At 41.7% G+C, this 116,988-nt stretch overlaps 4 protein-coding genes and 152 non-coding genes across 161 annotated transcripts in view; 4 read left to right on the plus strand and 152 right to left on the minus strand.

Annotated features, from left to right (window-relative positions):
* LOC143463370 (uncharacterized) overlaps positions 1 to 419 on the minus strand; it is a 1,419-nt gene extending 1,000 nt beyond the window's left edge. Inside the window, exon 1 of the mRNA XM_076961837.1 lies at positions 1 to 419. This exon is cut by the window's left edge and continues 1,000 nt beyond it. Coding sequence (XP_076817952.1) covers positions 1 to 419 — 419 coding nt within the window.
* A 20,202-nt stretch (positions 420 to 20,621) lies between these two features.
* Positions 20,622 to 21,254, plus strand: LOC143463371 (general transcription factor II-I repeat domain-containing protein 2B-like). The gene has a single exon (XM_076961838.1). It carries the CDS (start codon positions 20,622 to 20,624, stop codon positions 21,252 to 21,254), a length of 633 nt encoding a protein of 210 aa, XP_076817953.1.
* Positions 21,255 to 24,740: 3,486 nt separating this feature from the next.
* Positions 24,741 to 24,900, plus strand: LOC143463696 (U1 spliceosomal RNA). Its single transcript, XR_013118450.1, has one exon. It is a non-coding gene; the product is annotated as a U1 spliceosomal RNA (small nuclear RNA).
* An 8,302-nt stretch (positions 24,901 to 33,202) lies between these two features.
* Positions 33,203 to 33,362, minus strand: LOC143463693 (U1 spliceosomal RNA). Its single transcript, XR_013118447.1, has one exon. It is a non-coding gene; the product is annotated as a U1 spliceosomal RNA (small nuclear RNA).
* Positions 33,363 to 33,587: 225 nt separating this feature from the next.
* Positions 33,588 to 33,758, minus strand: LOC143463686 (U1 spliceosomal RNA). The gene has a single exon (XR_013118440.1). It is a non-coding gene; the product is annotated as a U1 spliceosomal RNA (small nuclear RNA).
* Positions 33,759 to 33,982: 224 nt separating this feature from the next.
* Positions 33,983 to 34,146, minus strand: LOC143463642 (U1 spliceosomal RNA). Its single transcript, XR_013118397.1, has one exon. It is a non-coding gene; the product is annotated as a U1 spliceosomal RNA (small nuclear RNA).
* A 225-nt stretch (positions 34,147 to 34,371) lies between these two features.
* On the minus strand, positions 34,372 to 34,535 carry LOC143463649 (U1 spliceosomal RNA). Its single transcript, XR_013118404.1, has one exon. It is a non-coding gene; the product is annotated as a U1 spliceosomal RNA (small nuclear RNA).
* A 224-nt stretch (positions 34,536 to 34,759) lies between these two features.
* Positions 34,760 to 34,923, minus strand: LOC143463621 (U1 spliceosomal RNA). The gene has a single exon (XR_013118377.1). It is a non-coding gene; the product is annotated as a U1 spliceosomal RNA (small nuclear RNA).
* A 224-nt stretch (positions 34,924 to 35,147) lies between these two features.
* On the minus strand, positions 35,148 to 35,311 carry LOC143463652 (U1 spliceosomal RNA). Its single transcript, XR_013118406.1, has one exon. It is a non-coding gene; the product is annotated as a U1 spliceosomal RNA (small nuclear RNA).
* Positions 35,312 to 35,535: 224 nt separating this feature from the next.
* On the minus strand, positions 35,536 to 35,699 carry LOC143463622 (U1 spliceosomal RNA). The gene has a single exon (XR_013118378.1). It is a non-coding gene; the product is annotated as a U1 spliceosomal RNA (small nuclear RNA).
* A 224-nt stretch (positions 35,700 to 35,923) lies between these two features.
* Positions 35,924 to 36,087, minus strand: LOC143463647 (U1 spliceosomal RNA). The gene has a single exon (XR_013118402.1). It is a non-coding gene; the product is annotated as a U1 spliceosomal RNA (small nuclear RNA).
* Positions 36,088 to 36,312: 225 nt separating this feature from the next.
* Positions 36,313 to 36,476, minus strand: LOC143463653 (U1 spliceosomal RNA). Its single transcript, XR_013118407.1, has one exon. It is a non-coding gene; the product is annotated as a U1 spliceosomal RNA (small nuclear RNA).
* Positions 36,477 to 36,700: 224 nt separating this feature from the next.
* LOC143463610 (U1 spliceosomal RNA) lies at positions 36,701 to 36,864 on the minus strand. The gene has a single exon (XR_013118366.1). It is a non-coding gene; the product is annotated as a U1 spliceosomal RNA (small nuclear RNA).
* Positions 36,865 to 37,089: 225 nt separating this feature from the next.
* LOC143463646 (U1 spliceosomal RNA) lies at positions 37,090 to 37,253 on the minus strand. Its single transcript, XR_013118401.1, has one exon. It is a non-coding gene; the product is annotated as a U1 spliceosomal RNA (small nuclear RNA).
* Positions 37,254 to 37,477: 224 nt separating this feature from the next.
* LOC143463623 (U1 spliceosomal RNA) lies at positions 37,478 to 37,641 on the minus strand. The gene has a single exon (XR_013118379.1). It is a non-coding gene; the product is annotated as a U1 spliceosomal RNA (small nuclear RNA).
* A 225-nt stretch (positions 37,642 to 37,866) lies between these two features.
* LOC143463702 (U1 spliceosomal RNA) lies at positions 37,867 to 38,030 on the minus strand. The gene has a single exon (XR_013118454.1). It is a non-coding gene; the product is annotated as a U1 spliceosomal RNA (small nuclear RNA).
* Positions 38,031 to 38,254: 224 nt separating this feature from the next.
* On the minus strand, positions 38,255 to 38,418 carry LOC143463682 (U1 spliceosomal RNA). Its single transcript, XR_013118436.1, has one exon. It is a non-coding gene; the product is annotated as a U1 spliceosomal RNA (small nuclear RNA).
* A 225-nt stretch (positions 38,419 to 38,643) lies between these two features.
* LOC143463618 (U1 spliceosomal RNA) lies at positions 38,644 to 38,807 on the minus strand. Its single transcript, XR_013118373.1, has one exon. It is a non-coding gene; the product is annotated as a U1 spliceosomal RNA (small nuclear RNA).
* Positions 38,808 to 39,032: 225 nt separating this feature from the next.
* Positions 39,033 to 39,196, minus strand: LOC143463578 (U1 spliceosomal RNA). Its single transcript, XR_013118334.1, has one exon. It is a non-coding gene; the product is annotated as a U1 spliceosomal RNA (small nuclear RNA).
* A 225-nt stretch (positions 39,197 to 39,421) lies between these two features.
* LOC143463582 (U1 spliceosomal RNA) lies at positions 39,422 to 39,585 on the minus strand. Its single transcript, XR_013118338.1, has one exon. It is a non-coding gene; the product is annotated as a U1 spliceosomal RNA (small nuclear RNA).
* A 225-nt stretch (positions 39,586 to 39,810) lies between these two features.
* LOC143463579 (U1 spliceosomal RNA) lies at positions 39,811 to 39,974 on the minus strand. Its single transcript, XR_013118335.1, has one exon. It is a non-coding gene; the product is annotated as a U1 spliceosomal RNA (small nuclear RNA).
* Positions 39,975 to 40,198: 224 nt separating this feature from the next.
* On the minus strand, positions 40,199 to 40,362 carry LOC143463703 (U1 spliceosomal RNA). The gene has a single exon (XR_013118455.1). It is a non-coding gene; the product is annotated as a U1 spliceosomal RNA (small nuclear RNA).
* Positions 40,363 to 40,587: 225 nt separating this feature from the next.
* LOC143463654 (U1 spliceosomal RNA) lies at positions 40,588 to 40,751 on the minus strand. Its single transcript, XR_013118408.1, has one exon. It is a non-coding gene; the product is annotated as a U1 spliceosomal RNA (small nuclear RNA).
* A 224-nt stretch (positions 40,752 to 40,975) lies between these two features.
* On the minus strand, positions 40,976 to 41,139 carry LOC143463645 (U1 spliceosomal RNA). The gene has a single exon (XR_013118400.1). It is a non-coding gene; the product is annotated as a U1 spliceosomal RNA (small nuclear RNA).
* A 225-nt stretch (positions 41,140 to 41,364) lies between these two features.
* LOC143463704 (U1 spliceosomal RNA) lies at positions 41,365 to 41,528 on the minus strand. The gene has a single exon (XR_013118456.1). It is a non-coding gene; the product is annotated as a U1 spliceosomal RNA (small nuclear RNA).
* A 224-nt stretch (positions 41,529 to 41,752) lies between these two features.
* Positions 41,753 to 41,916, minus strand: LOC143463705 (U1 spliceosomal RNA). The gene has a single exon (XR_013118457.1). It is a non-coding gene; the product is annotated as a U1 spliceosomal RNA (small nuclear RNA).
* Positions 41,917 to 42,141: 225 nt separating this feature from the next.
* On the minus strand, positions 42,142 to 42,305 carry LOC143463655 (U1 spliceosomal RNA). Its single transcript, XR_013118409.1, has one exon. It is a non-coding gene; the product is annotated as a U1 spliceosomal RNA (small nuclear RNA).
* A 224-nt stretch (positions 42,306 to 42,529) lies between these two features.
* On the minus strand, positions 42,530 to 42,693 carry LOC143463706 (U1 spliceosomal RNA). Its single transcript, XR_013118458.1, has one exon. It is a non-coding gene; the product is annotated as a U1 spliceosomal RNA (small nuclear RNA).
* Positions 42,694 to 42,918: 225 nt separating this feature from the next.
* Positions 42,919 to 43,082, minus strand: LOC143463656 (U1 spliceosomal RNA). The gene has a single exon (XR_013118411.1). It is a non-coding gene; the product is annotated as a U1 spliceosomal RNA (small nuclear RNA).
* Positions 43,083 to 43,306: 224 nt separating this feature from the next.
* On the minus strand, positions 43,307 to 43,470 carry LOC143463580 (U1 spliceosomal RNA). The gene has a single exon (XR_013118336.1). It is a non-coding gene; the product is annotated as a U1 spliceosomal RNA (small nuclear RNA).
* Positions 43,471 to 43,694: 224 nt separating this feature from the next.
* LOC143463684 (U1 spliceosomal RNA) lies at positions 43,695 to 43,858 on the minus strand. The gene has a single exon (XR_013118438.1). It is a non-coding gene; the product is annotated as a U1 spliceosomal RNA (small nuclear RNA).
* Positions 43,859 to 44,082: 224 nt separating this feature from the next.
* On the minus strand, positions 44,083 to 44,246 carry LOC143463581 (U1 spliceosomal RNA). Its single transcript, XR_013118337.1, has one exon. It is a non-coding gene; the product is annotated as a U1 spliceosomal RNA (small nuclear RNA).
* Positions 44,247 to 44,471: 225 nt separating this feature from the next.
* LOC143463708 (U1 spliceosomal RNA) lies at positions 44,472 to 44,635 on the minus strand. Its single transcript, XR_013118459.1, has one exon. It is a non-coding gene; the product is annotated as a U1 spliceosomal RNA (small nuclear RNA).
* A 225-nt stretch (positions 44,636 to 44,860) lies between these two features.
* LOC143463657 (U1 spliceosomal RNA) lies at positions 44,861 to 45,024 on the minus strand. Its single transcript, XR_013118412.1, has one exon. It is a non-coding gene; the product is annotated as a U1 spliceosomal RNA (small nuclear RNA).
* Positions 45,025 to 45,248: 224 nt separating this feature from the next.
* LOC143463583 (U1 spliceosomal RNA) lies at positions 45,249 to 45,412 on the minus strand. The gene has a single exon (XR_013118339.1). It is a non-coding gene; the product is annotated as a U1 spliceosomal RNA (small nuclear RNA).
* A 225-nt stretch (positions 45,413 to 45,637) lies between these two features.
* LOC143463709 (U1 spliceosomal RNA) lies at positions 45,638 to 45,801 on the minus strand. Its single transcript, XR_013118460.1, has one exon. It is a non-coding gene; the product is annotated as a U1 spliceosomal RNA (small nuclear RNA).
* Positions 45,802 to 46,026: 225 nt separating this feature from the next.
* Positions 46,027 to 46,190, minus strand: LOC143463658 (U1 spliceosomal RNA). Its single transcript, XR_013118413.1, has one exon. It is a non-coding gene; the product is annotated as a U1 spliceosomal RNA (small nuclear RNA).
* A 224-nt stretch (positions 46,191 to 46,414) lies between these two features.
* LOC143463584 (U1 spliceosomal RNA) lies at positions 46,415 to 46,578 on the minus strand. Its single transcript, XR_013118340.1, has one exon. It is a non-coding gene; the product is annotated as a U1 spliceosomal RNA (small nuclear RNA).
* Positions 46,579 to 46,803: 225 nt separating this feature from the next.
* LOC143463611 (U1 spliceosomal RNA) lies at positions 46,804 to 46,967 on the minus strand. Its single transcript, XR_013118367.1, has one exon. It is a non-coding gene; the product is annotated as a U1 spliceosomal RNA (small nuclear RNA).
* Positions 46,968 to 47,192: 225 nt separating this feature from the next.
* Positions 47,193 to 47,356, minus strand: LOC143463638 (U1 spliceosomal RNA). The gene has a single exon (XR_013118393.1). It is a non-coding gene; the product is annotated as a U1 spliceosomal RNA (small nuclear RNA).
* Positions 47,357 to 47,581: 225 nt separating this feature from the next.
* Positions 47,582 to 47,745, minus strand: LOC143463710 (U1 spliceosomal RNA). The gene has a single exon (XR_013118461.1). It is a non-coding gene; the product is annotated as a U1 spliceosomal RNA (small nuclear RNA).
* Positions 47,746 to 47,969: 224 nt separating this feature from the next.
* On the minus strand, positions 47,970 to 48,133 carry LOC143463711 (U1 spliceosomal RNA). The gene has a single exon (XR_013118462.1). It is a non-coding gene; the product is annotated as a U1 spliceosomal RNA (small nuclear RNA).
* A 225-nt stretch (positions 48,134 to 48,358) lies between these two features.
* Positions 48,359 to 48,522, minus strand: LOC143463673 (U1 spliceosomal RNA). The gene has a single exon (XR_013118427.1). It is a non-coding gene; the product is annotated as a U1 spliceosomal RNA (small nuclear RNA).
* Positions 48,523 to 48,746: 224 nt separating this feature from the next.
* On the minus strand, positions 48,747 to 48,910 carry LOC143463585 (U1 spliceosomal RNA). The gene has a single exon (XR_013118341.1). It is a non-coding gene; the product is annotated as a U1 spliceosomal RNA (small nuclear RNA).
* Positions 48,911 to 49,134: 224 nt separating this feature from the next.
* LOC143463619 (U1 spliceosomal RNA) lies at positions 49,135 to 49,298 on the minus strand. The gene has a single exon (XR_013118375.1). It is a non-coding gene; the product is annotated as a U1 spliceosomal RNA (small nuclear RNA).
* A 224-nt stretch (positions 49,299 to 49,522) lies between these two features.
* On the minus strand, positions 49,523 to 49,686 carry LOC143463713 (U1 spliceosomal RNA). Its single transcript, XR_013118464.1, has one exon. It is a non-coding gene; the product is annotated as a U1 spliceosomal RNA (small nuclear RNA).
* Positions 49,687 to 49,911: 225 nt separating this feature from the next.
* On the minus strand, positions 49,912 to 50,070 carry LOC143463694 (U1 spliceosomal RNA). The gene has a single exon (XR_013118448.1). It is a non-coding gene; the product is annotated as a U1 spliceosomal RNA (small nuclear RNA).
* A 71-nt stretch (positions 50,071 to 50,141) lies between these two features.
* Positions 50,142 to 50,305, minus strand: LOC143463687 (U1 spliceosomal RNA). Its single transcript, XR_013118441.1, has one exon. It is a non-coding gene; the product is annotated as a U1 spliceosomal RNA (small nuclear RNA).
* Positions 50,306 to 50,530: 225 nt separating this feature from the next.
* LOC143463723 (U1 spliceosomal RNA) lies at positions 50,531 to 50,694 on the minus strand. Its single transcript, XR_013118474.1, has one exon. It is a non-coding gene; the product is annotated as a U1 spliceosomal RNA (small nuclear RNA).
* A 224-nt stretch (positions 50,695 to 50,918) lies between these two features.
* LOC143463714 (U1 spliceosomal RNA) lies at positions 50,919 to 51,082 on the minus strand. Its single transcript, XR_013118465.1, has one exon. It is a non-coding gene; the product is annotated as a U1 spliceosomal RNA (small nuclear RNA).
* Positions 51,083 to 51,307: 225 nt separating this feature from the next.
* On the minus strand, positions 51,308 to 51,471 carry LOC143463659 (U1 spliceosomal RNA). Its single transcript, XR_013118414.1, has one exon. It is a non-coding gene; the product is annotated as a U1 spliceosomal RNA (small nuclear RNA).
* Positions 51,472 to 51,695: 224 nt separating this feature from the next.
* On the minus strand, positions 51,696 to 51,859 carry LOC143463586 (U1 spliceosomal RNA). Its single transcript, XR_013118342.1, has one exon. It is a non-coding gene; the product is annotated as a U1 spliceosomal RNA (small nuclear RNA).
* A 225-nt stretch (positions 51,860 to 52,084) lies between these two features.
* LOC143463612 (U1 spliceosomal RNA) lies at positions 52,085 to 52,248 on the minus strand. Its single transcript, XR_013118368.1, has one exon. It is a non-coding gene; the product is annotated as a U1 spliceosomal RNA (small nuclear RNA).
* Positions 52,249 to 52,473: 225 nt separating this feature from the next.
* On the minus strand, positions 52,474 to 52,637 carry LOC143463676 (U1 spliceosomal RNA). Its single transcript, XR_013118430.1, has one exon. It is a non-coding gene; the product is annotated as a U1 spliceosomal RNA (small nuclear RNA).
* Positions 52,638 to 52,862: 225 nt separating this feature from the next.
* Positions 52,863 to 53,026, minus strand: LOC143463715 (U1 spliceosomal RNA). Its single transcript, XR_013118466.1, has one exon. It is a non-coding gene; the product is annotated as a U1 spliceosomal RNA (small nuclear RNA).
* A 225-nt stretch (positions 53,027 to 53,251) lies between these two features.
* On the minus strand, positions 53,252 to 53,415 carry LOC143463587 (U1 spliceosomal RNA). The gene has a single exon (XR_013118343.1). It is a non-coding gene; the product is annotated as a U1 spliceosomal RNA (small nuclear RNA).
* A 225-nt stretch (positions 53,416 to 53,640) lies between these two features.
* On the minus strand, positions 53,641 to 53,804 carry LOC143463588 (U1 spliceosomal RNA). Its single transcript, XR_013118344.1, has one exon. It is a non-coding gene; the product is annotated as a U1 spliceosomal RNA (small nuclear RNA).
* Positions 53,805 to 54,029: 225 nt separating this feature from the next.
* LOC143463593 (U1 spliceosomal RNA) lies at positions 54,030 to 54,193 on the minus strand. Its single transcript, XR_013118349.1, has one exon. It is a non-coding gene; the product is annotated as a U1 spliceosomal RNA (small nuclear RNA).
* A 225-nt stretch (positions 54,194 to 54,418) lies between these two features.
* On the minus strand, positions 54,419 to 54,582 carry LOC143463689 (U1 spliceosomal RNA). The gene has a single exon (XR_013118443.1). It is a non-coding gene; the product is annotated as a U1 spliceosomal RNA (small nuclear RNA).
* Positions 54,583 to 54,807: 225 nt separating this feature from the next.
* On the minus strand, positions 54,808 to 54,971 carry LOC143463660 (U1 spliceosomal RNA). The gene has a single exon (XR_013118415.1). It is a non-coding gene; the product is annotated as a U1 spliceosomal RNA (small nuclear RNA).
* Positions 54,972 to 55,195: 224 nt separating this feature from the next.
* LOC143463589 (U1 spliceosomal RNA) lies at positions 55,196 to 55,359 on the minus strand. The gene has a single exon (XR_013118345.1). It is a non-coding gene; the product is annotated as a U1 spliceosomal RNA (small nuclear RNA).
* Positions 55,360 to 55,584: 225 nt separating this feature from the next.
* On the minus strand, positions 55,585 to 55,748 carry LOC143463716 (U1 spliceosomal RNA). Its single transcript, XR_013118467.1, has one exon. It is a non-coding gene; the product is annotated as a U1 spliceosomal RNA (small nuclear RNA).
* A 225-nt stretch (positions 55,749 to 55,973) lies between these two features.
* LOC143463662 (U1 spliceosomal RNA) lies at positions 55,974 to 56,137 on the minus strand. Its single transcript, XR_013118416.1, has one exon. It is a non-coding gene; the product is annotated as a U1 spliceosomal RNA (small nuclear RNA).
* Positions 56,138 to 56,361: 224 nt separating this feature from the next.
* On the minus strand, positions 56,362 to 56,525 carry LOC143463590 (U1 spliceosomal RNA). Its single transcript, XR_013118346.1, has one exon. It is a non-coding gene; the product is annotated as a U1 spliceosomal RNA (small nuclear RNA).
* Positions 56,526 to 56,750: 225 nt separating this feature from the next.
* LOC143463614 (U1 spliceosomal RNA) lies at positions 56,751 to 56,914 on the minus strand. The gene has a single exon (XR_013118369.1). It is a non-coding gene; the product is annotated as a U1 spliceosomal RNA (small nuclear RNA).
* A 225-nt stretch (positions 56,915 to 57,139) lies between these two features.
* LOC143463640 (U1 spliceosomal RNA) lies at positions 57,140 to 57,303 on the minus strand. Its single transcript, XR_013118395.1, has one exon. It is a non-coding gene; the product is annotated as a U1 spliceosomal RNA (small nuclear RNA).
* A 225-nt stretch (positions 57,304 to 57,528) lies between these two features.
* Positions 57,529 to 57,692, minus strand: LOC143463717 (U1 spliceosomal RNA). Its single transcript, XR_013118468.1, has one exon. It is a non-coding gene; the product is annotated as a U1 spliceosomal RNA (small nuclear RNA).
* Positions 57,693 to 57,916: 224 nt separating this feature from the next.
* Positions 57,917 to 58,080, minus strand: LOC143463718 (U1 spliceosomal RNA). Its single transcript, XR_013118469.1, has one exon. It is a non-coding gene; the product is annotated as a U1 spliceosomal RNA (small nuclear RNA).
* A 225-nt stretch (positions 58,081 to 58,305) lies between these two features.
* On the minus strand, positions 58,306 to 58,469 carry LOC143463675 (U1 spliceosomal RNA). The gene has a single exon (XR_013118429.1). It is a non-coding gene; the product is annotated as a U1 spliceosomal RNA (small nuclear RNA).
* Positions 58,470 to 58,693: 224 nt separating this feature from the next.
* LOC143463591 (U1 spliceosomal RNA) lies at positions 58,694 to 58,857 on the minus strand. The gene has a single exon (XR_013118347.1). It is a non-coding gene; the product is annotated as a U1 spliceosomal RNA (small nuclear RNA).
* Positions 58,858 to 59,081: 224 nt separating this feature from the next.
* Positions 59,082 to 59,245, minus strand: LOC143463620 (U1 spliceosomal RNA). The gene has a single exon (XR_013118376.1). It is a non-coding gene; the product is annotated as a U1 spliceosomal RNA (small nuclear RNA).
* Positions 59,246 to 59,469: 224 nt separating this feature from the next.
* LOC143463719 (U1 spliceosomal RNA) lies at positions 59,470 to 59,633 on the minus strand. Its single transcript, XR_013118470.1, has one exon. It is a non-coding gene; the product is annotated as a U1 spliceosomal RNA (small nuclear RNA).
* Positions 59,634 to 59,858: 225 nt separating this feature from the next.
* LOC143463695 (U1 spliceosomal RNA) lies at positions 59,859 to 60,017 on the minus strand. Its single transcript, XR_013118449.1, has one exon. It is a non-coding gene; the product is annotated as a U1 spliceosomal RNA (small nuclear RNA).
* A 71-nt stretch (positions 60,018 to 60,088) lies between these two features.
* Positions 60,089 to 60,252, minus strand: LOC143463688 (U1 spliceosomal RNA). Its single transcript, XR_013118442.1, has one exon. It is a non-coding gene; the product is annotated as a U1 spliceosomal RNA (small nuclear RNA).
* A 225-nt stretch (positions 60,253 to 60,477) lies between these two features.
* On the minus strand, positions 60,478 to 60,641 carry LOC143463735 (U1 spliceosomal RNA). Its single transcript, XR_013118485.1, has one exon. It is a non-coding gene; the product is annotated as a U1 spliceosomal RNA (small nuclear RNA).
* Positions 60,642 to 60,865: 224 nt separating this feature from the next.
* LOC143463720 (U1 spliceosomal RNA) lies at positions 60,866 to 61,029 on the minus strand. Its single transcript, XR_013118471.1, has one exon. It is a non-coding gene; the product is annotated as a U1 spliceosomal RNA (small nuclear RNA).
* A 225-nt stretch (positions 61,030 to 61,254) lies between these two features.
* On the minus strand, positions 61,255 to 61,418 carry LOC143463664 (U1 spliceosomal RNA). Its single transcript, XR_013118418.1, has one exon. It is a non-coding gene; the product is annotated as a U1 spliceosomal RNA (small nuclear RNA).
* Positions 61,419 to 61,642: 224 nt separating this feature from the next.
* Positions 61,643 to 61,806, minus strand: LOC143463592 (U1 spliceosomal RNA). Its single transcript, XR_013118348.1, has one exon. It is a non-coding gene; the product is annotated as a U1 spliceosomal RNA (small nuclear RNA).
* A 225-nt stretch (positions 61,807 to 62,031) lies between these two features.
* Positions 62,032 to 62,195, minus strand: LOC143463615 (U1 spliceosomal RNA). The gene has a single exon (XR_013118370.1). It is a non-coding gene; the product is annotated as a U1 spliceosomal RNA (small nuclear RNA).
* Positions 62,196 to 62,420: 225 nt separating this feature from the next.
* LOC143463677 (U1 spliceosomal RNA) lies at positions 62,421 to 62,584 on the minus strand. Its single transcript, XR_013118431.1, has one exon. It is a non-coding gene; the product is annotated as a U1 spliceosomal RNA (small nuclear RNA).
* Positions 62,585 to 62,809: 225 nt separating this feature from the next.
* Positions 62,810 to 62,973, minus strand: LOC143463721 (U1 spliceosomal RNA). Its single transcript, XR_013118472.1, has one exon. It is a non-coding gene; the product is annotated as a U1 spliceosomal RNA (small nuclear RNA).
* Positions 62,974 to 63,198: 225 nt separating this feature from the next.
* On the minus strand, positions 63,199 to 63,362 carry LOC143463594 (U1 spliceosomal RNA). The gene has a single exon (XR_013118350.1). It is a non-coding gene; the product is annotated as a U1 spliceosomal RNA (small nuclear RNA).
* A 225-nt stretch (positions 63,363 to 63,587) lies between these two features.
* Positions 63,588 to 63,751, minus strand: LOC143463604 (U1 spliceosomal RNA). Its single transcript, XR_013118360.1, has one exon. It is a non-coding gene; the product is annotated as a U1 spliceosomal RNA (small nuclear RNA).
* A 225-nt stretch (positions 63,752 to 63,976) lies between these two features.
* Positions 63,977 to 64,140, minus strand: LOC143463690 (U1 spliceosomal RNA). The gene has a single exon (XR_013118444.1). It is a non-coding gene; the product is annotated as a U1 spliceosomal RNA (small nuclear RNA).
* Positions 64,141 to 64,365: 225 nt separating this feature from the next.
* Positions 64,366 to 64,529, minus strand: LOC143463722 (U1 spliceosomal RNA). Its single transcript, XR_013118473.1, has one exon. It is a non-coding gene; the product is annotated as a U1 spliceosomal RNA (small nuclear RNA).
* A 224-nt stretch (positions 64,530 to 64,753) lies between these two features.
* Positions 64,754 to 64,917, minus strand: LOC143463724 (U1 spliceosomal RNA). The gene has a single exon (XR_013118475.1). It is a non-coding gene; the product is annotated as a U1 spliceosomal RNA (small nuclear RNA).
* Positions 64,918 to 65,142: 225 nt separating this feature from the next.
* LOC143463665 (U1 spliceosomal RNA) lies at positions 65,143 to 65,306 on the minus strand. Its single transcript, XR_013118419.1, has one exon. It is a non-coding gene; the product is annotated as a U1 spliceosomal RNA (small nuclear RNA).
* Positions 65,307 to 65,530: 224 nt separating this feature from the next.
* On the minus strand, positions 65,531 to 65,694 carry LOC143463595 (U1 spliceosomal RNA). The gene has a single exon (XR_013118351.1). It is a non-coding gene; the product is annotated as a U1 spliceosomal RNA (small nuclear RNA).
* Positions 65,695 to 65,919: 225 nt separating this feature from the next.
* LOC143463725 (U1 spliceosomal RNA) lies at positions 65,920 to 66,083 on the minus strand. The gene has a single exon (XR_013118476.1). It is a non-coding gene; the product is annotated as a U1 spliceosomal RNA (small nuclear RNA).
* Positions 66,084 to 66,308: 225 nt separating this feature from the next.
* LOC143463666 (U1 spliceosomal RNA) lies at positions 66,309 to 66,472 on the minus strand. Its single transcript, XR_013118420.1, has one exon. It is a non-coding gene; the product is annotated as a U1 spliceosomal RNA (small nuclear RNA).
* Positions 66,473 to 66,696: 224 nt separating this feature from the next.
* On the minus strand, positions 66,697 to 66,860 carry LOC143463616 (U1 spliceosomal RNA). The gene has a single exon (XR_013118371.1). It is a non-coding gene; the product is annotated as a U1 spliceosomal RNA (small nuclear RNA).
* Positions 66,861 to 67,085: 225 nt separating this feature from the next.
* Positions 67,086 to 67,249, minus strand: LOC143463692 (U1 spliceosomal RNA). The gene has a single exon (XR_013118446.1). It is a non-coding gene; the product is annotated as a U1 spliceosomal RNA (small nuclear RNA).
* A 225-nt stretch (positions 67,250 to 67,474) lies between these two features.
* On the minus strand, positions 67,475 to 67,638 carry LOC143463726 (U1 spliceosomal RNA). Its single transcript, XR_013118477.1, has one exon. It is a non-coding gene; the product is annotated as a U1 spliceosomal RNA (small nuclear RNA).
* Positions 67,639 to 67,862: 224 nt separating this feature from the next.
* On the minus strand, positions 67,863 to 68,026 carry LOC143463727 (U1 spliceosomal RNA). Its single transcript, XR_013118478.1, has one exon. It is a non-coding gene; the product is annotated as a U1 spliceosomal RNA (small nuclear RNA).
* A 225-nt stretch (positions 68,027 to 68,251) lies between these two features.
* Positions 68,252 to 68,415, minus strand: LOC143463667 (U1 spliceosomal RNA). Its single transcript, XR_013118421.1, has one exon. It is a non-coding gene; the product is annotated as a U1 spliceosomal RNA (small nuclear RNA).
* Positions 68,416 to 68,639: 224 nt separating this feature from the next.
* Positions 68,640 to 68,803, minus strand: LOC143463596 (U1 spliceosomal RNA). Its single transcript, XR_013118352.1, has one exon. It is a non-coding gene; the product is annotated as a U1 spliceosomal RNA (small nuclear RNA).
* Positions 68,804 to 69,028: 225 nt separating this feature from the next.
* On the minus strand, positions 69,029 to 69,192 carry LOC143463617 (U1 spliceosomal RNA). Its single transcript, XR_013118372.1, has one exon. It is a non-coding gene; the product is annotated as a U1 spliceosomal RNA (small nuclear RNA).
* A 225-nt stretch (positions 69,193 to 69,417) lies between these two features.
* LOC143463678 (U1 spliceosomal RNA) lies at positions 69,418 to 69,581 on the minus strand. The gene has a single exon (XR_013118432.1). It is a non-coding gene; the product is annotated as a U1 spliceosomal RNA (small nuclear RNA).
* Positions 69,582 to 69,806: 225 nt separating this feature from the next.
* LOC143463609 (U1 spliceosomal RNA) lies at positions 69,807 to 69,970 on the minus strand. Its single transcript, XR_013118365.1, has one exon. It is a non-coding gene; the product is annotated as a U1 spliceosomal RNA (small nuclear RNA).
* A 224-nt stretch (positions 69,971 to 70,194) lies between these two features.
* LOC143463728 (U1 spliceosomal RNA) lies at positions 70,195 to 70,358 on the minus strand. The gene has a single exon (XR_013118479.1). It is a non-coding gene; the product is annotated as a U1 spliceosomal RNA (small nuclear RNA).
* Positions 70,359 to 70,583: 225 nt separating this feature from the next.
* Positions 70,584 to 70,747, minus strand: LOC143463597 (U1 spliceosomal RNA). The gene has a single exon (XR_013118353.1). It is a non-coding gene; the product is annotated as a U1 spliceosomal RNA (small nuclear RNA).
* Positions 70,748 to 70,971: 224 nt separating this feature from the next.
* LOC143463668 (U1 spliceosomal RNA) lies at positions 70,972 to 71,135 on the minus strand. The gene has a single exon (XR_013118422.1). It is a non-coding gene; the product is annotated as a U1 spliceosomal RNA (small nuclear RNA).
* Positions 71,136 to 71,359: 224 nt separating this feature from the next.
* LOC143463598 (U1 spliceosomal RNA) lies at positions 71,360 to 71,523 on the minus strand. Its single transcript, XR_013118354.1, has one exon. It is a non-coding gene; the product is annotated as a U1 spliceosomal RNA (small nuclear RNA).
* A 225-nt stretch (positions 71,524 to 71,748) lies between these two features.
* LOC143463729 (U1 spliceosomal RNA) lies at positions 71,749 to 71,912 on the minus strand. The gene has a single exon (XR_013118480.1). It is a non-coding gene; the product is annotated as a U1 spliceosomal RNA (small nuclear RNA).
* A 225-nt stretch (positions 71,913 to 72,137) lies between these two features.
* LOC143463669 (U1 spliceosomal RNA) lies at positions 72,138 to 72,301 on the minus strand. The gene has a single exon (XR_013118423.1). It is a non-coding gene; the product is annotated as a U1 spliceosomal RNA (small nuclear RNA).
* A 224-nt stretch (positions 72,302 to 72,525) lies between these two features.
* On the minus strand, positions 72,526 to 72,689 carry LOC143463627 (U1 spliceosomal RNA). The gene has a single exon (XR_013118383.1). It is a non-coding gene; the product is annotated as a U1 spliceosomal RNA (small nuclear RNA).
* A 225-nt stretch (positions 72,690 to 72,914) lies between these two features.
* Positions 72,915 to 73,078, minus strand: LOC143463679 (U1 spliceosomal RNA). The gene has a single exon (XR_013118433.1). It is a non-coding gene; the product is annotated as a U1 spliceosomal RNA (small nuclear RNA).
* Positions 73,079 to 73,303: 225 nt separating this feature from the next.
* Positions 73,304 to 73,467, minus strand: LOC143463730 (U1 spliceosomal RNA). The gene has a single exon (XR_013118481.1). It is a non-coding gene; the product is annotated as a U1 spliceosomal RNA (small nuclear RNA).
* A 224-nt stretch (positions 73,468 to 73,691) lies between these two features.
* On the minus strand, positions 73,692 to 73,855 carry LOC143463731 (U1 spliceosomal RNA). The gene has a single exon (XR_013118482.1). It is a non-coding gene; the product is annotated as a U1 spliceosomal RNA (small nuclear RNA).
* A 225-nt stretch (positions 73,856 to 74,080) lies between these two features.
* LOC143463670 (U1 spliceosomal RNA) lies at positions 74,081 to 74,244 on the minus strand. The gene has a single exon (XR_013118424.1). It is a non-coding gene; the product is annotated as a U1 spliceosomal RNA (small nuclear RNA).
* Positions 74,245 to 74,468: 224 nt separating this feature from the next.
* Positions 74,469 to 74,632, minus strand: LOC143463599 (U1 spliceosomal RNA). The gene has a single exon (XR_013118355.1). It is a non-coding gene; the product is annotated as a U1 spliceosomal RNA (small nuclear RNA).
* A 225-nt stretch (positions 74,633 to 74,857) lies between these two features.
* LOC143463697 (U1 spliceosomal RNA) lies at positions 74,858 to 75,021 on the minus strand. The gene has a single exon (XR_013118451.1). It is a non-coding gene; the product is annotated as a U1 spliceosomal RNA (small nuclear RNA).
* A 225-nt stretch (positions 75,022 to 75,246) lies between these two features.
* Positions 75,247 to 75,410, minus strand: LOC143463680 (U1 spliceosomal RNA). Its single transcript, XR_013118434.1, has one exon. It is a non-coding gene; the product is annotated as a U1 spliceosomal RNA (small nuclear RNA).
* A 225-nt stretch (positions 75,411 to 75,635) lies between these two features.
* LOC143463644 (U1 spliceosomal RNA) lies at positions 75,636 to 75,799 on the minus strand. The gene has a single exon (XR_013118399.1). It is a non-coding gene; the product is annotated as a U1 spliceosomal RNA (small nuclear RNA).
* A 224-nt stretch (positions 75,800 to 76,023) lies between these two features.
* On the minus strand, positions 76,024 to 76,187 carry LOC143463600 (U1 spliceosomal RNA). The gene has a single exon (XR_013118356.1). It is a non-coding gene; the product is annotated as a U1 spliceosomal RNA (small nuclear RNA).
* A 225-nt stretch (positions 76,188 to 76,412) lies between these two features.
* LOC143463671 (U1 spliceosomal RNA) lies at positions 76,413 to 76,576 on the minus strand. Its single transcript, XR_013118425.1, has one exon. It is a non-coding gene; the product is annotated as a U1 spliceosomal RNA (small nuclear RNA).
* Positions 76,577 to 76,800: 224 nt separating this feature from the next.
* Positions 76,801 to 76,964, minus strand: LOC143463601 (U1 spliceosomal RNA). Its single transcript, XR_013118357.1, has one exon. It is a non-coding gene; the product is annotated as a U1 spliceosomal RNA (small nuclear RNA).
* A 226-nt stretch (positions 76,965 to 77,190) lies between these two features.
* Positions 77,191 to 77,354, minus strand: LOC143463602 (U1 spliceosomal RNA). The gene has a single exon (XR_013118358.1). It is a non-coding gene; the product is annotated as a U1 spliceosomal RNA (small nuclear RNA).
* Positions 77,355 to 77,579: 225 nt separating this feature from the next.
* Positions 77,580 to 77,743, minus strand: LOC143463639 (U1 spliceosomal RNA). The gene has a single exon (XR_013118394.1). It is a non-coding gene; the product is annotated as a U1 spliceosomal RNA (small nuclear RNA).
* A 225-nt stretch (positions 77,744 to 77,968) lies between these two features.
* LOC143463603 (U1 spliceosomal RNA) lies at positions 77,969 to 78,132 on the minus strand. Its single transcript, XR_013118359.1, has one exon. It is a non-coding gene; the product is annotated as a U1 spliceosomal RNA (small nuclear RNA).
* A 225-nt stretch (positions 78,133 to 78,357) lies between these two features.
* On the minus strand, positions 78,358 to 78,521 carry LOC143463651 (U1 spliceosomal RNA). Its single transcript, XR_013118405.1, has one exon. It is a non-coding gene; the product is annotated as a U1 spliceosomal RNA (small nuclear RNA).
* Positions 78,522 to 78,746: 225 nt separating this feature from the next.
* LOC143463641 (U1 spliceosomal RNA) lies at positions 78,747 to 78,910 on the minus strand. The gene has a single exon (XR_013118396.1). It is a non-coding gene; the product is annotated as a U1 spliceosomal RNA (small nuclear RNA).
* A 225-nt stretch (positions 78,911 to 79,135) lies between these two features.
* LOC143463663 (U1 spliceosomal RNA) lies at positions 79,136 to 79,299 on the minus strand. The gene has a single exon (XR_013118417.1). It is a non-coding gene; the product is annotated as a U1 spliceosomal RNA (small nuclear RNA).
* Positions 79,300 to 79,524: 225 nt separating this feature from the next.
* On the minus strand, positions 79,525 to 79,688 carry LOC143463605 (U1 spliceosomal RNA). Its single transcript, XR_013118361.1, has one exon. It is a non-coding gene; the product is annotated as a U1 spliceosomal RNA (small nuclear RNA).
* A 225-nt stretch (positions 79,689 to 79,913) lies between these two features.
* On the minus strand, positions 79,914 to 80,077 carry LOC143463674 (U1 spliceosomal RNA). Its single transcript, XR_013118428.1, has one exon. It is a non-coding gene; the product is annotated as a U1 spliceosomal RNA (small nuclear RNA).
* Positions 80,078 to 80,302: 225 nt separating this feature from the next.
* On the minus strand, positions 80,303 to 80,466 carry LOC143463681 (U1 spliceosomal RNA). Its single transcript, XR_013118435.1, has one exon. It is a non-coding gene; the product is annotated as a U1 spliceosomal RNA (small nuclear RNA).
* Positions 80,467 to 80,691: 225 nt separating this feature from the next.
* Positions 80,692 to 80,855, minus strand: LOC143463732 (U1 spliceosomal RNA). The gene has a single exon (XR_013118483.1). It is a non-coding gene; the product is annotated as a U1 spliceosomal RNA (small nuclear RNA).
* A 224-nt stretch (positions 80,856 to 81,079) lies between these two features.
* On the minus strand, positions 81,080 to 81,243 carry LOC143463624 (U1 spliceosomal RNA). Its single transcript, XR_013118380.1, has one exon. It is a non-coding gene; the product is annotated as a U1 spliceosomal RNA (small nuclear RNA).
* A 225-nt stretch (positions 81,244 to 81,468) lies between these two features.
* Positions 81,469 to 81,632, minus strand: LOC143463734 (U1 spliceosomal RNA). Its single transcript, XR_013118484.1, has one exon. It is a non-coding gene; the product is annotated as a U1 spliceosomal RNA (small nuclear RNA).
* A 225-nt stretch (positions 81,633 to 81,857) lies between these two features.
* LOC143463736 (U1 spliceosomal RNA) lies at positions 81,858 to 82,021 on the minus strand. The gene has a single exon (XR_013118486.1). It is a non-coding gene; the product is annotated as a U1 spliceosomal RNA (small nuclear RNA).
* A 225-nt stretch (positions 82,022 to 82,246) lies between these two features.
* LOC143463631 (U1 spliceosomal RNA) lies at positions 82,247 to 82,410 on the minus strand. Its single transcript, XR_013118387.1, has one exon. It is a non-coding gene; the product is annotated as a U1 spliceosomal RNA (small nuclear RNA).
* Positions 82,411 to 82,635: 225 nt separating this feature from the next.
* LOC143463632 (U1 spliceosomal RNA) lies at positions 82,636 to 82,799 on the minus strand. Its single transcript, XR_013118388.1, has one exon. It is a non-coding gene; the product is annotated as a U1 spliceosomal RNA (small nuclear RNA).
* Positions 82,800 to 83,024: 225 nt separating this feature from the next.
* On the minus strand, positions 83,025 to 83,188 carry LOC143463737 (U1 spliceosomal RNA). Its single transcript, XR_013118487.1, has one exon. It is a non-coding gene; the product is annotated as a U1 spliceosomal RNA (small nuclear RNA).
* Positions 83,189 to 83,413: 225 nt separating this feature from the next.
* LOC143463637 (U1 spliceosomal RNA) lies at positions 83,414 to 83,577 on the minus strand. The gene has a single exon (XR_013118392.1). It is a non-coding gene; the product is annotated as a U1 spliceosomal RNA (small nuclear RNA).
* A 225-nt stretch (positions 83,578 to 83,802) lies between these two features.
* Positions 83,803 to 83,966, minus strand: LOC143463685 (U1 spliceosomal RNA). The gene has a single exon (XR_013118439.1). It is a non-coding gene; the product is annotated as a U1 spliceosomal RNA (small nuclear RNA).
* A 225-nt stretch (positions 83,967 to 84,191) lies between these two features.
* On the minus strand, positions 84,192 to 84,355 carry LOC143463606 (U1 spliceosomal RNA). Its single transcript, XR_013118362.1, has one exon. It is a non-coding gene; the product is annotated as a U1 spliceosomal RNA (small nuclear RNA).
* A 225-nt stretch (positions 84,356 to 84,580) lies between these two features.
* On the minus strand, positions 84,581 to 84,744 carry LOC143463643 (U1 spliceosomal RNA). Its single transcript, XR_013118398.1, has one exon. It is a non-coding gene; the product is annotated as a U1 spliceosomal RNA (small nuclear RNA).
* Positions 84,745 to 84,968: 224 nt separating this feature from the next.
* LOC143463625 (U1 spliceosomal RNA) lies at positions 84,969 to 85,132 on the minus strand. Its single transcript, XR_013118381.1, has one exon. It is a non-coding gene; the product is annotated as a U1 spliceosomal RNA (small nuclear RNA).
* Positions 85,133 to 85,357: 225 nt separating this feature from the next.
* Positions 85,358 to 85,521, minus strand: LOC143463626 (U1 spliceosomal RNA). The gene has a single exon (XR_013118382.1). It is a non-coding gene; the product is annotated as a U1 spliceosomal RNA (small nuclear RNA).
* Positions 85,522 to 85,746: 225 nt separating this feature from the next.
* On the minus strand, positions 85,747 to 85,910 carry LOC143463738 (U1 spliceosomal RNA). The gene has a single exon (XR_013118488.1). It is a non-coding gene; the product is annotated as a U1 spliceosomal RNA (small nuclear RNA).
* Positions 85,911 to 86,135: 225 nt separating this feature from the next.
* On the minus strand, positions 86,136 to 86,299 carry LOC143463633 (U1 spliceosomal RNA). Its single transcript, XR_013118389.1, has one exon. It is a non-coding gene; the product is annotated as a U1 spliceosomal RNA (small nuclear RNA).
* Positions 86,300 to 86,524: 225 nt separating this feature from the next.
* LOC143463739 (U1 spliceosomal RNA) lies at positions 86,525 to 86,688 on the minus strand. The gene has a single exon (XR_013118489.1). It is a non-coding gene; the product is annotated as a U1 spliceosomal RNA (small nuclear RNA).
* A 225-nt stretch (positions 86,689 to 86,913) lies between these two features.
* On the minus strand, positions 86,914 to 87,077 carry LOC143463635 (U1 spliceosomal RNA). The gene has a single exon (XR_013118390.1). It is a non-coding gene; the product is annotated as a U1 spliceosomal RNA (small nuclear RNA).
* Positions 87,078 to 87,302: 225 nt separating this feature from the next.
* LOC143463740 (U1 spliceosomal RNA) lies at positions 87,303 to 87,466 on the minus strand. The gene has a single exon (XR_013118490.1). It is a non-coding gene; the product is annotated as a U1 spliceosomal RNA (small nuclear RNA).
* A 225-nt stretch (positions 87,467 to 87,691) lies between these two features.
* LOC143463636 (U1 spliceosomal RNA) lies at positions 87,692 to 87,855 on the minus strand. The gene has a single exon (XR_013118391.1). It is a non-coding gene; the product is annotated as a U1 spliceosomal RNA (small nuclear RNA).
* A 225-nt stretch (positions 87,856 to 88,080) lies between these two features.
* Positions 88,081 to 88,244, minus strand: LOC143463630 (U1 spliceosomal RNA). The gene has a single exon (XR_013118386.1). It is a non-coding gene; the product is annotated as a U1 spliceosomal RNA (small nuclear RNA).
* A 225-nt stretch (positions 88,245 to 88,469) lies between these two features.
* Positions 88,470 to 88,633, minus strand: LOC143463628 (U1 spliceosomal RNA). Its single transcript, XR_013118384.1, has one exon. It is a non-coding gene; the product is annotated as a U1 spliceosomal RNA (small nuclear RNA).
* A 224-nt stretch (positions 88,634 to 88,857) lies between these two features.
* LOC143463629 (U1 spliceosomal RNA) lies at positions 88,858 to 89,021 on the minus strand. Its single transcript, XR_013118385.1, has one exon. It is a non-coding gene; the product is annotated as a U1 spliceosomal RNA (small nuclear RNA).
* A 224-nt stretch (positions 89,022 to 89,245) lies between these two features.
* On the minus strand, positions 89,246 to 89,409 carry LOC143463577 (U1 spliceosomal RNA). Its single transcript, XR_013118333.1, has one exon. It is a non-coding gene; the product is annotated as a U1 spliceosomal RNA (small nuclear RNA).
* Positions 89,410 to 89,634: 225 nt separating this feature from the next.
* Positions 89,635 to 89,798, minus strand: LOC143463672 (U1 spliceosomal RNA). The gene has a single exon (XR_013118426.1). It is a non-coding gene; the product is annotated as a U1 spliceosomal RNA (small nuclear RNA).
* Positions 89,799 to 90,022: 224 nt separating this feature from the next.
* Positions 90,023 to 90,186, minus strand: LOC143463607 (U1 spliceosomal RNA). Its single transcript, XR_013118363.1, has one exon. It is a non-coding gene; the product is annotated as a U1 spliceosomal RNA (small nuclear RNA).
* Positions 90,187 to 90,411: 225 nt separating this feature from the next.
* On the minus strand, positions 90,412 to 90,575 carry LOC143463608 (U1 spliceosomal RNA). Its single transcript, XR_013118364.1, has one exon. It is a non-coding gene; the product is annotated as a U1 spliceosomal RNA (small nuclear RNA).
* A 225-nt stretch (positions 90,576 to 90,800) lies between these two features.
* Positions 90,801 to 90,964, minus strand: LOC143463683 (U1 spliceosomal RNA). The gene has a single exon (XR_013118437.1). It is a non-coding gene; the product is annotated as a U1 spliceosomal RNA (small nuclear RNA).
* Positions 90,965 to 91,189: 225 nt separating this feature from the next.
* Positions 91,190 to 91,353, minus strand: LOC143463648 (U1 spliceosomal RNA). Its single transcript, XR_013118403.1, has one exon. It is a non-coding gene; the product is annotated as a U1 spliceosomal RNA (small nuclear RNA).
* A 1,252-nt stretch (positions 91,354 to 92,605) lies between these two features.
* On the plus strand, positions 92,606 to 102,746 carry LOC143462548 (JNK1/MAPK8-associated membrane protein-like). Of its 3 annotated transcripts, none has more exons than XM_076960763.1 (6): positions 92,606 to 92,769; positions 96,466 to 96,640; positions 97,367 to 97,573; positions 97,752 to 97,936; positions 102,098 to 102,174; positions 102,324 to 102,746. In XM_076960763.1, the coding sequence occupies exons 2-6, from the start codon at positions 96,528 to 96,530 to the stop codon at positions 102,558 to 102,560; spliced, it is 819 nt and encodes a 272-aa protein (XP_076816878.1). In that variant the 5' UTR covers positions 92,606 to 92,769; positions 96,466 to 96,527; the 3' UTR covers positions 102,561 to 102,746. The 3 variants fall into 3 exon arrangements, with proteins under 3 accessions (XP_076816878.1, XP_076816876.1, XP_076816877.1); XM_076960761.1 differs by lacking the exon at positions 92,606 to 92,769 and adding an exon at positions 93,969 to 94,112; XM_076960762.1 differs by lacking the exons at positions 92,606 to 92,769; positions 102,098 to 102,174; positions 102,324 to 102,746 and adding exons at positions 93,969 to 94,112; positions 101,757 to 102,077.
* A 13,643-nt stretch (positions 102,747 to 116,389) lies between these two features.
* Positions 116,390 to 116,988, plus strand: part of LOC143461813 (ribokinase-like) — a 13,193-nt gene continuing 12,594 nt past the window's right edge. For all 4 annotated transcript variants that reach the window (XM_076959699.1, XM_076959698.1, XM_076959701.1 and 1 more), the window contains exon 1: positions 116,390 to 116,518. In XM_076959699.1, coding sequence (XP_076815814.1) covers positions 116,506 to 116,518 — 13 coding nt within the window. In that variant the 5' untranslated portion in view covers positions 116,390 to 116,505. The remainder of the gene's footprint in view (positions 116,519 to 116,988) is intronic.

Raw genomic sequence — 116,988 nt, forward strand, 5'->3', positions numbered from 1 at the left:
GTAATTACTGGCAGGATTTTTGATTTTAATAAAACTGCTTTAGCTTCATAGGTGGCATAGTTTGTGCTCAAACTTTTTAGTTGCTCTTTTACCTTTGGAATTAAGTTTTCCCACTGTTGGCGTTCTATAACATTTCCGATTTCATATCCCAATAACTCTATACTTGTGTTTGTCCAGGATAGTTTGGGCAAGAGTGGGTTGTCTACCGGCTGATTCACAGCTAATCCTTTGGTTTTAGCTTCGTTTAAGGTTAAGCCAGATGCTTTTGAAAATCTGTCGACTAAATCGAGCGCGAAATGGATATCAGCAGGGTTTTTAAAACACAACCTTGTGTCATCAGCGTAATTTACGCATTTTACTTCTTTTCTGTCGCTTAACTGAGGACCTTTGATATGTGCAGTCTCATTGAGCTTAGACATTAAAGGCTCTACCGCTATTAAAAACAAGTGCAGGCTTAAGGGGTCTCCTTGTCTCACGCCTCGGTTCAATTTAAAATTTCATTTCAGTCAACACTCTCATTAACCAATTATGTTCTATTGAATCAAAGGCTTTTTTAAAATCAAGGGATAAAAAATACAGGTTTTGCATTTTTCTTTTCGCATTATCATGTAAATCTCTTAAAAGTATCGTGGCTTTTGATAATTGTTTACCTTTTGTGGCGTACTGATGCTCATGTATCACTTCTTTGAGAGTTTCCCTTATTCTATTTGCCAGTATTTTTGTATATATTTTGTAGTCTAAATTTAACAGGGTAATTGGTCGGTAGTTGTCTAGGTCCGCATCATCGCCTTTTTTATAAATTAGAGTGATGGCACCTTTCTTAATTTCTTTGGGGATTTTTTTCTCTTTAAACCAGTGTTTAAAGATTTCGCTCATTTTGTCACCTATTATATTCCAACAGGTTTTATAAAATTCACCGCTTAGTCCGTCCGGCCCAGGCGATTTCCCATTTGCAAGAGTCTTCACAACGTTTTGGATTTCGGCATTGCTTATTTCACAATCTAATTTAATGCGTCTTCGGCGCAGCGACTGCATGTTTTTTTTTGTCCTTCATAACTCAGCATGCTCTTAATAGAGCCTTCTTGACTGTAAAGATTCTCCTTCCGTCTTTTTTTTGTCTCATTCTATCTCGACCGTAGGTGGCTGGTTTCGAGATTCCTAGGCTTGCAAGAGCTTCTCTAATACTTTGTTGGGGGAAGTTAGGCGGTACCCATGAGACAGTTAACTCCGCATGTTCGTCACCATGAGCTATTGCACTGTTGATCCCTTCTACTTGTTCTAGTGCATTTGCCAATTTTATTGCTCCTTTCTTGTTTTCAACAGTGAAATCGACGATGCTTCCAGGGCGTTGGACTATGCCTTCAATTGCGCTTAGTGGCATTTTAATCGAAGTGAGTAGCTGATATATCTCTCCTCGTTTCATTGGTTGTTCGAACTTTGCAGTCACTTCACATTCTCTGCTGTAGTTTTCTGGAACTTTGAAAACCCACTGACTTTTTTTTTTGACCTTGTCTGCGTAGGTATTTTTTCGTGGTCTGTCAAATGAGACGGTTGCTGATTAATTTCTGTTGCGTGGAGATATTTTGACAGATAAAATCTGTCAATGTGCGATTTTCTCATTCCGTTCTGCCACGTATAAATTTTCTTTTGGCCGTATATTTTCCGAAAATGGTCTTTTAGAATTTAGATCATATGTTTCGCAAAGTTTCATCAGTTCAGTTTTCCTATATCGGTTTCGAAAGGGAGGATGTTTGTCTAAAGTCAGGTCGTCGACAATATTAAAGTCGCCGGCTAGGACTGTGGGCAATTTTCCATCGACATACTGGTACATTTGTTTAAAAAATCTATCGTTTTTACGATTATCGCCAGATTTTACGTTTGGTGCGTAAATATTTAGTACTTTTAAAAGGTGGCTATGTATTGATAAAACCGCGCTGATTGTTCTGCCCTCTACGTCGTAATCTGTTTCTTTAAAGGTAACGGCGGGGTGATTGATCAAAATTGCAACTCCTCCATTCTGGTATTTTTTTTGGGCGCCGAATTAAAAAGCGCTTTTGACTCCCCCCATTCCCTGCACCAATCATTTTCTTAATCAGGGGGACATTTGGTTTCTTGAAGTAAAATTAATTGCGCTTTATCATTTTTTAAACCCTCAAACAAATCGCGGCGCTTTATGGCATTATTTAAGCCTCTACAATTAAGCGATGTGATACTGAGGTATGCAGTCATGGGAAATTGCAAAATTGAAAATAAATACACTAGCATTTTTTTGTTTACAATTACGTCTGTAACAGTCCATTTTTCAGGTGTGGCAAAAACGATAATCACTTATCTTACGTTTTTACAAGCAGTTGATTACAGTAATTAAGAAACGGCGGCAGATTGCGAGTTTCAGCATGTGAAATTCCATCTCATTATCAGAGAATGCACGCTTTAGCAATTTGGAGTAATTAAGTCTTTTAACTTTACACACTAACAATTGAAAAGAATGATCAAGAAATTGTTCAAACATTTGCGGTTGCGTTTAATTTCAAATTATCTGGTACATATGTGTAACCACAGGTTTGCTGTTTAAATCTGTGCGTGCCTCTTAAATTGTTATCCGAACAATGACATAAGTAGTATATTTTACTACAGTTTGTACACTGAATAATTTCATTGCGGCCTGGTTGCTGTAAAGTTTGTTTGGTGTTCGGATTCGTCTTTTGGTGATCTTTTTTCTTAGGAGATTGGTTTCTCGGTTCGATTGGGGGGTTTCACTGTCTCCTTTTGGTACTGTTGTTTCTATTATAGATTCATCATAATAATCAATAATTGGTTTTGCCGTAGCATTACCTTTATCGTGTTGTTTTATTGTTGGCTGTCGATTTCGGCTGGGGTTTGGTCGAGTTCTTCTGTATCAGCGTGGGAATGTCTGTTTTGTGAGAATTTTATTCCATCCGTCGTTGGATGACTTGATGATTCTAACGAAAAAGTTCCCGAGTGTAGGTTTTCTTTCGTTATTCTGTATTCACATTCTCTGGCGAGATGCAACAACAAATTGATCTATCGACTGCGTGGGGAAGTCGATTGGAACCCACGCGACGGTTATGTTGGTGAACTCATCTCCCTGGGCGATAGCACTCTGTACGTTTGGTACATTTCTCAATGCTTGGGCCATTTTCACGGCTGTATTTTTGCTGTTGAATGTCAATTCGATTTGCTGTCGCGGGAGCTGGACTACACCTTCTAAAGATGACAGTGGAATTTTCGCCTTTCTCAGCATTTCATACATCTCTTGCGCTTTAGAGCGGTTTTAAATTTGAGGGAAACTTCTCTTTCTCTGTTGTAGTCTTTGGGTAGGTCAAAAGACCATATACCCTGTCTTTTGACTCGATCTGCGTACGTGAGCTCCTTGCGGTGTAGCTCCGTTAATAGTTTCAGTAACTGGGGGAAGGTAGTCCTAAAAAGGACTCTTTGCAGTGTACCTTTGCTGAGGAAAAAACTAGCACTAACTAAAACTAACTGAAAAAAGAAGAGCCAATGGTTTGTTTATTTGCACATTAATTCATAACACGCAAATAGTGAAGGAAAAAACAAAAAGTACAAGGAACAAAATATGACACACACGAAAAAAGACTATTTGATAAGTATAGCTTTTTGGTTTATGATTTTTCTGTTGATACTAAAGGTACTTCACCTTCACTTCTGTTATATCACATGGTAACATTATCACAATCAATCACAAAAAACACCATTTGTTTATGCACTATGCACTATGCGGCAATGCTTGACATAATACATATAAAGACACGAACATAGCGATGTAAAGACACTATACAACACATATGAAACTACGATTGAGTATATCAAATTACGGTGGCATCAAATCATTCAATTTAAAAGCGGGGTCCAAGCGCAGCTCCAGTCTCCCACCTGCTGCCATTTGATTTAATCTGTATTTAAAGGCCCGGTCTATGCTTGTCACTAATTTGCCAAGGGTTGGAGGAGATTGCTTCTCATATATAAAATTGTTTCTAGTTTTCCATATTTGGTGTTTAACCATGGTGATTAATGCGCTCAAAGTCTGGTCCGCTACTTCGACCTCGATCCATTTAAAGTTAAAACTTTCTAAGTCTTCGATTTTTGTCATAGCCGGGTTGAGGTTGGCGAATTTTTGCGCAAATATTTTGACTGTAACCCAAAGTCGCTTTATCTTGTCGCATTTTCGGAAAGTGTGGTAGTCGGTATCTGGACCGATGCCGCAAAATGCGCACGATGTATCCGAGTTAATTTGGAAAATACCGCATTTTCCCCTAAAGGGTAGTAGATTCCACGCGCATCTGTAATTAAAGGTTTTCAAGTAATTTGGTAAAAACGGGTTATGAATCCTAGCCCATTTTATTCGGTTTTGTTCACTCGGCTTCAACCTCCTATAGTAGGGACTTGGTTGTGCGATGTGCGGGATATTGTTTAATTTCGGAACATCAAGTACATTAGCCAAAACGTGTCCTAATTGGTACTCGACATATCGTTCGTGTGTTGACATTGATTCATTCATTACTCTACCGAGGCAATACTTTTGTATCGATTTGACATAATTTAGATCAGCGTAAATTTGGATATTTGGCATTCGGTAGCCGCCTTCTAACTTATTGCGTTGTAAAATATTGATAGAAATTGCTGTTTCTTTGCCTTGCACGTATTGCAGAATATGATTATTTAGTTTCCCAATTATATCTTGGTCTGGAGGGTATGTTTTTGCAACCTGAGTGATTACTTTTAGTTGCGCTTTTACCTTTGGAATTAAGTTTTCCCATTGTTGGCGTTCTATAACGTTTCCGATTTCATATCCTAAAAACATTCGTCTGAAATAATAGAATAATGATAAGCAATTGTCACCATGCAAACCGTGAAGTAGTCGTAGTCTACAATGAAGAAAAACACACTTGCTCCAAGCAGAAATAAAACACAAGAAAGAATTAAGATAAAACGAGGCGAGTTAACAAAAGCATTTTCATTCTTATTTGCGCTCAAAGGCCATGTTTATAAAGTGTAACAGGATGACAGCAAATTTTACTGTGGTAGAAGGTCAAAGAAAGAATTCTCAAGTGCATGTGCTCGATGGTTATAATGGATAGTAATCCAAGCCTTATGCAAGCCACAAGGCTGCACAATAATCATGAGGTGGAATTGTATGCAAATGAAACAATCAATTTAAAGAATAGTTTGAAAAGAGCTGTAAAAGTGTAACCAAACTTTGTTTACCAGGTAAGCTCCCCGCTTAACAACTAGTCAATTAGCCAGACTGTCTTATTTCTACGAGTCTTCCTTAGATAAAAACAAACGTCTTCCTTTATTAAAACCAAACGTAGACTAACTCAACTCAACCAAAACACAGAATTAATCTTGGCCACATAGCAAGAAAATAAGCGTGGGGCGTTAATTACCAAATAGGTCTGCAGGGGTAGTGCGGTGACGCGGAACGAGAAACAAGCTAAAAAAACCCTGCACGTGTAAATAGTAAAGAAGTGCGACAGTGGGAGAGAAGTTATGAAAACGGACAAGCACACGCAAGTACGCATAAATGAAGTAATGAACAGCATCTATAAAAACGGCTGACACACACACATTGGATTAAATTACTGTATAATATAATGCAGCAGAAAAACAGTGCACGCACACACTAAGGTAAAAACTCCCTAACAGTTTACGGGGTAGTAAATATAAAACAAACACTAAGTAGTTATAAACAGCTTACACCGTAAACTAGTGCTTTACAAACCGGGTGTTACAACGTTAAAATGCAGTGCTTATAAAACAGGCGTGAAAAGATATTCTCGTGACATCCCCCCCAGACCAGTTCTTTTCCGGCCCCGGAAAAATTATTCATTATCCGGGTAAAAACGTGTTTGTCTTCGAGCTCGCCGTGGCGGTAGGTTTCTTTCCGTCATGGCCGAAGTGGTCTCGCTGGGAATGGGGCCGTTCTCTACGAGGGCAGGTTGGCTTGTCTCTATTGTCTCGTTATTGCCCTCCTCTGTGATCCTGAGTTGCCCAACTGCCGAGTCTTCCCGTCCTTGACTACTGGATAATTGCTCAGTCGCGCTCGTATTGATTGATGTAGCCTCGGATTCTCCGGTGGCGGTATCCGTTGAATTTTGTGGTATGAACACCAAACCTCAGTGGAAGCGGGGACGATCAGGTCTTCGACGATATAAACCTCGTTTCGTTGTAAGGTCACTCTTCCATCGAGCAGGGGTGTTGACGACGATCCGGCTTCTAGAGTTTTGTCCTTGTAGCAGATCCGGCATTGGTGATGCTGGACGAAATTTGCATAACCTTTTCCGGTAATGTTGTTGAGCGGGTGTTGCGGTGGCTGGAGCAGGCGGACAGGATCGATTCCAACTTAACTTTGATGGTTTCGGTATCGTTGATTTCTTCCTTCAGACGGACCCGGTGCGCGTGGTTTCCAATGGAGGCGATCCACGTCTCGTTGTAAAGTGTTCACTTGCGTTTTCACTGAAGACACAGTTTCGTCAATACTTGAAATCCGGCCTTGAATATTGTCATTAAACAACTTTATCTCGCCACTTATCTTAGCAAGTTCATTCTTCATCAAAACAGTCGCTTCGTCCTGGCGGCTTTCGTCTCCATGTGAAAGTCGAGCGACAGTGAACACGTCTGAACACGGAGTCTTTTCCGAGACGTCCAGGGCAATGGCTCGGGCGCTGGTAATGAAGAAGTCTCTGCCGATCTCTAGGTCTGCGACTAAGGTTTCCGATATTTTGCGGTTTCTCAAACCCCGGATCAATGCCAAGTAGAGTACCTCATTTTTTACAGGTGCTTGATCTGCACTGGCGTAAGCCATGTCACCCTGTTTCCGCAAAGCGTAGACGAATGATCGTGTAGATTCGTCCGGTTTCTGTACCCTATCCAAAAGGCTGTTTTTTAATCTGCTGATTTCCGCCTTTGATCGCCCTGCTTCTGAAGCCCTTTCCACCAACTCGTCGAACTCTAAGTCGTAGACGGAGGCATCTTTCCCTTGAATTTCCCAGACAAAGTCCTTATCGAAACTTTCAATGAGGAGGTGTTTCTTAAAATCTTGATTTGCCCTAACGCTGGCGCAGTAAGAGTTAAAAACTTTGAGAAAGTCTTGAAAGTCTTCATTGGACTTATATCTTAGTAGAGGCAACGTCACATTAAAAGCCATACTGGTAAACAATACCTTGATACCTTGATACCTTTTTGACTGCGGGATCCTGGCGCGCTCGCCAATTGTAACCAAACTTTGTTTACCAGGTAAGCTCCCCGCTTAACGGCTAGTCAATTAGCCAGACTGTCTTATTTCTACGAGTTTTCCTTAGATAAAAACAAACGTCTTCCTTTATTAAAACCAAACGTAGACTAACTCAACTCAACCAAAACACAGAATTAATCTTGGCCACATAGCAAGAAAATAAGCGTGGGGCGTTAATTACCAAATAGGTCTGCAGGGGTAGTGCGGTGACGCGGAACGAGAAACAAGCTAAAAAAACCCTGCACGTGTAAATAGTAAAGAAGTGCGACAGTGGGAGAGAAGTTATGAAAACGGACAAGCACACGCAAGTACGCATAAATGAAGTAATGAACAGCATCTATAAAAACGGCTGACACACACACATTGGATTAAATTACTGTATAATATAATGCAGCAGAAAAACAGTGCACGCACACACTAAGGTAAAAACTCCCTAACAGTTTACGGGGTAGTAAATATAAAACAAACACTAAGTAGTTATAAACAGCTTACACCGTAAACTAGTGCTTTACAAACCGGGTGTTACAACGTTAAAATGCAGTGCTTATAAAACAGGCGTGAAAAGATATTCTCGTGACATCCCCCCCAGACCAGTTCTTTTCCGGCCCCGGAAAAATTATTCATTATCCGGGTAAAAACGTGTTTGTCTTCGAGCTCGCCGTGGCGGTAGGTTTCTTTCCGTCATGGCCGAAGTGGTCTCGCTGGGAATGGGGCCGTTCTCTACGAGGGCAGGTTGGCTTGTCTCTATTGTCTCGTTATTGCCCTCCTCTGTGATCCTGAGTTGCCCAACTGCCGAGTCTTCCCGTCCTTGACTACTGGATAATTGCTCAGTCGCGCTCGTATTGATTGATGTAGCCTCGGATTCTCCGGTGGCGGTATCCGTTGAATTTTGTGGTATGAACACCAAACCTCAGTGGAAGCGGGGACGATCAGGTCTTCGACGATATAAACCTCGTTTCGTTGTAAGGTCACTCTTCCATCGAGCAGGGGTGTTGACGACGATCCGGCTTCTAGAGTTTTGTCCTTGTAGCAGATCCGGCATTGGTGATGCTGGACGAAATTTGCATAACCTTTTCCGGTAATGTTGTTGAGCGGGTGTTGCGGTGGCTGGAGCAGGCGGACAGGATCGATTCCAACTTAACTTTGATGGTTTCGGTATCGTTGATTTCTTCCTTCAGACGGACCCGGTGCGCGTGGTTTCCAATGGAGGCGATCCACGTCTCGTTGTAAAGTGTTCACTTGCGTTTTCACTGAAGACACAGTTTCGTCAATACTTGAAATCCGGCCTTGAATATTGTCATTAAACAACTTTATCTCGCCACTTATCTTAGCAAGTTCATTCTTCATCAAAACAGTCGCTTCGTCCTGGCGGCTTTCGTCTCCATGTGAAAGTCGAGCGACAGTGAACACGTCTGAACACGGAGTCTTTTCCGAGACGTCCAGGGCAATGGCTCGGGCGCTGGTAATGAAGAAGTCTCTGCCGATCTCTAGGTCTGCGACTAAGGTTTCCGATATTTTGCGGTTTCTCAAACCCCGGATCAATGCCAAGTAGAGTACCTCATTTTTTACAGGTGCTTGATCTGCACTGGCGTAAGCCATGTCACCCTGTTTCCGCAAAGCGTAGACGAATGATCGTGTAGATTCGTCCGGTTTCTGTACCCTATCCAAAAGGCTGTTTTTTAATCTGCTGATTTCCGCCTTTGATCGCCCTGCTTCTGAAGCCCTTTCCACCAACTCGTCGAACTCTAAGTCGTAGACGGAGGCATCTTTCCCTTGAATTTCCCAGACAAAGTCCTTATCGAAACTTTCAATGAGGAGGTGTTTCTTAAAATCTTGATTTGCCCTAACGCTGGCGCAGTAAGAGTTAAAAACTTTGAGAAAGTCTTGAAAGTCTTCATTGGACTTATATCTTAGTAGAGGCAACGTCACATTAAAAGCCATACTGGTAAACAATACCTTGATACCTTGATACCTTTTTGACTGCGGGATCCTGGCGCGCTCGCCAATTGTAACCAAACTTTGTTTACCAGGTAAGCTCCCCGCTTAACGGCTAGTCAATTAGCCAGACTGTCTTATTTCTACGAGTTTTCCTTAGATAAAAACAAACGTCTTCCTTTATTAAAACCAAACGTAGACTAACTCAACTCAACCAAAACACAGAATTAATCTTGGCCACATAGCAAGAAAATAAGCGTGGGGCGTTAATTACCAAATAGGTCTGCAGGGGTAGTGCGGTGACGCGGAACGAGAAACAAGCTAAAAAAACCCTGCACGTGTAAATAGTAAAGAAGTGCGACAGTGGGAGAGAAGTTATGAAAACGGACAAGCACACGCAAGTACGCATAAATGAAGTAATGAACAGCATCTATAAAAACGGCTGACACACACACATTGGATTAAATTACTGTATAATATAATGCAGCAGAAAAACAGTGCACGCACACACTAAGGTAAAAACTCCCTAACAGTTTACGGGGTAGTAAATATAAAACAAACACTAAGTAGTTATAAACAGCTTACACCGTAAACTAGTGCTTTACAAACCGGGTGTTACAACGTTAAAATGCAGTGCTTATAAAACAGGCGTGAAAAGATATTCTCGTGACAAAAGCACATTGTGGAAGTTTAAGAGAGCTGTCTGATGATATCACTCGAGAAGATAGCAGTGCAGCTTCAGTATCGTTTAAGAGTATTACAAGTGCAATGTACAAAAGGAGTTCATCTAATGTTCCAAAGCTGCCAGCTGGGCCTGATGAGTTTTTTTCCTTGCTTGTTGCTCAAAGTTCAATCAACATTTTTGTGGAACATTGAAAGTTAGATTTCTGGTGTGCTTTGGCAACGCCAATTTTGTTCTTCATGATGGCACATTTTTCACTGTTCTCACTACTTATGTTCCCACTACCAGGATGTCAACCAAATACTGCTATGTCTGACTTTGAAACTGCTACTTGAAACGCTTGGAAAGCACGTTTTCCCCATATTCAACTTACAAGCAGTTCTTGTGGCGAAAAAAAAACCTTGGCTTGACAGGAACATTTTTTTTGCTTTGAAGCCAGGCAGTGGTTTAAGGCTGTAATGGCTTTACCTTTTGCCCCAGCAGAAAATATTCAAGAAGCATTTGTTCTGAATATCAAAACGATAAATATAAATCCGTCAGTTTCAGTAAAACTTCAAAAATTTAAACACTACATAAAGTCCTATTGGATTGATAGAATAACCCCTGCTGACCTATCAGTGTTTGGACATGAAATTACTACAAACAATGGTGCTGAGAGTTTTCATGGAAAGCTGAAGCAAAGAATTGAAGAACACAGACCCAACATATGGGTTTTTATGGGGCTCTGTAATCGTGTGTTATCTGACTATAGTACAAGGCTTGGGCATATCTCAGCCAAGAAAACGCCTGACTCAAAATGTGATGTAAGCTGGAAAAACTGCAAACTCTCATATATCTTGCTCAGTGTCTATATCAAATCGGCAATTTGACTTGGAGATACCGTGCCAGATGTTCAAGTGGATCCAGCTTCGACCGGCGACATAGCTTCAACATAACACAGATGTTGTGCTCTGCTACTACTGCTCTCTGCCTTGTGGGCAAGCTATTTTCATGCAAACATGTGCCAAACGCATCACTGAAGATTTTCTTGGATACTTGTTGGATTATATTTTTTGTATATACTATAGTATAATGTTTGAAATGGTAGTTGATCAACTGAGTGACACATTCTTTTAACGTTCATTGGAGTGACAAATAATTCATGCTCAACTGAGTGATAGTTCATTTGAGTGACACGTTTCCTAGTTTTGGACTGGCTAAATCAATTTTACTTAGTTTGTATTTTTCAACAATTTCCCGGATTTTCCAATAGTAGGGGCTTGGTTGTGCGATGTGCGGGATACTGTTTAGTTTCTGGACATCGAGTACATTAGCTAAAACGTGTCCTAATTGGTACTCCACATATCTATCGTGTGTTGACATTGGTTCGTTCATTACTCTGCCGAGGCAATACTTTTGTATCGATTTGACATAAGTCAGATCGGCGTAGACTTGGATGTTTGGCATTCGGTAGCCGCCTTCTAACTTATTGCGTTGTAAAATATCGATAGAAACAGCTGTTTCTTTGCCTTGCACGTATTGCAGAACATGATTATTTAACTTCCCAATTATGTCTTGGTCTGGGGGGTATGTTTTGGCAACCTGAGTAATTACTGGCAGGATTTTTGATTTTAATAAAACTGCTTTAGCTTCATAGGTGGCATAGTTTGTGCTCAAACTTTTTAGTTGCTCTTTTACCTTTGGAATTAAGTTTTCCCATTGTTGGCGTTCTATAACATTTCCGATTTCATATCCCAATAACTCTATACTTGTGTTTGTCCAGGATAGTTTGGGCAAGAATGGGTTGTCTACCGGCTGATTCACAGCTAATCCTTTGGTTTTAGCTTCGTTTAAGGTTAAGCCAGATGCTTTTGAAAATCTGTCGACTAAATCGAGCGCGAAATGGATATCAGCAGGGTTTTTAAAACACAACCTTGTGTCATCAGCGTAATTTACGCATTTTACTTCTTTTCTGTCGCTTAACTGAGGACCTTTGATATGTGCAGTCTCATTGAGCTTAGACATTAAAGGCTCTACCGCTATTAAAAACAAGTGCAGGCTTAAGGGGTCTCCTTGTCTCACGCCTCGGTTCAATTTAAAATCTTTTGACAGGTGTCCGTTTAAAATTATTTTCGCGACGCTATCGCTATACAGATCTCTTATGCATGCGCATAGTGTTTCTGGGAACCGCATTTCAGTCAACACTCTCATTAACCAATTATGTTCTATTGAATCAAAGGCTTTTTTAAAATCAAGGGATAAAAAATACAGGTTTTGCATTTTTCTTTTCGCATTATCATGCAAATCTCTTAAAAGTATCGTGGCTTCTGATAATTGTTTACCTTTTGTGGCGTACTGATGCTCATGTATCACTTCTTTGAGAGTTTCCCTTATTCTATTTGCCAGTATTTTTGTATATATTTTGTAGTCTAAATTTAACAGGGTAATTGGTCGGTAGTTGTCTAGGTCCGCATCATCGCCTTTTTTATAAATTAGAGTGATGGCACCTTTCTTAATTTCTTTGGGGATTTTTTTCTCTTTAAACCAGTGTTTAAAGATTTCGCTCATTTTGTCACCTATTATATTCCAACAGGTTTTATAAAACACACCGCTTAGTCCGTCCTGCCCAGGCGATTTGCCATTTGCAAGAGTCTTCACAACGTTTTGGATTTCGGCATTGCTTATTTCACAATCTAATTTAATGCGTCTTCGGCGCAGCGACTGCATGTTTTTTTTTGTCCTTCATAACTCAGCATGCTTTTAATAGAGCCTTCTTGACTGTAAAGATTCTCCTTCCGTCTTTTTTTTGTCTCATTCTATCTCGACCGTAGGTGGCTGGTTTCGAGATTCCTAGGCTTGCAAGAGCTTCTCTAATACTTTGTTGGGGGAAGTTAGGCGGTACCCATGAGACAGTTAACTCCGCATGTTCGTCACCATGAGCTATTGCACTGTTGATCCCTTCTACTTGTTCTAGTGCATTTGCCAATTTTATTGCTCCTTTCTTGTTTTCAACAGTGAAATCGACGATGCTTCCAGGGCGTTGGACTATGCCTTCAATTGCGCTTAGTGGCATTTTAATCGAAGTGAGTAGCTGATATATCTCTCCTCGTTTCATTGGTTGGGCGAACTTTGCAGTCACTTCACATTCTCTGCTGTAGTTTTCTGGAACTTTGAAAACCCACTGACTTTTCTTTTTGACCTTGTCTGCGTAGGTATTTTTTCGTGGTCTGTCAAATGAGACGGTTGCTGACTAATTTCTGTTGCGTGGAGATATTTTGACAGATAAAATCTGTCAATGCGCGATTTGCTCATTCCGTTCTGCCACGTATAAATTTTCTTTTGGCCGTATATTTTCCGAAAATGGTCTTTTAGAATTTAGATCATATGTTTCGCAAAGTTTCATCAGTTCAGTTTTCCTATATCGGTTTCGAAAGGGAGGATGTTTGTCTAAAGTCAGGTCGTCGACAATATTAAAGTCGCCGGCTAGGACTGTGGGCAATTTTCCATCGACATACTGGTACATTTGTTTAAAAAATCTATCGTTTTTACGATTATCGCCAGAATTTACGTTTGGTGCGTAAATATTTAGTACTTTTAAAAGGTGGCTATGTATTGATAAAACCGCGCTGATTGTTCTGCCCTCTACGTCGTAATCTGTTTCTTTAAAGGTAACGGCGGGGTGATTGATCAAAATTGCAACTCCTCCATTCTGGTATTTTTTTTTGGGCGCCGAATTAAAAAGCGCTTTTGACTCCCCCATTCCCTGCACCAATCATTTTCTTAATCAGGGGGACATTTGGTTTCTTGAAGTAAAATTAATTGCGCTTTATCATTTTTTAAACCCTCAAACAAATCGCGGCGTTTTATGGCATTATTTAAGCCTCTACAATTAAGCGATGTGATACTGAGGTATGCAGTCATGGGAAATTGCAAAATTGAAAATAAATACACTAGCATTTTTTTGTTTACAATTACGTCTGTAACAGTCCATTTTGCAGGTGTGGCAAAAACGAAAATCACTTATCTTACGTTTTTGCAAGCAGTTGATTACAGTAATTAAGAAACGGCGGCAGATTGCGAGTTTCAGCATGTGAAATTCCATCTCATTATCAGAGAATGCACGCTTTAGCAATTTGGAGTAATTAAGTCTTTTAACTTTACACACTAACAATTGAAAAGAATGATCAAGAAATTGTTCAAACATTTGCGGTTGCGTTTAATTTCAAATTATCTGGTACATATGTGTAACCACAGGTTTGCTGTTTAAATCTGTGCGTGCCTCTTAAATTGTTATCCGAACAATGACATAAGTAGTATATTTTACTACAGTTTGTACACTGAATAATTTCATTGCGGCCTGGTTGCTGTAAAGTTTGTTTGGTGTTCGGATTCGTCTTTTGGTGATCTTTTTTCTTAGGAGATTGGTTTCTCGGTTCGATTGGGGGGTTTCACTGTCTCCTTTTGGTACTGTTGTTTCTATTATAGATTCATCATAATAATCAATAATTGGTTTTGCCGTAGCATTACCTTTATCGTGTTGTTTTATTGTTGGCTGTCGATTTCGGCTGGGGTTTGGTCGAGTTCTTCTGTATCAGCGTGGGAATGTCTGTTTTGTGAGAATTTTATTCCATCCGTCGTTGGATGACTTGATGATTCTAACGAAAAAGTTCCCGAGTGTAGGTTTTCTTTCGTTATTCTGTATTCACATTCTCTGGCGAGATGCAACAACAAATTGATCTATCGACTGCGTGGGGAAGTCGATTGGAACCCACGCGACGGTTATGTTGGTGAACTCATCTCCCTGGGCGATAGCACTCTGTACGTTTGGTACATTTCTCAATGCTTGGGCCATTTTCACGGCTGTATTTTTGCTGTTGAATGTCAATTCGATTTGCTGTCCCGGGAGCTGGACTACACCTTCTAAAGATGACAGTGGAATTTTCGCCTTTCTCAGCATTTCATACATCTCTTGGCGCTTTAGAGCGGTTTTAAATTTGAGGGAAACTTCTCTTTCTCTGTTGTAGTTTTTGGGTAGGTCAAAAGACCATATACCCTGTCTTTTGAATCGATCTGCGTACGTGAGTACCATATCTTTAGAGCTAGCCCTAAAGAGGGCTCCTTGCGGTGTAGCTCCGTTAATAGTTTCAGTAACTGGGGGAAGGTAGTCCTAAAAAGGACTCTTTGCAGTGTACCTTTGCTGAGGAAAAAACTAGCACTAACTAAAACTAACTGAAAAAAGAAGAGCCAATGGTTTGTATATTTGCACATTAATTCATAACACGCAAATAATGAAGAAAAAAACAAAAAGTACAAGGAACAAAATATGACACACACGAAAAAATACTATTTGATAAGTATAGCTTTTTGGTTTATGATTTTTCTGTTGATACTAAAGGTACTTCACCTTCACTTCTGTTATATCACATGGTAACATAATCACAATCAATCACAAAAAACACCATTTGTTTATGTGCCATGCGGCAATGCTTGACATAATACATATAAAGACACGAACATAGCGATGTAAAGACACTATACAACACATATTAAACTACGATTGAGTTTATAAGATTACGGTGGCATCAAATCATTCAATTTAAAAGCGGGGTCCAAGCGCAGCTCCAGTCTCCCACCTGCTGCCATTTGATTGAATCTGTATTTAAAGGCCCGGTATAAATTTGTTTCTAGTTTTCCTAATTTTCCATATTTGGTGTTTAACCATGGTGATTAATGCGCTCAAAGTCTGGTCCGCTACTTCGACCTCGATCCATTTAAAGTTAAAACTTTCTAAGTCTTCGATTTTTGTCATAGCCGGGTTGAGGTTGGCGAATTTTTGCGCAAATATTTTGACTGTAACCCAAAGTCGCTTTATCTTGTCGCATTTTCGGAAAGTGTGGTAGTCGGTATCTGGACCGATGCCGCAAAATGCGCACGATGTATCCGAGTTAATTTGGAAAATACCGCATTTTCCCCTAAAGGGTAGTTGATTCCACGCGCATCTGTAATTAAAGGTTTTCAAGTAATTTGGTAAAAACGGGTTATGAATCCTAGCCCATTTTATTCGGTTTTGTTCACTCGGCTTCAACCTCCTATAGTAGGGACTTGGTTGTGCGATGTGCGGGATATTGTTTAATTTCGGAACATCAAGTACATTAACCAAAACGGACATATCGATCGTGTGTTGACATTGATTCATTTCATTACTCTACCGAGGCAATACTTTTGTATCGATTTGACATAAGTTAGATCAGCGTAAATTTGGATATTTGGCATTCGGTAGCCGCCTTCTAACTTATCGCGTTGTAAAATATTGGTAGAAATTGCTGTTTCTTTGTCTTGCACGTATTGCAGAATATGATTATTTAGTTTCCCAATTATATCTTGGTCTGGAGGGTATGTTTTTGCAAACTGAGTGATTACTTTTAGTTGCGCTTTTACCTTTGGAATTAAGTTTTCCCATTGTTGGCGTTCTATAACGTTTCCGATTTCATATCCTAAAAACATTCGTCTGAAATAATAGAATAATGATAAGCAAAGCAACACAACCTCACAGCTCAAAAGATGTTATTTTGTCACCATGCAAACCGTGAAGTAGTCGTAGTCTACAATGAAGAAAAACACACTTGCTCCAAGCAGAAATAAAACACAAGAAAGAATTAAGATAAAACGAGGCGAGTTAACGAAAGCATTTTCATTCTTATTTGCGTGTTTATAAAGTGTAACAGGATGACAGCAAATTTTACTGTGGTAGAAGGTCAAAGAAAGAATTCTCAAGTGCATGTGCTCGATGGTTATAATGGATAGTAATCCAAGCCTTATGCAAGCCACAAGGCTGCACAATAATCATGAGGTGGAATTGTATGCAAATGAAACAATCAACTTAAAGAATAGTTTAAAAAGAGCTGTAAAAGCACATTGTGGAAGTTTAAGAGAGCTGTCTGATGATATCACTCGAGAAGATAGCAGTGCAGCTTCAGTATCGTTTAAGAGTATTACAAGTGCAATGTACAAAAGGAGTTCATCTAATGTTCCAAAGCTGCCAGCTGGGCCTGATGAGTTTTTTTCCTTGCTTGTTGCTCAAAGTTCAATCAACATTTTTGTGGAACATTGAAAGTTAGATGGTTAGATTTCTGGTGTGCTTTGGGCAACGCCAATTTTGTTCTTCATGATGGCACATTTTTCACTGTTCTCACTACTTATGTTCCCACTACCAGGATGTCAACCAAATACTCTATGTCTGACTTTGAAACTGCTACTTGAAACGCTTGGAAAGCACGTTTTCCCCATATTCAACTTACAAGCAGTTCTTGTGGCGAAAAAAAAACCTTGGCTTGACAGGAACATTTTTTTTTGCTTTGAAGCCAGGCAGTGGTTTAAGGCTGTAATGGCTTTACCTTTTGCCCCAGCAGAAAATATTCAAGAAGCATTTGTTCTGAATATCAAAACGATAAATATAAATCCGTCAGTTTCAGTAAAACTTCAAAAATTTAAACACTACATAAAGTCCTATTGGATTGATAGAATAACCCCTGCTGACCTATCAGTGTTTGGACATGAAATTACTACAAACAATGGTGCTGAGAGTTTTCATGGAAAGCTGAAGCAAAGAATTGAAGAACACAGACCCAACATATGGGTTTTTATGGGGCTCTGTAATCATGTGTTATCTGACTATAGTACAAGGCTTGGGCATATCTCAGCCAAGAAAACGCCTGACTCAAAATGTGATGTAAGCTGGACAAACTGCAAACTCTCATATATCTTGCTCAGTGTCTATATCAAATCGGCAATTTGACTTGGAGATACCGTGCCAGATGTTCAAGTGGATCCAGCTTCGACCGGCGACATAGCTTCAACATCACACAGATGTTGTGCTCTGCTACTACTGCTCTCTGCCTTGTGGGCAAGCTATTTTCATGCAAACATGTGCCAAACGCATCACTGAAGATTTTCTTGGATACTTGTTGGATTATATTTTGTGTATATACTATAGTATAATGTTTGAAATGGTAGTTGATCAACTGAGTGACACATTCTTTTAACGTTCATTGGAGTGACAAATAATTCATGCTCAACTGAGTGACAGTTCATTTGAGTGACACATTGGTGAGTATATACTGTTCAAACTACAGTAATGCTACAATCGGGTCTTGCTCGTACAAATAACATCCAGGAGGCCTGGCATCACCGCTTCAATGGAATTGTCAACAGATACCACCAAATAATTGAAGAGTTTCAAAGCGAGCATCATAGAGTTTCCCAAGAACTCTTTCGCCTTGAATTTGGTGTTTTCATGATAATCCCCGGAATTCACGTTTGGTACATAAATATACATGTATATTACTTTTAACTTGTGACTATGTAGGCCTATTGATAAAATTGCACTGATTATTCTACCCTCTACATAAAGGGTCTCTCAAGTATTTGACAATTCAGATTTGAAACTACTCATTAAACTTTACAGTACTATCACATCACTTTCAAACTCTACCATTTATGCGGAGAAACATCTGCTATTACGTCACAATGCCTATTCACTTGTTGAATACAGTTGTCACAATAACGTTCGTAATTGCGCCAGTCAGGTGTAGGCTAGCCTAGTATTGAATAAATTGCTATAGTTTAAAAAGCTAAATTACACATGTCTTCTGCTTCGAAAAAAAGAAAAATCACAGACGAAAGGAGAGTTTTTCAAGATAAGTGGAAGGAGTTATATTTTATCACCGCGGTCAGATACTAGTCCAGGGGTTCTTAAACTTTTTGGCACGCGCCCCACCCTATTGCAAAATAAAAAAGCATTAAACAAAACAGCAATTTATTTTCAATTAACTTTCATTAATGTGAAGGATGCAGTTGTTTTTGAGAAATCAAACGTTTATTTCGAGGCTTTGTAGAAGATAATGCACATCTTAGGTCGGCTTCACAGTCGAGTTTGTTCCTTGGTTTTGTCTTTATATTCATGAAGATGACGCTGCAAAGGACTTGGTCTCAAAGCGTCGTTGCTTAGCTTTTCTAAGGGATCACGACATATGGCCGTGAACAAACTCACCGGCGACAACTGGTAGTGGACAACTGACCGGCAACAAATTGGCCGGCGATGAAATTAACCGTGACGTAAACTGGCGACAAATTGGCCGTCAAAAGGTCAAAATTCTAATTCACTCTCTAGTCGCTATCTAGTCACTATCCAGTATGTGTATTGCAGTCAAGGTTGCCACTCGTAGAGTTTTTTGGCCCCTTGTAGGGTGTAGGGTGACCCATATTCATAGATTTCCTATTGTTACATGCATTTTCCCGGTCTAGACGAGTTGTTTGATAAGATTATGAAACAATGCGTTGTAGCCTATCTCATGTCGTAACAATCGACTCAATCTAATAAACAGGATGTTATCAATGCAACACCCAACCATTTGGAAATTTATAGAAGCTTTGAGGAAATTGCAGAACATAAACAAAAACAAGATTGAGGCGCTCTTTGCCCAAGGGCCTCCTGTCAAAAGGAGAAAATACAAGGATCTGGATGCGCGACTTCAAACCATCGTTGAAGATTTTGCAAACCGTGACATATTAGATTTTCTCAGAGGCATCGCCCACAACCTACAATTTGCGCAATAAACTTCCTTATTTGTCAAATAACAGTTTGTGTAAATTTTAGTGCCCTTATTATGTAGTGTCATATGTGTTTTGCAGTGAACGTCTTTTAATGTTGTTACTCGTATTTCTCGTATTTCCGGAAATATTTCTGTTAATTTCAATAAATGTTTCAATGCGTATTGAAATAAAATATACTACCATCAACTTAAACACAATAATTCAACACTTGCACGGTCAATTTACCTCCCGGTCAATTTTCATTCCGGTAAGTCTGTTCCCGGTTAGTTTGTTCGCGGTCAATTTACGTCACGTTCAGTTGTCCCTGGTGAGTTTGTTCGCGGTCATTTTCCCGCGGCCATATGTCGTGGAACCCTTTTCTAAACATATCACGCATTGGGGTACAATTTTTCCGTTCACTGTGGTATCTGTAAAGCCATACTTCAGATCATTTTGGTCATACTTTCTCTTTTTTACTAAAATACCTGGGTATTAAATCAATACTAAATTTAAGTTTTACTTCATTTTACGGTTTTAATATTGGCTGACGTTGGTTTTACCCTATACATTTGTAGAAGTTTTTCTAGTTGCGCCTATTTCTATATCATGACGTAACAATTGACGTATTTCAGAATCCAAATTTCAAAAATACAATTGCCATGGTGAAACACTTTAAAATTTTAGTAAAAATGAACCTAAAGCGAAAAACAAGAAAGCATGTTTAGACATAGCTCATATAATAGACAGTTTGTCATCTCTAGCACTACCGTTCATCATCTCATACGCGCGTCCTCCCAGTTTACAAAAGATAGCTGTTATGAAGGAGTATAACATGCATCGGCACTTCGAAACAACGCACCGCGATAAATATGATGCTTATCAGGGCAAAGTAAGAGAAGAAAAAATTAAACAACTGAAATCAGCATTTTGCAAACAAACTTGGAAAAGTGCTTCGAGAAACATGGATTGCCATGGGTTAGGCCTGTATGTTTGGCCACAGACGGTGCACCGGCGATGCGTTCTAGCAATGTGGGTGCAGTTGGATTTATGAAAAACAAACTAAACAGTCTTGAAACCGAAAGAATCAAATTCGCTAGTGTAGACTGCATTTTACACCAAGAAGCCCTTTGTAATAAAAGTCTACAAATGAAGGAAACGATGGATGTTGTAGTTAAAACAGTCAAATTTATACGATCTTGGGGGTTGAATCACAGGCAGTTTAAATCATTTCTTGCCGGTATGGACTCTGAGTATGGTGAACTACTTTATCATACTGAAATGAGATGGCCGAGTCGTGGAAATGTTTTGAAGCGTTTCTTTGCACTCAGAAATGGTATCGCTTCATTCATGAAAATGAGAAACAGGGCAGTTCCTTTGCTGGCTGATGCTACTTTCCAATGCAATCTTGCTTTCCTAAAAGATATTACACATCATTTGAATGAATTTAACTTGAAGCTTCAAGGTAAAAAACAAATTATTACACAGATGTATGACCATGTGAAATCGTTCGAAGTCAAACTACGTTTATGGATGAAGCAGTTGGGTGAGGGGAATTTGACTCACTTCTCAACTCTGAAGTCCTTAGGAAAAGTTGAAGCCCAATGCATGAAAGAATATACAGAATTGTTGTCTAATTTACTTCAACAATTTGAAGTATTAGAGCCGCAATTTCGACTTTTTTCAGCGCCATTTGCTGTAGAAATTGACAATGTAGCTGAGGAATTGCAGATGGAGTTAGAGGAACTTCAATGTGATACTATCCTGAAGAAGAAGTATGTAGGGAGGGAGTAGGGATTCCAGAATTCTACACATTTCTTTCACGAGAAAGGTTTCCGAAATTACTCTCTACTGCTGCAAGAATTATTGCAATGTTTGGAAGCACATATGTATGTGAGCAATTTTTTCATCGATGAAGATTAACAAGACTGTGCTAAGGTCACGTTTCACTGATGAACATCTGCAAGCAACTCTGATATTGGTTTCTGCTGACAAGTTGAAGCCCAATATCGATGTCCTTGTCCATAAAAAACGCTGCCATTTAAGTAGCCAGAACAAAAAATAACTAGCTTAAATCATCAGCCTACTATTTTTTATCTTTTATTGTGTTCTTGTTGGTTGACATTTCATTGTGAATTGCGGTCCTTTGGCATTTTACACGTCCTCATAAGGCCTCCAGAGCAATTTGAGTTTGAGACCCTTGCTCTACATCGCAATCTACTTCTTTGAAATTTCTTGTAGGGTGATTGATTAAAATTGCAACTCCCTGATCTTGATATTTCTTTTTCGGCGTCGAATTGAAAAGCGCTCTTGATTCCCCATATTTTTGCACCATTCATTTTCCTTATCAGGGGGACATTTAGTTTCTTGTAGCAAAATTAATTGTGCTTTATCTCTTTTCTTCAAAGCCTCGAACAAGTCGCTGCGCTTTAGGGGATCGTTCAAACCTCTGCATTTAAGGGAAGTGATACTGAGGTATGCAGTCAAGGGTATTTGTAAAATTAAAAACGATAAACACTTATCTTATGTTTTTGTGCGCAACTAATTATAGTAATTACAAAATGGCTGCGAATTGCGAGTTTACTAATAAATGCAGGCCTTGGCAATTTAAAGTGATAAAAAAGTTTTTCAACTTTATACACGCACATTGGAAACGAAAAATCATAAAATTGTTCAAACATTTGCGGTTGCGTTTAATTTCATATACTAGCGGGAAGGTATGCTGTTTGAATCTGTGCGTGCCTCTTAAATTGTTATCAGAACAATAACATAGGTAGTATACTTTACTACATTTTGTACAATGAATAATTTCATTGCGGCCTGATTGTTGTAGAGTTTCATTACAAGAACACATGATTTCACCTTCGTAAATGTGTTCACTCTAGTTATTGGTGTCTGCATTGTAAGTCTTTTCTTCTTCCATTCCATCTTCTTTTGGTCTTTGTGTCAAAGGGTATTCGTCGGTGCTGGACGGGTCTCTATTCCGTTTTCTTTCTTCTTTGTCAAGGTCGGCTTCCCTGATTTCAATGATTGTTCCGTCGAAATGATCCACAATCTTTTGGAGCTTAGGTGGTTTAGACTCTGGTAATGGCGACGAATGTCGGTTTTTCTCTACGTTTTTGTACAACTTAAAATTACTTGAAAGTTCTGGATATTCATCTTTCGAAAGATAGTGGTCGTCTCGCTCGGCTGTATTAGATTTATTTGCAGGTGTTCCGCCCGAAGTACGCTGACTTTCCACGGGTCGTTGACCTCTTCTTGTTTCTTGCCTCTGTGTGGACATTCTTTTACGAGATGTCCAGTCTCTGCACAAAAATAACAAGATTTGACTTGTCCTTCGTATTGTAATATGAATCGGCAAGGACCGAAGAAAATGAAGGGGGGCGGATTGGTTGCTACTAAGTCCTTTTTTAAAACTTTAAAAATTCTCCGACCATCTTTTAGACCTTTGATACTGTCTCGGCCTTGAGACGAGGAATTAGGTAGACCCATTTGCTTTAGTGCATCTTCAAGGCTAATGTTAGGAAAATCTATTGGGACCCAGCCAACGACCAAACTTGTGTGTGCGTCCCCTTGCGTGCAAAACACCATCAATTTCGTTTAGCTTTTCAGCAAGTTTTATGGCGACTGACTTGTTTACACAGGTAATTTCGACGTTTCTACCTGGTCTCTGAACTAATCCCTCAATGAAGTGGAGTGGGATGGATATTTGTTTCCTTGAGAATATCATAAATTTCAGCCCTTCGTTTGGGTTGCGTTAGTTTTATAGAAACTTCTCTCTCTTTGCAATAACTCTTAGGTAATTTAAATTTCCAGTGGTTATTCAGACTTACTCTGTCTGCATAAGTTAACCCTTTAGAGGAGGTTTGATCCCCCATGCCGACGTAGGGCAGAGTAATAAACACCTTTCAGTAGAACTGCAGCTAAGGCTATTTCTGGTTGAAGTGCTGAAGTTGATTCTCCTTGAAAACACCTTTAACAAGGTTCTAAAGTAGGAACTGAAAATAACAACTGGTTGAACAGCAAAAGTAGTAATTTTTTTATTAAACGCTCTCAACGTCGTCAAGGCACGCTTAATATAATGATAAAAAAAAGGATCGTGAAACATTCAGAGAAGACGCATAGGAACTGGAAAACGTTCTAAATCAGGAAACACATTAAAAAGTTACATAAAATCTTTAATTTACTGTAGAGTTAAGTTCTTTGGGGTTCGGTTCGTAGATATATTCACAGCTTTCGCACTGAAATGGCTTATATCTTTTTTTAACATATTGGAGCGATAATGTGGTACAATGTGGATTAGATCGTAGCTTCTGCAAGCGCGCCGGAGGCTTTTAATTTCGTTTATTCGTATTCTGGAAAAATCAAAAAGGAGATGACGAAGTACAACGACGTTCCTACATCGTTGTACTTCGTCTGAATCTCCGCTTATATCTTTTCTTTTGTTTTCTCGGTTCTCCTGCTTTCCGAGGTTTGTTCGTTAAAGTCGTGTTTTGAGCTCTCCTTTGGTGGATTTTTTGCTGTTGGTCGGCTCCTCTCCGCATTTTGGGCACTCTTTTGTTTTCCTCATCCAATTCCGAAATCTGAGAAGTTGTTGTCGGAGGATCTTGTTCATCGGTATTGTCGGTGTTTGCTTAAGAGCAGGTTTCAACTTGTCCGTCATAACTTACCGCGCATCGTATCTTGCCCAAGTAGAAGTATGAAGGTAGTTGGTGTTGTTCATCGTTTGTTTTTTCACGTTGTAGATTCTTCTGCCATCTTTAATTCCGTGTTTGTCCACACCCAACTGGGCTGGACCTTCGATATCCAAGTTTGCAAGGATTTCATCTAAATGTTGTTGTGGGTAATCAATTGGAACCCATCGAATGGTGAGATCAACTCTTTCGTCGCCATGAGCGGTGGTTGACTTTACTTACATCTGGCCTCCTTTAAAGTATACCTGCGAAACGTATTGCATTTTTCTTGTTATCTAGGGTAATATTTACCACATTTCCGAGTTTCTGGATGATCCCTTCGATATAGGTATAGCGTATCGGTATTTGGATTTCCTTGAGCAGTAGGTAGATATCCTCTCTCTTGTTTTCTTTTGCATGGATGATAACTTCCCTGTGATTACAGACAGTATTCTGCAGCGAGGTCGTTGTTCCATTGTCTTTTAATGCGATCTGCATATGTGTCTCAGCCATCCTTCACATATACTTTTCAAAACTTTAAGTCTTCACTCTGGTAGCATTTTACTTTCCTTCTCTTCAATTTTTACTTCATGATCTGTTTTTGCTTTTGTGTATAAAACTACCATACCGTGATCATGAAGATGGTGGGCTCTGGATGAGGCCTGCCCATTGCACATCGGGTCGGCTGACTTCTGCGAATACTCCAAATGCGAGTAACTCGGTCGTACAATTTCTGTCAGTGGGGACTGCGTTCGCGCTTTCCCCGGATTGTTAAAAAAAAAGATTAAACAGTAACTCGGCATTTGCGGTGACCCGAAGTGGATAGATTAAATGTTGTTTCCTTTTCTCCGCCTGCAGGAACTGGAACATTTTCCATCTTTCCCTTATCGGCATTTCGTTAATCGAACAGGCTAAGCTCACATCGAAGACAAAACTACCAAGGTAACATTGAGGTAATATTTGTTGAAGAAAGCTTATTCATCAGTTTATTTATTCTTTATGATGAGATTGTCTTAGCCATCGATCAACTGAAGATAAATAAATCCCCTGGTGGTGATGGTCTCACTGCAGAATTTTGCAAAACTCTCATCCCTAAGAAAGGTGATCACTCAAAATTATCTAACTGGCGTCCAATCTCATTATTGAATTGTGATTACAAAATCTTGAGCACGATTATTTATAATAGACTGTGCCCAATTCTAAACAGCTATATAAGTGACTCCCAACAATGCGGACTGCCTTCCAGATCAATGATTAACACTCTTTTAAGTACTACATCCGTTCTTGAACACCAAGAACTGTTCCAAGCACCCTTCGCCTTATTACATATTGATTTCTCCAAAGCCTTTGATGGTGTCTGTCACTGTTTCATGTTTGCTGTTTTACAGCATATTGGCATCCCCTCGCACCTGCTAAATTGGATCAGGATTTTATATCACAATACCTCTTCTCGCATTCAAACGCCTTATGGTCTTACCGATTCGCTCCAAATCAACAGTGGTGTTCGACAAGGTGACCCACTTAGTATGCTGCTCTTCATACTTACTACTGACATACTATCCAAGAAAGTTGAACTCAACAAAAATATACACACCATCAAATTGGGAAAACAACACCTCACCATTCAGCAATATGCGGACGATACTTTTTTCTTTTTAAATGACGAGCAATCGGCCAAGGAACTCCAAACAGTAGTCACGTCTTTTTCGGACATGTCTGGGTTCCGCCTAAATCACCAGAAAACCAAAATTTTGCCAAAATTTGTCAGTCTCAACAGTTCAAAAGCAAGCTCCTGCCACTCTTTCCGGAGAATCAATTTTCTGACAACATCCACATTCTAGACTTTCTTTTTGAACCAACTACTCCTAAGGATTATTAAACTGAAGAATATCTTCAACCTGCACAAACATCGCCAAGTCTCCATGCTTGGAAGAGTGTCTTTGCTTAATGCCCTTTTCATACCACATATCCTTATCCTTGCAAGATTTTCCCTACCGGATCCAAAATGTTTCCGCCAAATCCAGAAACTCTTCTTTTCATCTCTTCTCTTTTCTTTTTCTGGATCTTCTTTTCTCTGGCATTCACAGCCTTTTGAACCCGTGCAAATATCGCATCTAACTGCCGCAAAATCAAATGGTGGTATCAACTTCCCAGATCCGATGCTCAAGATCTACGCATCTTTTGTAATGCCTTTCAAATCCCTCTTCTTCAGGGTTCACCCCAATCATTTTTGGTACCATTGGATGTTATTTAACCTTGGCACTAAAGTGTTAACCATTCATAAATCAAGCTGTTCGAATAGTACCCCACATGGTGCGAAACCAAACCACCATTGGATGACCGCTCTTAACATGTATGAAAACAACCAAATGAAGTTGATAGACTGGTCAACAACCACATTCAAAGAAATCTATAATTATATATAATTATATATATTATATAACTATAATTATAAGATAATTATCTTAGAGATAAACAAAATGATGGATCGGTACCACTAAACTCCAAGGGTGAGCAGATCTCCTGGAAAAAGACTTTACTCCAGTTTTCACAAGCTAAAACAAATACATTTGCACAACAAGAAAGAAGCCTCTCCTACAAAACATCTCACAGAGCCTTCTGCATGTGTTCCTTTCATCAAAAATTTGGCCTATTCCGACGTAGCAACGGTTCCACAAGACTAGTAAATTGTAAACTTTGCCATCACCCCAAGGACACATCAGACCATTTGTTTGTTCACTGCCCAATCTCCCACCAAATTAAAATCAAACTGGAACGGTATATTGCATCTCTCTTGAAAAAAACCAACCAATATCTCTCCGGACACAATCTTATATAATGATACTTGCAACTCCCCATCAGATTTACTTATACTGAAGGTGCTATGTCTGTACAAAGAAGAACTATATAGTCATAAGCGATCGCTAGATGTTGACAATGCATATCTCACTGATAAAACCATGTTCATAAATGAAATGGTATGGAAAATCAGAACCAAATTCAAACATTTTATTGTACATCTAGATCAAGCTAGAAGGAAAACATTGCCTAATTTACCTTTCCCGTAGACAATCTTATATATCCATGTATGTTTGTCCTGTTGTTTTCCTTTCGTGTTTGTTAGTGTAACAACTCACAAGTAACAATATTGTGATTTGATATAAAGCTTATAGTTTACATCTATAGCATTCATCAACCCTCCCAAATTCAGTGTACCTACAATGCCTAAGCCTCTCTTATTACAACGTATTATTATTATTATTACATATTTCCTTACATTCAATGCTAATCTTTTACCTTTTTTCATATATCTGTTTATTTATGTTTGTAATAACTAATTTTACTTTATACTATATATACTGAATAATTTTTTGGATCTGTTTGACAAATTGTGGAATTATCCCTGGAACTATTACTTACAAATGGATGCAATATGCCACATGGGACCACTTTATTCAACTGCAACCAACAATCCTAAATTGGCTCATGGAACTCCTCTCTATATACCAAACTCAATGTTTTCTTATGTTTTTGAAAAATACATATATTGTTTTCACTCTGTGTACATGTTTATGGTAACAACATGCTCAAAAATTATGCTACCTATCATGATAACATGTATTCATACATGAATCTGCTATGGATTTTCCTAAACGTGTTCAAATTATTATAAATATGTGTGATTTTGTGTTATACATTAATGTTCTCTTGGGTTTCAACACTTGGGATTCCCCTGCAATGATCCTGCCTAATTGTAAATTTGCGCTAAATCATATAATTTTAAATTACGCTTTTGTTTTCATGTCTCGAAACTAATGTTTGCTAACCATTTACTCAAACATGTCATTTCTATGGAACTTCCAAAAATATAACCAAACTTTGTGACTATTATTCTTACGACTTTTATGGTATATTAACTTTTAAAAAAAATGAAGATGGTGGGCTCCGCCTAAATCACCAGAAAACAAAAATTTTGTGAAGGTCTCCACAGTTCTAGGGGTCATTTCCCAATTCAAAGAGATAGGCTTTTCAATGCAAAGTACATTAAATCAAGAAGCTACCAAAGCAAAACTACATCATAAACCTACCCTGAATGTTGGCTTGCAACGAGATCTAGGTTATGACTGCCTACAGTCTTAATTTGGACAAAATCCATTTACTCAGTTTTCTATAACAATTGCCTAAACTTTACAACAAGTTTTTAGCTTACAATTTTAGGACAAATACTCCAAAATACCAAAAATTCAAACCCACACAAAATTTACAACTTAGCCTAGACCTGGAACCAGCTGTCGCCAAAACAACAACAAACTATTCCTCATCGACGTCACATGCGCGTTGGACCGGAAAATTTCTTACTTTTTTTAATATGACGCATTGAGTGCGACACTGTCACAATCGCCGTGTTGCCGGCTCAAAAATGTCTTTCTATTGGGAAGTGACCCCTCAAAAGCAAGCTCCTGTCATTCTTTCAGGAGAATCAATTTTATGACAACATCCAGATTCTAGGCTTTCTTTTTGGAGCAACTACTCTTAATGATCAATCAAACTGGAAGAAGATGATTATTAAACTGAAGAATATCTTCAATCTGCACAAACATTGCCAAATATCCATGCTTGGAGGAGTGTCCTTGCTCAATACCCTTTTCATACCACATCTCCTTACCCTTGCACGATTATCCTAACCAGATACAAAGTGTCTCCGCCAAAAACTCTTCTTTTCATTTCTCTGGCATCCACAGCCTTTTGAACCCGTGCAAAGATCACACCTAACTGCTGTAAAACTAAATGGTGGTATCAACTTCCCAGACCCAACACTCAAGATTTACGCGTCCTTTGTAATGCCTTTCAAATCCCTCTTCTCCTACGTTCACTCCAATCACTTCTGGTATCACTGGATGTTATTTAATCTTATTACTAAAGTGTTAACCATTCATAAATCAAGCTACTCTAATAGTACCCCACATAGTGCGAAACCAAACCACCATTGGATGACTGCTCTTAACTAGGCCTACCATATTTTCATCGCCAAAAAAGAGGACAATTTCTTCAGTAAGTACAATGCAAATAAAGTTTTACGTTTAAAGAATTTATCACATGTTTTTGGATAATTATACGCATATGCACAGGTAATGCATTCAGCTTCAAAATCATTACGTCCTTTTCTGAAAAAAGGATACTTCTGCCGCAGTTCATCAGAAAACACAGTGTTCCTCTTTGGCATTATTGCTTAGCTTTATTTAGATTTTATGTTTGTCTAAATTAAAACAATGATAATAAAAATGATTAGACCTCATGCTGTCGCTGAAAAGTCATTTGACTTGACTTGGGCCTCATGCCGAAAAGTCACATAAACATATAATTCTGTTGAAAATATAACCAAGAAAGCGCAAAATGCAAAAAAGGAGGACATTTGGGCATTTTTCAGTGTCCTCGGAGGACAATTCATTATTCTATAGAAAAGAGGACAAATCCTCCTAAAAGTGGACATATGGTAGCCCTACTCTTAACATGAATGAAAACAACCAAATGAAGTTGCTCGACTGGACAGCAACCACATTCAAAGATATCTATAATCACTTTAGAGACAAACAAAATGCTGGATCAGTACCAATAAACTCCAAAGGTGAGGAGATCTCCTGGATAAAGACTCTACTGTATTTCTCGCAAGCCAAATTAAATATATTTACGCAGAAAGAAAGTAGTCTAACCTACCAAATATCTCACAGAGCCTTCTGCATGGGTTCATTTTATCAAAAAATTGGCCTATTCAAATATAGTAACGGTTCCACAAGAGTAGTAAATTGTAAACTTTGCCATCACCCCAAAGACACATCAAATCATTTGTTTGTTCAATGCCCAATCTCCCACCAAATTAAAATTAAATTGAAACGGTATATTATTTCCTTGTTGAAAAAATCAACTCATATCTCTCCGGACACATTATTAAATTATGATATTTGCAACTCCCCATCAGATTTACTTATACTGAAGGTGCTATGTCTGTACAAAGAAGAACTATATAGTCATAAGCGATCGCTAGATGTTGACAATGCATATCTCACTGATAAAACCATGTTCATAAATGAAATGGTATGGAAAATCAGAACCAAATTCAAACATTTTATTGTACATCTAGATCAAGCTAGAAGGAAAACATTGCCTAATTTACCTTTCCCGTAGACAATCTTATATATCCATGTATGTTTGTCCTGCTGTTTTCCTTTCGTGTTTGTTAGTGTAACAACTCACAAGTAACAATATTGTGATTTGATATAAAGCTTATAGTTTACATCTATAGCATTCATCAACCCTCCCAAATTCAGTGTACCTACAATGCCTAAGCCTCTCTTATTACAACGTATTATTATTATTATTACATATTTCCTTACATTCAATGCTAATCTTTTACCTTTTTTCATATATCTGTTTATTTATGTTTGTAATAACTAATTTTACTTTATACTATATATACTGGATAATTTTTTGGATCTGTTTGACAAATTGTGGAATTATCCCTGGAACTATTACTTACAAATGGATGCAATATGCCACATGGGACCACTTTATTCAACTGCAACCAACAATCCTAAATTGGCTCATGGAACTCCTCTCTATATACCAAACTCAATGTTTTCTTATGTTTTTGAAAAATACATATATTGTTTTCACTCTGTGTACATGTTTATGGTAACAACATGCTCAAAAATTATGCTACCTATCATGATAACATGTATTCATACATGAATCTGCTATGGATTTTCCTAAACGTGTTCAAATTATTATAAATATGTGTGATTTTGTGTTATACATTAATGTTCTCTTGGGTTTCAACACTTGGGATTCCCCTGCAATGATCCTGCCTAATTGTAAATTTGCGCTAAATCATATAATTTTAAATTACGCTTTTGTTTTCATGTCTCGAAACTAATGTTTGCTAACCATTTACTCAAAAATGTCATTTTTATGGAACTTCCAAAAATATAACCAAACTTTGTGACTATTATTCTTACGACTTTTATGGTATATTAACTTTTAAAAAAAATGAAGATGGTGGGCTCCGCCTAAATCACCAGAAAACAAAAATTTTGTGAAGGTCTCCACAGTTCTAGGGGTCATTTCCCAATTCAAAGAGATAGGCTTTTCAATGCAAAGTACATTAAATCAAGAAGCTACCAAAGCAAAACTACATCATAAACCTACCCTGAATGTTGGCTTGCAACGAGATCTAGGTTATGACTGCCTACAGTCTTAATTTGGACAAAATCCATTTACTCAGTTTTCTATAACAATTGCCTAAACTTTACAACAAGTTTTTAGCTTACAATTTTAGGACAAATACTCCAAAATACCAAAAATTCAAACCCACACAAAATTTACAACTTAGCCTAGACCTGGAACCAGCTGTCGCCAAAACAACAACAAACTATTCCTCATCGACGTCACATGCGCGTTGGACCGGAAAATTTCTTACTTTTTTTAATATGACGCATTGAGTGCGACACTGTCACAATCGCCGTGTTGCCGGCTCAAAAATGTCTTTCTGTTGGGAAGTGACCCCTCAAAAGCAAGCTCCTGTCATTCTTTCAGGAGAATCAATTTTATGACAACATCCAGATTCTAGGCTTTCTTTTTGGAGCAACTACTCTTAATGATCAATCAAACTGGAAGAAGATGATTATTAAACTGAAGAATATCTTCAATCTGCACAAACATTGCCAAATATCCATGCTTGGAGGAGTGTCCTTGCTCAATACCCTTTTCATACCACATCTCCTTACCCTTGCACGATTATCCTAACCAGATACAAAGTGTCTCCGCCAAAAACTCTTCTTTTCATTTCTCTGGCATCCACAGCCTTTTGAACCCGTGCAAAGATCACACCTAACTGCTGTAAAACTAAATGGTGGTATCAACTTCCCAGACCCAACACTCAAGATTTACGCGTCCTTTGTAATGCCTTTCAAATCCCTCTTCTCCTACGTTCACTCCAATCACTTCTGGTATCACTGGATGTTATTTAATCTTATTACTAAAGTGTTAACCATTCATAAATCAAGCTACTCTAATAGTACCCCACATAGTGCGAAACCAAACCACCATTGGATGACTGCTCTTAACTAGGCCTACCATATTTTCATCGCCAAAAAAGAGGACAATTTCTTCAGTAAGTACAATGCAAATAAAGTTTTACGTTTAAAGAATTCATCACATGTTTTTGGATAATTATACGCATATGCACAGGTAATGCATTCAGCTTCAAAATCATTACGTCCTTTTCTGAAAAAAGGATACTTCTGCCGCAGTTCATCAGAAAACACAGTGTTCCTCTTTGGCATTATTGCTTAGCTTTATTTAGATTTTATGTTTGTCTAAATTAAAACAATGATAATAAAAATGATTAGACCTCATGCTGTCGCTGAAAAGTCATTTGACTTGACTTGGGCCTCATGCCGAAAAGTCACATAAACATATAATTCTGTTGAAAATATAACCAAGAAAGCGCAAAATGCAAAAAAGGAGGACGTTTGTCGTGGGACGTGGAGGATGTATGTTTGTCCTGCTGTTTTCCTTTCGTGTTTGTTAGTGTAACAACTCACAAGTAACAATATTGTGATTTGATATAAAGCTTATAGTTAACATCTATAGCATTCAACAACCCTCCCAAATTCAGTGTACCTACAATGCCTAAGCCTCTCTTATTACAACGTATTATTATTATTATTACATATTTCCTTACATTCAATGCTAATCCTTTACCTTTTTTCATATATCTGTTTATTTATGTTTGTAATAAATAATTTTACTTTATACTATATATACTGAATAATTTTTTGGATCTGTTTGACAAATTGTGGAATTATCCCTGGAAATTTTACTTACAAATGGATGCAATATGCCACATGGGACCACTATCTCCAACTGCAACCAAAAATCCCAAACTGGATCATGGAACTCCTCACTAAATATCAAACTCATTGTTTTATTTTGAAAAACACATATATTGCTTACACTCTATGTACATGTATACAATTCCTTTGTTCTACAAATATTACCTCAATGTTGCCTTGATAGCACGAACGCAGTCTTCACTAACAGAAATTGCACGACCGAGTTACTTGCATTTGGAGTAATCGCAGGAGTCAGCCGACCCGATGTGCAATGGGCAGGCCTCGTCCTGAGACCACCATCTTCATGATCATGGTGTAGACTCTCGTCAGGTAAGTATGCTTGAGGAAACGCATAAACATGCTTTGATCTACAAATATTACCTCAATGTTGCCTTGATAGTTTTGTCGTTGACGTGAGCCTGTTCGATTAACGAAATGCCAATAACGTTAAGATGGAAAATGTTCGAGTTTCAGCAAACGGAGAGTAGGGAACAACATTTAATCTATCGACTAAGGGTCACCGCAAATGTCGAGTTACTGTTTCATCTTACTTTTTGAACAATCTGGGGAAAGCGCGAACGCAGTCCCCACTAACAGAAATTGTACGACCGAGTTACTCGCATTTGGAGTAATCGCAGGAGTCAGCCGACCCGATGTGCAATGGGCAGGCCTCGTCCTGAGCCCACCATCTTCATGATCATGGTGTAGAGTGTAGACTCTCGTCAGGTAAGTATGCGTGACGAAACGGATAAACATGCTTTGATCTACAAATATTACCTCAATGTTGCCTTGATAGTTTTGTCGTTGACGTGACCCTGTTCGATTAACGAAATGCCAATAAGGGTAAGATGGAAATGTTCAAGTTTCCGCAACCGGAGAGTAGGGAACAACACTTAATCTATCGAATTCGGATCACGGTAAATGTCGAGTTACTGTTTCTTTGAACTTTTTGAACAATCTGGGGAAAGCGCGAACGCAGTCCCCACTAACAGAAATTGTACGACCGAGTTACTCGCATTTGGAGTAATCGCAGGAGTCAGCCGACCCGATTTGCAATGGGCAGGCCTCGTCCTGAGCCCACCATCTTCATGATCATGGTGTAGACTCTCGTCAGGTAAGTATGCGTGACGAAACGGATAAACATGCTTGGATCTACAAATATTACCTCAATGTTGCCTTGATAGTTTTGTCGTTGACGTGACCCTGTTCGATTAACGAAATGCCAATAAGGGTAAGATGGAAAATGTTCGAGTTTCCGCAAGCGGAGAGTAGGGAACAACACTTAATCTATCGACTTCGGGTCACGGCAAATGTGGAGTTACTGTTTCAACTTACTTTTTGAACAATCTGGGGAAAGCGCGAACGCAGTCCCCACTAACAGAAATTGTACGACCGAGTTACTCGCATTTGGAGTAATCGCAGGAATCAGCCGACCCGATGTGCAATGGGCAGGCCTCGTCCTGAGCCCACCATCTTCATGATCATTGTGTAGACTCTCGTCAGGTAAGTATGCGTGACGAAACGGATAAACATGCTTTGATCTACAAATATTACCTCAATGTTGCCTTGATAGTTTTGTCGTTGACGTGACCCTGTTCGATTAACGAAATGCCAATAAGGGTAAGATGGTAATGTTCGAGTTTCCGCAACCGGAGTGTAGGGAACAACACTTAATCTATCGAATTCGGATCACGGTAAATGTCGAGTTACTGTTTCTTTCAACTTTTTGAACAATCTGGGGAAAGCGCGAACGCAGTCCCCACTAACAGAAATTGTACGACCGAGTTACTCGCATTTGGAGTAATCGCAGGAGTCAGCCGACCCGATGTGCAATGGGCAGGCCTCGTCCTGAGCCCACCATCTTCATGATCATGGTGTCGACTCTCGTCAGGTAAGTATGCGTGACGAAACGGATAAACATGCTTTGATCTACAAATATTACCTCAATGTTGCCTTGATAGTTTTGTCGTTGACGTGACCCTGTTCGATTAACGAAATGCCAATAAGGGTAAGATGGAAATGTTCAAGTTTCCGCAACCGGAGAGTAGGGAACAACACTTAATCTATCGACTTCGGGTCACGGCAAATGTGGAGTTACTGTTTCAACTTACTTTTTGAACAATCTGGGGAAAGCGCGAACGCAGTCCCCACTAACAGAAATTGTACGACCGAGTTACTCGCATTTGGAGTAATCGCAGGAATCAGCCGACCCGATGTGCAATGGGCAGGCCTCGTCCTGAGCCCACCATCTTCATGATCATTGTGTAGACTCTCGTCAGGTAAGTATGCGTGACGAAACGGATAAACATGCTTTGATCTACAAATATTACCTCAATGTTGCCTTGATAGTTTTGTCGTTGACGTGACCCTGTTCGATTAACGAAATGCCAATAAGGGTAAGATGGTAATGTTCGAGTTTCCGCAACCGGAGTGTAGGGAACAACACTTAATCTATCGAATTCGGATCACGGTAAATGTCGAGTTACTGTTTCTTTCAACTTTTTGAACAATCTGGGGAAAGCGCGAACGCAGTCCCCACTAACAGAAATTGTACGACCGAGTTACTCGCATTTGGAGTAATCGCAGGAGTCAGCCGACCCGATGTGCAATGGGCAGGCCTCGTCCTGAGCCCACCATCTTCATGATCATGGTGTCGACTCTCGTCAGGTAAGTATGCGTGACGAAACGGATAAACATGCTTTGATCTACAAATATTACCTCAATGTTGCCTTGATAGTTTTGTCGTTGACGTGACCCTGTTCGATTAACGAAATGCCAATAAGGGTAAGATGGAAATGTTCAAGTTTCCGCAACCGGAGAGTAGGGAACAACACTTAATCTATCGAATTCGGATCACGGTAAATGTCGAGTTACTGTTTCTTTGAACTTTTTGAACAATCTGGGGAAAGCGCGAACGCAGTCCCCACTAACAGAAATTGTACGACCGAGTTACTCGCATTTGGAGTAATCGCAGGAATCAGCCGACCCGATTTGCAATGGGCAGGCCTCGTCCTGAGCCCACCATCTTCATGATCATGGTGTAGACTCTCGTCAGGTAAGTATGCGTGACGAAACGGATAAACATGCTTGGATCTACAAATATTACCTCAATGTTGCCTTGATAGTTTTGTCGTTGACGTGACCCTGTTCGATTAACGAAATGCCAATAAGGGTAAGATGGAAAATGTTCGAGTTTCCGCAAGCGGAGAGTAGGGAACAACACTTAATCTATCGACTTCGGGTCACGGCAAATGTGGAGTTACTGTTTCAACTTACTTTTTGAACAATCTGGGGAAAGCGCGAACGCAGTCCCCACTAACAGAAATTGTACGACCGAGTTACTCGCATTTGGAGTAATCGCAGGAATCAGCCGACCCGATGTGCAATGGGCAGGCCTCGTCCTGAGCCCACCATCTTCATGATCATTGTGTAGACTCTCGTCAGGTAAGTATGCGTGACGAAACGGATAAACATGCTTTGATCTACAAATATTACCTCAATGTTGCCTTGATAGTTTTGTCGTTGACGTGACCCTGTTCGATTAACGAAATGCCAATAAGGGCAAGATGGAAATGTTCGAGTTTCCGCAACCGGAGAGTAGGGAACAACACTTAATCTATCGACTTCGGGTCACGGCAAATGTGGAGTTACCATTTCATCTTACTTTTTGAACAATCTGGGGAAAGCGCGAACGCAGTCCCCACTAACAGAAATTGTACGACCGAGTTACTCACATTTGGAGTAATCGCAAGAGTCAGCCGACCCGATGTGCAATGGGCAGGCCTCGTCCTGAGCCCACCATCTTCATGATCATGGTGTAGACTCTCGTCAGGTAAGTATGCGTGACGAAACGGATAAACATGCTTTGATCTACAAATATTACCTCAATGTTGCCTTGATAGTTTTGTCGTTGACGTGACCCTGTTCGATTAACGAAATGCCAATAAGGGTAAGATGGAAAATGTTCGAGTTTCCGCAACCGGAGAGTAGGGAACAACACTTAATCTATCGACTTCGGGTCACGGCAAATGTGGAGTTACCGTTTCATCTTACTTTTTGAACAATCTGGGGAAAGCGCGAACGCAGTCCCCACTAACAGAAATTGTACGACCGAGTTACTCGCATTTGGAGTAATCGCAGGAGTCAGCCGACCCGATGTGCAATGGGCAGGCCTCGCCCTGAGCCCACCATCTTCATGATCATGGTGTAGACTATCGTCAGGTAAGTATGCTTGACGAAACGGATAAACATGCTTTGATCTACAAATATTACCTCAATGTTGCCTTGATAGTTTTGTCGTTGACGTGACCCTGTTCGATTAACGAAATGCCAATAAGGGTAAGATGGTAATGTTCGAGTTTCCGCAACCGGAGTGTAGGGAACAACACTTAATCTATCGAATTCGGATCACGGTAAATGTCGAGTTACTGTTTCTTTCAACTTTTTGAACAATCTGGGGAAAGCGCGAACGCAGTCCCCACTAACAGAAATTGTACGACCGAGTTACTCGCATTTGGAGTAATCGCAGGAGTCAGCCGACCCGATGTGCAATGGGCAGGCCTCGTCCTGAGCCCACCATCTTCATGATCATGGTGTCGACTCTCGTCAGGTAAGTATGCGTGACGAAACGGATAAACATGCTTTGATCTACAAATATTACCTCAATGTTGCCTTGATAGTTTTGTCGTTGACGTGACCCTGTTCGATTAACGAAATGCCAATAAGGGTAAGATGGAAAATGTTCGAGTTTCCGCAACCGGAGAGTAGGGAACAACACTTAATCTATCGACTTCGGGTCACGGCAAATGTGGAGTTACCGTTTCATCTTACTTTTTGAACAATCTGGGGAAAGCGCGAACGCAGTCCCCACTAACAGAAATTGTACGACCGAGTTACTCGCATTTGGAGTAATCGCAGGAGTCAGCCGACCCGATGTGCAATGGGCAGGCCTCGTCCTGAGCCCACCATCTTCATGATCATGGTGTAGACTCTCGTCAGGTAAGTATGCGTGACGAAACGGATAAACATGCTTTGATCTACAAATATTACCTCAATGTTGCCTTGATAGTTTTGTCGTTGACGTGACCCTGTTCGATTAACGAAATGCCAATAAGGGTAAGATAGAAATGTTCAAGTTTCCGCAACCGGAGAGTAGGGAACAACACTTAATCTATCGACTTCGGATCACGGTAAATGTCGAGTTATTGTTTCTTTGAACTTTTTGAACAATCTGGGGAAAGCGCGAACGCAGTCCCCATTAACAGAAATTGTACGACCGAGTTACTCGCATTTGGAGTAATCGCAGGAATCAGCCGACCCGATGTGCAATGGGCAGGCCTCGTCCTGAGCCCACCATCTTCATGATCATTGTGTAGACTCTCGTCAGGTAAGTATGCGTGACGAAACGGATAAACATGCTTGGATCTACAAATATTACCTCAATGTTGCCTTGATAGTTTTGTCGTTGACGTGACCCTGTTCCATTAACGAAATGCCAATAAGGGTAAGATGGAAAATGTTCGAGTTTCCGCAAGCGGAGAGTAGGGAACAACACTTAATCTATCGACTTCGGGTCACGGCAAATGTGGAGTTACTGTTTCAACTTACTTTTTGAACAATCTGGGGAAAGCGCGAACGCAGTCCCCACTAACAGAAATTGTACGACCGAGTTACTCGCATTTGGAGTAATCGCAGGAATCAGCCGACCCGATGTGCAATGGGCAGGCCTCGTCCTGAGCCCACCATCTTCATGATCATGGTGTAGACTCTCGTCAGGTAAGTATGCGTGACGAAACGGATAAACATGCTTTGATCTACAAATATTACCTCAATGTTGCCTTGATAGTTTTGTCGTTGACGTGACCCTGTTCGATTAACGAAATGCCAATAAGGGTAAGATGGAAAATGTTCGAGTTTCAGCAACCGGAGAGTAGGGAACAACACTTAATCTATCGACTTCGGGTCACGGTAAATCTCGAGTTATTGTTTCTTTGAACTTTTTGAACAATCTGGGGAAAGCGCGAACGCAGTCCCCACTAACAGAAATTGTACGACCGAGTTACTCGCATTTGGAGTAATCGCAGGAGTCAGCCGACCCGATGTGCAATGGACAGGCCTCGTCCTGAGCCCACCATCTTCATGATCATGGTGTAGACTCTCGTCAGGTAAGTATGCGTGACGAAACGGATAAACATGCTTTGATCCACAAATATTACCTCAATGTTGCCTTGATAGTTTTGTCGTTGACGTGACCCTGTTCGATTAACGAAATGCCAATAAGGGTAAGATGGAAAATGTTCGACTTTTCGCAACCGGAGAGTAGGGAACAACACTTAATCTATCGACTTCGGGTCACGGCAAATGTGGAGTTACCGTTTCATCTTACTTTTTGAACAATCTGGGGAAAGCGCGAACGCAGTCCCCACTAACAGAAATTGTACGACCGAGTTACTCGCATTTGGAGTAATCGCAGGAGTCAGCCCACCCGATGTGCAATGGGCAGGCCTCGCCCTGAGCCCACCATCTTCATGATCATGGTGTAGACTCTCGTCAGGTAAGTATGCGTGACGAAACGGATAAACATGCTTTGATCTACAAATATTACCTCAATGTTGCCTTGATAGTTTTGTCGTTGACGTGACCCTGTTCGATTAACGAAATGCCAATAAGGGTAAGATGGAAAATGTTCGAGTTTCCGCAACCGGAGAGTAGGGAACAACACTTAATCTATCGACTTCGGGTCACGGCAAATGTGGAGTTACCGTTTCATCTTACTTTTTGAACAATCTGGGGAAAGCGCGAACGCAGTCCCCACTAACAGAAATTGTACGACCGAGTTACTCGCATTTGGAGTAATCGCAGGAGTCAGCCGACCCGATGTGCAATGGACAGGCCTCGTCCTGAGCCCACCATCTTCATGATCATGGTGTAGACTCTCGTCAGGTAAGTATGCGTGACGAAACGGATAAACATGCTTTGATCTACAAATATTACCTCAATGTTGCCTTGATAGTTTTGTCGTTGACGTGACCCTGTTCGATTAACGAAATGCCAATAAGGGTAAGATGGAAATGTTCAAGTTTCCGCAACCGGAGAGTAGGGAACAACACTTAATCTATCGAATTCGGATCACGGTAAATGTCGAGTTATTGTTTCTTTGAACTTTTTGAACAATCTGGGGAAAGCGCGAACGCAGTCCCCACTAACAGAAATTGTACGACCGAGTTACTCGCATTTGGAGTAATCGCAGGAGTCAGCCGACCCGATGTGCAATGGGCAGGCCTCGTCCTGAGCCCACCATCTTCATGATCATGGTGTAGACTCTCGTCAGGTAAGTATGCGTGACGAAACGGATAAACATGCTTGGATCTACAAATATTACCTCAATGTTGCCTTGATAGTTTTGTCGTTGACGTGACCCTGTTCCATTAACGAAATGCCAATAAGGGTAAGATGGAAAATGTTCGAGTTTCCGCAAGCGGAGAGTAGGGAACAACACTTAATCTATCGACTTCGGGTCACGGCAAATGTGGAGTTACTGTTTCAACTTACTTTTTGAACAATCTGGGGAAAGCGCGAACGCAGTCCCCACTAACAGAAATTGTACGACCGAGTTACTCGCATTTGGAGTAATCGCAGGAATCAGCCGACCCGATGTGCAATGGGCAGGCCTCGTCCTGAGCCCACCATCTTCATGATCATTGTGTAGACTCTCGTCAGGTAAGTATGCGTGACGAAACGGATAAACATGCTTTGATCTACAAATATTACCTCAATGTTGCCTTGATAGTTTTGTCGTTGACGTGACCCTGTTCGATTAACGAAATGCCAATAAGGGCAAGATGGAAATGTTCGAGTTTCCGCAACCGGAGAGTAGGGAACAACACTTAATCTATCGACTTCGGGTGACGGCAAATGTGGAGTTACCGTTTCATCTTACTTTTTGAACAATCTGGGGAAAGCGCGAACGCAGTCCCCACTAACAGAAATTGTACGACCGAGTTACTCGCATTTGGAGTAATCGCAGGAGTCAGCCGACCAGATGTGCAATGGACAGGCCTCGTCCTGAGCCCACCATCTTCATGATCATGGTGTAGACTCTCGTCAGGTAAGTATGCGTGACGAAACGGATAAACATGCTTTGATCCACAAATATTACCTCAATGTTGCCTTGATAGTTTTGTCGTTGACGTGACCCTGTTCGATTAACGAAATGCCAATAAGGGTAAGATGGAAAATGTTCGACTTTTCGCAACCGGAGAGTAGGGAACAACACTTAATCTATCGACTTCGGGTCACGGCAAATGTGGAGTTACCGTTTCATCTTACTTTTTGAACAATCTGGGGAAAGCGCGAACGCAGTCCCCACTAACAGAAATTGTACGACCGAGTTACTCGCATTTGGAGTAATCGCAGGAGTCAGCCGACCCGATGTGCAATGGGCAGGCCTCGTCCTGAGCCCACCATCTTCATGATCATGGTGTAGACTCTCGTCAGGTAAGTATGCGTGACGAAACGGATAAACATGCTTTGATCTACAAATATTACCTCAATGTTGCCTTGATAGTTTTGTCGTTGACGTGACCCTGTTCGATTAACGAAATGCCAATAAGGGTAAGATGGAAATGTTCAAGTTTCCGCAACCGGAGAGTAGGGAACAACACTTAATCTATCGAATTCGGATCACGGTAAATGTCGAGTTATTGTTTCTTTGAACTTTTTGAACAATCTGGGGAAAGCGCGAACGCAGTCCCCACTAACAGAAATTGTACGACCGAGTTACTCGCATTTGGAGTAATCGCAGGAGTCAGCCGACCCGATGTGCAATGGGCAGGCCTCGTCCTGAGCCCACCATCTTCATGATCATGGTGTAGACTCTCGTCAGGTAAGTATGCGTGACGAAACGGATAAACATGCTTGGATCTACAAATATTACCTCAATGTTGCCTTGATAGTTTTGTCGTTGACGTGACCCTGTTCCATTAACGAAATGCCAATAAGGGTAAGATGGAAAATGTTCGAGTTTCCGCAAGCGGAGAGTAGGGAACAACACTTAATCTATCGACTTCGGGTCACGGCAAATGTGGAGTTACTGTTTCAACTTACTTTTTGAACAATCTGGGGAAAGCGCGAACGCAGTCCCCACTAACAGAAATTGTACGACCGAGTTACTCGCATTTGGAGTAATCGCAGGAATCAGCCGACCCGATGTGCAATGGGCAGGCCTCGTCCTGAGCCCACCATCTTCATGATCATTGTGTAGACTCTCGTCAGGTAAGTATGCGTGACGAAACGGATAAACATGCTTTGATCTACAAATATTACCTCAATGTTGCCTTGATAGTTTTGTCGTTGACGTGACCCTGTTCGATTAACGAAATGCCAATAAAGGCAAGATGGAAATGTTCGAGTTTCCGCAACCGGAGAGTAGGGAACAACACTTAATCTATCGACTTCGGGTGACGGCAAATGTGGAGTTACCGTTTCATCTTACTTTTTGAACAATCTGGGGAAAGCGCGAACGCAGTCCCCACTAACAGAAATTGTACGACCGAGTTACTCGCATTTGGAGTAATCGCAGGAGTCAGCCGACCCGATGTGCAATGGGCAGGCCTCGTCCTGAGCCCACCATCTTCATGATCATGGTGTAGACTCTCGTCAGGTAAGTATGCGTGACGAAACGGATAAACATGCTTGGATCTACAAATATTACCTCAATGTTGCCTTGATAGTTTTGTCGTTGACGTGACCCTGTTCCATTAACGAAATGCCAATAAGGGTAAGATGGAAAATGTTCGAGTTTCCGCAAGCGGAGAGTAGGGAACAACACTTAATCTATCGACTTCGGGTCACGGCAAATGTGGAGTTACTGTTTCAACTTACTTTTTGAACAATCTGGGGAAAGCGCGAACGCAGTCCCCACTAACAGAAATTGTACGACCGAGTTACTCGCATTTGGAGTAATCGCAGGAATCAGCCGACCCGATGTGCAATGGGCAGGCCTCGTCCTGAGCCCACCATCTTCATGATCATTGTGTAGACTCTCGTCAGGTAAGTATGCGTGACGAAACGGATAAACATGCTTTGATCTACAAATATTACCTCAATGTTGCCTTGATAGTTTTGTCGTTGACGTGACCCTGTTCGATTAACGAAATGCCAATAAGGGCAAGATGGAAATGTTCGAGTTTCCGCAACCGGAGAGTAGGGAACAACACTTAATCTATCGACTTCGGGTGACGGCAAATGTGGAGTTACCGTTTCATCTTACTTTTTGAACAATCTGGGGAAAGCGCGAACGCAGTCCCCACTAACAGAAATTGTACGACCGAGTTACTCGCATTTGGAGTAATCGCAGGAGTCAGCCGACCCGATGTGCAATGGACAGGCCTCGTCCTGAGCCCACCATCTTCATGATCATGGTGTAGACTCTCGTCAGGTAAGTATGCGTGACGAAACGGATAAACATGCTTTGATCCACAAATATTACCTCAATGTTGCCTTGATAGTTTTGTCGTTGACGTGACCCTGTTCGATTAACGAAATGCCAATAAGGGTAAGATGGAAATGTTCAAGTTTCCGCAACCGGAGAGTAGGGAACAACACTTAATCTATCGAATTCGGATCACGGTAAATGTCGAGTTATTGTTTCTTTGAACTTTTTGAACAATCTGGGGAAAGCGCGAACGCAGTCCCCACTAACAGAAATCGTACGACCGAGTTACTCGCATTTGGAGTAATCGCAGGAATCAGCCGACCCGATGTGCAATGGGCAGGCCTCGTCCTGAGCCCACCATCTTCATGATCATTGTGTAGACTCTCGTCAGGTAAGTATGCGTGACGAAACGGATAAACATGCTTTGATCTACAAATATTACCTCAATGTTGCCTTGATAGTTTTGTCGTTGACGTGACCCTGTTCGATTAACGAAATGCCAATAAGGGCAAGATGGAAATGTTCGAGTTTCCGCAACCGGAGAGTAGGGAACAACACTTAATCTATCGACTTCGGGTGACGGCAAATGTGGAGTTACCGTTTCATCTTACTTTTTGAACAATCTGGGGAAAGCGCGAACGCAGTCCCCACTAACAGAAATTGTACGACCGAGTTACTCGCATTTGGAGTAATCGCAGGAGTCAGCCGACCCGATGTGCAATGGACAGGCCTCGTCCTGAGCCCACCATCTTCATGATCATGGTGTAGACTCTCGTCAGGTAAGTATGCGTGACGAAACGGATAAACATGCTTTGATCCACAAATATTACCTCAATGTTGCCTTGATAGTTTTGTCGTTGACGTGACCCTGTTCGATTAACGAAATGCCAATAAGGGTAAGATGGAAAATGTTCGACTTTTCGCAACCGGAGAGTAGGGAACAACACTTAATCTATCGACTTCGGGTCACGGCAAATGTGGAGTTACCGTTTCATCTTACTTTTTGAACAATCTGGGGAAAGCGCGAACGCAGTCCCCACTAACAGAAATTGTACGACCGAGTTACTCGCATTTGGAGTAATCGCAGGAGTCAGCCGACCCGATGTGCAATGGGCAGGCCTCGTCCTGAGCCCACCATCTTCATGATCATGGTGTAGACTCTCGTCAGGTAAGTATGCGTGACGAAACGGATAAACATGCTTGGATCTACAAATATTACCTCAATGTTGCCTTGATAGTTTTGTCGTTGACGTGACCCTGTTCCATTAACGAAATGCCAATAAGGGTAAGATGGAAAATGTTCGAGTTTCCGCAAGCGGAGAGTAGGGAACAACACTTAATCTATCGACTTCGGGTCACGGCAAATGTGGAGTTACTGTTTCAACTTACTTTTTGAACAATCTGGGGAAAGCGCGAACGCAGTCCCCACTAACAGAAATTGTACGACCGAGTTACTCGCATTTGGAGTAATCGCAGGAATCAGCCGACCCGATGTGCAATGGGCAGGCCTCGTCCTGAGCCCACCATCTTCATGATCATTGTGTAGACTCTCGTCAGGTAAGTATGCGTGACGAAACGGATAAACATGCTTTGATCTACAAATATTACCTCAATGTTGCCTTGATAGTTTTGTCGTTGACGTGACCCTGTTCGATTAACGAAATGCCAATAAGGGCAAGATGGAAATGTTCGAGTTTCCGCAACCGGAGAGTAGGGAACAACACTTAATCTAACGACTTCGGGTGACGGCAAATGTGGAGTTACCGTTTCATCTTACTTTTTGAACAATCTGGGGAAAGCGCGAACGCAGTCCCCACTAACAGAAATTGTACGACCGAGTTACTCGCATTTGGAGTAATCGCAGGAGTCAGCCGACCCGATGTGCAATGGACAGGCCTCGTCCTGAGCCCACCATCTTCATGATCATGGTGTAGACTCTCGTCAGGTAAGTATGCGTGACGAAACGGATAAACATGCTTTGATCTACAAATATTACCTCAATGTTGCCTTGATAGTTTTGTCGTTGACGTGACCCTGTTCGATTAACGAAATGCCAATAAGGGTAAGATGGAAAATGTTCGAGTTTCCGCAACCGGAGAGTAGGGAACAACACTTAATCTATCGACTTCGGGTCACGGTAAATGTGGAGTTACCGTTTCATCTTACTTTTTGAACAATCTGGGGAAAGCGCGAACGCAGTCCCCACTAACAGAAATTGTACGACCGAGTTACTCGCATTTGGAGTAATCGCAGGAGTCAGCCGACCCGATGTGCAATGGGCAGGCCTCGTCCTGAGCCCACCATCTTCATGATCATGGTGTAGACTCTCGTCAGGTAAGTATGCGTGACGAAACGGATAAACATGCTTTGATCTACAAATATTACCTCAATGTTGCCTTGATAGTTTTGTCGTTGACGTGACGCTGTTCGATTAACGAAATGCCAATAAGGGTAAGATGGAAAATGTTCGACTTTTCGCAACCGGAGAGTAGGGAACAACACTTAATCTATCGACTTCGGGTCACGGCAAATGTGGAGTTACTGTTTCAACTTACTTTTTGAACAATCTGGGGAAAGCGCGAACGCAGTCCCCACTAACAGAAATTGTACGACCGAGTTACTCGCATTTGGAGTAATCGCAGGAATCAGCCGACCCGATGTGCAATGGGCAGGCCTCGTCCTGAGCCCACCATCTTCATGATCATTGTGTAGACTCTCGTCAGGTAAGTATGCGTGACGAAACGGATAAACATGCTTTGATCTACAAATATTACCTCAATGTTGCCTTGATAGTTTTGTCGTTGACGTGACCCTGTTCGATTAACGAAATGCCAATAAGGGCAAGATGGAAATGTTCGAGTTTCCGCAACCGGAGAGTAGGGAACAACACTTAATCTATCGACTTCGGGTGACGGCAAATGTGGAGTTACCGTTTCATCTTACTTTTTGAACAATCTGGGGAAAGCGCGAACGCAGTCCCCACTAACAGAAATTGTACGACCGAGTTACTCGCATTTGGAGTAATCGCAGGAGTCAGCCGACCCGATGTGCAATGGACAGGCCTCGTCCTGAGCCCACCATCTTCATGATCATGGTGTAGACTCTCGTCAGGTAAGTATGCGTGACGAAACGGATAAACATGCTTTGATCCACAAATATTACCTCAATGTTGCCTTGATAGTTTTGTCGTTGACGTGACCCTGTTCGATTAACGAAATGCCAATAAGGGTAAGATGGAAAATGTTCGACTTTTCGCAACCGGAGAGTAGGGAACAACACTTAATCTATCGACTTCGGGTCACGGCAAATGTGGAGTTACCGTTTCATCTTACTTTTTGAACAATCTGGGGAAAGCGCGAACGCAGTCCCCACTAACAGAAATTGTACGACCGAGTTACTCGCATTTGGAGTAATCGCTGGAGTCAGCCCACCCGATGTGCAATGGGCAGGCCTCGCCCTGAGCCCACCATCTTCATGATCATGGTGTAGACTCTCGTCAGGTAAGTATGCGTGACGAAACGGATAAACATGCTTTGATCTACAAATATTACCTCAATGTTGCCTTGATAGTTTTGTCGTTGACGTGACCCTGTTCGATTAACGAAATGCCAATAAGGGTAAGATGGAAAATGTTCGAGTTTCAGCAACCGAAGAGTAGGGAACAACACTTAATCTATCGACTTCGGGTCACGGCAAATGTGGAGTTACTGTTTCATCTTACTTTTTGAACAATCTGGGGAAAGCGCGAACGCAGTCCCCACTAACAGAAAATGTACGACCGAGTTACTCGCATTTGGAGTAATCGCAGGAGTCAGCCGACCCGATGTGCAATGGGCAGGCCTCGTCCTGAGCCCACCATCTTCATGATCATGGTGTAGACTCTCGTCAGGTAAGTATGCGTGACGAAACGGATAAACATGCTTTGATCTACAAATATTACCTCAATGTTGCCTTGATAGTTTTGTCGTTGACGTGACCCTGTTCGATTAACGAAATGCCAATAAGGGTAAGATGGAAAATGTTCGAGTTTCCGCAACCGGAGAGTAGGGAACAACACTTAATCTATCGACTTCGGGTCACGGTAAATGTGGAGTTACCGTTTCATCTTACTTTTTGAACAATCTGGGGAAAGCGCGAACGCAGTCCCCACTAACAGAAATTGTACGACCGAGTTACTCGCATTTGGAGTAATCGCAGGAGTCAGCCGACCCGATGTGCAATGGGCAGGCCTCGTCCTGAGCCCACCATCTTCATGATCATGGTGTAGACTCTCGTCAGGTAAGTATGCGTGACGAAACGGATAAACATGCTTTGATCTACAAATATTACCTCAATGTTGCCTTGATAGTTTTGTCGTTGACGTGACCCTGTTCGATTAACGAAATGCCAATAAGGGTAAGATGGAAATGTTCAAGTTTCCGCAACCGGAGAGTAGGGAACAACACTTAATCTATCGAATTCGGATCACGGTAAATGTCGAGTTATTGTTTCTTTGAACTTTTTGAACAATCTGGGGAAAGCGCGAACGCAGTCCCCACTAACAGAAATTGTACGACCGAGTTACTCGCATTTGGAGTAATCGCAGGAGTCAGCCGACCCGATGTGCAATGGGCAGGCCTCGTCCTGAGCCCACCATCTTCATGATCATGGTGTAGACTCTCGTCAGGTAAGTATGCGTGACGAAACGGATAAACATGCTTGGATCTACAAATATTACCTCAATGTTGCCTTGATAGTTTTGTCGTTGACGTGACCCTGTTCCATTAACGAAATGCCAATAAGGGTAAGATGGAAAATGTTCGAGTTTCCGCAAGCGGAGAGTAGGGAACAACACTTAATCTATCGACTTCGGGTCACGGCAAATGTGGAGTTACTGTTTCAACTTACTTTTTGAACAATCTGGGGAAAGCGCGAACGCAGTCCCCACTAACAGAAATTGTACGACCGAGTTACTCGCATTTGGAGTAATCGCAGGAATCAGCCGACCCGATGTGCAATGGGCAGGCCTCGTCCTGAGCCCACCATCTTCATGATCATTGTGTAGACTCTCGTCAGGTAAGTTTGCGTGACGAAACGGATAAACATGCTTTGATCTACAAATATTACCTCAATGTTGCCTTGATAGTTTTGTCGTTGACGTGACCCTGTTCGATTAACGAAATGCCAATAAGGGCAAGATGGAAATGTTCGAGTTTCCGCAACCGGAGAGTAGGGAACAACACTTAATCTATCGACTTCGGGTGACGGCAAATGTGGAGTTACCGTTTCATCTTACTTTTTGAACAATCTGGGGAAAGCGCGAACGCAGTCCCCACTAACAGAAATTGTACGACCGAGTTACTCGCATTTGGAGTAATCGCAGGAGTCAGCCGACCCGATGTGCAATGGACAGGCCTCGTCCTGAGCCCACCATCTTCATGATCATGGTGTAGACTCTCGTCAGGTAAGTATGCGTGACGAAACGGATAAACATGCTTTGATCCACAAATATTACCTCAATGTTGCCTTGATAGTTTTGTCGTTGACGTGACCCTGTTCGATTAACGAAATGCCAATAAGGGTAAGATGGAAATGTTCAAGTTTCCGCAACCGGAGAGTAGGGAACAACACCTAATCTATCGAATTCGGATCACGGTAAATGTCGAGTTATTGTTTCTTTGAACTTTTTGAACAATCTGGGGAAAGCGCGAACGCAGTCCCCACTAACAGAAATTGTACGACCGAGTTACTCGCATTTGGAGTAATCGCAGGAATCAGCCGACCCGATGTGCAATGGGCAGGCCTCGTCCTGAGCCCACCATCTTCATGATCATGGTGTAGACTCTCGTCAGGTAAGTATGCGTGACGAAACGGATAAACATGCTTTGATCTACAAATATTACCTCAATGTTGCCTTGATAGTTTTGTCGTTGACGTGACCCTGTTCGATTAACGAAATGCCAATAAGGGCAAGATGGAAATGTTCGAGTTTCCGCAACCGGAGAGTAGGGAACAACACTTAATCTATCGACTTCGGGTGACGGCAAATGTGGAGTTACCGTTTCATCTTACTTTTTGAACAATCTGGGGAAAGCGCGAACGCAGTCCCCACTAACAGAAATTGTACGACCGAGTTACTCGCATTTGGAGTAATCGCAGGAGTCAGCCGACCCGATGTGCAATGGGCAGGCCTCGTCCTGAGCCCACCATCTTCATGATCATGGTGTAGACTCTCGTCAGGTAAGTATGCGTGACGAAACGGATAAACATGCTTGGATCTACAAATATTACCTCAATGTTGCCTTGATAGTTTTGTCGTTGACGTGACCCTGTTCCATTAACGAAATGCCAATAAGGGTAAGATGGAAAATGTTCGAGTTTCCGCAAGCGGAGAGTAGGGAACAACACTTAATCTATCGACTTCGGGTCACGGCAAATGTGGAGTTACTGTTTCAACTTACTTTTTGAACAATCTGGGGAAAGCGCGAACGCAGTCCCCACTAACAGAAATTGTACGACCGAGTTACTCGCATTTGGAGTAATCGCAGGAATCAGCCGACCCGATGTGCAATGGGCAGGCCTCGTCCTGAGCCCACCATCTTCATGAGTTTCAGCAACCGAAGAGTAGGGAACAACACTTAATCTATCGACTTCGGGTCACGGCAAATGTGGAGTTACTGTTTCATCTTACTTTTTGAACAATCTGGGGAAAGCGCGAACGCAGTCCCCACTAACAGAAAATGTACGACCGAGTTACTCGCATTTGGAGTAATCGCAGGAGTCAGCCGACCAGATGTGCAATGGGCAGGCCTCGTCCTGATCCCACCATCTTCATGATCATGGTGTAGACTCTCGTCAGGTAAGTATGCGTGACGAAACGGATAAACATGCTTTGATCTACAAATATTACCTCAATGTTGCCTTGATAGTTTTGTCGTTGACGTGACCCTGTTCGATTAACGAAATGCCAATAAGGGTAAGATGGAAAATGTTCGAGTTTCCGAAACCGGAGAGTAGGGAACAACACTTAATCTATCGACTTCGGGTCACGGTAAATGTGGAGTTACCGTTTCATCTTACTTTTTGAACAATCTGGGGAAAGCGCGAACGCAGTCCCCACTAACAGAAATTGTACGACCGAGTTACTCGCATTTGGAGTAATCGCAGGAGTCAGCCCACCCGATGTGCAATGGGCAGGCCTCGTCCTGAGCCCACCATCTTCATGATCATGGTGTAGACTCTCGTCAGGTAAGTATGCGTGACGAAACGGATAAACATGCTTTGATCTACAAATATTACCTCAATGTTGCCTTGATAGTTTTGTCGTTGACGTGACCCTGTTCGATTAACGAAATGCCAATAAGGGTAAGATGGAAATGTTCAAGTTTCCGCAACCGGAGAGTAGGGAACAACACTTAATCTATCGAATTCGGATCACGGTAAATGTCGAGTTATTGTTTCTTTGAACTTTTTGAACAATCTGGGGAAAGCGCGAACGCAGTCCCCACTAACAGAAATTGTACGACCGAGTTACTCGCATTTGGAGTAATCGCAGGAGTCAGCCGACCCGATGTGCAATGGGCAGGCCTCGTCCTGAGCCCACCATCTTCATGATCATGGTGTAGACTCTCGTCAGGTAAGTATGCGTGACGAAACGGATAAACATGCTTGGATCTACAAATATTACCTCAATGTTGCCTTGATAGTTTTGTCGTTGACGTGACCCTGTTCCATTAACGAAATGCCAATAAGGGTAAGATGGAAAATGTTCGAGTTTCCGCAAGCGGAGAGTAGGGAACAACACTTAATCTATCGACTTCGGGTCACGGCAAATGTGGAGTTACTGTTTCAACTTACTTTTTGAACAATCTGGGGAAAGCGCGAACGCAGTCCCCACTAACAGAAATTGTACGACCGAGTTACTCGCATTTGGAGTAATCGCAGGAATCAGCCGACCCGATGTGCAATGGGCAGGCCTCGTCCTGAGCCCACCATCTTCATGATCATTGTGTAGACTCTCGTCAGGTAAGTATGCGTGACGAAACGGATAAACATGCTTTGATCTACAAATATTACCTCAATGTTGCCTTGATAGTTTTGTCGTTGACGTGACCCTGTTCGATTAACGAAATGCCAATAAGGGCAAGATGGAAATGTTCGAGTTTCCGCAACCGGAGAGTAGGGAACAACACTTAATCTATCGACTTCGGGTGACGGCAAATGTGGAGTTACCGTTTCATCTTACTTTTTGAACAATCTGGGGAAAGCGCGAACGCAGTCCCCACTAACAGAAATTGTACGACCGAGTTACTCGCATTTGGAGTAATCGCAGGAGTCAGCCGACCCGATGTGCAATGGACAGGCCTCGTCCTGAGCCCACCATCTTCATGATCATGGTGTAGACTCTCGTCAGGTAAGTATGCGTGACGAAACGGATAAACATGCTTTGATCCACAAATATTACCTCAATGTTGCCTTGATAGTTTTGTCGTTGACGTGACCCTGTTCGATTAACGAAATGCCAATAAGGGTAAGATGGAAAATGTTCGACTTTTCGCAACCGGAGAGTAGGGAACAACACTTAATCTATCGACTTCGGGTCACGGCAAATGTGGAGTTACCGTTTCATCTTACTTTTTGAACAATCTGGGGAAAGCGCGAACGCAGTCCCCACTAACAGAAATTGTACGACCGAGTTACTCGCATTTGGAGTAATCGCTGGAGTCAGCCCACCCGATGTGCAATGGGCAGGCCTCGCCCTGAGCCCACCATCTTCATGATCATGGTGTAGACTCTCGTCAGGTAAGTATGCGTGACGAAACGGATAAACATGCTTTGATCTACAAATATTACCTCAATGTTGCCTTGATAGTTTTGTCGTTGACGTGACCCTGTTCGATTAACGAAATGCCAATAAGGGTAAGATGGAAAATGTTCGAGTTTCAGCAACCGAAGAGTAGGGAACAACACTTAATCTATCGACTTCGGGTCACGGCAAATGTGGAGTTACTGTTTCATCTTACTTTTTGAACAATCTGGGGAAAGCGCGAACGCAGTCCCCACTAACAGAAAATGTACGACCGAGTTACTCGCATTTGGAGTAATCGCAGGAGTCAGCCGACCAGATGTGCAATGGGCAGGCCTCGTCCTGAGCCCACCATCTTCATGATCATGGTGTAGACTCTCGTCAGGTAAGTATGCGTGACGAAACGGATAAACATGCTTGGATCTACAAATATTACCTCAATGTTGCCTTGATAGTTTTGTCGTTGACGTGACCCTGTTCGATTAACGAAATGCCAATAAGGGTAAGATGGAAAATGTTCGAGTTTCCGCAACCGGAGAGTAGGGAACAACACTTAATCTATCGACTTCGGGTCACGGTAAATGTGGAGTTACCGTTTCATCTTACTTTTTGAACAATCTGGGGAAAGCGCGAACGCAGTCCCCACTAACAGAAATTGTACGACCGAGTTACTCGCATTTGGAGTAATCGCAGGAGTCAGCCGACCCGATGTGCAATGGGCAGGCCTCGTCCTGAGCCCACCATCTTCATGATCATGGTGTAGACTCTCGTCAGGTAAGTATGCGTGACGAAACGGATAAACATGCTTTGATCTACAAATATTACCTCAATGTTGCCTTGATAGTTTTGTCGTTGACGTGACCCTGTTCGATTAACCAAATGCCAATAAGGGTAAGATGGAAAATGTTCGAGTTTCAGCAACCGGAGAGTAGGGAACAACACTTAATCTATCGACTTCGGGTCACGGTAAATCTCGAGTTATTGTTTCTTTGAACTTTTTGAACAATCTGGGGAAAGCGCGAACGCAGTCCCCACTAACAGAAATTGTACGACCGAGTTACTCGCATTTGGAGTAATCGCAGGAGTCAGCCGACCCGATGTGCAATGGACAGGCCTCGTCCTGAGCCCACCATCTTCATGATCATGGTGTAGACTCTCGTCAGGTAAGTATGCGTGACGAAACGGATAAACATGCTTTGATCCACAAATATTACCTCAATGTTGCCTTGATAGTTTTGTCGTTGACGTGACCCTGTTCGATTAACGAAATGCCAATAAGGGTAAGATGGAAAATGTTCGACTTTTCGCAACCGGAGAGTAGGGAACAACACTTAATCTATCGACTTCGGGTCACGGCAAATGTGGAGTTACCGTTTCATCTTACTTTTTGAACAATCTGGGGAAAGCGCGAACGCAGTCCCCACTAACAGAAATTGTACGACCGAGTTACTCGCATTTGGAGTAATCGCAGGAGTCAGCCGACCCGATGTGCAATGGACAGGCCTCGTCCTGAGCCCACCATCTTCATGATCATGGTGTAGACTCTCGTCAGGTAAGTATGCGTGACGAAACGGATAAACATGCTTTGATCCACAAATATTACCTCAATGTTGCCTTGATAGTTTTGTCGTTGACGTGACCCTGTTCGATTAACGAAATGCCAATAAGGGTAAGATGGAAAATGTTCGACTTTTCGCAACCGGAGAGTAGGGAACAACACTTAATCTATCGACTTCGGGTCACGGCAAATGTGGAGTTACCGTTTCATCTTACTTTTTGAACAATCTGGGGAAAGCGCGAACGCAGTCCCCACTAACAGAAATTGTACGACCGAGTTACTCGCATTTGGAGTAATCGCAGGAGTCAGCCCACCCGATGTGCAATGGGCAGGCCTCGCCCTGAGCCCACCATCTTCATGATCATGGTGTAGACTCTCGTCAGGTAAGTATGCGTGACGAAACGGATAAACATGCTTTGATCTACAAATATTACCTCAATGTTGCCTTGATAGTTTTGTCGTTGACGTGACCCTGTTCGATTAACGAAATGCCAATAAGGGTAAGATGGAAAATGTTCGAGTTTCAGCAACCGAAGAGTAGGGAACAACACTTAATCTATCGACTTCGGGTCACGGCAAATGTGGAGTTACTGTTTCATCTTACTTTTTGAACAATCTGGGGAAAGCGCGAACGCAGTCTCCACTAACAGAAAATGTATGACCGAGTTACTCGCATTTGGAGTAATCGCAGGAGTCAGCCGACCAGATGTGCAATGGGCAGGCCTCGTCCTGAGCCCACCATCTTCATGATCATGGTGTAGACTCTCGTCAGGTAAGTATGCGTGACGAAACGGATAAACATGCTTTGATCTACAAATATTACCTCAATGTTGCCTTGATAGTTTTGTCGTTGACGTGACCCTGTTCGATTAACGAAATGCCAATAAGGGTAAGATGGAAAATGTTCGAGTTTCCGAAACCGGAGAGTAGGGAACAACACTTAATCTATCGACTTCGGGTCACGGTAAATGTGGAGTTACCGTTTCATCTTACTTTTTGAACAATCTGGGGAAAGCGCGAACGCAGTCCCCACTAACAGAAATTGTACGACCGAGTTACTCGCATTTGGAGTAATCGCAGGAATCAGCCGACCCGATGTGCAATGGGCAGGCCTCGTCCTGAGCCCACCATCTTCATGATCATTGTGTAGACTCTCGTCAGGTAAGTATGCGTGACGAAACGGATAAACATGCTTTGATCTACAAATATTACCTCAATGTTGCCTTGATAGTTTTGTCGTTGACGTGACCCTGTTCGATTAACGAAATGCCAATAAGGGCAAGATGGAAATGTTCGAGTTTCCGCAACCGGAGAGTAGGGAACAACACTTAATCTAACGACTTCGGGTGACGGCAAATGTGGAGTTACCGTTTCATCTTACTTTTTGAACAATCTGGGGAAAGCGCGAACGCAGTCCCCACTAACAGAAATTGTACGACCGAGTTACTCGCATTTGGAGTAATCGCAGGAGTCAGCCGACCCGATGTGCAATGGACAGGCCTCGTCCTGAGCCCACCATCTTCATGATCATGGTGTAGACTCTCGTCAGGTAAGTATGCGTGACGAAACGGATAAACATGCTTTGATCTACAAATATTACCTCAATGTTGCCTTGATAGTTTTGTCGTTGACGTGACCCTGTTCGATTAACGAAATGCCAATAAGGGTAAGATGGAAAATGTTCGAGTTTCCGCAACCGGAGAGTAGGGAACAACACTTAATCTATCGACTTCGGGTCACGGTAAATGTGGAGTTACCGTTTCATCTTACTTTTTGAACAATCTGGGGAAAGCGCGAACGCAGTCCCCACTAACAGAAATTGTACGACCGAGTTACTCGCATTTGGAGTAATCGCAGGAGTCAGCCGACCCGATGTGCAATGGGCAGGCCTCGTCCTGAGCCCACCATCTTCATGATCATGGTGTAGACTCTCGTCAGGTAAGTATGCGTGACGAAACGGATAAACATGCTTTGATCTACAAATATTACCTCAATGTTGCCTTGATAGTTTTGTCGTTGACGTGACCCTGTTCGATTAACGAAATGCCAATAAGGGTAAGATGGAAAATGTTCGACTTTTCGCAACCGGAGAGTAGGGAACAACACTTAATCTATCGACTTCGGGTCACGGCAAATGTGGAGTTACTGTTTCAACTTACTTTTTGAACAATCTGGGGAAAGCGCGAACGCAGTCCCCACTAACAGAAATTGTACGACCGAGTTACTCGCATTTGGAGTAATCGCAGGAATCAGCCGACCCGATGTGCAATGGGCAGGCCTCGTCCTGAGCCCACCATCTTCATGATCATTGTGTAGACTCTCGTCAGGTAAGTATGCGTGACGAAACGGATAAACATGCTTTGATCTACAAATATTACCTCAATGTTGCCTTGATAGTTTTGTCGTTGACGTGACCCTGTTCGATTAACGAAATGCCAATAAGGGCAAGATGGAAATGTTCGAGTTTCCGCAACCGGAGAGTAGGGAACAACACTTAATCTATCGACTTCGGGTGACGGCAAATGTGGAGTTACCGTTTCATCTTACTTTTTGAACAATCTGGGGAAAGCGCGAACGCAGTCCCCACTAACAGAAATTGTACGACCGAGTTACTCGCATTTGGAGTAATCGCAGGAGTCAGCCGACCCGATGTGCAATGGACAGGCCTCGTCCTGAGCCCACCATCTTCATGATCATGGTGTAGACTCTCGTCAGGTAAGTATGCGTGACGAAACGGATAAACATGCTTTGATCCACAAATATTACCTCAATGTTGCCTTGATAGTTTTGTCGTTGACGTGACCCTGTTCGATTAACGAAATGCCAATAAGGGTAAGATGGAAAATGTTCGACTTTTCGCAACCGGAGAGTAGGGAACAACACTTAATCTATCGACTTCGGGTCACGGCAAATGTGGAGTTACCGTTTCATCTTACTTTTTGAACAATCTGGGGAAAGCGCGAACGCAGTCCCCACTAACAGAAATTGTACGACCGAGTTACTCGCATTTGGAGTAATCGCTGGAGTCAGCCCACCCGATGTGCAATGGGCAGGCCTCGCCCTGAGCCCACCATCTTCATGATCATGGTGTAGACTCTCGTCAGGTAAGTATGCGTGACGAAACGGATAAACATGCTTTGATCTACAAATATTACCTCAATGTTGCCTTGATAGTTTTGTCGTTGACGTGACCCTGTTCGATTAACGAAATGCCAATAAGGGTAAGATGGAAAATGTTCGAGTTTCAGCAACCGAAGAGTAGGGAACAACACTTAATCTATCGACTTCGGGTCACGGCAAATGTGGAGTTACTGTTTCATCTTACTTTTTGAACAATCTGGGGAAAGCGCGAACGCAGTCCCCACTAACAGAAAATGTACGACCGAGTTACTCGCATTTGGAGTAATCGCAGGAGTCAGCCGACCCGATGTGCAATGGGCAGGCCTCGTCCTGAGCCCACCATCTTCATGATCATGGTGTAGACTCTCGTCAGGTAAGTATGCGTGACGAAACGGATAAACATGCTTTGATCTACAAATATTACCTCAATGTTGCCTTGATAGTTTTGTCGTTGACGTGACCCTGTTCGATTAACGAAATGCCAATAAGGGTAAGATGGAAAATGTTCGAGTTTCCGCAACCGGAGAGTAGGGAACAACACTTAATCTATCGACTTCGGGTCACGGTAAATGTGGAGTTACCGTTTCATCTTACTTTTTGAACAATCTGGGGAAAGCGCGAACGCAGTCCCCACTAACAGAAATTGTACGACCGAGTTACTCGCATTTGGAGTAATCGCAGGAGTCAGCCGACCCGATGTGCAATGGGCAGGCCTCGTCCTGAGCCCACCATCTTCATGATCATGGTGTAGACTCTCGTCAGGTAAGTATGCGTGACGAAACGGATAAACATGCTTTGATCTACAAATATTACCTCAATGTTGCCTTGATAGTTTTGTCGTTGACGTGACCCTGTTCGATTAACGAAATGCCAATAAGGGTAAGATGGAAATGTTCAAGTTTCCGCAACCGGAGAGTAGGGAACAACACTTAATCTATCGAATTCGGATCACGGTAAATGTCGAGTTATTGTTTCTTTGAACTTTTTGAACAATCTGGGGAAAGCGCGAACGCAGTCCCCACTAACAGAAATTGTACGACCGAGTTACTCGCATTTGGAGTAATCGCAGGAGTCAGCCGACCCGATGTGCAATGGGCAGGCCTCGTCCTGAGCCCACCATCTTCATGATCATGGTGTAGACTCTCGTCAGGTAAGTATGCGTGACGAAACGGATAAACATGCTTGGATCTACAAATATTACCTCAATGTTGCCTTGATAGTTTTGTCGTTGACGTGACCCTGTTCCATTAACGAAATGCCAATAAGGGTAAGATGGAAAATGTTCGAGTTTCCGCAAGCGGAGAGTAGGGAACAACACTTAATCTATCGACTTCGGGTCACGGCAAATGTGGAGTTACTGTTTCAACTTACTTTTTGAACAATCTGGGGAAAGCGCGAACGCAGTCCCCACTAACAGAAATTGTACGACCGAGTTACTCGCATTTGGAGTAATCGCAGGAATCAGCCGACCCGATGTGCAATGGGCAGGCCTCGTCCTGAGCCCACCATCTTCATGATCATTGTGTAGACTCTCGTCAGGTAAGTTTGCGTGACGAAACGGATAAACATGCTTTGATCTACAAATATTACCTCAATGTTGCCTTGATAGTTTTGTCGTTGACGTGACCCTGTTCGATTAACGAAATGCCAATAAGGGCAAGATGGAAATGTTCGAGTTTCCGCAACCGGAGAGTAGGGAACAACACTTAATCTATCGACTTCGGGTGACGGCAAATGTGGAGTTACCGTTTCATCTTACTTTTTGAACAATCTGGGGAAAGCGCGAACGCAGTCCCCACTAACAGAAATTGTACGACCGAGTTACTCGCATTTGGAGTAATCGCAGGAGTCAGCCGACCCGATGTGCAATGGACAGGCCTCGTCCTGAGCCCACCATCTTCATGATCATGGTGTAGACTCTCGTCAGGTAAGTATGCGTGACGAAACGGATAAACATGCTTTGATCCACAAATATTACCTCAATGTTGCCTTGATAGTTTTGTCGTTGACGTGACCCTGTTCGATTAACGAAATGCCAATAAGGGTAAGATGGAAATGTTCAAGTTTCCGCAACCGGAGAGTAGGGAACAACACCTAATCTATCGAATTCGGATCACGGTAAATGTCGAGTTATTGTTTCTTTGAACTTTTTGAACAATCTGGGGAAAGCGCGAACGCAGTCCCCACTAACAGAAATTGTACGACCGAGTTACTCGCATTTGGAGTAATCGCAGGAATCAGCCGACCCGATGTGCAATGGGCAGGCCTCGTCCTGAGCCCACCATCTTCATGATCATGGTGTAGACTCTCGTCAGGTAAGTATGCGTGACGAAACGGATAAACATGCTTTGATCTACAAATATTACCTCAATGTTGCCTTGATAGTTTTGTCGTTGACGTGACCCTGTTCGATTAACGAAATGCCAATAAGGGCAAGATGGAAATGTTCGAGTTTCCGCAACCGGAGAGTAGGGAACAACACTTAATCTATCGACTTCGGGTGACGGCAAATGTGGAGTTACCGTTTCATCTTACTTTTTGAACAATCTGGGGAAAGCGCGAACGCAGTCCCCACTAACAGAAATTGTACGACCGAGTTACTCGCATTTGGAGTAATCGCAGGAGTCAGCCGACCCGATGTGCAATGGGCAGGCCTCGTCCTGAGCCCACCATCTTCATGATCATGGTGTAGACTCTCGTCAGGTAAGTATGCGTGACGAAACGGATAAACATGCTTGGATCTACAAATATTACCTCAATGTTGCCTTGATAGTTTTGTCGTTGACGTGACCCTGTTCCATTAACGAAATGCCAATAAGGGTAAGATGGAAAATGTTCGAGTTTCCGCAAGCGGAGAGTAGGGAACAACACTTAATCTATCGACTTCGGGTCACGGCAAATGTGGAGTTACTGTTTCAACTTACTTTTTGAACAATCTGGGGAAAGCGCGAACGCAGTCCCCACTAACAGAAATTGTACGACCGAGTTACTCGCATTTGGAGTAATCGCAGGAATCAGCCGACCCGATGTGCAATGGGCAGGCCTCGTCCTGAGCCCACCATCTTCATGAGTTTCAGCAACCGAAGAGTAGGGAACAACACTTAATCTATCGACTTCGGGTCACGGCAAATGTGGAGTTACTGTTTCATCTTACTTTTTGAACAATCTGGGGAAAGCGCGAACGCAGTCCCCACTAACAGAAAATGTACGACCGAGTTACTCGCATTTGGAGTAATCGCAGGAGTCAGCCGACCAGATGTGCAATGGGCAGGCCTCGTCCTGATCCCACCATCTTCATGATCATGGTGTAGACTCTCGTCAGGTAAGTATGCGTGACGAAACGGATAAACATGCTTTGATCTACAAATATTACCTCAATGTTGCCTTGATAGTTTTGTCGTTGACGTGACCCTGTTCGATTAACGAAATGCCAATAAGGGTAAGATGGAAAATGTTCGAGTTTCCGAAACCGGAGAGTAGGGAACAACACTTAATCTATCGACTTCGGGTCACGGTAAATGTGGAGTTACCGTTTCATCTTACTTTTTGAACAATCTGGGGAAAGCGCGAACGCAGTCCCCACTAACAGAAATTGTACGACCGAGTTACTCGCATTTGGAGTAATCGCAGGAGTCAGCCCACCCGATGTGCAATGGGCAGGCCTCGTCCTGAGCCCACCATCTTCATGATCATGGTGTAGACTCTCGTCAGGTAAGTATGCGTGACGAAACGGATAAACATGCTTTGATCTACAAATATTACCTCAATGTTGCCTTGATAGTTTTGTCGTTGACGTGACCCTGTTCGATTAACGAAATGCCAATAAGGGTAAGATGGAAATGTTCAAGTTTCCGCAACCGGAGAGTAGGGAACAACACTTAATCTATCGAATTCGGATCACGGTAAATGTCGAGTTATTGTTTCTTTGAACTTTTTGAACAATCTGGGGAAAGCGCGAACGCAGTCCCCACTAACAGAAATTGTACGACCGAGTTACTCGCATTTGGAGTAATCGCAGGAGTCAGCCGACCCGATGTGCAATGGGCAGGCCTCGTCCTGAGCCCACCATCTTCATGATCATGGTGTAGACTCTCGTCAGGTAAGTATGCGTGACGAAACGGATAAACATGCTTGGATCTACAAATATTACCTCAATGTTGCCTTGATAGTTTTGTCGTTGACGTGACCCTGTTCCATTAACGAAATGCCAATAAGGGTAAGATGGAAAATGTTCGAGTTTCCGCAAGCGGAGAGTAGGGAACAACACTTAATCTATCGACTTCGGGTCACGGCAAATGTGGAGTTACTGTTTCAACTTACTTTTTGAACAATCTGGGGAAAGCGCGAACGCAGTCCCCACTAACAGAAATTGTACGACCGAGTTACTCGCATTTGGAGTAATCGCAGGAATCAGCCGACCCGATGTGCAATGGGCAGGCCTCGTCCTGAGCCCACCATCTTCATGATCATTGTGTAGACTCTCGTCAGGTAAGTATGCGTGACGAAACGGATAAACATGCTTTGATCTACAAATATTACCTCAATGTTGCCTTGATAGTTTTGTCGTTGACGTGACCCTGTTCGATTAACGAAATGCCAATAAGGGCAAGATGGAAATGTTCGAGTTTCCGCAACCGGAGAGTAGGGAACAACACTTAATCTATCGACTTCGGGTGACGGCAAATGTGGAGTTACCGTTTCATCTTACTTTTTGAACAATCTGGGGAAAGCGCGAACGCAGTCCCCACTAACAGAAATTGTACGACCGAGTTACTCGCATTTGGAGTAATCGCAGGAGTCAGCCGACCCGATGTGCAATGGACAGGCCTCGTCCTGAGCCCACCATCTTCATGATCATGGTGTAGACTCTCGTCAGGTAAGTATGCGTGACGAAACGGATAAACATGCTTTGATCCACAAATATTACCTCAATGTTGCCTTGATAGTTTTGTCGTTGACGTGACCCTGTTCGATTAACGAAATGCCAATAAGGGTAAGATGGAAAATGTTCGACTTTTCGCAACCGGAGAGTAGGGAACAACACTTAATCTATCGACTTCGGGTCACGGCAAATGTGGAGTTACCGTTTCATCTTACTTTTTGAACAATCTGGGGAAAGCGCGAACGCAGTCCCCACTAACAGAAATTGTACGACCGAGTTACTCGCATTTGGAGTAATCGCTGGAGTCAGCCCACCCGATGTGCAATGGGCAGGCCTCGCCCTGAGCCCACCATCTTCATGATCATGGTGTAGACTCTCGTCAGGTAAGTATGCGTGACGAAACGGATAAACATGCTTTGATCTACAAATATTACCTCAATGTTGCCTTGATAGTTTTGTCGTTGACGTGACCCTGTTCGATTAACGAAATGCCAATAAGGGTAAGATGGAAAATGTTCGAGTTTCAGCAACCGAAGAGTAGGGAACAACACTTAATCTATCGACTTCGGGTCACGGCAAATGTGGAGTTACTGTTTCATCTTACTTTTTGAACAATCTGGGGAAAGCGCGAACGCAGTCCCCACTAACAGAAAATGTACGACCGAGTTACTCGCATTTGGAGTAATCGCAGGAGTCAGCCGACCAGATGTGCAATGGGCAGGCCTCGTCCTGAGCCCACCATCTTCATGATCATGGTGTAGACTCTCGTCAGGTAAGTATGCGTGACGAAACGGATAAACATGCTTGGATCTACAAATATTACCTCAATGTTGCCTTGATAGTTTTGTCGTTGACGTGACCCTGTTCGATTAACGAAATGCCAATAAGGGTAAGATGGAAAATGTTCGAGTTTCCGCAACCGGAGAGTAGGGAACAACACTTAATCTATCGACTTCGGGTCACGGTAAATGTGGAGTTACCGTTTCATCTTACTTTTTGAACAATCTGGGGAAAGCGCGAACGCAGTCCCCACTAACAGAAATTGTACGACCGAGTTACTCGCATTTGGAGTAATCGCAGGAGTCAGCCGACCCGATGTGCAATGGGCAGGCCTCGTCCTGAGCCCACCATCTTCATGATCATGGTGTAGACTCTCGTCAGGTAAGTATGCGTGACGAAACGGATAAACATGCTTTGATCTACAAATATTACCTCAATGTTGCCTTGATAGTTTTGTCGTTGACGTGACCCTGTTCGATTAACCAAATGCCAATAAGGGTAAGATGGAAAATGTTCGAGTTTCAGCAACCGGAGAGTAGGGAACAACACTTAATCTATCGACTTCGGGTCACGGTAAATCTCGAGTTATTGTTTCTTTGAACTTTTTGAACAATCTGGGGAAAGCGCGAACGCAGTCCCCACTAACAGAAATTGTACGACCGAGTTACTCGCATTTGGAGTAATCGCAGGAGTCAGCCGACCCGATGTGCAATGGACAGGCCTCGTCCTGAGCCCACCATCTTCATGATCATGGTGTAGACTCTCGTCAGGTAAGTATGCGTGACGAAACGGATAAACATGCTTTGATCCACAAATATTACCTCAATGTTGCCTTGATAGTTTTGTCGTTGACGTGACCCTGTTCGATTAACGAAATGCCAATAAGGGTAAGATGGAAAATGTTCGACTTTTCGCAACCGGAGAGTAGGGAACAACACTTAATCTATCGACTTCGGGTCACGGCAAATGTGGAGTTACCGTTTCATCTTACTTTTTGAACAATCTGGGGAAAGCGCGAACGCAGTCCCCACTAACAGAAATTGTACGACCGAGTTACTCGCATTTGGAGTAATCGCAGGAGTCAGCCCACCCGATGTGCAATGGGCAGGCCTCGCCCTGAGCCCACCATCTTCATGATCATGGTGTAGACTCTCGTCAGGTAAGTATGCGTGACGAAACGGATAAACATGCTTTGATCTACAAATATTACCTCAATGTTGCCTTGATAGTTTTGTCGTTGACGTGACCCTGTTCGATTAACGAAATGCCAATAAGGGTAAGATGGAAAATGTTCGAGTTTCAGCAACCGAAGAGTAGGGAACAACACTTAATCTATCGACTTCGGGTCACGGCAAATGTGGAGTTACTGTTTCATCTTACTTTTTGAACAATCTGGGGAAAGCGCGAACGCAGTCTCCACTAACAGAAAATGTATGACCGAGTTACTCGCATTTGGAGTAATCGCAGGAGTCAGCCGACCAGATGTGCAATGGGCAGGCCTCGTCCTGAGCCCACCATCTTCATGATCATGGTGTAGACTCTCGTCAGGTAAGTATGCGTGACGAAACGGATAAACATGCTTTGATCTACAAATATTACCTCAATGTTGCCTTGATAGTTTTGTCGTTGACGTGACCCTGTTCGATTAACGAAATGCCAATAAGGGTAAGATGGAAAATGTTCGAGTTTCCGAAACCGGAGAGTAGGGAACAACACTTAATCTATCGACTTCGGGTCACGGTAAATGTGGAGTTACCGTTTCATCTTACTTTTTGAACAATCTGGGGAAAGCGCGAACGCAGTCCCCACTAACAGAAATTGTACGACCGAGTTACTCGCATTTGGAGTAATCGCAGGAGTCAGCCGACCCGATGTGCAATGGGCAGGCCTCGTCCTGAGCCCACCATCTTCATGATCATGGTGTAGACTCTCGTCAGGTAAGTATGCGTGACGAAACGGATAAACATGCTTTGATCTACAAATATTACCTCAATGTTGCCTTGATAGTTTTGTCGTTGACGTGACCCTGTTCGATTAACGAAATGCCAATAAGGGTAAGATGGAAATGTTCAAGTTTCCGCAACCGGAGAGTAGGGAACAACACTTAATCTATCGAATTCGGATCACGGTAAATGTCGAGTTATTGTTTGTTTGAACTTTTTGAACAATCTGGGGAAAGCGCGAACGCAGTCCCCACTAACAGAAATTGTACGACCGAGTTACTCGCATTTGGAGTAATCGCAGGAGTCAGCCGACCCGATGTGCAATGGGCAGGCCTCGTCCTGAGCCCACCATCTTCATGATCATGGTGTAGACTCTCGTCAGGTAAGTATGCGTGACGAAACGGATAAACATGCTTGGATCTACAAATATTACCTCAATGTTGCCTTGATAGTTTTGTCGTTGACGTGACCCTGTTCCATTAACGAAATGCCAATAAGGGTAAGATGGAAAATGTTCGAGTTTCCGCAAGCGGAGAGTAGGGAACAACACTTAATCTATCGACTTCGGGTCACGGCAAATGTGGAGTTACTGTTTCAACTTACTTTTTGAACAATCTGGGGAAAGCGCGAACGCAGTCCCCACTAACAGAAATTGTACGACCGAGTTACTCGCATTTGGAGTAATCGCAGGAATCAGCCGACCCGATGTGCAATGGGCAGGCCTCGTCCTGAGCCCACCATCTTCATGATCATTGTGTAGACTCTCGTCAGGTAAGTATGCGTGACGAAACGGATAAACATGCTTTGATCTACAAATATTACCTCAATGTTGCCTTGATAGTTTTGTCGTTGACGTGACCCTGTTCGATTAACGAAATGCCAATAAGGGCAAGATGGAAATGTTCGAGTTTCCGCAACCGGAGAGTAGGGAACAACACTTAATCTATCGACTTCGGGTGACGGCAAATGTGGAGTTACCGTTTCATCTTACTTTTTGAACAATCTGGGGAAAGCGCGAACGCAGTCCCCACTAACAGAAATTGTACGACCGAGTTACTCGCATTTGGAGTAATCGCAGGAGTCAGCCGACCCGATGTGCAATGGACAGGCCTCGTCCTGAGCCCACCATCTTCATGATCATGGTGTAGACTCTCGTCAGGTAAGTATGCGTGACGAAACGGATAAACATGCTTTGATCCACAAATATTACCTCAATGTTGCCTTGATAGTTTTGTCGTTGACGTGACCCTGTTCGATTAACGAAATGCCAATAAGGGTAAGATGGAAAATGTTCGACTTTTCGCAACCGGAGAGTAGGGAACAACACTTAATCTATCGACTTCGGGTCACGGCAAATGTGGAGTTACCGTTTCATCTTACTTTTTGAACAATCTGGGGAAAGCGCGAACGCAGTCCCCACTAACAGAAATTGTACGACCGAGTTACTCGCATTTGGAGTAATCGCAGGAGTCAGCCGACCCGATGTGCAATGGGCAGGCCTCGTCCTGAGCCCACCATCTTCATGATCATGGTGTAGACTCTCGTCAGGTAAGTATGCGTGACGAAACGGATAAACATGCTTGGATCTACAAATATTACCTCAATGTTGCCTTGATAGTTTTGTCGTTGACGTGACCCTGTTCCATTAACGAAATGCCAATAAGGGTAAGATGGAAAATGTTCGAGTTTCCGCAAGCGGAGAGTAGGGAACAACACTTAATCTATCGACTTCGGGTCACGGCAAATGTGGAGTTACTGTTTCAACTTACTTTTTGAACAATCTGGGGAAAGCGCGAACGCAGTCCCCACTAACAGAAATTGTACGACCGAGTTACTCGCATTTGGAGTAATCGCAGGAATCAGCCGACCCGATGTGCAATGGGCAGGCCTCGTCCTGAGCCCACCATCTTCATGATCATTGTGTAGACTCTCGTCAGGTAAGTATGCGTGACGAAACGGATAAACATGCTTTGATCTACAAATATTACCTCAATGTTGCCTTGATAGTTTTGTCGTTGACGTGACCCTGTTCGATTAACGAAATGCCAATAAGGGCAAGATGGAAATGTTCGAGTTTCCGCAACCGGAGAGTAGGGAACAACACTTAATCTATCGACTTCGGGTCACGGCAAATGTGGAGTTACCGTTTCATCTTACTTTTTGAACAATCTGGGGAAAGCGCGAACGCAGTCCCCACTAACAGAAATTGTACGACCGAGTTACTCGCATTTGGAGTAATCGCAGGAGTCAGCCCACCCGATGTGCAATGGGCAGGCCTCGCCCTGAGCCCACCATCTTCATGATCATGGTGTAGACTCTCGTCAGGTAAGTATGCGTGACGAAACGGATAAACATGCTTTGATCTACAAATATTACCTCAATGTTGCCTTGATAGTTTTGTCGTTGACGTGACCCTGTTCGATTAACGAAATGCCAATAAGGGTAAGATGGAAAATGTTCGAGTTTCAGCAACCGAAGAGTAGGGAACAACACTTAATCTATCGACTTCGGGTCACGGCAAATGTGGAGTTACTGTTTCATCTTACTTTTTGAACAATCTGGGGAAAGCGCGAACGCAGTCTCCACTAACAGAAAATGTATGACCGAGTTACTCGCATTTGGAGTAATCGCAGGAGTCAGCCGACCAGATGTGCAATGGGCAGGCCTCGTCCTGAGCCCACCATCTTCATGATCATGGTGTAGACTCTCGTCAGGTAAGTATGCGTGACGAAACGGATAAACATGCTTTGATCTACAAATATTACCTCAATGTTGCCTTGATAGTTTTGTCGTTGACGTGACCCTGTTCGATTAACGAAATGCCAATAAGGGTAAGATGGAAAATGTTCGAGTTTCCGAAACCGGAGAGTAGGGAACAACACTTAATCTATCGACTTCGGGTCACGGTAAATGTGGAGTTACCGTTTCATCTTACTTTTTGAACAATCTGGGGAAAGCGCGAACGCAGTCCCCACTAACAGAAATTGTACGACCGAGTTACTCGCATTTGGAGTAATCGCAGGAGTCAGCCGACCCGATGTGCAATGGGCAGGCCTCGTCCTGAGCCCACCATCTTCATGATCATGGTGTAGACTCTCGTCAGGTAAGTATGCGTGACGAAACGGATAAACATGCTTTGATCTACAAATATTACCTCAATGTTGCCTTGATAGTTTTGTCGTTGACGTGACCCTGTTCGATTAACGAAATGCCAATAAGGGTAAGATGGAAATGTTCAAGTTTCCGCAACCGGAGAGTAGGGAACAACACTTAATCTATCGAATTCGGATCACGGTAAATGTCGAGTTATTGTTTGTTTGAACTTTTTGAACAATCTGGGGAAAGCGCGAACGCAGTCCCCACTAACAGAAATTGTACGACCGAGTTACTCGCATTTGGAGTAATCGCAGGAGTCAGCCGACCCGATGTGCAATGGGCAGGCCTCGTCCTGAGCCCACCATCTTCATGATCATGGTGTAGACTCTCGTCAGGTAAGTATGCGTGACGAAACGGATAAACATGCTTGGATCTACAAATATTACCTCAATGTTGCCTTGATAGTTTTGTCGTTGACGTGACCCTGTTCCATTAACGAAATGCCAATAAGGGTAAGATGGAAAATGTTCGAGTTTCCGCAAGCGGAGAGTAGGGAACAACACTTAATCTATCGACTTCGGGTCACGGCAAATGTGGAGTTACTGTTTCAACTTACTTTTTGAACAATCTGGGGAAAGCGCGAACGCAGTCCCCACTAACAGAAATTGTACGACCGAGTTACTCGCATTTGGAGTAATCGCAGGAATCAGCCGACCCGATGTGCAATGGGCAGGCCTCGTCCTGAGCCCACCATCTTCATGATCATTGTGTAGACTCTCGTCAGGTAAGTATGCGTGACGAAACGGATAAACATGCTTTGATCTACAAATATTACCTCAATGTTGCCTTGATAGTTTTGTCGTTGACGTGACCCTGTTCGATTAACGAAATGCCAATAAGGGCAAGATGGAAATGTTCGAGTTTCCGCAACCGGAGAGTAGGGAACAACACTTAATCTATCGACTTCGGGTGACGGCAAATGTGGAGTTACCGTTTCATCTTACTTTTTGAACAATCTGGGGAAAGCGCGAACGCAGTCCCCACTAACAGAAATTGTACGACCGAGTTACTCGCATTTGGAGTAATCGCAGGAGTCAGCCGACCCGATGTGCAATGGACAGGCCTCGTCCTGAGCCCACCATCTTCATGATCATGGTGTAGACTCTCGTCAGGTAAGTATGCGTGACGAAACGGATAAACATGCTTTGATCCACAAATATTACCTCAATGTTGCCTTGATAGTTTTGTCGTTGACGTGACCCTGTTCGATTAACGAAATGCCAATAAGGGTAAGATGGAAAATGTTCGACTTTTCGCAACCGGAGAGTAGGGAACAACACTTAATCTATCGACTTCGGGTCACGGCAAATGTGGAGTTACCGTTTCATCTTACTTTTTGAACAATCTGGGGAAAGCGCGAACGCAGTCCCCACTAACAGAAATTGTACGACCGAGTTACTCGCATTTGGAGTAATCGCTGGAGTCAGCCCACCCGATGTGCAATGGGCAGGCCTCGCCCTGAGCCCACCATCTTCATGATCATGGTGTAGACTCTCGTCAGGTAAGTATGCGTGACGAAACGGATAAACATGCTTTGATCTACAAATATTACCTCAATGTTGCCTTGATAGTTTTGTCGTTGACGTGACCCTGTTCGATTAACGAAATGCCAATAAGGGTAAGATGGAAAATGTTCGAGTTTCAGCAACCGAAGAGTAGGGAACAACACTTAATCTATCGACTTCGGGTCACGGCAAATGTGGAGTTACTGTTTCATCTTACTTTTTGAACAATCTGGGGAAAGCGCGAACGCAGTCCCCACTAACAGAAAATGTACGACCGAGTTACTCGCATTTGGAGTAATCGCAGGAGTCAGCCGACCAGATGTGCAATGGGCAGGCCTCGTCCTGAGCCCACCATCTTCATGATCATGGTGTAGACTCTCGTCAGGTAAGTATGCGTGACGAAACGGATAAACATGCTTTGATCTACAAATATTACCTCAATGTTGCCTTGATAGTTTTGTCGTTGACGTGACCCTGTTCGATTAACGAAATGCCAATAAGGGTAAGATGGAAAATGTTCGAGTTTCCGCAACCGGAGAGTAGGGAACAACACTTAATCTATCGACTTCGGGTCACGGTAAATGTGGAGATACCGTTTCATCTTACTTTTTGAACAATCTGGGGAAAGCGCGAACGCAGTCCCCACTAACAGAAATTGTACGACCGAGTTACTCGCATTTGGAGTAATCGCAGGAGTCAGCCGATCCGATGTGCAATGGGCAGGCCTCGTCCTGAGCCCACCATCTTCATGATCATGGTGTAGACTCTCGTCAGGTAAGTATGCGTGACGAAACGGATAAACATGCTTTGATCTACAAATATTACCTCAATGTTGCCTTGATAGTTTTGTCGTTGACGTGACCCTGTTCGATTAACGAAATGCCAATAAGGGTAAGATGGAAATGTTCAAGTTTCCGCAACCGGAGAGTAGGGAACAACACTTAATCTATCGAATTCGGATCACGGTAAATGTCGAGTTATTGTTTCTTTGAACTTTTTGAACAATCTGGGGAAAGCGCGAACGCAGTCCCCACTAACAGAAATTGTACGACCGAGTTACTCGCATTTGGAGTAATCGCAGGAGTCAGCCGACCCGATGTGCAATGGGCAGGCCTCGTCCTGAGCCCACCATCTTCATGATCATGGTGTAGACTCTCGTCAGGTAAGTATGCGTGACGAAACGGATAAACATGCTTGGATCTACAAATATTACCTCAATGTTGCCTTGATAGTTTTGTCGTTGACGTGACCCTGTTCCATTAACGAAATGCCAATAAGGGTAAGATGGAAAATGTTCGAGTTTCCGCAACCGGAGAGTAGGGAACAACACTTAATCTATCGACTTCGGGTGACGGCAAATGTGGAGTTACCGTTTCATCTTACTTTTTGAACAATCTGGGGAAAGCGCGAACGCAGTCCCCACTAACAGAAATTGTACGACCGAGTTACTCGCATTTGGAGTAATCGCAGGAGTCAGCCGACCCGATGTGCAATGGACAGGCCTCGTCCTGAGCCCACCATCTTCATGATCATGGTGTAGACTCTCGTCAGGTAAGTATGCGTGACGAAACGGATAAACATGCTTTGATCCACAAATATTACCTCAATGTTGCCTTGATAGTTTTGTCGTTGACGTGACCCTGTTCGATTAACGAAATGCCAATAAGGGTAAGATGGAAATGTTCAAGTTTCCGCAACCGGAGAGTAGGGAACAACACTTAATCTATCGAATTCGGATCACGGTAAATGTCGAGTTATTGTTTCTTTGAACTTTTTGAACAATCTGGGGAAAGCGCGAACGCAGTCCCCACTAACAGAAATTGTACGACCGAGTTACTCGCATTTGGAGTAATCGCAGGAATCAGCCGACCCGATGTGCAATGGGCAGGCCTCGTCCTGAGCCCACCATCTTCATGATCATTGTGTAGACTCTCGTCAGGTAAGTATGCGTGACGAAACGGATAAACATGGTTTGATCTACAAATATTACCTCAATGTTGCCTTGATAGTTTTGTCGTTGACGTGACCCTGTTCGATTAACGAAATGCCAATAAGGGCAAGATGGAAATGTTCGAGTTTCCGCAACCGGAGAGTAGGGAACAACACTTAATCTATCGACTTCGGGTGACGGCAAATGTGGAGTTACCGTTTCATCTTACTTTTTGAACAATCTGGGGAAAGCGCGAACGCAGTCCCCACTAACAGAAATTGTACGACCGAGTTACTCGCATTTGGAGTAATCGCAGGAGTCAGCCGACCCGATGTGCAATGGACAGGCCTCGTCCTGAGCCCACCATCTTCATGATCATGGTGTAGACTCTCGTCAGGTAAGTATGCGTGACGAAACGGATAAACATGCTTTGATCCACAAATATTACCTCAATGTTGCCTTGATAGTTTTGTCGTTGACGTGACCCTGTTCGATTAACGAAATGCCAATAAGGGTAAGATGGAAAATGTTCGACTTTTCGCAACCGGAGAGTAGGGAACAACACTTAATCTATCGACTTCGGGTCACGGCAAATGTGGAGTTACCGTTTCATCTTACTTTTTGAACAATCTGGGGAAAGCGCGAACGCAGTCCCCACTAACAGAAATTGTACGACCGAGTTACTCGCATTTGGAGTAATCGCAGGAGTCAGCCGACCCGATGTGCAATGGGCAGGCCTCGTCCTGAGCCCACCATCTTCATGATCATGGTGTAGACTCTCGTCAGGTAAGTATGCGTGACGAAACGGATAAACATGCTTGGATCTACAAATATTACCTCAATGTTGCCTTGATAGTTTTGTCGTTGACGTGACCCTGTTCCATTAACGAAATGCCAATAAGGGTAAGATGGAAAATGTTCGAGTTTCCGCAAGCGGAGAGTAGGGAACAACACTTAATCTATCGACTTCGGGTCACGGCAAATGTGGAGTTACTGTTTCAACTTACTTTTTGAACAATCTGGGGAAAGCGCGAACGCAGTCCCCACTAACAGAAATTGTACGACCGAGTTACTCGCATTTGGAGTAATCGCAGGAATCAGCCGACCCGATGTGCAATGGGCAGGCCTCGTCCTGAGCCCACCATCTTCATGATCATTGTGTAGACTCTCGTCAGGTAAGTATGCGTGACGAAACGGATAAACATGCTTTGATCTACAAATATTACCTCAATGTTGCCTTGATAGTTTTGTCGTTGACGTGACCCTGTTCGATTAACGAAATGCCAATAAGGGCAAGATGGAAATGTTCGAGTTTCCGCAACCGGAGAGTAGGGAACAACACTTAATCTATCGACTTCGGGTCACGGCAAATGTGGAGTTACCGTTTCATCTTACTTTTTGAACAATCTGGGGAAAGCGCGAACGCAGTCCCCACTAACAGAAATTGTACGACCGAGTTACTCGCATTTGGAGTAATCGCAGGAGTCAGCCCACCCGATGTGCAATGGGCAGGCCTCGCCCTGAGCCCACCATCTTCATGATCATGGTGTAGACTCTCGTCAGGTAAGTATGCGTGACGAAACGGATAAACATGCTTTGATCTACAAATATTACCTCAATGTTGCCTTGATAGTTTTGTCGTTGACGTGACCCTGTTCGATTAACGAAATGCCAATAAGGGTAAGATGGAAAATGTTCGAGTTTCAGCAACCGAAGAGTAGGGAACAACACTTAATCTATCGACTTCGGGTCACGGCAAATGTGGAGTTACTGTTTCATCTTACTTTTTGAACAATCTGGGGAAAGCGCGAACGCAGTCCCCACTAACAGAAAATGTACGACCGAGTTACTCGCATTTGGAGTAATCGCAGGAGTCAGCCGACCAGATGTGCAATGGGCAGGCCTCGTCCTGAGCCCACCATCTTCATGATCATGGTGTAGACTCTCGTCAGGTAAGTATGCGTGACGAAACGGATAAACATGCTTTGATCTACAAATATTACCTCAATGTTGCCTTGATAGTTTTGTCGTTGACGTGACCCTGTTCGATTAACGAAATGCCAATAAGGGTAAGATGGAAAATGTTCGAGTTTCCGAAACCGGAGAGTAGGGAACAACACTTAATCTATCGACTTCGGGTCACGGTAAATGTGGAGTTACCGTTTCATCTTACTTTTTGAACAATCTGGGGAAAGCGCGAACGCAGTCCCCACTAACAGAAATTGTACGACCGAGTTACTCGCATTTGGAGTAATCGCAGGAGTCAGCCGACCCGATGTGCAATGGGCAGGCCTCGTCCTGAGCCCACCATCTTCATGATCATGGTGTAGACTCTCGTCAGGTAAGTATGCGTGACGAAACGGATAAACATGCTTTGATCTACAAATATTACCTCAATGTTGCCTTGATAGTTTTGTCGTTGACGTGACCCTGTTCGATTAACGAAATGCCAATAAGGGTAAGATGGAAATGTTCAAGTTTCCGCAACCGGAGAGTAGGGAACAACACTTAATCTATCGAATTCGGATCACGGTAAATGTCGAGTTATTGTTTCTTTGAACTTTTTGAACAATCTGGGGAAAGCGCGAACGCAGTCCCCACTAACAGAAATTGTACGACCGAGTTACTCGCATTTGGAGTAATCGCAGGAGTCAGCCGACCCGATGTGCAATGGGCAGGCCTCGTCCTGAGCCCACCATCTTCATGATCATGGTGTAGACTCTCGTCAGGTAAGTATGCGTGACGAAACGGATAAACATGCTTGGATCTACAAATATTACCTCAATGTTGCCTTGATAGTTTTGTCGTTGACGTGACCCTGTTCCATTAACGAAATGCCAATAAGGGTAAGATGGAAAATGTTCGAGTTTCCGCAAGCGGAGAGTAGGGAACAACACTTAATCTATCGACTTCGGGTCACGGCAAATGTGGAGTTACTGTTTCAACTTACTTTTTGAACAATCTGGGGAAAGCGCGAACGCAGTCCCCACTAACAGAAATTGTACGACCGAGTTACTCGCATTTGGAGTAATCGCAGGAATCAGCCGACCCGATGTGCAATGGGCAGGCCTCGTCCTGAGCCCACCATCTTCATGATCATTGTGTAGACTCTCGTCAGGTAAGTATGCGTGACGAAACGGATAAACATGCTTTGATCTACAAATATTACCTCAATGTTGCCTTGATAGTTTTGTCGTTGACGTGACCCTGTTCGATTAACGAAATGCCAATAAGGGCAAGATGGAAATGTTCGAGTTTCCGCAACCGGAGAGTAGGGAACAACACTTAATCTATCGACTTCGGGTGACGGCAAATGTGGAGTTACCGTTTCATCTTACTTTTTGAACAATCTGGGGAAAGCGCGAACGCAGTCCCCACTAACAGAAATTGTACGACCGAGTTACTCGCATTTGGAGTAATCGCAGGAGTCAGCCGACCCGATGTGCAATGGACAGGCCTCGTCCTGAGCCCACCATCTTCATGATCATGGTGTAGACTCTCGTCAGGTAAGTATGCGTGACGAAACGGATAAACATGCTTTGATCCACAAATATTACCTCAATGTTGCCTTGATAGTTTTGTCGTTGACGTGACCCTGTTCGATTAACGAAATGCCAATAAGGGTAAGATGGAAAATGTTCGACTTTTCGCAACCGGAGAGTAGGGAACAACACTTAATCTATCGACTTCGGGTCACGGCAAATGTGGAGTTACCGTTTCATCTTACTTTTTGAACAATCTGGGGAAAGCGCGAACGCAGTCCCCACTAACAGAAATTATACGACCGAGTTACTCGCATTTGGAGTAATCGCTGGAGTCAGCCCACCCGATGTGCAATGGGCAGGCCTCGCCCTGAGCCCACCATCTTCATGATCATGGTGTAGACTCTCGTCAGGTAAGTATGCGTGACGAAACGGATAAACATGCTTTGATCTACAAATATTACCTCAATGTTGCCTTGATAGTTTTGTCGTTGACGTGACCCTGTTCGATTAACGAAATGCCAATAAGGGTAAGATGGAAAATGTTCGAGTTTCAGCAACCGAAGAGTAGGGAACAACACTTAATCTATCGACTTCGGGTCACGGCAAATGTGGAGTTACTGTTTCATCTTACTTTTTGAACAATCTGGGGAAAGCGCGAACGCAGTCCCCACTAACAGAAAATGTACGACCGAGTTACTCGCATTTGGAGTAATCGCAGGAGTCAGCCGACCAGATGTGCAATGGGCAGGCCTCGTCCTGAGCCCACCATCTTCATGATCATGGTGTAGACTCTCGTCAGGTAAGTATGCGTGACGAAACGGATAAACATGCTTGGATCTACAAATATTACCTCAATGTTGCCTTGATAGTTTTGTCGTTGACGTGACCCTGTTCGATTAACGAAATGCCAATAAGGGTAAGATGGAAAATGTTCGAGTTTCCGCAACCGGAGAGTAGGGAACAACACTTAATCTATCGACTTCGGGTCACGGTAAATGTGGAGTTACCGTTTCATCTTACTTTTTGAACAATCTGGGGAAAGCGCGAACGCAGTCCCCACTAACAGAAATTGTACGACCGAGTTACTCGCATTTGGAGTAATCGCAGGAGTCAGCCGACCCGATGTGCAATGGGCAGGCCTCGTCCTTAGCCCACCATCTTCATGATCATGGTGTAGACTCTCGTCAGGTAAGTATGCGTGACGAAACGGATAAACATGCTTTGATCTACAAATATTACCTCAATGTTGCCTTGATAGTTTTGTCGTTGACGTGACCCTGTTCGATTAACGAAATGCCAATAAGGGTAAGATGGAAATGTTCAAGTTTCCGCAACCGGAGAGTAGGGAACAACACTTAATCTATCGAATTCGGATCACGGTAAATGTCGAGTTATTGTTTCTTTGAACTTTTTGAACAATCTGGGGAAAGCGCGAACGCAGTCCCCACTAACAGAAATTGTACGACCGAGTTACTCGCATTTGGAGTAATCGCAGGAGTCAGCCGACCCGATGTGCAATGGACAGGCCTCGTCCTGAGCCCACCATCTTCATGATCATGGTGTAGACTCTCGTCAGGTAAGTATGCGTGACGAAACGGATAAACATGCTTGGATCTACAAATATTACCTCAATGTTGCCTTGATAGTTTTGTCGTTGACGTGACCCTGTTCCATTAACGAAATGCCAATAAGGGTAAGATGGAAAATGTTCGAGTTTCCGCAAGCGGAGAGTAGGGAACAACACTTAATCTATCGACTTCGGGTCACGGCAAATGTGGAGTTACTGTTTCAACTTACTTTTTGAACAATCTGGGGAAAGCGCGAACGCAGTCCCCACTAACAGAAATTGTACGACCGAGTTACTCGCATTTGGAGTAATCGCAGGAATCAGCCGACCCGATGTGCAATGGGCAGGCCTCGTCCTGAGCCCACCATCTTCATGATCATTGTGTAGACTCTCGTCAGGTAAGTATGCGTGACGAAACGGATAAACATGCTTTGATCTACAAATATTACCTCAATGTTGCCTTGATAGTTTTGTCGTTGACGTGACCCTGTTCGATTAACGAAATGCCAATAAGGGCAAGATGGAAATGTTCGAGTTTCCGCAACCGGAGAGTAGGGAACAACACTTAATCTATCGACTTCGGGTGACGGCAAATGTGGAGTTACCGTTTCATCTTACTTTTTGAACAATCTGGGGAAAGCGCGAACGCAGTCCCCACTAACAGAAATTGTACGACCGAGTTACTCGCATTTGGAGTAATCGCAGGAGTCAGCCGACCCGATGTGCAATGGACAGGCCTCGTCCTGAGCCCACCATCTTCATGATCATGGTGTAGACTCTCGTCAGGTAAGTATGCGTGACGAAACGGGGATAAACATGCTTTGATCTACAAATATTACCTCAATGTTGCCTTGATAGTTTTGTCGTTGACGTGACCCTGTTCGATTAACGAAATGCCAATAAGGGCAAGATGGAAATGTTCGAGTTTCCGCAACCGAAGAGTAGGGAACAACACTTAATCTATCGACTTCGGGTGACGGCAAATGTGGAGTTACCGTTTCATCTTACTTTTTGAACAATCTGGGGAAAGCGCGAACGCAGTCCCCACTAACAGAAATTGTACGACCGAGTTACTCGCATTTGGAGTAATCGCAGGAGTCAGCCGACCCGATGTGCAATGGACAGGCCTCGTCCTGAGCCCACCATCTTCATGATCATGGTGTAGACTCTCGTCAGGTAAGTATGCGTGACGAAACGGATAAACATGCTTTGATCCACAAATATTACCTCAATGTTGCCTTGATAGTTTTGTCGTTGACGTGACCCTGTTCGATTAACGAAATGCCAATAAGGGTAAGATGGAAAATGTTCGACTTTTCGCAACCGGAGAGTAGGGAACAACACTTAATTTATCGACTTCGGGTCACGGCAAATGTGGAGTTACCGTTTCATCTTACTTTTTGAACAATCTGGGGAAAGCGCGAACGCAGTCCCCACTAACAGAAATTGTACGACCGAGTTACTCGCATTTGGAGTAATCGCAGGAGTCAGCCCACCCGATGTGCAATGGGCAGGCCTCGCCCTGAGCCCACCATCTTCATGATCATGGTGTAGACTCTCGTCAGGTAAGTATGCGTGACGAAACGGATAAACATGCTTTGATCTACAAATATTACCTCAATGTTGCCTTGATAGTTTTGTCGTTGACGTGACCCTGTTCGATTAACGAAATGCCAATAAGGGTAAGATGGAAAATGTTCGAGTTTCAGCAACCGGAGAGTAGGGAACAACACTTAATCTATCGACTTCGGGTCACGGTAAATCTCGAGTTATTGTTTCTTTGAACTTTTTGAACAATCTGGGGAAAGCGCGAACGCAGTCCCCACTAACAGAAATTGTACGACCGAGTTACTCGCATTTGGAGTAATCGCAGGAGTCAGCCGACCCGATGTGCAATGGACAGGCCTCGTCCTGAGCCCACCATCTTCATGATCATGGTGTAGACTCTCGTCAGGTAAGTATGCGTGACGAAACGGATAAACATGCTTTGATCCACAAATATTACCTCAATGTTGCCTTGATAGTTTTGTCGTTGACGTGACCCTGTTCGATTAACGAAATGCCAATAAGGGTAAGATGGAAAATGTTCGACTTTTCGCAACCGGAGAGTAGGGAACAACACTTAATCTATCGACTTCGGGTCACGGCAAATGTGGAGTTAACGTTTCATCTTACTTTTTGAACAATCTGGGGAAAGCGCGAACGCAGTCCCCACTAACAGAAATTGTACGACCGAGTTACTCGCATTTGGAGTAATCGCAGGAGTCAGCCCACCCGATGTGCAATGGGCAGGCCTCGCCCTGAGCCCACCATCTTCATGATCATGGTGTAGACTCTCGTCAGGTAAGTATGCGTGACGAAACGGATAAACATGCTTTGATCTACAAATATTACCTCAATGTTGCCTTGATAGTTTTGTCGTTGACGTGACCCTGTTCGATTAACGAAATGCCAATAAGGGTAAGATGGAAAATGTTCGAGTTTCAGCAACCGAAGAGTAGGGAACAACACTTAATCTATCGACTTCGGGTCACGGCAAATGTGGAGTTACTGTTTCATCTTACTTTTTGAACAATCTGGGGAAAGCGCGAACGCAGTCCCCACTAACAGAAAATGTACGACCGAGTTACTCGCATTTGGAGTAATCGCAGGAGTCAGCCGACCCGATGTGCAATGGGCAGGCCTCGTCCTGAGCCCACCATCTTCATGATCATGGTGTAGACTCTCGTCAGGTAAGTATGCGTGACGAAACGGATAAACATGCTTTGATCTACAAATATTACCTCAATGTTGCCTTGATAGTTTTGTCGTTGACGTGACCCTGTTCGATTAACGAAATGCCATTAAGGGTAAGATGGAAAATGTTCGAGTTTCCGCAACCGGAGAGTAGGGAACAACACTTAATCTATCGACTTCGGGTCACGGCAAATGTGGAGTTACCGTTTCATCTTACTTTTTGAACAATCTGGGGAAAGCGCGAACGCAGTCCCCACTAACAGAAATTGTACGACCGAGTTACTCGCATTTGGAGTAATCGCAGGAGTCAGCCCACCCGATGTGCAATGGGCAGGCCTCGCCCTGAGCCCACCATCTTCATGATCATGGTGTAGACTCTCGTCAGGTAAGTATGCGTGACGAAACGGATAAACATGCTTTGATCTACAAATATTACCTCAATGTTGCCTTGATAGTTTTGTCGTTGACGTGACCCTGTTCGATTAACGAAATGCCAATAAGGGTAAGATGGAAAATGTTCGAGTTTCAGCAACCGGAGAGTAGGGAACAACACTTAATCTATCGACTTCGGGTCACGGTAAATCTCGAGTTATTGTTTCTTTGAACTTTTTGAACAATCTGGGGAAAGCGCGAACGCAGTCCCCACTAACAGAAATTGTACGACCGAGTTACTCGCATTTGGAGTAATCGCAGGAGTCAGCCGACCCGATGTGCAATGGACAGGCCTCGTCCTGAGCCCACCATCTTCATGATCATGGTGTAGACTCTCGTCAGGTAAGTATGCGTGACGAAACGGATAAACATGCTTTGATCCACAAATATTACCTCAATGTTGCCTTGATAGTTTTGTCGTTGACGTGACCCTGTTCGATTAACGAAATGCCAATAAGGGTAAGATGGAAAATGTTCGACTTTTCGCAACCGGAGAGTAGGGAACAACACTTAATCTATCGACTTCGGGTCACGGCAAATGTGGAGTTACCGTTTCATCTTACTTTTTGAACAATCTGGGGAAAGCGCGAACGCAGTCCCCACTAACAGAAATTGTACGACCGAGTTACTCGCATTTGGAGTAATCGCAGGAGTCAGCCCACCCGATGTGCAATGGGCAGGCCTCGCCCTGAGCCCACCATCTTCATGATCATGGTGTAGACTCTCGTCAGGTAAGTATGCGTGACGAAACGGATAAACATGCTTTCATCTACAAATATTACCTCAATGTTGCCTTGATAGTTTTGTCGTTGACGTGACCCTGTTCGATTAACGAAATGCCAATAAGGGTAAGATGGAAAATGTTCGAGTTTCAGCAACCGAAGAGTAGGGAACAACACTTAATCTATCGACTTCGGGTCACGGCAAATGTGGAGTTACTGTTTCATCTTACTTTTTGAACAATCTGGGGAAAGCGCGAACGCAGTCCCCACTAACAGAAAATGTACGACCGAGTTACTCGCATTTGGAGTAATCGCAGGAGTCAGCCGACCAGATGTGCAATGGGCAGGCCTCGTCCTGAGCCCACCATCTTCATGATCATGGTGTAGACTCTCGTCAGGTAAGTATGCGTGACGAAACGGATAAACATGCTTTGATCTACAAATATTACCTCAATGTTGCCTTGATAGTTTTGTCGTTGACGTGACCCTGTTCGATTAACGAAATGCCAATAAGGGTAAGATGGAAAATGTTCGAGTTTCCACAACCGGAGAGTAGGGAACAACACTTAATCTATCGACTTCGGGTCACGGTAAATGTGGAGTTACCGTTTCATCTTACTTTTTGAACAATCTGGGGAAAGCGCGAACGCAGTCCCCACTAACAGAAATTGTACGACCGAGTTACTCGCATTTGGAGTAATCGCAGGAGTCAGCCGACCCGATGTGCAATGGGCAGGCCTCGTCCTGAGCCCACCATCTTCATGATCATGGTGTAGACTCTCGTCAGGTAAGTATGCGTGACGAAACGGATAAACATGCTTTGATCTACAAATATTACCTCAATGTTGCCTTGATAGTTTTGTCGTTGACGTGACCCTGTTCGATTAACGAAATGCCAATAAGGGTAAGATGGAAATGTTCAAGTTTCCGCAACCGGAGAGTAGGGAACAACACTTAATCTATCGAATTCGGATCACGGTAAATGTCGAGTTATTGTTTCTTTGAACTTTTTGAACAATCTGGGGAAAGCGCGAACGCAGTCCCCACTAACAGAAATTGTACGACCGAGTTACTCGCATTTGGAGTAATCGCAGGAGTCAGCCGACCCGATGTGCAATGGGCAGGCCTCGTCCTGAGCCCACCATCTTCATGATCATGGTGTCGACTCTCGTCAGGTAAGTATGCGTAACGAAACGGATAAACATGCTTTGATCTACAAATATTACCTCAATGTTGCCTTGATAGTTTTGTCGTTGACGTGACCCTGTTCGATTAACGAAATGCCAATAAGGGTAAGATGGAAAATGTTCGAGTTTCCGCAACCGGAGAGTAGGGAACAACACTTAATCTATCAACTTCGGGTCACGGCAAATGTTGAGTTACCGTTTCATCTTACTTTTTGAACAATCTGGGGAAAGCGCGAACGCAGTCCCCACTAACAGAAATTGTACGACCGAGTTACTCGCATTTGGAGTAATCGCAGGAGTCAGCCGACCCGATGTGCAATGGGCAGGCCTCGTCCTGAGCCCACCATCTTCATGATCATGGTGTAGACTCTCGTCAGGTAAGTATGCGTGACGAAACGGATAAACATGCTTGGATCTACAAATATTACCTCAATGTTGCCTTGATAGTTTTGTCGTTGACGTGACCCTGTTCCATTAACGAAATGCCAATAAGGGTAAGATGGAAAATGTTCGAGATTCCGCAACCGGAGAGCAGGGAACAACACTTAATCTATCGACTTCGCGTCACGGAAAAAGTCGCGTAACTGTTTCTTTTAACTTTTTCAACAATCTGGGGAAAGCGCGAACGCAGTCCCCACTAACAGAAATTGTACGACCGAGTTACTCGCATTTGGAGTAATCGCAGGAGTCAGCCGACCCGATGTGCAATGGGCAGGCCTCGTCCTGAGCCCACCATCTTCATGATCATGGTGTAGACTCTCGTCAGGTAAGTATGCGTGACGAAACGGATAAACATGCTTTGATCTACAAATATTACCTCAATGTTGCCTTGATAGTTTTGTCGTTGACGTGACCCTGTTCCATTAACGAAATGCCATTAAGGGTAAGATGGAAAATGTTCGAGTTTCCGCAACCGGAGAGTAGGGAACAACACTTAATCTATCGACTTCAGGTAACGGAAAATGTGGAGTTACTGTTTCATCTTATTTTTTGAACAATCTGGAGAAAGCGCGAACGCAGTCCCCACTAACAGAAATTGTACGACCGAGTTACTCGCATTTGGAGTAATCGCAGGAGTCAGCCGACCCGATGTGCAATGGGCAGGCCTCGTCCTGAGCCCACCATCTTCATGATCATGGTGTAGACTCTCGTCAGGTAAGTATGCGTGACGAAACGGATAAACATGCTTGGATCTACAAATATTACCTCAATGTTGCCTTGATAGTTTTGTCGTTGACGTGACCCTGTTCCATTAACGAAATGCCATTAAGGGTAAGATGGAAAATGTTCGAGTTTCCGCAACCGGAGAGTAGGGAACAACACTTAATCTATCGACTTCAGGTAACGGAAAATGTGGAGTTACTGTTTCATCTTATTTTTTGAACAATCTGGAGAAAGCGCGAACGCAGTCCCCACTAACAGAAATTGTACGACCGAGTTACTCGCATTTGGAGTAATCGCAGGAGTCAGCCGACCCGATGTGCAATGGGCAGGCCTCGTCCTGAGCCCACCATCTTCATGATCATGGTGTAGACTCTCGTCAGGTAAGTATGCGTGACGAAACGGATAAACATGCTTGGATCTACAAATATTACCTCAATGTTGCCTTGATAGTTTTGTCGTTGACGTGACCCTGTTCCATTAACGAAATGCCAATAAGGGTAAGATGGAAAATGTTCGAGATTCTGCAACCGGAGAGCAGGGAACAACACTTAATCTATCGACTTCGCGTCACGGAAAAAGTCGCGTAACTGTTTCTTTTAACTTTTTCAACAATCTGGGGAAAGCGCGAACGCAGTCCCCACTAACAGAAATTGTACGACCGAGTTACTCGCATTTGGAGTAATCGCAGGAGTCAGCCGACCCGATGTGCAATGGGCAGGCCTCGTCCTGAGCCCACCATCTTCATGATCATGGTGTAGACTCTCGTCAGGTAAGTATGCGTGACGAAACGGATAAACATGCTTTGATCTACAAATATTACCTCAATGTTGCCTTGATAGTTTTGTCGTTGACGTGACACTGTTCGATTAACGAAATGCCATTAAGGGTAAGATGGAAAATGTTCGAGTTTCCGCAACCGGAGAGTAGGGAACAACACTTAATCTATCGACTTCCGGTAACGGAAAATGTGGAGTTACCGTTTCATCTTATTTTTTGAACAATCTGGAGAAAGCGCGAACGCAGTCCCCACTAACAGAAATTGTACGACCGAGTTACTCGCATTTGGAGTAATCGCAGGAGTCAGCCGACCCGATGTGCAATGGACAGGCCTCGTCCTGAGCCCACCATCTTCATGATCATGGTGTAGACTCTCGTCAGGTAAGTATGCGTGACGAAACGGATAAACATGCTTTGATCCACAAATATTACCTCAATGTTGCCTTGATAGTTTTGTCGTTGACGTGACCCTGTTCGATTAACGAAATGCCAATAAGGGTAAGATGGAAAATGTTCGACTTTTCGCAACCGGAGAGTAGGGAACAACACTTAATCTATCGACTTCGGGTCACGGCAAATGTGGAGTTACCGTTTCATCTTACTTTTTGAACAATCTGGGGAAAGCGCGAACGCAGTCCCCACTAACAGAAATTGTACGACCGAGTTACTCGCATTTGGAGTAATCGCAGGAGTCAGCCCACCCGATGTGCAATGGGCAGGCCTCGCCCTGAGCCCACCATCTTCATGATCATGGTGTAGACTCTCGTCAGGTAAGTATGCGTGACGAAACGGATAAACATGCTTTGATCTACAAATATTACCTCAATGTTGCCTTGATAGTTTTGTCGTTGACGTGACCCTGTTCGATTAACGAAATGCCAATAAGGGTAAGATGGAAAATGTTCGAGTTTCAGCAACCGGAGAGTAGGGAACAACACTTAATCTATCGACTTCGGGTCACGGTAAATGTCGAGTTATTGTTTCTTTGAACTTTTTGAACAATCTGGGGAAAGCGCGAACGCAGTCCCCACTAACAGAAATTGTACGACCGAGTTACTCGCATTTGGAGTAATCGCAGGAGTCAGCCGACCCGATGTGCAATGGACAGGCCTCGTCCTGAGCCCACCATCTTCATGATCATGGTGTAGACTCTCGTCAGGTAAGTATGCGTGACGAAACGGATAAACATGCTTTGATCCACAAATATTACCTCAATGTTGCCTTGATAGTTTTGTCGTTGACGTGACCCTGTTCGATTAACGAAATGCCAATAAGGGTAAGATGGAAAATGTTCGACTTTTCGCAACCGGAGAGTAGGGAACAACACTTAATCTATCGACTTCGGGTCACGGCAAATGTGGAGTTACCGTTTCATCTTACTTTTTGAACAATCTGGGGAAAGCGCGAACGCAGTCCCCACTAACAGAAATTGTACGACCGAGTTACTCGCATTTGGAGTAATCGCAGGAGTCAGCCGACCCGATGTGCAATGGGCAGGCCTCGTCCTGAGCCCACCATCTTCATGATCATGGTGTAGACTATCGTCAGGTAAGTATGCTTGACGAAACGGATAAACATGCTTTGATCTACAAATATTACCTCAATGTTGCCTTGATAGTTTTGTCGTTGACGTGACCCTGTTCGATTAACGAAATGCCAATAAGGGTAAGATGGAAATGTTCAAGTTTCCGCAACCGGAGAGTAGGGAACAACACTTAATCTATCGAATTCGGATCACGGTAAATGTCGAGTTATTGTTTCTTTGAACTTTTTGAACAATCTGGGGAAAGCGCGAACGCAGTCCCCACTAACAGAAATTGTACGACCGAGTTACTCGCATTTGGAGTAATCGCAGGAGTCAGCCGACCCGATGTGCAATGGGCAGGCCTCGTCCTGAGCCCACCATCTTCATGATCATGGTGTCGACTCTCGTCAGGTAAGTATGCGTGACGAAACGGATAAACATGCTTTGATCTACAAATATTACCTCAATGTTGCCTTGATAGTTTTGTCGTTGACGTGACCCTGTTCGATTAACGAAATGCCAATAAGGGTAAGATGGAAAATGTTCGAGTTTCCGCAACCGGAGAGTAGGGAACAACACTTAATCTATCGACTTCGGGTCACGGCAAATGTTGAGTTACCGTTTCATCTTACTTTTTGAACAATCTGGGGAAAGCGCGAACGCAGTCCCCACTAACAGAAATTGTACGACCGAGTTACTCGCATTTGGAGTAATCGCAGGAGTCAGCCGACCCGATGTGCAATGGGCAGGCCTCGTCCTGAGCCCACCATCTTCATGATCATGGTGTCGACTCTCGTCAGGTAAGTATGCGTGACGAAACGGATAAACATGCTTTGATCTACAAATATTACCTCAATGTTGCCTTGATAGTTTTGTCGTTGACGTGACCCTGTTCCATTAACGAAATGCCAATAAGGGTAAGATGGAAAATGTTCGAGATTCCGCAACCGGAGAGCAGGGAACAACACTTAATCTATCGACTTCGCGTCACGGAAAAAGTCGCGTAACTGTTTCTTTTAACTTTTTCAACAATCTGGGGAAAGCGCGAACGCAGTCCCCACTAACAGAAATTGTACGACCGAGTTACTCGCATTTGGAGTAATCGCAGGAGTCAGCCGACCCGATGTGCAATGGGCAGGCCTCGTCCTGAGCCCACCATCTTCATGATCATGGTGTAGACTCTCGTCAGGTAAGTATGCGTGACGAAACGGATAAACATGCTTTGATCTACAAATATTACCTCAATGTTGCCTTGATAGTTTTGTCGTTGACGTGACCCTGTTCCATTAACGAAATGCCATTAAGGGTAAGATGGAAAATGTTCGAGTTTCCGCAACCGGAGAGTAGGGAACAACACTTAATCTATCGACTTCAGGTAACGGAAAATGTGGAGTTACTGTTTCATCTTATTTTTTGAACAATCTGGAGAAAGCGCGAACGCAGTCCCCACTAACAGAAATTGTACGACCGAGTTACTCGCATTTGGAGTAATCGCAGGAGTCAGCCGACCCGATGTGCAATGGGCAGGCCTCGTCCTGAGCCCACCATCTTCATGATCATGGTGTAGACTCTCGTCAGGTAAGTATGCGTGACGAAACGGATAAACATGCTTGGATCTACAAATATTACCTCAATGTTGCCTTGATAGTTTTGTCGTTGACGTGACCCTGTTCCATTAACGAAATGCCAATAAGGGTAAGATGGAAAATGTTCGAGATTCCGCAACCGGAGAGCAGGGAACAACACTTAATCTATCGACTTCGCGTCACGGAAAAAGTCGCGTAACTGTTTCTTTTAACTTTTTCAACAATCTGGGGAAAGCGCGAACGCAGTCCCCACTAACAGAAATTGTACGACCGAGTTACTCGCATTTGGAGTAATCGCAGGAGTCAGCCGACCCGATGTGCAATGGGCAGGCCTCGTCCTGAGCCCACCATCTTCATGATCATGGTGTAGACTCTCGTCAGGTAAGTATGCGTGACGAAACGGATAAACATGCTTTGATCTACAAATATTACCTCAATGTTGCCTTGATAGTTTTGTCGTTGACGTGACCCTGTTCCATTAACGAAATGCCATTAAGGGTAAGATGGAAAATGTTCGAGTTTCCGCAACCGGAGAGTAGGGAACAACACTTAATCTATCGACTTCAGGTAACGGAAAATGTGGAGTTACTGTTTCATCTTATTTTTTGAACAATCTGGAGAAAGCGCGAACGCAGTCCCCACTAACAGAAATTGTACGACCGAGTTACTCGCATTTGGAGTAATCGCAGGAGTCAGCCGACCCGATGTGCAATGGGCAGGCCTCGTCCTGAGCCCACCATCTTCATGATCATGGTGTAGACTCTCGTCAGGTAAGTATGCGTGACGAAACGGATAAACATGCTTGGATCTACAAATATTACCTCAATGTTGCCTTGATAGTTTTGTCGTTGACGTGACCCTGTTCCATTAACGAAATGCCAATAAGGGTAAGATGGAAAATGTTCGAGATTCTGCAACCGGAGAGCAGGGAACAACACTTAATCTATCGACTTCGCGTCACGGAAAAAGTCGCGTAACTGTTTCTTTTAACTTTTTCAACAATCTGGGGAAAGCGCGAACGCAGTCCCCACTAACAGAAATTGTACGACCGAGTTACTCGCATTTGGAGTAATCGCAGGAGTCAGCCGACCCGATGTGCAATGGGCAGGCCTCGTCCTGAGCCCACCATCTTCATGATCATGGTGTAGACTCTCGTCAGGTAAGTATGCGTGACGAAACGGATAAACATGCTTTGATCTACAAATATTACCTCAATGTTGCCTTGATAGTTTTGTCGTTGACGTGACCCTGTTCGATTAACGAAATGCCATTAAGGGTAAGATGGAAAATGTTCGAGTTTCCGCAACCGGAGAGTAGGGAACAACACTTAATCTATCGACTTCAGGTAACGGAAAATGTGGAGTTACCGTTTCATCTTATTTTTTGAACAATCTGGAGAAAGCGCGAACGCAGTCCCCACTAACAGAAATTGTACGACCGAGTTACTCGCATTTGGAGTAATCGCAGGAGTCAGCCGACCCGATGTGCAATGGGCAGGCCTCGTCCTGAGCCCACCATCTTCATGATCATGGTGTAGACTCTCGTCAGGTAAGTATGCGTGACGAAACGGATAAACATGCTTGGATCTACAAATATTACCTCAATGTTGCCTTGATAGTTTTGTCGTTGACGTGACCCTGTTCGATTAACGAAATGCCAATAAGGGTAAGATGGAAAATGTTCGAGTTTCCGCAACCGGAGAGTAGGGAACAACACTTAATCTATCGACTTCGGGTCACGGCAAATGTGGAGTTACCGTTTCATCTTACTTTTTGAACAATCTGGGGAAAGCGCGAACGCAGTCCCCACTAACAGAAATTGTACGACCGAGTTACTCACATTTGGAGTAATCGCAGGAGTCAGCCGACCTCATGTGCAATGGACAGGCCTCATCCTGAGCCCACCATCTTCATGATCATGGTGTAGACTCTCGTCAGGTAAGTATGCGTGACGAAACGGATAAACATGCTTTGATCCACAAATATTACCTCAATGTTGCCTTGATAGTTTTGTCGTTGACGTGACCCTGTTCGATTAACGAAATGCCAATAAGGGTAAGATGGTAAATGTTCGACTTTTCGCAACCGGAGAGTAGGGAACAACACTTAATCTATCGACTTCGGGTCACGGCAAATGTGGAGTTACCGTTTCATCTTACTTTTTGAACAATCTGGGGAAAGCGCGAACGCAGTCCCCACTAACAGAAATTGTACGACCGAGTTACTCGCATTTGGAGTAATCGCAGGAGTCAGCCGACCCGATGTGCAATGGGCAGGCCTCGTCCTGAGCCCACCATCTTCATGATCATGGTGTCGACTCTCGTCAGGTAAGTATGCGTGACGAAACGGATAAACATGCTTTGATCTACAAATATTACCTCAATGTTGCCTTGATAGTTTTGTCGTTGACGTGACCCTGTTCGATTAACGAAATGCCAATAAGGGTAAGATGGAAATGTTCAAGTTTCCGCAACCGGAGAGTAGGGAACAACACTTAATCTATCGAATTCGGATCACGGTAAATGTCGAGTTATTGTTTCTTTGAACTTTTTGAACAATCTGGGGAAAGCGCGAACGCAGTCCCCACTAACAGAAATTGTACGACCGAGTTACTCGCATTTGGAGTAATCGCAGGAGTCAGCCGACCCGATGTGCAATGGGCAGGCCTCGTCCTGAGCCCACCATCTTCATGATCATGGTGTCGACTCTCGTCAGGTAAGTATGCGTGACGAAACGGATAAACATGCTTTGATCTACAAATATTACCTCAATGTTGCCTTGATAGTTTTGTCGTTGACGTGACCCTGTTCGATTAACGAAATGCCAATAAGGGTAAGATGGAAATGTTCAAGTTTCCGCAACCGGAGAGTAGGGAACAACACTTAATCTATCGAATTCGGATCACGGTAAATGTCGAGTTATTGTTTCTTTGAACTTTTTGAACAATCTGGGGAAAGCGCGAACGCAGTCCCCACTAACAGAAATTGTACGACCGAGTTACTCGCATTTGGAGTAATCGCAGGAGTCAGCCGACCCGATGTGCAATGGGCAGGCCTCGTCCTGAGCCCACCATCTTCATGATCATGGTGTAGACTCTCGTCAGGTAAGTATGCGTGACGAAACGGATAAACATGCTTGGATCTACAAATATTACCTCAATGTTGCCTTGATAGTTTTGTCGTTGACGTGACCCTGTTCCATTAACGAAATGCCAATAAGGGTAAGATGGAAAATGTTCGAGTTTCCGCAAGCGGAGAGTAGGGAACAACACTTAATCTATCGACTTCGGGTCACGGCAAATGTGGAGTTACTGTTTCATCTTACTTTTTGAACAATCTGGGGAAAGCGCGAACGCAGTCCCCACTAACAGAAATTGTACGACCGAGTTACTCGCATTTGGAGTAATCGCAGGAATCAGCCGACCCGATGTGCAATGGGCAGGCCTCGTCCTGAGCCCACCATCTTCATGATCATTGTGTAGACTCTCGTCAGGTAAGTATGCGTGACGAAACGGATAAACATGCTTTGATCTACAAATATTACCTCAATGTTGCCTTGATAGTTTTGTCGTTGACGTGACCCTGTTCGATTAACGAAATGCCAATAAGGGCAAGATGGAAATGTTCGAGTTTCCGCAACCGGAGAGTAGGGAACAACACTTAATCTATCGACTTCGGGTGACGGCAAATGTGGAGTTACAGTTTCATCTTACTTTTTGAACAATCTGGGGAAAGCGCGAACGCAGTCCCCACTAACAGAAATTGTACGACCGAGTTACTCGCATTTGGAGTAATCGCAGGAGTCAGCCGACCCGATGTGCAATGGACAGGCCTCGTCCTGAGCCCACCATCTTCATGATCATGGTGTAGACTCTCGTCAGGTAAGTATGCGTGACGAAACGGATAAACATGCTTTGATCCACAAATATTACCTCAATGTTGCCTTGATAGTTTTGTCGTTGACGTGACCCTGTTCGATTAACGAAATGCCAATAAGGGTAAGATGGAAAATGTTCGACTTTTCGCAACCGGAGAGTAGGGAACAACACTTAATCTATCGACTTCGGGTCACGGCAAATGTGGAGTTACCGTTTCATCTTACTTTTTGAACAATCTGGGGAAAGCGCGAACGCAGTCCCCACTAACAGAAATTGTACGACCGAGTTACTCGCATTTGGAGTAATCGCAAGAGTCAGCCCACCCGATGTGCAATGGGCAGGCCTCGCCCTGAGCCCACCATCTTCATGATCATGGTGTAGACTCTCGTCAGGTAAGTATGCGTGACGAAACGGATAAACATGCTTTGATCTACAAATATTACCTCAATGTTGCCTTGATAGTTTTGTCGTTGACGTGACCCTGTTCGATTAACGAAATGCCAATAAGGGTAAGATGGAAAATGTTCGAGTTTCAGCAACCGGAGAGTAGGGAACAACACTTAATCTATCGACTTCGGGTCACGGCAAATGTGGAGTTACTGTTTCATCTTACTTTTTGAACAATCTGGGGAAAGCGCGAACGCAGTCCCCACTAACAGAAAATGTACGACCGAGTTACTCGCATTTGGAGTAATCGCAGGAGTCAGCCGACCAGATGTGCAATGGGCAGGCCTCGTCCTGAGCCCACCATCTTTATGATCATGGTGTAGACTCTCGTCAGGTAAGTATGCGTGACGAAACGGATAAACATGCTTTGATCTACAAATATTACCTCAATGTTGCCTTGATAGTTTTGTCGTTGACGTGACGCTGTTCGATTAACGAAATGCCGATAAGGGTAAGATGGAAAATGTTCGAGTTTCCGCAACCGGAGAGTAGGGAACAACACTTAATCTATCGACTTCGGGTCACGGTAAATGTGGAGTTAATGTTTCATCTTACTTTTTGAACAATCTGGGGAAAGCGCGAACGCAGTCCTCACTAACAGAAATTGTACGACCGAGTTACTCGCATTTGGAGTAATCGCAGGAGTCAGCCGACCCGATGTGCAATGGGCAGGCCTCGTCCTGAGCCCACCATCTTCATGATCATGGTGTAGACTCTCGTCAGGTAAGTATGCGTGACGAAACGGATAAACATGCTTTGATCTACAAATATTACCTCAATGTTGCCTTGATAGTTTTGTCGTTGACGTGACCCTGTTCGATTAACGAAATGCCAATAAGGGTAAGATGGAAAATGTCCACCGGGGACAACTGAACGTGACGTAAATTGACGGCGAACAAACTGACTGTGATGTAAATTGACGGCGAACAAACTAACCGGGAACAGACTTACCGGAATGAAAATTGACCGGGAGGTAAATTGACCGTGCAAGTGCTGATTTATTGTGTTTAAGTTGATGGTAGTATATGATGTGTAAAGTAAATATTTGTTTGTAACTATTTCCTTTGTTTTTAACAAAATTTTTTTTTTTTTTTTAATACACATTGAAACATTTATTGAAATAAACAGAAATATTTCCGGAAATACGAGAAATACGAGTAACAACATTAAAAGAAGTTCACTGCAAAACACATATGACACTACATAATAAGGGCACTAAAATTTACACAAACTGTTATTTGACAAATCAGTCAACCTTGACTGCAATACACATACTTAATTGGCTGAGATTAAAGCTGTTGCGCGACTAGATAGTGAAATAGAATTTTGACCTTTTGACGGCCAATTTGTCGACGGTTAATTTGATCGCCGGCCAATTTATCGACGGTTAATTTCATCGCCGGCCAATTTACGTCACGGTTAATTTGATCGCCGGCCAATTTGTTGCCGGTCAGTTGTCCACTACCAGTTGTCGCCGGTGAGTTTGTTCACGGCCATATGTCGTGATCCCTGGCATCATACAGAATAAAATTTTCATGCAGACCAGTGTAATATAATAAGATATATATAAGATATCTATGCTAAACAACAACTGCTGTTAGATTTCATGTTGTAGCAAGTTCGCTGTGGCTATCGACAGTATAACCTCAGCATTAACTTATGTGGCTTGGCACAATTCTAACCTCAGCAGATAGGCCTAGCACAATGTTGTTGTGAAAAAGTGGAGTTATTCAGGGTTGTGGATTCGTGATAGTACTGTTCCTCTCACACCCAGTAACTCAAGTGGGCACCTGTTAAACCTCTCTTCAGTTTATATACTTGCAAATTGTAACTAGAAATTTATCTATTCTAACAAAACACCTTATCAAACAATTTTGAGGGCCCTATGAAATTTCATCGATTCTGATTGAAATTTACAAGCAGGGTGATTACCAAAAGTGCGGGTGCTATTCAAAAATAGTAACCTACTGTTTTGTAATAGCGTATTACAATTTTTTCAGAAAAAAATAGCTCATTCTGAGTTACTGTCTGCATGGGTGGAAAAGTTTTTTCGATCACCTATATATACTTAAGAATGGAAAATTTCCATCCACTTTGTTTCTTTTTAAAATTACATGCGTTTTGGCCATTGTAAAGATTTCGTTCAGGTGAGTTGCATATCAATTTTTTTACATGATAAAATAAAAAATTTGAAAATGCCTAGTTCTTATTATACATTGGTTTGAATCCTATACACTGGACAAGTTAGATAAGCAGTCACAGTACGTGGTCAGCAAAACACCTGATGTAAAATGCGTAAGAGTTTGTGTGTTATCTATGGCACTTTCGAATGTAGTAATTTGTTTGTGTTTACTTTTAGTTGATTATTTTAAGCTTTACTTGAAATGCCACACAAAATTAGCTTGTGTAACACACCACAAACAAAATTAGCCTGGGTAAAGCGCAGCAAATTACATGTTAGCTCTTACGCATTTCATATCGCATTCTTTGCTGACAACGTATCTAGACATCGTATCAGACAAGCCTAGTGCGAAGGTTTCAAACCACTTCAAAATAAGAATTAGGCAACATATTTTAAAAATGTTTTTGATCGCATAAAGGAATTTATATGCAAACTATGAAATCTGAAATCTGTATAATCCAATAATTAGAACGTTTGTAATTTGGTGAAAAATGGTGACGATAACTCGGAAAGAGTCTATGTTGTATTGTGCTGTTAATGTTTCGAAGTTTTAAATATTATGTCATTAACAGCAGAATCTCATTTACTAAACAGTAAACAGCAGGCTGCTGTACAACAACAACAGCCGTTATTATTATATAATGCCCCTGCCTTTTCAAACTATTAATCAGCAACAGTGCATGACGCCACTAATTGCAAAACAGCAGCTGCGGTTGGTGACGTCTCGAGAAAAACTTAGCATGTGCCCAGTAAAAACTGCTATAGAAAATTTGAACTATCATCATGGCTGAATGTATGAATCCAGTTGTGCTCATTTGTCATTATGTAAAGCATTGTGGTGTCTCGTTCTACTAGGTAACACAAACGCAATGTCATATTTTACACGTAGGTTGTCATTGATTCAAATGTGCAAAAAGTTTGCTTAAAATTTATCTTGGGCGTGCAGCTGCCACAAAATGCAGACCGGCTACTAGGTTCATCGATAACAACTCGACATCATACTAAAGAGTTAGTTTTTTCTTTCCTTCGTTGCTACATGATGTCAGATTTTCTCTAAATCTAGGATCTGTACGCCTGTGTTCAGCACCAATGCTTTTGGGTAGTGCTGTGATGTTTTATTAGCCTTTGAATCCAAGCAGTTTCCCAAAGTTGTTAAACTAATTGTTTTCCATTCTTTGCTTGTAGATTCTTAAATATATACAGTGTGCAATGTAAGTATTTACTTAATATGAGATAATTTGCTTGGAATTATGGACTTAGTTGAAAAATGCCCCGGACGTTATTGTGGAAAATTGAATTTTTCAATAGGTAATACTTACACATAACATAATTATTATAATTCATGTTGGTGCTAATTGCTAGTGAAACTGGGAAAAGTGTTATTACTACCGTATATTAATATTTCTTGAGGTTTACAAAAATATGGTTGCTTCTAACACTACGCAACAAACACTTTTATATGCATGATTGCTTTATAGTGACAAGAATATTACTGTGTATACCGGCATATATAGTAGCTGACTTATTGGATTACAGGGTGACCATGCCACCCCATAACCGCTACTTCAGGGTGGCTGCTACCCCAATGTTTACATGAGTAAACTAGCTCTTTTTCATGACAATGTAAAGCGTAAATTACAGCAATGCTTAATTTTGCCACAAGCTCATCTTGCATAGCATCAGATAAACTGCTTTTCCATGACAGGGGCGGATACAGCCAGGGTGTTGAAACGGTGCAACACCACCCTTGGCAGTTAAAACAATTTTTGTGTGTACTGGTTTAAGTTTATTTTGCCGGTTCAACATAACTCGTTCATACTAAAAAAACACTAACATATAGCTCAACACATTTTCTAAAACACTTTGATAACAAGAGGGAGGCATTTTTCTTCTCTCCCCTTGTGGGCAGAAACGGTGTGTGTGGATTTGCAATGCTAGCACTATACTGGTAGCCCACTGGAGGTTGGCTACTCAAAAAGTGGATGTTTTACTCCATAAACCTTTTCTGGTAAGGCATTTGTTCCACGCCATGTGCTCTAAAGGTTTGGCAAACATAATTAATAGGTCGAGAAACCTACCTGCTGCATTGCATACCGCAGGGGTACTTGTGTTTTCGTGCTATGCGCCGCATATCACTTTATAAACTGTTATTTTTTCGAACACTCATCACTTTGCACTTTTGCGGCTCACTCGGAAATCCGCTTTCATCACAGTTCTATATCTTTCTTGTTTAAGATTCTGCAATTTGCTGATTTATGAGCTGCCCTAATCTAGGAGATTTTGTTTCCTTGCATAAATGATTTTACTCAATCTTTTTCTGGCAAATCATTTTTGAACTGGGTTTTAATTTTATGACTTCCATCTTTGGATGTACTATTGTGCCATTGTCTTTATTTGTTAAGCGGATGAACTAAACCCGAGATTACAAAGTTTGCTAATGTACTCAACTTTAGTTTCCTGATTGAAAACGTGCTTTCGACTGCAACGCAACGTCAATTTTCCCACTTAATGATGTTTTAATCATAATTACGTAAAACACTTGTTTATGTATTTTACTTGCGATTTTTCTGCGACTTCCTTTCCCTTGCAAAACTTCACTTATAGCATTTTGCATGTTCACCTTAATCCACTTTTGCTTGATTTTTCGAACATAAGTTTTTGGCATGATGACTTTCTTTACTGAAATGAGAGAGTACGGATAATTCTGGACTAACATACCCCATTCGTAATGACCGGGTACAACTTATTGATAGGATCAAATAATATCAGCAGAATTATATTTGATAAATCACCACATTTGTGCAAATGATTTGTCACATTATCAGCAAAGTTTATCACACACCAGATGGAAAATTATAACTAATTCTCTAGATGTGCGCCTTACTATACCATCCCTCAAGTGGTCAGAGCTCTTTTAGAAGTACTGATACCGGCCATCAAATACCTAATACTGCAATGATGGAAAAAATATAATCCAATGTATTCTAATTTCCAATCTGTTGGTTAGTCTGTTCAATGCTATTTGAATTATCAGGTTATGGCCACAAATATTAATAGAAAATAATAAAAAGTAAAGAAATATAAAGCTTGTAATGTGCACTGAACAATTTTAGAAAAATATTTTAAAATTAAAGAACAATTTCTTACATTAATAACTGCCAATCATGCACAAGGCACACACCGCAACACTCGCCAGACTATTGTTTACGACCTGCGTCTGGTTAAACCCTTGACCTCCAGTAAAATTGGCTGCTGCGTTGCACAACTCGAGAATTTTCTAAAAAAATTCAAGTGACCTAAAGTTAATGTGTTCATTGGGTAAATGACATCATAACTCGCATGATCGTGCGAGCATATCAAGAACGATGCCAAAGCTTGCCCCAAAACTTGTTATTAAACAAAAATCAGTGACCTGGAAAATGAGGTTTTCTCAGAAAGTGAGAGCACATGCCCTTAGCCTATCTTTACAAAGTATCTAGAAGAATGATATGGCAATAAATTGGCCTGGACAATACTTGAAATTCTTTTCTTATAGCAATTAGTGGGGTGCCTTTTTTCCTGCCAACTCGATTGCACTTACTGTAACTGACTTGACTATTTATGCAAAGAACTTTGCTACATTGCTTATAATATTTGTTTATTATGATGTATTTTTATAAAGGAGGATTGAATGAATGTACATCTTGCCCTTCCGGTTATCGAACAAATGTTTCAAAATACTGTATGCCTTGCAATGAAAGTCTACAACTATATGACTGGTTGTATCTTGGATTCATGGCTATACTTCCACTCGCACTACATTGGCTTTATATTTTTAGTGTTTGTCAGCATAAGAGGTATGTTTGCATATGCACAATTAACGGCATTGAAGTCTAATACAGGATTTTTTCAATGATGTAACGTTTCATAGTATATCATGCAAATGTATTTAATTGTTTAGTGTAAATGTAAGAAAGTATATACTTATTACTTGTGGTTTTTCAGTTGAAATGTTGCTTTGTACAAAAAAAGCTTAAAGAAGTATTTTAGTCAGTGAAACTAGTAAACATAGTGAAGTGAAGTAGCGAGACAAGTGTTGTACGTAACCCAAAATTAATTACGTAATTTACATATTTTATGAGAGATCGCCAAAATAGAATCCTAATGGTTTCTAGAATAGGGATAGCAAATCTAGAATTTCATTTCATATCTTGTGAGTTCCAACAATGTTAACAAATGTTGACAAAATGCTCCGCCGTGTTGTGACACTTGGTGTGTCAGATGTGTAGTCAAGCAGTAAACTGGCAGACCAACTTCCATAAGGTTATACGTTTGTCATTCACTGAAAGAATACAGTTGTGTATTGGCAAGGCACTTAAAAGCTTGTCTACAGAACCTTTTTCCGGCTTTGTGGTTTTCCACTAAGACTACCGGTTGTTGAATGTCATATTCTTTTTTTGCAAATAATTATCTAACCAGTGAAACATTGTTTCCAAAATTACTTTACCAGTTTATGCAGTTTTTTGTTTAGCTACTAGCAGAAAAAACAAAATGCAATTGTTAATTAGTAACTTTTTTTGCAGTAAATTAGCCGTTATGCACATTCTATCAGCACCTTGTGAGTTGTGCTTTGCTGGGATTGTCTCCTTACTACTGTTTAGTCCTGCAGGAACACTTGATCTCGATTCGTGTACTGTTAGGCAGTTGTCAGATTGGTACACCATATTTTTCAACCCCAAGATTAAATATACAACTACCTTGCATTGTGCCCAGGAAGCAGTTTATCCATTGTAAGCTGATAAAATTTAATAAGCATAAGTGATTTTAATATATCACTTACTCTATATCCTGTTTAGTTGCTTTGCACTGACTCAAAGATTTTATTGTTTGTATCTTATTTATTACATGTTTTTTTTATTTTTCTGCACTATATTCAGTGTGGAAATTTGCAATTGTTTTATTCTGCAGATATTCAATTGTTTTTGTCTGCTATCTTTTTTCACTTTCTTTGTCGATTATTCTACGTCCCATCTGGACATACAAATGTGTTGGAAAGGGCGCCGAAAGAAAGTTGAGCACAAAAGTGACATATGCTGCATTGTATTTTTATCCAACTCTGATGTTAATACATGCTATTGCTGCTGGACTCTTATGTAAGTTGAATTCTTGTGATACTATTTTACAGATATTTTATACCCATAGGTAGAAATTTAAAAATTTTTCCAGTATATGAGAAACCAAGCTTTTGACTTAAAAATTCGTTAGTACCCTCACCAAGCCGGTATGTGTGACGGATGTCTGTCTAACGGTATGATAAACAGATGTCTGAAATGAAAGCATTTAACAGAATAAAATTGAAGCTGGTTTGTGACTCGTGAGTGCCTAAAATTGATTAGGCTCGTGCTCAGCACATCCCTAGTAGTAAATAGAAACTAAAACATTATTAATATTTGTAATACAAAAGAAATCACCTATAATGACCTAAAGGGACTTAAAAAAGTGTCATTGTGTCAACAAAGTCAAGGAAAATGTTTGCTACATAGCGATTTTTATTGAATTGGCTACCTCAGTTTAATACAAGTTCCGTTAAATGTTGTCAGAATATATGCTAACTGCGTGTGAAAACCTATGCGTTGAAATACTAAGACCTGTTTATTTTAATCAACACCACATGCAGTACAATAGGCTACATGTTTTTCTACAAAGCCAAATATGTTTAAGAAAATTGCTGTTTGGTTTGACTGTTGTAAACATTTATCAACCAAATTTGACTTAAGAGTGTTCTTGTAGGAACATTTTATTGTCACTGTCATCAAACCAGTTATAATCCGGGAGCTTATACATTTTCACCGTCTTCATTTTTTGTGACCATCTAACTTCAACTCAAATACTCTCTTCAGGATATCGCTCCTCAGCACTCGCCCATGCCATCTCACACTACCTGCTTCTGTCAAAGCATCTGCTGCTTCTTTTAAAATGGGCCTATCCAGAGCTTCGTAACAGATCATTTAAAAAGAGCGTCGCTCATGCACTCGTTTGTCAATGGAAAATGCGCCGCATATGCTTTTCCTTTTCAGAAAAGAAAAAGAACACACTTGTTTTCCCACTCACATTCCTGCTCTTTCTCTTATATGCCACGTGTCATTATGATACCATAAAACTGACCTTACACAACTTCCATATAACTTTTTCTTTCAACCTTGAAGGGTACCTTCTTCCACACAACATTTCTCTGTATTCCCTAATTTTTTTTTCCATCTGAACCTTGTTTTTCCTTAACCACTCAAAGTTAATCTATTTCTTTGGTAGAAGAATGTATTAACATTTTCCACCTGATCACATAGTGCAGGGGTGGGCAACCTTTTTGAACCCGAGAGCCGCTTTAGTTGTTAAATTTTTACTGACGAGTCAAGTCATAAGAACTTATGACGTCATAAATAACACTGGTCTACACAAAATTTCAGGTTTGGGTTTTGACAACTCATTTTAGCTAATTTTGGGGCGCTGAATCCGAAAATGAACTCAGATTTTTTCTATCACATCACGTTTTTGAGATATGAAATATCCCTAATTTTTGAAAAAAATCAATTTTTGCCCCCCCTCTGTTGTCAAAACAAGGAATTCTGATGCAATAAACACTGGTTTACCTGCAATAATCTAGCTTTAATTAGCAAACAAGCATTCTATATTATATTCACACAAATTTGCGTTGTCTTTATTAAAATTTCATGTTTTGGAATAAAAAATAGGCATACAAAAGAGCAACCATAATAACATCAAACGCTACATTATGCTGACGAACCTGTCCATAGGACAGTGACAAGGTATTATCTGAATTATAGCCTACAGTTCACACAATATGCACATAGACAACGGAGTGCAGAAATTCTGAAGACACACACAGAAATAGCAAAGTGCCAAAATAAAGATTGACTCAAAGGGACTTGGGCAGGGCGAGTTCAGAAACAGTCAACAAAAGAGCTTTCATAAAATATGAAATCTTCACTTATAAGCTTAAAAATGCTCTTTTGAGGAACTTTCTTTTATGAGCAGCATCTGGAATTTCTCTTTTCAAACTCCAGCAATAGTCGGCCATCATATGACAATCCCACCGACCTTGATAACGTTCCTCCATAATTTTAATATCCTGGTGGAAACGTTCACCCTGTTCTTCACTAACTTTCCCAAGGTTTTCTGGAAACTCATCCGCATGGCTCTTCAAGTAGTGAACTTTGATGCTCATCCTGCATCCCAAATCTTCAAAACTAAGCAGTAGCTCCCTTAAGAGATCTTTATAATTTTCTGCTTTTCTGTTTCCCAAAAAATGGAAGGATATAAGTATAGTTATAGTTCTGGAAGTGATATAAATACTGGCAGTGGCTTTTCATCACTGTGAGGAACTGGCCGCAATGCCGAATCCAGATATGGATATTTCAAACGATGTTTACTCTTTTTGTTATACCCTTTCACACTAATAAGACAAAAATAACAATCGTCAACATGATTTCGTTGCTCTCGCCAAATCATGGGTATTCCAAATTTCATTTGTGAACCTTTTCCTTGCGACCAACTTCTCAGACATTCAACGCAGGTCTTGCACGCTTTATGAGGAGCCCAGCTTTTGTCCTGGTCCCCTAACTTGACTTTAAAGTAAGCAAGATATGCCCTTTTACAAACGTGGTAATATTGCATTGTTGAGACTTCAACATGAAGCATCCACAAATGTAACAAAATATATCCGGATCATTACAACATTTTCTTCTTTTGCTGGAAGCAGACATAGCTTGAGATCAAATATAACCTTTCTTTGTTAGTAGTTTTTAAGAGCAAGTTTTTCCACAGAAACACCACTATACCAAAAACTCTAACCGACCTGAACTCAAACTTATATAGTATGAAAATACCTTTTCCTTCTACAAACCACTTTTCAGCTTGAACTCTGATGTTGGTCTGTACAATGTACATGTGCTTTATGAAACTTCTAAATAAATCTTCCTTACTAAGCAAGAATTTATTACTAAGTCAAATCTACTCCCACCAGCTGTCTTCCTACGATATTCCAGCTGCACAGAGATAGCAGCTGACCCACAGATAACGCCTGAGAAGCCAAGACAAGTTCAAACCAGCATGGAAAAACTCTACGCGAGCAATTTCAACTATGTCCTATTATGATATCATAACAGGATTTTTTTTATTTTAGAGAAAATCTGAACCAATTTATGAATTTAGTGCAAAAATATCTCTATGTTTGAAAGTTTATAGCTGTCAGAAAATAATTATATTTGACATTTTACTGTAAAAAGGGTAAAATTGGTCAATTTCATAAAATAATGACACCGATAGAAAGAAAACTTGATGTGATAGAGAAAATCTGAGTTCATTTTCGGATTCAGCGCCCCAAAATTAGCTACAATCAGTTGTCAAAACCCAAACCTGAAAAAAAAAGTTGAAATTTGTAGACCAGTGTAATTTATGTCGTTTAATTGTTCCATATCTGCATTCCTCAATCGAAAAATATCATTAAATTTGGATAATTAACAACTTGTCATCAATGCTGGCCTAAATAAGGAAAAGAAAAATAGAGAAAAACGTTCATAAACAGTACTCTTGGTAGCCTTTATACTTTTTTTGAAATTTTACGATTCGACTAGAAGAGCCACAAAAACATGCCGGAGAGCCGCAGTTTGCCCACCCCTGACATAGTGCTTCCGTCGATTGCACTCCTTCTCTCACAAACAAACTCCTTTACTAAATTTTGAATTACTTTTTATTTCAGTGCATCTCCCATTATCCAATTTCTTACATAGCCCAGATTTGACATAACCATCACTTTCATCTTTTCTATGTAAACCTTTATTTCCTTGCCCTCAAATGCCTCTTTTCATTTCCAATACTCTCTTAAATCTGTCATTTCACTTACCAGAGCCAAGTGATCTGCACATAAAAATTCCTCCATTATGGCTTCTCTTGCAGTTTCTGTGATCACATCCACTATGGCAGCCGATCGATCGTTGATGTACTCCAATTTCACACAAAATTCCTCTGATAGCTACGATGCAACTCTGACTCAAGATACAGAAATGTGGTATCAATGTAATCTCAAAGTCATCTTATACACAAGTCACTATAGGCAGAATCATTTTTATGTATGTAGAACATATACATGGTTTGCAAAAGATACTTAGCGTTGTAATTGTACCTTAGCGGTGTCATTGTACACAAAATGTCATTATAGGTGATCTCTACTACATTAATTTGTGCAGCCACTTTTGGGTTGATTTTTACAGACATTCACTGAATTTTTTTACTTTCAGATTATTCCTTTGAATACCTTTTAATTCTTGCCAGCATGATTGCTATGGTAATATATTGCATAAAAAGGGATCTTTTGGTATGTGCAGTTTAAAAGTGGCAAACTTATTTGATGAAGTTTTGATTCTAAATATAACTTTTGGGAACATTTGTTAATTGCAGTATTTTGTTACTGTCATATTTCAAAATACTAAAGTTGCAGATTAACTTACTGTGTTTTTGTTGCAGAATGTTCGTGACATTTTCAATGAAAGGAAGATTTTACAACATACTTTCATTTTTTTTTGTCATTTGCTATTGTTATCTTATGCCATAATAGCAACAGGAACTTTCTTTGCAATGAACATATCACAAATATTACCATATTTAAGCGCAACGCCAATTCCCTTAGCTTTTTTCTTCTTAACTGTGCAGTTTACAGATCCCAACACTGTTGCTCTTGAAACGACCAATCGTGAACTTTAAAACTTCCATAATTTGTGTTCTCTATTTTAACTCGTTGAAATTCACCTTGAAGACACAGCATTAGTGTTTGTTGGATTACGTTGTTTATAATGAGTTTTACATTTTGTTCTATCCCACCGGCATCAAAGTTTGGCTGACTAGTTGGAATTTTTTTGTTTTTCATAAGTAAAAGCAACTTTACGTTCATGTCATGATTGTGTTTTGCCCTGATTTATTGAAGTTGTTACTTCTTTATAGGGTTAAGACTAAGTGCCTAGTGCCCTATTCTGTCTGAATAGACAAAACAGTCTGTTTTAACAATGAAAATTGATCCACTCGCTACGAGGTCGCTAACCCATTCGGTTCTTACATGTCGGTGATTTTCTTGAGTTACACTATAGGTGACGTATACGATGTGGTTTCATACGTGAAGAGTGTATTTAATTGAGGCGCAAAAGCACAAACACAAATATGTACAAAAAGAATTTACAAATCACTGTTCATTCACAAATAACGCACCAAGTGGGGCGATTTTGTAACATTTCAATAAAACATGCGAAGGCGCATCGGGGCTGATCAAGCGACACCGACATGCGGTGTCTGTAAAAGGATGAAAGTTGAACATATTTGATCTAAACCTTTGATCGTTCCAGATCACTCCAATTAAAAGTTTTTAGTGATTGTTTAAAATTGGGTTGTGAACATTTTCCACGTTTAAGGTGGCATCAAACACCAAAAAATGCCATAAAATCTTGGTTTGTTTTATTATACAGTAAATTTACTAAAAGACTGATTACATGGGGTTCTCTGAAATTTTGCATGTCAATTTAATATGCTTTGAACTACCATTCCATAAAATGCCATCAAAAAAACATGATTCAAACTTTTTTTACAGAGGCGCAAAATAAACACTAAATTTTGGTCTAAAAAAACATTTTAAGCTACTTTCATGCTAATTTTTAGCACAATTCTGCACGCCAACTGCTAGGGTAATTCCTAGGCTAAAAAACAACACCAACCATGCTGCATTCTAGTTGGTCTAAACATGTTTTTTAAAGCCCTACGTAGGACGTCCAACAAATTCATAAAGATCTTAGTTTTAGGTGTTTGATGACGTCTATCGTTCAGTAAACCCCAATAGGTTGTTTTAATCTTTCCCAAACAGAGTTCTTTCAACGTTACCTGGCGCTTACCAATTTTAGCCCGTGTTCGTAACATCGCGAAGACGCTGCCACGTGAGGAATGTCATTGTTAATTTGGAGGTTGTAAACGTTCGATAATTAATTGATGACCAATTTGGTATTCCATTTCTTTATTTAATTCTGTTGTTGTTTGTCCGATAATTTTTTCCTGACAGAATGGTCCAATCGATTTTAAGTAGAGCAGGTCCCACATCGGGAAGTTTAAGATTTCGTAGCCCCCTCTTTTTGCCCTTTGTAAGATGTTCATGTCGTCATACGCATTGTGGTTGATTAATAAAAATCGTCCATGTTGGTACCGGTGTGGGTATCATGTGGGTACGGATGTGGGTACCGGTTAAGTAAAAGCGTTGAAAGAGCAGATTAGAAGGAGTTTGCTCCTGACAAATTCTTTTTTGCTTCTAACGTCGGGTTGAATTGTATTTGCTGTCTGGTTCGCCTATAGTCGAACTGAGTATATTTACTTGCGTGTCCGTCAGTTTGATTTGTTGGAGTCGTTAAAGTATTTTCGGGTATAAATTGCCCGTTAGCCCGATGATTTTATTTAAACTGATTTTCAAGCCAGACGCTTCCTCCTATTGGACAAGAGTTTCGAGGACTTGGGTTGCCGAATGCACATTGCGCAGCGAGAATGTTGTTTCGTCCATGTAAGCTATACATTTCACCTCTTGTTGGCGGGTAGTTCCAAGCCCCTGTACGTTTTCATTCTCGTTTATGGAACCTTATCTAATGCCGGTTTTTAGGGAAAAGGTTTCTGAAGTGAAACCATTGATCATAATTTTGGACTTGGCGTCAGAGTAGAGATCTTATACCATGTGCGTGAATCGCGTTGGGAAATTTATTTTTACAAGAACTTTATTCGTGATTGACCGAGTCAAACGCCGTCACGACACACTCTTTATTTGTCTTTCACGTTTGTCCTTGATTAAACCAAGCTTTAATGACTTCTAAAAATACGCCACCGATAATACTCCAACAATTTTAATTTAACCCGTCCGGGCCAGCAGTTTTCGCTTTCGTTGTGGCGTTCACAGCGAAACAGATCTCTTGGTCTGTTATGTGAACAAAGTCTAAAGTCTTGGTCTAAAGTTCGGCGTCACTACGTTTACAAGTGGACAAAAGCGAGTTTAAAAAAGATTCCTTTTTGAAGTTGGACGTTGGTATTTCGGAATATAATTTTTGGAAAAAAACGCTTGCTACGGTGGGTAACAGGGCGGTTTCAGTCCACGGTTAATTGTTTGCGTCAATTAATTCTATGATGTTTGTTATCTTGCGGGAATTCATAAACTGTTTTAAAAAATCCTTGGTCGGAAAATTATTATATCGCTCAAAACCCGTTTTTCGTTTCTTTCTGGTGGTTTCGTGTTGGTGTTTTGACAGGGCGCTTTTTGTCAAAGATAATTAATCTTTGAAAACCTTGTGCCAAGCCATCACACGCGGCTTTCTGGTAATTGTTTTTCTTTTTAACTTGGAGTGTTTGATAACAAGGCGCTTCACACGTTCTTTTATTTCGTTCCACTGTTCAGGTAAGTTTTGAAAACACCGGGGTGCCAAGTACGCCAGAGAGGCTATTTTGATTCAAGCTCTTTCAAAGTGGCGTCAAACACCGACAAATGTCATAAAATTTTTGTTTGTTTTACCATACAGTGAATTTAGTAAAAGACCAATTACTCGAAAAATCCATGTTTGCATGCAATCCATGTCAATTTAGTATGCTTTGGACTACCAACACCAACCATGCTGCCTTCTGATTGGTCTAAAGTCTAAACAGGTTTTCTAAAGCCCTACGTAAGACGTCCAAGAAAATCATAGAAATCTTAGTTTTAAGAGTTTGGCTGACTCTGAAAGAGTCGACGGCCATCTTTCTTTCGGTATTGAGGCTGGAATGCAGGATTTCGCCTACATTTTGGCGGATAAAATTTTCAATCGGTAATCTCGGGAACAGGATAGGTACTTCACGCACTGTGATTGTTGAGATCTCAGCGGTAAGTGCCCTCACTACAATTTTTGGCTTGACAAGCGGCTTGCAGCCTTTTGGGTGCTGTTTTTGCCGTCGAAAGTGATATCAATATGGTTTCCAGGACGAATAAGGATGACTTCTACCGCGGCGATTGAAATTTAAGCTTTTTTCAAAACCTAATACACATCAGCTGTTCGGTGGTTTGATTTTAGCTTGATTGCTACTTCCCGGTCTCTTCAATAGATTGGTGCAGGGCCGGCATTCGATTTAAGACGTTGCGCCCACTTGGGAGCCATAGTTTAAAGCAAAAAATTCTCTTCTTATTTTTTTACTTAATCGTCACAAGAGTATCATATTGACAAAAGTTGAACATCTTGCAGAGTACACTTTGGTCGTGGTGAAAACCATCATCAGTTAAGTGTGATACGTGAAGAGTATCGTGCAACTCGACAATTGTGACGCAGATGGCATGCAAGGTTTATGCGTGTTGGTTGGTTTGCCATGATAATGTTTATCGTCAGACTGAGGAAAGTCTTTGCACGACTAAAGGCGCCCTCAAATACCAAAAAATGCCATAAAATTCTTGTTTGTTTTATTATACAGTAAATTTAATAAAAAAATGATTACTCGAAAAATCCTTCTTGGGGCTCTCTGAAATTTTGCATGACAATCAAAGAGATCTTAATTTTAAGTGTTTGGTGGCCTCTTAAAGGAGGCGTAGGTTTCCATGATTTTGTTTGATGTTATGGTTAAAAAATGTTACTTGCAAATAGCGGGATAAAAAATTCCAGGTCGCATGAAAAATGCAACCTTGACTTTAACATTCCATTACAAGTGTTAGAGATAGGTGGCTTTATTAGGTTTCAATGATATAGCAGTCTAAGGCTACTAAAGTGACATGCAAAGTTTTAGGGAGCCTCATGCGGGAGTTTTCAATTAGCCTAATTGCATTTTTAGTAATTTCACTTTTTGTTAATAAAAAGCGTGGTAATGGTTCGCTCAAGCGCGAGCTAGCCTTAGTGCAAGATCCGATTATATCATGTTTTTTTATATTGGACTACCTGAATTTAGAACTGTCCACCAGTTTCCCTGAACAGAAGCAAATGTCGTTAATGCTTTGACCAAGGACATTACAATGGTATGGCGCCACTGAATGTCGAACACGGAACACAAGTCACGTTTCTTGCGAGGCCAGCACTCAGCTACCAAGCTGGCATTAAGCTCTTTTATCCTACATATTGGTGAATACAAAAACTCAGATTACCAGGGTCGTTCATCAGTAAAATGCAAATTGAGAAATCAAACTTTGCAATGTTTAACATAGGGCTTTATATACTGTAGGTGTGGCGTGCGTCGCTTCCTGAGTCCTCCAGGTAACCGCGGGTTTGGTCGAAAGACTGACAACAGAGCTATCTGACTCCGAATGACAAATTAGGAAAGCGTGTCCTTCCCAGTGAGCAATACTGCAATCCTGAACCTTTGCTACAAGAAAATAAAAAACAACTAAGGTACCTGTACCGAACAAGGCCCGGTCCCTAATAAGGCCCATTGCTCATATTTCGCAAACCCGTGCAAATAAATGAAAGATTTTGTCCCTACATAAAAACTAATATAAATTCATGATGGTTTACCAGATTTCGTCCTTGTCACGTGATCAACCGATTCGCTAGAGCTCAACAAAAATTTGATATTTGCAGTTAAGGTGGTTTTGTTAATTTAGAAAAAAAGTAAGTGAGAATTTGGCCGGTTAAATGAACTGTTGTCAGCCGGCTGAAGTTTTCATGTAACAACCAACTTAGTATTGAAAAGAATAATGCACTTTTTTTTGCTAAAATTTTCTGATGATAATTAAAAATGTGACATTTTTTTCGTGGATGCCACATGCGCCTAATAAGGCCCATACAAGATGCTTGGCTAATTGATGTCCAGACTTCAAGAGTGGTTCCAGTCATCAGTTGGCAAATTGTTGCAGTTACTTTGATGCGCCTAGTGGAATCTTTTTAAATGTTTGTACAACTTAAAATGTGAAATTTCTAATAATGTTATATGTTGTCTATTACTATGTTTTGAATCAAAATACTCACAAAATTGGTGGGCCTTATTAGGAGCCTATGCTCCTAATAAGGCCCATTTTTTGGAATTTTTAATTTCTTTATAAAAAATTTTTGGGGAGTTGTCAGGTATTGTGGTTTTAATATGTTGTAGTCATATACCCTCACTAATAGAATACGATTTTTCAGTCTATTCTCATTTATGGTTCTTGAGTTATTTTCAAAAAAGTGTTAGGTGGGCCTTATTCGGTACAGGTACCTTAGTCATTAGCGAATTATACACCACGTACAAATGTGACACGTGACAACTAGCAATACGATTAACGGGTATCACGATAAGACAAAACTTGAGCCCAACAAACCGTTTCTCCATCTCATCCGTCTTCGTCCACCACTCAACTCAACTGTCCAAGTTCCTCATCTCTTGGCAATGCAGATGTGTGATGTCGCAGTCTTGTGACGTCATAATTGTTACGATGAATGGTAACTGATAACTTTATAGTGGCAGGACGCCAACCGGCAAACACTCAGGCCTACACTCCCTGAACAGATATGATACAGGAAAGTAACCAAAATTCAACTGTACTGAAAATACCAATACTACATATTTGATTAATGAGTTTAATTTGTTAATTAAACCCACGTCATGTCGCTGTGCAGCAGTGATACCATAGTATGTTTGTGGATTCCTGCAGCTGTGGCATTTGTAGTGATATACCAAACTACAATTTGTGCATATTATTAAGAAAGTTGTATTGTCTTTGGCTAGTCATGCCATTCAAACATTTAATTCTTAAAATAAAAAATAGTTTTTTCCGGATTTCAAACAAAGTTGGTTTTGGGAAATGCTTTCAGTATACTTCGAGTATTACGAAATAGACCTGTTCTTGTTGGTAATATCTCTTCTACGTAAAAGTGTTGTTAGATTGTTAGTGGTTACAAAGCTAATTACATATTTTGTCACATATTTACACATCGTCATGTGATGTTTAACGGATGGTCTACTTTGATTGGCTATAGCAGAAGGCTATGAAAAAGAGAAATATTTTTGGCTTAATTCTCTTTAAAAATGTTTCTTGTGAAAACTTTGTCTTATGAAGGCTCTCTTTGAAAAGTGTGTTTTGGAAATGGTACTTGACACTTTTTTCTGGTGTAATTAAAGACGACTGCATTGTGGAATATAAGAATCTGGACTTGAAACAATAATAGATAGCATAAGCAAAGGAGTTAAATAGAAAAAAGGAATTCTGAAAGAACAATTAAACCCTTTTGGCTTTATGTCATCCAAATGGTTAATGTAGTCATCGCCACACAACTACGAGGCTACCCTCACCCAGCGGCGGATTAGCAAGCTAAAACCACCCGAGTCCATACCATGGTTTTTCAATAATTAACAGTTGCCGTGGTTATTTTAGAAAACAAAACGAGTGTACTGTATTTAGTAAGTAGCTTATATACAGTGCTAGGTGGTTTGAGGCCCTCTGGGATTGACTAGTTATGACTCCTCAGCGTTCTTCCCACACAGCACTATTTAATTGCCTCAAAAACGTCAAAACGCAGTATGGCAGATTAAACTATAGAAGTATAGAGCATGTAGCCTATTGCGTAGAACGCAGAGTGCGGCGGTGTCGTCAGTAGAATGACTTGCCTGGTCAGCATGGTGAGTAAGCTGACCTTGACGTGCAAACGAACAAATGGGAAAACACGTCAATAATGAGAAAAAACACAATTAAAGATGTTATACATAAATTTGGATTCTCTGTGGCGTCAACTGCCGGCACGGTGTCATCAGCAAGCATAATTGCATCTATTTTTGTCAAACGATTTTTAAGTCACTTACGTAAATAAGGAAAAACAAACAACCTAGAATCGATCCTTTTAGATCTCTCTGTTGCATTTGTCTGGTTGAGCTAGGTCAGATTCTATTAAAATCTGCTATATGGTTACGATCAGAAAGATAGCTTTTGAACCACCGATCATTTCCGATTCCTCTAATGCCGCAGTCACATAATTTCGTAAGCAGAACATTATGGTTAATTGTGTCAAATGCTTTGTAGCCTAAATGTTCAAGAACACTCTCACTGCTAAGTTGCCCTTTTCAAAAGCATCTGTGATTTTCGTTCTTAAAAAAGAGGCTACATGGCAAGTGGTATGGCCTTTGCGAAACCCAAATTGATTTTCAAAGAAAAAATTGCTTCTGTGTAGAAAAAAAGCATCCTTGTGTGGCGTTTGGATATCATCAAATTATAATTGACACTTTTAAAAGGCGGTTTTTGCATTCTCTCTGGCTGGAATTAAGTAAATGTTAAAACAGACGTATTTATCGTGTTAATCTCTTATTCAAACAAGAAATTCTGAACCGACATATTTAACGGTAGTTGAAGTATTTCAAGTAGCGTTGTTTTCACGGTGTAAAGTTTGAGTGTACTTGAAAACGTTCAGATAACGTACAATATGCGACACGTGGTTTTACGGTAGCAGTGTAATAATAGAACATGGCGTTAGCTGATTGGCTGACGTGTATGATATAAAACGTTAAGCTTGGTTCAAGTCGTGATGCTGGATGTTCTGGCCGGCGAGGCTCTGCAAGGGCTTGTCCCTTCAGGACTTGCTAGTACTTCTCTGGGCTCTTGGAAATTCTCTCTTCTCTGAGTTATTTCCCTTGTTCTGTAAAATTGAAGTTATTACTGAATTATTATGAAAGTGGGATCATGGTGTAAATATTGCTAATTCGATACAACTTATTCGGACAATATAACAACTAAACTTTATGAAGTTGGTGTTGATTTAAGAAGCAGAATAGAGAGAGCAAACGTAACGGAGTCAAAGACAATCATAGGAGTCAGACAATAAAACTAAAAGACTGGGTTTGGCTTAGGCCATCCCAAAACCATTACCACACCACGCTATCCCATAAATGGTAACCCCGTCTTTCTTCTGAAGAGAAGAGAACACTGCACTTCTGAAAGATTCGATTGATGAAAGGTAAAAATTGGAGTCAGATTAGGATCGAGAGACAAACTGCTTTCAACGGTCTGTTAGCGAGAAAATTGCGGCAGACATTTTAAAAATTCTCGAAGTAACCAGTTGAAAGAAATCTCGCTAACGAACAATGACTGTCATGCTACTGGCGTTATGGATTACGATGATGACGACGCTAGCCAACACTAGCCAAAGCCAGCAACCTACACAGACCAGCGACAAGCATCGCTCAAAAGAAAAATGGAAGAAAAATCATCAAGAAGTACGAAGTTATCAATCTGTTGTGGACACTTCTACATTTGATTCTGCACCCGATTAATTCTTAGCCGGTAAAGTACATTACTCATTTCTGAATAAATCGTAGCTTGTTATTGGTGTTATTAGATATTAGCGCACATATGTCATGATTATTAATAACACCAATATTAAATACGTTTCTTATTCTGATTTTACTTCATAAAATTATGTCCCCAAGGACAACGCGCACATAAATTCATACTGTAGTAGTATAGTTATATCTTATATTTGTTCTGCGTAATCCACGCATCATATAATACTAAACGAGAACTTAAAGTTGAACTACAAGTTAATGTATTCCTTATCCCCCTGTCGACTTCTATCTATACTTATTTTTCCATATCATGTTTTGTGGTAGATGATTTTTTATTTTATTTTATTTTATTTGCATGGACACAGGCTAACTAAGCCAAATACTTATCAACGGTCACTTTCACCCATTGTCTACCTACAAAGCATTCTCTTAATCTTTTCTTACGCTAAACACTTTTAGCTACGTTTTATATTAACCCACCTTTATTGCTTCATAAATGACTTACATAAGTACAAGCGTTAACAAAAACGCCGTACGATTATTTTGCCTGTTTGTCATAATATACCAGGTTGCAAACTGCTAGCCTGTATAAGTCAGAATCTGTTGATTTGTGACTATATCCCGTAATAACCTCGATTCACAAATGGGTACCGCATAAACTTGCATCAACAAATGCAAGGAGATAACGAGTTGGGGCGAATCGCGATATTAAGCTTATTACTCAGACTGATCGAACTTTTATTTTCTTCTCCTGCATTATGCAAACCCTCTTAACCCTTACCCACCCTTATACTTACATTATCTTGCTATAGAAATTCGGCAAACCAAACGCGTTGTCCGATATCATTTGTGTCAAAATATTGAAATGCATTTAGTTGTAATGGCAATCATTTCATTCAAACTGTTTGTGTTAGGTTTTGTGTGCAACTACATTTACGATACCTTTATGTTACTTTGGTTTATGGTAAAAAGTATATAACAAAAACATCTCAAAATATTTAAAAACCCTTCTATATAACATAGCATTAGTGAAGAATGTTTACTGCTATTTTTTCTTTTGCATATTCCATCTGTGTACGTTCGTTGACCGCATCACAATTCTGACTGGAGAGAAAACAAATTCTGCATTCACATTGCAAGCTGACAACAAACAACAAGAAATCTTGCAACCTGCCAACGCCGACAATTCCTACCTCGAAGCTTTTATGGGTTGGGGGATTTATGTGGCGTTTGGATATCATCAAATTATAATTGACACTTTTAAAAGGCGGTTTTTGCATTCTCTCTGGCTGGAATTAAGTAAATGTTAAAACAGACGTATTTATCGTGTTAATCTCTTATTCAAACAAGAAATTCTGAACCGACATATTTAACGGTAGTTGAAGTATTTCAAGTAGCGTTGTTTTCACGGTGTAAAGTTTGAGTGTACTTGAAAACGTTCAGATAACGTACAATATGCGACACGTGGTTTTACGGTAGCAGTGTAATAATAGAACATGGCGTTAGCTGATTGGCTGACGTGTATGATATAAAACGTTAAGCTTGGTTCAAGTCGTGATGCTGGATGTTCTGGCCGGCGAGGCTCTGCAAGGGCTTGTCCCTTCAGGACTTGCTAGTACTTCTCTGGGCTCTTGGAAATTCTCTCTTCTCTGAGTTATTTCCCTTGTTCTGCTGAATTGAAGTTATTACTGAATTATTATGAAAGTGGGATCATGGTGTAAATATTGCTAATTCGATACAACTTATTCGGACAATATAACAACTAAACTTTATGAAGTTGGTGTTGATTTAAGAAGCAGAATAGAGAGAGCAAACGTAACGGAGTCAAAGACAATCATAGGAGTCAGACAATAAAACTAAAAGACTGGGTTTGGCTTAGGCCATCCCAAAACCATTACCACACCACGCTATTCCCATACTTGTATTCATTAATCTCTCCAGAATTTTCGAAAAAGGGGATAAAAGACTTATTGGTCTATAGTACTGCATTGATGTGGGTCCCCCTTTTTTATACAGAAATTATTTTGGCTGTTTTGAGGGACTCAATGAATTTTCCCGTGGATAAGGACATAGTAAGCACATGAAATAATACAAATAAACTAATTTTGCTGGTACAGACGAAATCGGTTCATCGTATACTGGTTAAACGTATCAATCGTTTTATGGTATCAAAATCTGAAATCCCAAACCAAATCTTATCTAATGTTAAGTAAAACCATCGGTTAATCGAATCACACTTAAAGGAATAAATCGGATTATGGTATCAGGATTTGCTTCTCACTTGCATACTGCGGTCACTTAATCGTAGCATCGGATAACGTTTTTTCGGATAACGCATCCAGCCATCATTAACGAACACATTCCTTTTTTTACAAAAGTATAAATGACCGACGAGCATCGGACTCAACGAAATGCCTTACCAGTGGTAACCAACAACTCTTGTCGATTTGCACGTGGTCTTATACTTTGGTTAATTTAACAAGGTAACCAAGCAGTGGAATAAGCTAGGCTAAGAATTTTTTAGTCTACTGAAAAAAGCGCATATATTTTTAGCTTACTAACCTATACACTATAGAATATGGATGGTGACATAAAAGCAAAATTCCCTTTCCTGGGGAATCCCCATTTTCAAAAGTTCAGACTTAAGAGCAGTGGTTCCCAAACTTTTTCAGCTTGTGGCACACTAGAAAAATTAGAAAACGCTCGCGGCACACTTACAAGAGAAGAAATGTTGCTTTAAAAAATTACCCTACTCTATCGTCAATGCCATAATTGGTTTCATCGTCACATGTGCTTATTTCTCAGCTATTGAAGCCGCTAGAAAGCTTTTAAGTCGCATATGCTTGTCTGCATGCCTTATTTTAAATATTTATACAGTGCTTTTCCAAAATTCCAAAAAGATTCGCGGCACACCTGAGAATCTGTGGCGGCACACTAGTGTGCCGCGGCACACAGTTTGGGAATCACTGCTTAAGAGAAATGAAACAACCCCATTAAAAATTCTGTAAATTCGCCCCTGTATGTGTCTTAACAAATGTTGTATTAGAGCTGAGAAACCAACCACCCTTGCATTAAATATAGCTAAATGTTATTTTATTAGTCATCTGCTGGTCTAGATCAGGGCTTCTCAAACTTTTTAGTTCTGCGACCCTATTTTAGAAACAAACAATCTATGCGACCCCTTGATGGGTAACCCACACGTTAAAGATATTAAAACAATAAACGTTTAATTACAAACCTCAAGTGGTGTTTTTTCTGTGGTAAAATCATACAAGTGCACACAATCCACCAAAGTACAGATGCTGTAGCTTACAGTAATAAAAGAACCGCATAGCGGGATCACGACCCACAGTTTGAGAAGCCCTGGTCTACTCTAAATGATGATAACAACTAAAGTTGTAACAATTGAACCTCCAGTTCCAGACCTCTGTAAACTGATCAATTGTACATGAAATAATACAAAAATTGGTACGGATTAACTCTACATCTAGCAACCCAAACTTTTTGTGACACAACAACTGCTTTTCATAGTGACTGAAAGACTTTTGAAAGAAAAGAAAATTTGTTTATCGAATCTAATAACAAAAAGAGAAGCTTTTAAGCCATTTCTACACGCAGTAATTGTAACTTGACTAACAGAGTCATACAGTGTTATTATCAAATCTGCATCAGAATTTTGTTAGGAATGATTACTGATAATATAATTAACAAACAATTGTATACAATATACAAACTCAGGAAAACACTAGAAGGTGCTCTCTAAAGATCATGGCTACCAATCTTTATTTCATTTATTTTATTTTTTCGTCTGCAATGTAGGAGACAAAAAAATTGTGCTGATGCAGGTGGTCGCAAACATTAATAGTAGCTATCGACAATAATTTCCACAAATTGGTTGTGCAAATGTGACAAGGCCTCGAGGGCAAAAACGTGCATTACGGAACAATGAGGGAATGTAAAAACCTCGGCTATCAAACCCAAATTACAAACACATTTTCAAAAAATACCTGCACCCGTTGCAACTGGACATATTAAAAAATTCTTTTTGCTTTGTCATTTGTCTAATAAGTCATGTAGGATGTAACAGTTTTAAATTTTTTCACTTCTTAGCGCTGTTTTTGCATATATGGTATTTCAATGGTAAGTAGTAATTCTATGGCAAAATTTTAGAAGCGAAATACCAATAATAGTTATATATTTAGAAATGAACGTGCAACACTATTTGGAAGCACATAATAATTAAAAGATTTGCTGTGTGTTACTACTTACTAGTAGTCTTTTTCATCATAATGTAACACCAAAGTTCTAGTAAGAGTTCAGAAATCAGAGAGAATTGGAATTTCATTCAGTGTGTCATAAATTTGTGTTAATTTGAGTACACCTGACACTTACTGCTTGGTAGTTTTTCTAAAAACAATGTTACCCAAAATGCTTCTTTTACAATTGACCTATATCTAAGCCACTATCAACAATAACAGAACTTGATTTACTATTATCATATAGTATTTTATAGTTCAACATTTTGTCTGAAATGTATGTGTGACACTACAGAATTTCCCAGTAAGCAACTACACAAGTTTTATCTGCATACAATGATGTAATTATAACGTGAAAGATACAGGTTTTTGTTGACCTATCAGGAACTTTAGTAGGTCCCATATTTTTGGTAACACCATGTCCTTGATGTTCATGCTCTTGTGGAGTTTGCTTATGGAGTTGGATTGTACATCAAGGTGTTCCTCTTCTGGTTGTTTTATGGTAAACGTGTAACAAGCTGCAAATTTTGGTGGTTTTTCTACAACATATGGTTGGTAGTTGATATGTGTTTGTCAATCGAGGAAATCTCGAAATACTGCAAGAGAACTAAGAGGGCTAAGAGAATTAAAGGAAGTTCAGATGTCTGTCGTATACGACTTGCTTAGATCTCTAGCGGTATTTAGAGAGGTCTGTCAATCATCCTGGTTTTGATGAAATTTGTTTCAAATTGCTGTGGCCATTCTAACATGTTAAGAAGCTACTTTGGTTTGATCAAATATATTGTGCACTACAAATTTGAACGTCCCTACACAATACGCCATGATTCTCGCTTGTATGGACTTGGCTCAGTTTTGAAATGTGCCGGTTGGTGGTTTCTGTAACTGTGGTTTATGGTCACTTAATAGCCGTATGGTTTTGATGATCCTGGCGAAAAATTGGGTCATGGCAAAGATCAGTTCACATAGGATGCACCCTGATGCAAAGTTATAATAGAAAAACCATGCCCTGGAGTTAAGGAGGTTATGGCTTTTATGGTCTATCTACCCTGTTTTTTACCTAACATATTATTAACCTAAATATGCTATTTTTGCAGTGCACGTCTATCGTTTTGTAAGTGTTATATTTAAGACCTATAAGTTTTGGCGCTGTTCTAAGATTGTATCTGTGGCTCACGAACATCAGATTAATGGAAAATAAAGGTACGAATACCATATCAAACGGTACCCATGAGGTACCTATTACAGTTTTATATTATTTTTCAAGCAGAGCTGGGCACGAGTGCACTTGTTTTATAGAAGTGATTTTCTTTTTTGACAAGCACACTCCTTATTAAGGGTTATTTGCTCATCGCCCTTTTTTTGCTCAAACAATGTTGTGAATGCACAAATTGAATAGAAATGGTTGATTGAACAAAAAATTTAGTTTTTTGGACTGCTCTAAGACATAATTTTATGAATTTTTATTTTATGAAAATTGCTTTGAGACTAATTTTACATACAATTTTTGCTTTGCAAATTTATTGACGAAATATAAACAAGACAATACACAACATTAAGTACATTAGAACCTTGTAATGGCAGTTCAATATAAACACTTTGGTTTTAATCTGACAACGATTAGGTGAGTTATCATCATAGTGTCTAACCTTTCTTCACGTTGCTGTTATTTT

The sequence above is a fragment of the Clavelina lepadiformis genome, chromosome 6, assembly GCF_947623445.1.
Source record: "Clavelina lepadiformis chromosome 6, kaClaLepa1.1, whole genome shotgun sequence".
In the NCBI taxonomy this organism is placed as follows: domain Eukaryota; kingdom Metazoa; phylum Chordata; class Ascidiacea; order Aplousobranchia; family Clavelinidae; genus Clavelina; species Clavelina lepadiformis.

Bases quoted from the DNA above. Each gene is read 5' to 3' on its own strand.
- LOC143462548 (XM_076960761.1), top strand. From the start codon at position 94,055: ATGGACTTAGTTGAAAAATGCCCCGGACGTTATTGTGGAAAATTGAAT. The intron at 96,641-97,366 runs GTATGTTTGCAT...CTTTTTTTGCAG, and splicing joins AGTGTTTGTCAGCATAAGAG to TAAATTAGCCGTTATGCACA. The intron at 97,574-97,751 runs GTAAGCTGATAA...TTTATTCTGCAG, and splicing joins CAGGAAGCAGTTTATCCATT to ATATTCAATTGTTTTTGTCT.
- LOC143463371 (XM_076961838.1), top strand. From the start codon at position 20,622: ATGGATGTTGTAGTTAAAACAGTCAAATTTATACGATCTTGGGGGTTG.